The following is a 144,179-nucleotide window of genomic DNA, read 5'->3' on the forward strand; positions in this document are numbered from 1 at the left end:
AAAGTGGGGGGGGAGAGAAAGTGAGGGGGAGAGAAAGTGAGGGGTGGGGGAAGTGAGGGGGGGGGGAGAAAGTGAGGGGGGAGAGAGAGAGAGAAAGGGAGAGAGGGGGGAGTGAGGGAGAGGCAGAAAGTGAGGGAAAGAGAGAGAGAAAGAAAGTGAGGGAGAGGCAGAAAGTGAGGGGGAGAGAGAGATAGAAAAAGAAAGTGAGGGGGGGAGAGAAAGTGAGAGGGGGGGAAGAAAGAGGGAGAAAGAAAGTGAGGGAGAGTGAGAGAAAGAAAGAGGGAGAAAGCGAGGGAGAGTGAGAGAAAGAAAGAGGGAGAAAGTGAGGGGGGAGAGAGAAAGTGAGGGGGGAGAGAGAAAGTGAGGGGGGAGAGAGAAAGTGAGGGGGGGGGAGAGAAAGCGAGGGGGGGGAGAGAAAGTGAGGGGGGAGAGAGAAGAGAAAGTGGGAGGGGGGAGAGAGAAAGTGAGGGAGGAGAGAGAAAGCGAGGGGAGAGAGAATGCGAGGGAGAGAGAAAGAAAGTGAGGGGGAGGGAGAGAGAAAAAGAGAAAGGGAGAGAGGGGGGAGTGAGGGAGAGGCAGAAAGTGAGGGAAAGAGAGAGAGAAAGTGAGGGAGAGGCAGAAAGTGAGGGGGAGAGAGAGATAGAAAAAGAAAGTGAGGGGGGGGGGAGAAAAAGAGAAAGTGAGAGGGGGGGAGAAAGAGGGAGAAAGAAAGTGAGGGAGAGTGAGAGAAAGAAAGAGGGAGAAAGCGAGGGAGAGTGAGAGAAAGAAAGAGGGAGAAAGTGAGGGAGGGAGAGAGAAAGAAAGAGGGAGAAAGTGAGGGAGAAAAAAGAGGGAGAGATGGGGGGGAGGAGAAAGAAAGAGAGGGAGGAAGAGAGGGAGAGAAAGAGAGAGGGAGAAAGAAAAAAGAGAGAGTGAGGGGGAGAGAGAGGGAGAAAGAAAGAGCTGTAGAAAGAAAGAGAGGAAGAAGGAAAGAGATGGAGAAAGAGAAAGGGGGGGGAGGAGAGAGGGAGAAAGAGGGAGAAACAAAGAAAGAGAGGGGGAGAGAGAAACAGAGAAAGAAAGGGAGAGAAAGAAAAAGAGGGAGAGAGAAAGAAAGAGATAATGAGCTGTAGAAGGAGAGAGAGAGAGAGAAAGAGGGAAAGAAAGAGAATCCCCAATCACCCAGGGGGAGAGGAGTGGAGGACAAGTGACAGCTGGGCGGTTGTCAGAGGGGGGCGCCCCCCCTTAAAAATGCCGCCCTAGGCAAACTCCTTGTTTTCCTCGTGGTAAATACGCCCGTCTCAGGCTCTAGTTACACAAAGTAAATAAAAATGATGGAGTTTTTGACAGGTTTTTTATCAAACACCCCCCCTTCCATAGTAAAATCTAGAGTCAATCACAAGGAACGACGGCTGCTGACCCACACAAAAAAAACCTGACCTGCACCAAAACATTTGTCATCTGGTGATGATATTTGGAAAAATGTCTAATTCTGGCTGTTCTTTTGTTCACATTCTTTTGTCAGTCACCATGAGTCATGGTTGTTAAAGACGTGGAGGGTGTCAGTGGCCACTGGTGGTGAAACACCACTAGTTTTCACTACTACACACCACTACAGCATCACTTTGCGCATGCGGTATTTTAGCATTTAGTGATTACAGAAAAAAAAATGTATGCTGATCCTAAAGCAGTATATACCATTTTGTGAATGGAGTCCACTGTGTTGTATGGTATGCTAGAAGCTACAGCGAGTCAAAAAGTGTCCTTTTTTCCTGGCTGGGGATGCTCAGCATCATAGATCTTTCCTCCCCAGTCTTACTGTTCCTTACCCTCCTTTTTCATTCTTTGGATTTTAGTTCTTTCAGTCATGGAGGCTCAGCAACACATGTGGGCATTACCTAGGGCAGTCTGGATACAAATGCAATTTATTTAGGAATGCACACTCCTAGAATTAAATCCATCCATCAAGGTGTTTTGATATTTGCTTCAATCCTCCCAAATGCCAGCACACTGTTGGGGTAAGGGCCCTTGAGATGAGTACTAACACACGGTGCTGTGATGTCTTCAGAAAGCTATGTACAGCATCCTGCTTACCCCTCCCACCAGCCATGATCTGTCTACATTGACTGGAGAAACATAGAGACCCAGTGATGATGGTATGTCATGAAAACAGAAAGATTTTATTTAAACATGTCACTAGCGTGTTGATGAGAGAGAAAGGAAGCACCAGAGCAGGCAATACATAAGCAGATTAAAGGATAAGTTCACCTTTGGGAACATGTTACATGTTCCATCCATTTTAGCGGCTGTCGGCTTGTAGTTATCAATGAACTGCCACGGCACTGTGGAGCGCCGTGGTAGTTCATTGATTCTTCCTGTCCGTATATCTGTTTGCCCGCACATCCCATACAGGCAAGCAGATATACTGACAGATCTGCAGGGGAGCGATCTGTTTATCGCTGGTGCAATGCTTTACAAGCTCCTGCAACAAAAAATAAATGCACAATTTTTTACCTGCAGAAAAAATGAGAATTTATTATTTTTTGTCAAAAAGTGAATTATTAGAGTTTGATATTTGATATATTGTTCAGTCTCTGTTTTGGGTCTTTGTGATTAAAATAATTAGTCTGCTAAGTTTCAATATTCAACTTCCTATTATATTCTGCATATCAGGAACCCATATTTATTTCAGAAGAACTTTAACCCCTTGACACCGAGCGCACATAAATATGCGGCCTCTTGGCGTCTGGGCCTTGACGCCGAGCGGCCGCATATTTGGGTGCAATTAGAAAATACATATGTGCTGAGAGCGAGCGCCCTGCACGCTCCCAGAACATATGTCTGTGACTCACGGATAGGTCCCGACCTCCCCTTTTAATCGGGACCTTTTCCAATCATGTGACCGCCATGACGGTGAATCACGGCGGTCACATGACCCTAAACCCCCCCCCCCCCCGCCTGCCGGCTTCTGAAACTCTTAAAGGGTTGGGAAATATACTGTGTTTCTGAAGAAATCAAGGAATTCTGAGAGCTTTCACTCTTTATTCCTTTATGCACAAACTTTACCCACAATGCTCTGTGACACCAATGTCATCAATGCAGCCTGTATTTATTGTTTAAGCCCTGGTTCACATATTATTTAAATGAACTTGTGAGCCACTGTAGTCAAAAATCAGTGTATTAGATCGCTGGAATTTTTTCTCACTCTCATAAGATGTGAACTACGTAAGAATAATGAATAATTAACCGCGCTCTAATATTACCCTGCCGATACTATATATTTAAAAAAAGTTGACAATATCAACTTATCAAACTGCATTACCTAAATTAATCTAATTATATTAGCACAGTGTTTGGTAAAACATAAAAATAGAAAGTGTGTGATTAAATCCACTGATGCAGCGTTTTCAGTGCGAATTCCGCACTGCATCAGAATTGCACCCCGTTCATGTGAACCGCTGCGGGTGTGTATGTTAACAACACCCCAAAAGCGGTCCGCAAAACGTGGTGCGATGTGCAGAATCGGATCGCATAGGTGTGAATACCCATGCGATCCAATTCTAGTGTGAACCCAAAAAAGGGTCCTGCACCTTTTTGGTGCGGGTGTGGTGTGATTAGAGCCATACAAAATGTATGGCTCCAATCGTACCGCACACAAATTGCATGTTATTTGCACAGGAATGAGGTGCGGTTCCTGTGCGAATCATATGCAATATAACACACTGCATATACAGTGAGGAACAGAAGTATTTAAACACCCGATTTTGCAAGTTCTCCCACTTAGAAATCATGGAGGGGTCTGAAATTCACATTGTAGGTGCATTCCCACTCTGAGAGACAGAATTTAAAAAAACTATTCAGGAAATCACATTGTATGATTTTTAAAGAATTGATTTGTCTTGCACTGCTGAACATAAGTATTTGAACACCTGAGAAAATCAGTGTTAATATTTGGTACAGAAGCCTTTGTTTGCAATTACAGAGGTCAAACGTTTCCTGTAGTTCTTGACCAGGTTTGCACACACTGCAACAGGGATTTTGGCCCACTCCTCCACACAGATCTCCTCTAGATCTGTCAGGTTTCGGGGCTGTCGCTGAGCAACATGGAGTTTCAGCTCCCTCCAAAGATGTTCTATTGGATTCAGGTCTGGAGACTGGCTAGGCCACTCCAGAACCTTGATATGCTTCTTACGGAGCCACTCCTTGGTTATCCTGGCTGTGTGCTTCGGGTCATTGTCATGTTGGAAGACCCAGCCACGACCCATCTTCAATACTCTGATGACTGAGGGAAGGAGGTTGTTGCTCAAAATCTCACAATAAATGGCCCCATTCATCCTCTCCTTAATACAGTGCAGTCGTCCTGTCCCCTTTGCAGAAAAGCACCCCCAAAGCATGATGTTACCACCCCTATGCTTCACAGTAGGGATGGTGTTCTTGGGATGCAACTGATCCTTCTTTTTCCTCCAAACACGACGAGTGAAGTTTAGACCAAAAAGTTCTACTTAGGTCTCATCTGACCACATGCCTTTCTCCCATGCCTCCTCTGGATCATCCAGATGGTCATTGGCAAACTTCAGACGGGCCTGGACATGTGATGACTTGAGCAGGGGGACCTTCCGTGCAATGCATGATTTGAAACCATGACGGCGTAGTGTTCTACCGACAGTGACATTTGAAACTGTGGTCTCAGCTCTCTTCATGTCATTGACCAGCTCCTCCCTTGTAGTTCTGGGCTGATTGCTCACTTTTCTTATCATCAGTGAGGTGAGATCTTGCATGGAGGCCCAGTCCGAGGGAGACTGACAGTCGTCTTTAGCCTCTTCCATTTTCTAACAATTGCTCCAGCAGTTGATCTGTTTTCACCAAGCTGCTTGGCAATTGCGCCGTAGCCCTTTCCAGCCTTGTGGAGGTCCACAATTTTGTCTCTGGTGTCTTTTGACAGCTCTTTTGTCTTGCCCATGGTAGTAGTTGGCATCTGACTAACTGTGGGCTGGACAGGTGTCTTTAAAGAGCTCAGACAGGTGCTACTAAGTTAGATTAATGAGTGGAGTAGAGGTGGACTTTTTAAAGGTACAGTAACAGGTCTTTGAGAGCCAGAATTCTTGCTGTTTCTTAGGTGTTCAAATACTCCTGTTCAGCAGTGCAAGACAAATCAATTCTTTAAAAATCATACAATGTGATTTCCTGAATTTTTTTTTTAATTCTGTCTCTCAGAGTGGGAATGCACCTACAATGTGAATTTCAGACCCCTCCATGATTTCTAAGTGGGAGAACTTGCAAAATCGCAGGATGTTCAAATACTTCTGTTCCTCACTGTATGTGAACCCAGGCTTTTATTTGTAATGTATGTAGGGCTCACCCCCAAAGGAGCCATTGGAATATTGCCCAGCTTCTTTCCCATGTAGTGCAGAGGCAGCCAGGTACACAGTAACAGTCACTCCAACTGGCACAATGAACACTCTAGACTAGAGTTATCTTGTTTTAATTCAGAGGATAGGGATTGAGAATTGTATGGGATACCACAGAACTATGTACAAATACTATAGCTGAACTTCAGAAACAAATGTCTTCTGCCAGACTCCCCAAGAGAGGAACTACTTGACTTCCAGTTTAAAGAACACTTCTCCCACAATGACACTGAAAAGAGTTGCATGTATGAATCTCTCAGGGTAAAAGCTATTCATCCAGACTTAGCAAACACATACTAGAAGGGACTGGTTGGTATGTACCTACTAGTACAGGCAGATACTAACCCATCATGCCATCCCATCAGGGAGGCGTATGATTAGCCCCAAATTTATTTTGCAGCAGGACAATGACCCCAAGCATACAGCCAAGGTCATTAAGAACTCTCTTCAGTATAGAGAAGAACAAGGAGTCCTGAAAGTGTTGGTTTGGCCCCCGCAGAGCCCTGATCCCAACATAGTTACATAGTTAGTCTGGCTGAAAAAAGACAAAAGTCCATCCAGTTCAACCATATAAAAAAAAACAAAAATCCTACACCCACAGTTGATCCAGAGGAAGGCAAAAAACCCAGCAAAGCATGATGCAATTTGCTCCTGGAGGGGAAAAAACTCCTTCCTGATCCCCGAGAGGCAATTGGATATTCCCTGGATCAAATCTACCTGTAAATGTTAGTAACCAGTTATATTCTGTGTTTCCAAGAAACAATCCAGGCCTTTTTTAAAGCAATCCACTGAGCTGGCCAGAACCAGCTCTTGAGGGAGTCTATTCCACATTTTCACAGCTCTTACTGTGAAGAAACCTTTCCGTATTTGGAGATTACATTTCTTTTACTCCAGACGTAAAGAGTGCCCCTTTGTCCTCTGTGATGACCTCAGGGTGAATAACTCTACACCGAGTTCACTATATGAACCACTGATGTATTTATACATGTTGATCATATCGCCCCTTAATCTCCTCTTCTCAAATGAGAATTAATTTAGTTCCTCAAATTTTTCCTCATAGCTGATCTCCTCCATGCCTCTTATCAGTTTGGTTGCCCTTCTCTGCACTTTCTCCAGTTCCCCAATATTCTTTTTGTGAATTGGTGCCCAAAACTGAACTGAATATTCCAGATGAGTTGTTACTAATGATTTGTACAGGGGTAATATGATATCTCTCTCTCTGGAGTCTATACCTCTTTTAATACAAGGGAAGAATTTGCTCCCTTTAGAAACTGCAGCTTGGCATTGCATGCCATTATTAAGCTTGTGATCTACCAGAACTCCCAGATCCTTCTGCACCATTGATACCCCCAGTTGTGCCCCCCTAGTATGTATGATGCATGCATATTCTTAGCCCACAAATGCATAACCTTACATTTATTGACATTAAATCTCATTTGCCACATAGTTGCCCAATTACACAGTGCATTGAGGTCGGCTTGTAAATTGGAGACGTCCTGTAAGGACGTTATTCCACTGCACAGCTTGGTGTCATCTGCAAAGACTGAAATGGGATTTTTATCCCACTGACAATCCTAGACCATTCAGAGTACGAATCATTAACCACTACTCTGAATACAATTTTTTTTAGCCAGTTTTCTATCATTTACATACAGATTTTTCCAAGCTTGTAGACTTTACCTTACACATTAGCTGTGTGTGGGGAACTGTGTCAAACACTTTTGCAAAATCCAGGTATATCACATCCACCGCCACCCCTCTGTCCAAGGTTTTGTTCACCTCCTCATAAAAAGAAATCAGATTTGTTTGACAACTTCCGTCTTTTATGAATCCATGCTGTCTGTTGCTTAAAATATTTTTTTTCCAGAAAGAACTCATCTATGTGATCTTTTATTAAACTCTCCAGTATCTTCCCAAATATAGAAATTAAACTAATAGGTCTATAATTACTTGGTAAAGATTTTGACCCTTTTTTAAATATTGGCACCACATTTGCCTTACGCCAATCCAGTGGTACTATGCCAGTCATTAAAGAGTCCCTAAAAATTAGAAACAATGGCTTTGAAATGACAGAGCTCAATTCTTTAAGGATCCGTGGGTGTATGCCATCAGGTCCAGGTGCTTTATTCACCTTTATTCTGTCTAAATATTTCTGGATCATATCAATTGTGAGTCAATGTGGATCATCTGGAGCTGTGTCAATACCATGCCCATTATGGACAAGAGCTTCCACATGCTCCTTTGTATACACAGAGCTGAAGAAGGTATTTAATAAACATCATTGAGTCTGTCTGTGATTACCTGAAGAGACAAAAGAATTTGAGGCAGCCTACATCCACAGAAGATCTGTGGTTTGTTCTTCAAGATCTTTGGAACAAACTACCTGCTGATTTTCTTCAAAAACTGTCTGCACAAGCACTGTGTGTACCAGGGGCGTGGATAAGGGGGGGGGGGCAGGGGGTCTGAACCCCCCCAGAGGAGAGTTGCCAACCATCAGTCCACTCGCCCACTCCCACCCTTCCTTCCTTCCACCCCCCCTCCCTCCCTCTCTTCCATCCTCCCACCCCTCCCTTTCTTTCTCCCACCCCTCCCTTCCTCCCTCCCTTCCTTCCTCTCTCCCTTCCTTCTACCCACCCCTCCCTTTCTTCCACCCCCCTCTCTTCTTTCTACCCACCCCTTCCTTCCTTCAACCCACACCTCCCTTCCTTCCATCCACCCCTCCCTTGCTTCCATCCCTTCCTTCCTTTCACCCACCCCCTCCTTCCTTCCACCCACCCCTTCCTTCCACCCACCCCTTCCTTCCTTCCACCCACACCTCCCTTCCTTCCATCCACTCCTTCCTTCCTTCCATCCATCCCTTCCTTCCTTTCATCCACCCCTTCCTTCCTTCCACCCACCCCTTCCTTCCTCCTACCTACCCCTTCCTTACTTCCAATCAACCACCCACCCACCCCATTGTTCCATCCATCCCTTCCTTCCACCCACCCCTTCTTTCCTTTCATCCCACCTCTTCCTTTCTTCCACCCATATCTTCCTTCCTTCCATCCCACCCTTCCTTCCATCCACCCCTCCCTTCCTTCCACCCACCCACCCCTCCCTTTTTTCCTTTCACCCATCCTTCCCTTCCTTACTTTCACCCATACTTCCCTTCCTTCCATCCACCCCTCCCGTGTTTCCTTCCACCCACCCCTTCCTTCCACCCACCCCTCCCCTCCTTCCATCCACCCACTCCTTCCTTCTATCCAACCCTTCCATCCATCCACCCACCCCTTCCTTCCTTCCTTCCCTTCCCTTCCTTCCACATTTCCCTTCCATCCACCCATTCCTTCCTTCCACCCACCCCTTCCTTCCTTCCTTCAAGGCGGTAAAAATGCAGCTCAGCTGTGAGTTCACCCCCCTCTTCACCCGAAAAAAATTATCTACAGCCCTGGTGTGCACCTACAAGAATTGATGCTGTTTTGGAGGCAAAGGGTAGTCACGCCAAATTGTGATTTCATTTCGATTTTTCTTCTCACTTTGCTGCATTTTGTAAATTGATAAAAAAAATAAACAATTAAAATACATATTTTTGAAAGCATTCTTACTTTACATTTCCTCACACCTGCCTAAAATGTTTTCACAGTACTGTATATACAGTATATATATCTAACACTCTTTTGGTGGAGGTTACGAGATATGGCCCTTCCCAAAAAGGATATTGTTAAATTTGTAGTTAATAAGAGGGCATATAAATGCACACCAGTACAGAAATAATACAAGATTTATAAAAGAAGAGATTCATAGCAATACATACATACATACAATGTACAAAATTATATTATCAACAAAGGGCCCAATAGGAGTCCTGGTGAAATTGTGCACATATATCCAGGGATATATAGCACAGTCAGGGCCCCTGAAGATGATTCAGTGTCTTTCTTTATGTCAGAGACCTAAAGACAAGATCTGCAGTCATGGGAAGATCCTCCAACTGTTATCCAACCAGCCTGGAACAGAACTTCTCATGTTAGGAACTGTGTTGTGGCACTGGAACTCAGAGTCAGCCTATATACTCTGCGCTTTAGTACCTCACTAATAGTGTCTAATCTGACATCTAGAGAAGCTGTAGAATCTAACTCAAAAACTCCTGCGCTACCATTCAGTATGTGAATCAAATCTAACTCAAAAAATGAAAAAAAATATATATATATATTTATATATACATATGTCAAATTGATTGCAGCAGCTGTTGTCATGTTCCCACACATAGAACGTGTTTAAATAAAAAACTCAGTGCAATCAAATATTTTTACAACTGTGAACTTGTGATTATATTAAAACCATCATATATATATATACACAACTATACATAGATTAAATTCAGTACACAAAACTAACAAAATTCCCATTAATCATCCTGTATTGTATAAACCATCCACATAAAATAGAAAAATGTACAGTGCCAAAAAACAATTATATAGTCCATATAAGTATAGAAATTCCACCAATGCAAATGTTCATAATAAATCACCAGCAAAAAATACTTCTACCACCTTCCAATCAGGCTGCTTACCTCAGGTTTTTGACCTGTATAAATATGTCAAAGTGCACCTTGACTTTAACAGGGCTATATCTCCATGCAGCTATGTCGATGTCCTATCCCCATAACAATCACCATTTCTCCGTACATGTGCTCAAAACAACAAAGAAAACCTCATTGCACAACATGTGAAACTCCCATACATAATTTATTAAAAGGGTTAAAAATTCACTTACAAATGGGTGCACTATATCCAGTGCACATAGAATAAATTGCCTCTTTAAAAATCAAACAGTTTCCCCCTTAAGGCTGGATTTTGGCTTCAGATACCTCACCAAGATGGCTGACTTCCGGTTCCTTCCCGAAATGCGTTTCATCATCCTGCACCCATTTTGTGAGTGCATTTTTAACTGTTGCATGCTGCGCAATAAGGTTTTATTTATTCTTTGGAGCACATGTATGGAGGAATGGTGATTCTTATGAGGATAGGACACCAACATAGCTGCATGGAGATATAGCCCTGTTAAAGGACAAGGCACAATTTGACCTATTTATATAGGTCAAAACCCTGAAGTATGCAGCCTGATTGAAAGGTGGTAGAAGCACTTTTTGGTGGTGATTATCACGAACATTTGCATTGGTAGAATTCCTATACTTATATGGACTATATTCAAGATGAAAGAAGATTGTATTGGACTTTATACACTTTATTATATAATTCTCTTTGGATATCATCACTGTTTTTGTCAATATATATTTCTCTATAATATCTGGATGGTTTATACTGGGGGTCAGCAACCAGTAGATTGTGATCGATCTACCAGTAGATTTTGGCCAGATGACTGGTAGATCACACCATCCCACAGCATCAAAGAGAGTGCATTGCAGAGAGACTACTTTTAAAGTTGAAGCTGTAATAGGGAGCAAGAGCCACATAAGTTGATGTCTTCTCTGTAGTGCTGGCTCCTACACCCTGTCATAGTTGGTGGGTGTAGCAAGTTCCAAGCATGACCCATTCAAGTGAACGCGGTCACTCTGGAAGTGCTCTGCAACTGTGTGCAATATAGCAAACAAGGGGTTAAACGGGCAGCGGTGTGTTGATTTCTCACCACCTGCTTTTACCCTTTGGACCCTGCAGAAGCATGCAGGTGTAGGACCCTTGAAGAGTGGCCCCATTTACTTGAATGAGTCTCGACGTACAGGTGGTATCACCTACTAAAAGCAACAGGGGGGGTAATTCCTGCTGTGGCATGTGTATACTTTTGGCTGCTGCCTCAGCAGCTAAAGGGGGTAGGGATTAGGGTATGGTAAAACCATGACTCAACTGCAGGGTTCCCCCCCCCCCGCAACTTTACATGTGAATGAGCCCTAAGAATGCCGCTGCTGGGTGCAATTAAGGTCTTATTCACAGGTGCAGCAGACACTACTGCTCCTCTACAAAGCAATCAGAGTTTGTTTGACAGCTGGTGAGGAGGCGATATGTTGCCTCCTCAACACCTGATTTAAACCCATGATTGCTGTGCAATGCACGTGATTACAACATGATCTTTGACTTCTCCCATGTTGTTCAAGTAGATTTCCTCCTCTTTAAAGTGGAGCTCCACCCAAAAGGGGAAGTTTCACTTTAAGCCTTTGTCCCCCGCCCGCTCCTCATTAAGGATTGGTACCTTTGGGGAGCGGGTACCCGCATTTGACAGGTACCTGCTCCCACTGCGATTGTTAGTGGTTTTTGTCCTCCCCTGCTCTCTCCCAGTAGTCTTCTGGGACACATGACAGGTCCCAGAAGACTACGGACCATTCACAAAGTGCAGCGCTTCTTGCGCATGCGCAGTGGGCACCCGGCTGTTAAGCCACAAGATGTCACAGGCGGGTTCCACAGTGAAGATGCCGGCGACAGGGAGAGAAGACGGCCAGTGAAACCAGCCATGGTGAGGACACCGCGGGACTGAGGGACAGGTAAGTGGCTGTATTTTAAAAGTCAGCAGCTACAGTTTTTGTAGCTGCTGACTTTTATTTTTTATTTTTTTCAGGTGGAACTCTGCTTTAAGGTTGCCTACCCCTGGGTTATACAATACTGGATTATTAATGGGTATTTTTCAGGTACTTACCAAAATATATTCAAGCTATAGTTATATAATGGATATGGACTGAAAGTGCACACTCTTAGGTTTAATTTGAAGGTATGTACAACCAAACTGAAGGAAGGGTTTAGGAATTACAGCTGTTTTTCAAGGGACCAAAAGTAATTGGACGATTAAATCAAATGCTGTTTCATGGTCAGGTGTGGGCTACTCCTTCGTTATTTCTTCATCAATTAAGCAGGTAAAAGGTCTGGAGTTGATTCTAAGTGTCGTATTTGCATTTGGAATCTACTGCTGTGAACCTACATCATGCTTCAAAGGAGGAAACAGATCCATCAGAGAGATAGCAGCAACATTAGGAGTGGCCAAATCATCAGTTTGGTACATTCTGAGGAATGTGAGCTCAGCAACATAAAAAGGCATGGACGTCCATATGAGACAACAGTGGTGCATGATCATAGGATCCTCTCTAAAAAGAAAAAGGTAAAGAAAAATCCATTCACAACATCCAGACAAGTGGACACTCTCCAGGTGGTGGGCATATCATTGTCACAGTCTACAATCAAGAGAAGACTTCACGAGAGCAAATACAGAAGGGTTCACCACAAGGTGCAAACCATTCATAAACCTGAAGAATAGAAAAGCCAGACCAGTTCTGGAAAAGCATCCTTTTAATGGATGAAATAAAGATCAATCTGTAACAGAATGACGGGAGGAAAAAACTGTGGAGAAGGCTTGGAACAGCTCATGATCCAAAGCACACAGTGGCAGTGTGATGGCATGGGCATGCATGGCTTCCAGTGACACTGGGTCATTGGTGTTTATTGATGATGAGGCAGAAGACAGAAGCAGCCAGAGGAATTCTGCAGTGTTTAGAGATATACTGTCAGTCCAGATTCAACCAAATGCATCAAAGTTGATTGGACGGTGCTTCACAGTACAGATGGATAATGATCCAAAACACACTGCAAAAGCAACCGAGGAGCTTTTGAAGGAAAAGAGGTGGAATATTTTGCAATGGCCAAGTCAATCACCTGATCTCAACCCCATTGAGCATGCATTTCACTTGCTGAAGGCAAAACTAAAGGCAGAAAGACCCACAAACAAAGAACAACTGAAGATAGCTGCAGTTAGAGCCTGGCAAAGCATCAGAAAGGAGGAAACCCAGTCTTTGGTAATGTCCATGGGTTCTAGACTTCAGGCAGTCATTGCCAGTAAAGGATTCTCAACAAAATATTAAAAATTTAAATTTTATTTATGATTAAATTAATTTGTCCAAATACATTTGAGCCCCTGAAAATGGAGAACTGTGTATAAAAAATGGTTGCAGTTCCTAAAATTTGTACTTGATATTTATGTTCAACCCCTTGAATTTAAGCTTGATTTAAGTTTGCACTTCAGATGCACTTGGATTGTTTCATTTGAATTTATTCTGGTGCCATACAGAGCCAAAAGTATGAAAATTGTGCCTGTGTCCAAATATATATGGACCCAGCTGTAGGTGGGTATATTTCAACATGTATGCTGCCATGATGGCACCAGGAAATAAAGGTGTGTACATAGAGCTGGTGAGAGTGGCAAATTAAAGGTTCATTGTCATTAAACCCACATAATTAAAAACTGTCAATAAATGCTGTATTACATAGTGTACATACTTACTTTGCCACTAGAGCATTCATTTTCTGAATTCTGCAAAAAACCTGGATTTTCCTGCTGTTCACTGTTCCTCCCTCCTTGTCTGTGTCCTCGCTGCAGCCTGATAATGTGTAGACCAACTGTTTCCACAATCGACTGAGCATGCTCCAGTTTTAGTTTCCTTGGAAGCTGTTCATTTCCTTCTTTTTCTTATCTGTGCAGCCCATGTGACTATAAAGTCACACATATGAGATTATACACTCTGGATAAATGAGAGCCCACTCCCTCCCTCCTCCATGGCCACTAAACTGCTAAACACAATAAAGGCTGGATAATACATGTTGATTGATAAAGGCTTCCTCTAATTCTAACACTGGCCATAATTATAAAAATGTCTTGCTCTATTTCCTTTTAGGCACCCCATCGGGTTAACTAGAATAACAGGAGCTGCATATAAATTATATTACAATAAAGAGGTTCACATATCAATATACTGAAAGGTGACCACTACATAAAAAGACAGGACAGAGATACTCTGTCTGTCACAAGGATTTAGATATACACTCAGCAGCTGCAGTTAAACTATTAGATCACAGGAATAATTGCACAGAAGTCTCCTCTGGTCCAGTATTTAGCAGCATTGACAGAACATGTGGCTGAGACTTTCTCTCTCTCTCTACTTCATCCTTCTGGGGTTTCAAAGCCAACAACCCAGGAACAAGAAGGGCATGCATAATAATTTTTCAGGTATGTACAGATTCCGGCAGTAAAGGGCAACAGATCCCTACATAAATATAAAGAATGTAAAAAAAACAAAGTCTAAATATGTTAGTAAATACAAATACTTATACAAAATTAAACAAAAATACATTTACCTTTATCCAAGGGATAACATGCATACAGTTTGGTACCTTTGTGATTAGAGTAATGTATCAACAAGTCTAAACTGCACATCCATCAAATGCCTTGAATGATGAGTTATGTGCAATGTCAATAAATGCCAGCACACCAAAGTAGATCAATGGGGATTGGTCCTCACTTGCACAAAATACTGATGTTGATATTTCAGGGTAACAGAGGGCCCATTTATGCAGTCATCTAGATAATGGGGTCCTGTGTGGCCCCAACCTATCAATGCCAGTATGTCATGCATGTAAAGACCAACCATAATGCCACACTCTGGTGTGCTGGCATTAATCTACTTTGTGACTATGCTATGCTGATATCAGCCCACATACTTTTTAGCATTGGCTGAATGCCTGAGGATAGACTCCGTAAATTCAGTAATTCTTCTCCAAACAGCAATCCAGTATTGAAGAATACCAGGATCTTTCATATCATGTGCTTGGGGAAGTGGAGCAGGAACTGAGGATTGTAGGAGCAACCTACCTGCCATGTTTTTATGGTGCAAGGTCCACTTTAAGTTTGTTGAAGGCATGGTGGTCTTTTCACATGCTAATCTACTAAGAGGTTGTGTGGGGATGTGACTAGCTGTCCTTATATTGTCCCAGACACATAATGTATACAAATGTATACATTTTCCCAAAATAAATATATATTTAAATATGAATATACACTTTATACATCCATATTTTGATATTTGTCCATAATAGTAACCTTACACTAAGTGGCAGCTTTTGGCAATTATCTTTAGAATGTTGAAGATATTTATGGAAGAAGATGGGCATCTTTTCATGCAGGTGAAGCAAGAGTAACACATCATGCCACCATGGTAGCACGTATGTAGGGACTTTTTTTTTTATACCACACTGCCTTATTCTGTACACTGTGCTGTACATTCCCTCTTCTGCAACTAATTCTATACGCCATGCTGTACATTCCCTATTACACCCTGTCTCATTCATTACTATGAAAGTTGTTTAAAGACTCTATTCATCCAAACATGATATTTAGCTCAAGGCATGACCACTTTTTTGCCATAGCATGCTGCATTTTCTTTTTCTCAGGGAAGGGGGCACCAGTTATTTTGCACATAAGCTCACCGTATTCAGAAAACACCCCTGCTGGACCAAGTTTATATCTGTATAATATAATGGATTACACTTTGTGGACAATAATGCTTTGTAAAGTTACTTAAAAGTGACCACCCATACACAGTAACTTACCTCCATAGCTCAGAAAAATGGAAAGCAAGAAAGGAGAGAGAGGAGCGCACACTCCATAGTGTAGCATGCATAAGTAAGTTTAATGGACAAAATAAAATCAATAGTTGCACTCACAAACAACTGTGGGGTAGAGAGGCTTGTCAGGTGGCTTGGATGATAAGCCCAAAGTCAGTGCATAAGTTGTCCCAGATCCCCACCTTGGTCACTGGCTGGGGAAAGCATTAGCTGAAGTTGAAATGACACTGCCGGCAGAGATGGATGGAGCTGCTTCAGGATCTGGTGTCCAAGAGCTGAAAGCCTCTTGTTGTCACCACTGTGTACCCCTAAATACAGGGATGCGTTGCGAAGCCAGGAGAGGGAGCCTTTCGCTGCTAGATGTAAAACAAACAATGGAGGCTGCATCTTGCAGGAAGAGGGTGAGATCAATTAGATCAGGACAAAGGGACAAAAAGAAGTATAATTTGTCTGAAAGTAAAATTATTTAATACGTCTTTTAAGTACTTTGGTTTCAGATTTAAAGATGCTGCCGTCCATTCATGCCATGTTGCACTTTATAGAGTTAACAGCAGAAGGGACCAGGAAAATGACATCTTCAGAGTTGTCATTCTCACATTTTCTTTCCTAATACAGTATCTGTTTCTGCATCTTCATATCCTATCTATGAATATAAGGAATAGGAGTAGCGATAATATTCAGATTCAGCCTAATCCTCAACAGTTTTTTTTTATATAAAAAATGTAAAGACAACTCTGAATGAATGCAGAGTCAAGAATGTGTGAAGAAAATGGACTTGTTAACCATTTGCCAACCCCTCACCCACATTTTACTGCAGTCAGAGGGCTCATACAGGTACAGTCATGTACCCATACGTCGGCTTTTTATTCTGGGTCCGCAGGCCATTTCAGCAGGGACTGTTCGAATTTCGATCCATCTATGCCCATTCCTGCTTAAGAGGAATCAATTTAATTATCAACTCCTCTAAAATAGGAAGACTGGCACATTTTCACTTGATTGGCTGCAGTGCTGATCAGTGTATTCAGCATTCAGAATAAGTCCAGCTACTAGCTATCTTGCCTCATGTTAGGAAAATTAGCCTATTTTATTTGCAAGATCATTCATATTAGCTGTAAGATTGTGTTTTTATGGTAATGTTTTCAGGCATGTTGTGCTCCTGAGAACGTGAGATAACATTTTTCCCTTACCTTCTAGACATAGTTGCCTATTTTCACTTTTTATATACAGAGATGTACCTAGGTCTAAGGCATATCTGCCCTCTGGTGTCTGTCTTACTAAGTGAAGTAACAGAATGTTGACATCTGAATTTCCAGTCTTATACCCGCAGTATTTTGGCAAGAGTGAAAAGTTAAAAATAGCTCTTGTATATCAAGAATGTCAGTTCAAATCAGCAATCCCATGCCACAGTGAGGTTGAAGATAGGTTGGCATTGGCCACTGCCAACAAATAAAAAAAGCAGACAAGGGATAGTTATCAGTCCAGTTTATTGGAAAAACTGGTTGCTTCAGTGATGAAGCTCATAGATGCAGCTGTTCAGGCAAGTTAGAAGCCCTCTACCTTAGCCATACCCCAAATCATCTCAAAGATGTGGGGAGAGTTCTGAGCATGATACTATTACATGTGCAGTTCATTCTGCAGAATTAAGTAGCTGGTAAGCGCTCACCAGTCACTACTACATCAATGCTAAAGGAATGCATTTTAAAATATTTAAAATTGAAGTATTGCTGTCTATATCTTTCAAAGCTTATATCAGGCTTGAAATCACTGACATACTGTAATTGCTGAAAATTACTTATGACTACTCGCAACTGTGCCAAGTTTTTAATTTTCACATTTAAAGTAATGGATATATCTGGACTGTCTATAGTTTTTGGTGTTATTGGTTTCTGAAATTGTATTGTGCTTTCTCAATCTGTCTTTCACATGTCAGTACATGGGCTGCATTGAGGTTCTTCGTTCCATGAGATCTCTGGACTTTAATACAAGAACCCAAGTGACAAGGTGAGTGACACACTGTGTATTCAAATGTAATACCTATAGTGCTACCCCCTTAGGGGCTGCTGGATTTTGAGACCTCCTTTGACTGCACAGTCAGGCAACAAGCATTTTCAGCAGGCACATGGTCGTCATAAAACCAGTCCCCTATAGGCTTTCGCGGGGGGGGGGAGGGTTAAGCAGAGGTTACTCACTCAGTCCCTTGTAAGCCGTGCAGCATATGTGGCAACTTCTGCACAAACCTCCTGCTGAACAGGTCCCACATGCTCAGAGGGTGTCTCAACCAAGCGCAGATGAGGCTGAAGGCAGTTCTTCTCTCTTTCTCAGCACACTTCCTTTATGGCAGAGCCCCCCCTCCCCCAGCACAGGGATTCCCTCCAGGCCTCTGGATCCTGGATTCCCCTACATGGCCAGGCTCCAGCATATTTAAGGGCCGTCTCTCCACCTTCTGGGCTGTCCTCGCCCAGGGTTTGGTAGAGATCCCATAAATATTCAGGCCTTTGTCTCTATCCCTCTGCCCTCTAAGTTCCAGAAGCTTCAGAAAAATTCCAGAAGACAGGGAGAGGTGACATAGGCTCAGCTCTCAGAGCCTGCTAACCTACTATCAACAAAACCAATTAACTCTGGCTATAGTGGAGCCTAACTAAATTTACCTACACTATCTACACTATGTACACAGGGGGTGCTACATAAATGTTTGTTCAGTTTTTTCGTATAGATTGCTATATACATATATTCCTCAATATAAACTAAATTAAGAATTGGAGGCGTTCAGGTAAAGAGGATGCAGCAATCCAAAACTTATAATTAAATTACTCTTAGAAGTCTAGTGTATAAATAAAATAATAAACCCATCCTGAAAAGTCTAAGTAGTTGCCACAAGTAGGCACATGTTGAACTGGCAACCGTACTCTACTGATAATTGTCTTTTTTTGCAACAGAGAGGCTATCAACAGATTATATGAAGCTGTACCAGGAGTTAGGGGAACCTGGAAAAAAAAGGTGAGGAAGAGGACTAAAGCTCCTCATAAGTGTTATATCAAAACAATGTAATATACCTCCCTAAACTATTTAAAATATCCAGCCAGGCAGACCCGTACATTACAAATTTGTTGGTAAATCTAAAAGAGATTGTGCAGCCAGATTGTATAAAGTGTGTTAGGGACTGGAGTCTGTATCTGTTAGCAACACGTCTTACCAGGAAGGTGGTTGTAACGGAGGCTGCAAGGAGGCTCAGGGCCCAGAGGAGTTAGAGGGTGATATCGATTCCATGAGTCACTAAGGAGACACTGAAGGCTAGGGCTACAGATTGGTAGAAGACAGTGGAGACAGGTAGGCCAGCAGGGCTGATGTGACTCTGGAAGGCACAGGTTGACACTGGCTACAGGAGGCAGGATACTCCAAGGACTTTGAAAGAACAGGACTCTAGGTGCCTGCACACTGAGCACTACTCAACCCTATGAAGGGCCAAAACACAGCAACCATGAAGCCACTTGCAAGTGGTGATAGGCTTTGCTTAATGATAGCTCCCAGGTTGCAGCCTTCTGGCTCACCTGAACAGACAACTACAGAATTAGATACATGGGTACACAGAAGAATCACTAGGAGCACTGGGGTGACAGGTTCACAGAAACACAATTGAGTCTATGGGAACACTGGAGTGCTGGGATCACAGGAACACAGGAAAGACAAGGAGAGCGCTGGGGTCGTGGGAGCATGGGAAAACAGGAGTACACAAGTCTCTAGAAGCACTTTGTGCTGAAAGAAACACTGGGAGCTCACTAGGAGTACAAGGGATAATCTCTGGAGAGATGGGGCTAGCAGCTAAAATACTGACACATTGCTTGAATGCAGAGCAACATATGTGCTAGCCCTATAAGACAACGCTGTGGTTCCAGCAGCTTCGTACAGGAGGAAAGAGTCACTGCTGGATCAAGGCACAAGTGAGTGCATGGTATGCTTTTTCAGGCTTTGCTTATATACACAAATTGTTATTAGAATACCATTGAGTGAACTATGATTACTGCATTCATCTTACTACATACAATACATTCTAGTCAAAGTACTACAACTTGCTATTCATGATACTTTGTTGTTTTCTCCTAGGCACCCAATAAATCCTTAGCATCTGTCTTGGGTCGAAGTAACCTTCGGTTTGCAGGAATTAGTATCGCTGTAAATATATCCATTGAAGGACTCAATCTTAGTATCCCAACCACACGACATGTAAGTATAAGTCAAAATGTGACACTATCCATTCTCCCCAAGCAAACTGTAATTTATTCATTACATCCAAAGTCAAATTCATTTCTGCATTACAATGTCACCATGCACAGATTCGTCATTTATGTACAGTGGGGCAAAAAAGTATTTAGTCAGCCACCAATTGTGCAAGTTCTCCCACTTAAAAAGATGAGAGAGGCCTGTAATTGACATCATAGGTAGACCTCAACTATGAGAGACAAAATGAGAAAAAAAATCCAGACAATCACATTGGCTGGTTTGGAAAGAATTTATTTGCAAAATATGGTGGAAAATAAGTATTGGTCAATATCAAAAGTTCATCTCAATATTTTGTTATATATCCTTTGTTGGCAATGACAGAGGTCAGACGTTTCCTGTAAGTCTTCACAAGGTTGGCACACACTGTTGCTGGTATGTTGGCCCATTCCACATACATGGATCAGTCGTCTTGGTCCCTTTGCGGAGAAACAGCCCCAAAGCATGATGTTGCCACCCCCTTGCTTCACAGTAGGTATGGTGTTCTTTGGATGCAACTCAGCATTCTCTCTCCTCCAAACACGACGAGTTGTGTTTCTACCAAACAGTTCTACTTTGGTTTCATCTGACCATATGACATTCTCCCAGTCCTCTTCTGGATCATACAAATGCTCTCTAGCAAACTTCAGACGGGCCCGGACATGTACTGGCTTAAGCAGGGGGACACGTCTGGCACTGCAGGATCTGAGTCCCTGGCGTCGTAGTGTGTTACTGATGGTAGCCTTTGTTACGTTGGTCCCAGCTCTCTGCAGGTCATTCACTAGGTTCCCCTGTGTGGTCCTGGGATTTTTGCTCACCGTTCTTGTGATCATTTTGATCCCACGGGGTGAGATCTTGCGTGGAGCCCCAGATCGAGGGAGATTATCAGTGGTCTTGTATGTCTTCCATTTTCTAATTATTGCTCCCACAGTTGATTTGTTCACACCAAGCTGCTTGCCTATTGCAGATTGTCTTCCCAGACTGGTGCACGTCTACAACTTTGTTTCTGGTGTCCTTCGACAGCTCTTTGGTCTTCACCATAGTGGAGTTTGGAGTGTGACTGTTTGAGGTTGTGGACAGGTGTCTTTTATACTGATAACAAGTTCAAACAGGTGCCATTGATACATTAATGAGTGCAGGACAGAGGAGCCTCTTAAAGAAGAAGGTACAGGTCTGTGAGAGCCAGAAATCTTGTTTGTTTGTAGGTGACCAAATACTTATTTTCCGCCATAATTTGCAAATAAATTCTTTCCAAATCAGCCAATGTGATTGTCTGGATTTTTTTTCTCATTTTGTCTCTCATAGTTGAGGTCTACCTATGATGCCAATTACAGGCCTCTCTCATCTTTTTAAGTGGGAGAATTTGCACAATTGGTGGCTGACTAAATACTTTTTTGCCCCACTGTATGTTACTAGTCTTGCTTTAGGCTATTTACCGTATATACTCGAGTATAAGCCGACCCGAATATAAGCAGAGGTACCTAATTTTACCACAAAAAATTCGGAAAAACTATTGACTCGAGTATAAGCCGAGGGTGGGAACACCAGTGGGAAGAATCGTGCCTCATCATTGGTGTCAGTGGGAGGAATAGTGCCCCATCATTGGTGTCAGTGGGAGGAATAGTGCCCCATCATTGGTGTCAGTGAGAGGAACAGTGCCCCATCATTGGTATCAGTGGAAGGAATAGTGCCCCATCATTGGTATCAGTGGGAGGAATAGTGCCCCATCATTGGTGTCAGTGGGAGGAATAGCGCCCCATCATTGGTGTCAGTGGGAGGAATAGCGCCCCATCATTGGTGTCAGTGGGAGGAATAGTGCCCCATCATTGGTATCAGTGGCAGGAATAGTGCCCCATCATTAGTATCAGTGGGGGGAATAGCACCCCATTATTGGTGTCAGTGGAATAGTGCCCCATCTTTGGTGTCAGTGGGAGGAATAGTGTCCCATCATTGGTGTCAGTGGGAGGAATAGTGTCCCAACATTGGTGTCAGTGGGAGGAATAGTATCCCATCATTGGTGTCAGTGGGGGGGTGGAGGAATAGTGCCCCATCGTTGGTGTCAGTGGGGGGGAGGAAAAGTGCCCCATCGTAGGTGTCAGTGGGGGGGAGGAATAGTATCCCATGATTGGTGTCAGTGGGGGGTGGAATAGTGCTCCATGATTGGTGTCAGTGGGGGGTGGAATAGTGCCCCATCATTGGTGTCAGTGGGGGGGAGGAAAAGTGCCCCATCGTTGGTGCCAGTGGGAGGAATAATGCCCCATCATTGGTATCAGTGACACCAATGATGGGGCACTATTCCTCCCACTGACACTTGCTGACCCCTGTTCCAGTATGGTGCTGCTGCAGCCAGCATATGTGGTTGCAGCAGCACCTAAGCACGGCACACTTACCTGCATCTCCTTCACTCGATTTTCGCGGGGCCGCTCAGCTCCGCCTCCTCGCCGGTGATTGGCCGCCTGTGTGCCTTTCCTGAGCTACAGTTCTGGCGGCCAATCACCGGTGAGAAGGCGGAGCCAAGCAGCCGCGCGAACATCCAGTGGACGAACCGAATGAAGGAGCAGCCGCGCTTCCTGGACCGGATCGTCGTGGGACCAGAGCCAGGTAAGAGACAGCAGCCCCCTGCCCACCCCTGTACTTACCGTAGTTTCCCTTCTGTTGGAAGGGGGGGGGAGCCATCTGCAGACGTTGACTCGAGTATAAGCCGAGGGGGCCGTTTTTCAGCACAAAAAATGTGCTGAAAAACTCGGCTTATACTCGAGTATATACGGTAATCAGTTTTGGTGACTTTGGCAAATCATGGCTCATGGGCTAAGTCCACGGCCCACACTACATAAGGCTGCTTACACAGCATCCTTATGTAGTGTGTTGGTGGAGTTCAGTGAAGTTAGTTAGGGGTGTGTTAGGAGACAGTATAGTGTAGTCAGTGTAGTGCGGTGCTGTGAAGAGCAATGTAGTGGTCAGTGTTTTTTATAGCACTTCTGCGTCACCGTTGTTCCCATTTTGTTTTCTTTGTTAAATGTAGTATTTTTTTATTTATCTTTGCAGCATCAGGTTCTGTTGCTGCATCATTAGTATTCCCTCCTCTGTGTTGCAGGTGTTCCTCCTTTTGAGTTAGCAGTGGTTCCCTTTTTTCTTTTTTTTTGGCTTTCTGAATTTTTTTATTTATTAACCACTTCAAGTCCGGACACTTTTACACCCTTCCTGTCCAGACCAATTTTCAGCTTTCAGCGCTATCACACTTTGAATGACAATTGTGCAGTCATGCAACACTGTACCCATATCTGAGACAGATAAAGCTTTATTTTGGTGGTATTTATTCACCACTGGGATTTTTTTTTTGCTATATAAATGAAAAAGTCCAAAAATTTTGAAAAAAGGTGTTTTTCTTATAAAATTTTGCAAATAAATAATCTTTCATCATAAATCTTGGCCAAAATGTATTCAGTTATCTTTTTAGTAAAAAATAACCCAAATTAGTTTATAAATTTATATATACTATATTTATAAATATAGTATATATAATTTTTTTTTTTACATTTTTTTTTTTTTTTTATATATTATTATTTATGTTTGTTTTAAAATACTGTCACCCTAGCAGTACAGTGTCACCATGGTGACACTGTACTACTTGTGGGGGGTTATGAAGATTTTTTTTTTTTTTACACTGATTGCTTTTACACCCATAAAGGCTGTAAAAGCAATCATTTCTCCTTCTCTTTGGCTGCATTCTTGCTGCCATTGAGAAATACTGTGTGAGCTATGATTGGTCACAGCTTGTCACATGGTACAAGGCTGTTGTGAATAGCCTTGTACCATGTGACCTCTGTGATCATTCACAGATTTCACTCATGATCGGGACCTCGCACAGAGGTCCCGTACAACGATCTGTGTTCCACTGTGTCAGGAAGACACAGCGGGCACTGGATTGCGGTGCTGCGAGCTCCCAGGGAGCGCGCACAAGCAGGGGGTGGGCAGGCCATTTATAAATAGCCACCTGCCCCTGCACTGCCACAATCCGGCTGTTTATATACAAGGGCCGGATGGGAAGTGGTTAATTTTTTTTTTCCAGCAGCAGCTAAAAAATTTTTTCCCATAATTGCTGTTCCTATTTCTAAGTTGTAGGTGTTCTTCCTTCTGCGCCACCAGTTTTTTTTGGCTTTCTTACATTTTTTACATTCATTTTATTTAAATTTTTTTGCAGCAGCAGCAGTAAAAAAAATTCTCCATCACTCCATAAAACAGTTTATAGTGCACCAAGCACAAAAGTATTGCTCCCATCCCACACTCTAAAATAAAAAGTTGAAAAAATTCCCATCATGTCCAAAAGGCCAACAAGGAGAGGCAGGCACTCACAAGCAGCTAAAAGAGGGCAAGCAGCCTCTGTGTCCACAGTGAAAAGTGGTGGTCATGGACATGGTGTATCCTCTGCAGGCTGGGCATGCTTGTCTTTTTTTTCTGGTGCTAGCCGTGTTATTGAGCCACAACATGCAGAAGAGGTGTCACCCAGGCTCATACTAGATCGCCTTCCAGCTGCAAAATTTTCCTATTCCACAGGCTCCTTGTCCACCACAGCTACTCCTTCCATAGCCCCACCATCATGCACGGAGGAGTCACCTGAATTATTCGATCTTAGTGTCAGTTCCAAGCTGTTGGAGGATGCGCAGCAATTTGAATGCTCCGATGTTGGTTCCTGGGTTGTTCTGTCTCTCTAATCTAAGCATTGATAGTGTGATCTCTGTAACTTACAGTTGTCATGAGATAGCGATAACTTCATACCACAGTCAGTGACTCAATCGATAAGACATCTTGCAGATCTTCTGAAGTTTATTCCATAAACTGAGAGAATCTTACAAATTGAACATTCGATAGGTCAAAAGTTCATAATGTTTTCTGCTCCATGCCATGAGGCTTGCTGCAATGCCTTACTGGGAAAATGGGTGGGATATCTATACAGCATTAACTAAACCAAAGGAAAGGGAGGAGCAGAAACAAAATATAGAAAACACTTAAAGGCATATGACAGTCAATATGACAGTCATGTGAAACATGACATGGGTTGAAGAAAGGAGTGACGTGAGCCTAGAGAGAGGGGGTGCCAACGATGGAAAAGAAATTGGCAGTCATGTTCCCCCAGCCACAGCATACTGCCAAGTTGGCTCTAGAGACAAGGAGGGAGGGGATGATGAGGTCACTGACTGTACTTTGGAGCCTGAGAGAACAGAGGAGGAAAGTGAGGAGGAAGCACAACTCCAACAAGGCAGGATGTCTAGGGCCAGGGGCAGGCATAGGGGGAACACACTACTGCATCACATGACAGAGCTCCACAGGTGAAGGACGCTGCTGACTCCCCGCTGATTTCCAAAAGTTAATTGGTGTGGGCTTTTTTAACACATGTGCAGCAGTGTTGCTGTTTGCAGTCACTTGACACAAGTTCCATGCTTGGCTCATTCCCTGAATTTGGTGATGCAGCATTTCTTTAACAGGTACCCAGACTTTCAAGATCTTCTGAGGCAGGCCAGAAAAGTCTGTAGCCATTTCTGTCTGTCAAACACTGTCAGTGTTTGGCTGGCTGACATTTAACGGGAATTCCACCTGCCTCATTTGTGATATGCCCACCAGGTGGAACTCAACATTGGCAATGCTGCAGCGGCTGCACATGCAACAGAGGGCCATCAATTAGTACCTGTGTGAGTATGGCACAAGGACAGGCTCAGAGGAGCTTGGCTTCTTTTCACCACAGCAGTGGCTGCTGATAAAGGATGCATGCACTGTCCTGTCACCATTTGAGGAGGCCACAAGGATGGTGAGCCGCGACAATGCATACATCAGTGACACTATCCCTCTAATCTTCCTCCTGGAGCACACGCTGCATGGAATCATGGACAGGGCACTTGAGGCAGAACAGCGGGAGGAAGAGCATGACTTCCTTTCCTATCAAGGCCCCCCTTTATGCAGATACCATTCCTTTGTGGCTGCAGAACAGATGGGAGGAAGAAGAGGAGGATTGTGGCAGCATGGAAGTAAAGGATAACATACGGCAGTCTTCAAGGGATGGTTTTCATTCCCCAGAAACCCAGCCATGAGTAGTACAAGGCTGGGAGGAGGTAGTTCCTGACGGTGTCATCCTCAGTGACCTAGAAGACTCAGAATCTCCTGCTTCCTCAAACTTACACTGCATGGGTTCCCTGTTTCTCCAAAGTCTGCGAAAAGACCAGAGGATTTTTGGTATTAAGGATCATTACTAGTTGGCAACCCTTCTTGATCCACATTACAAGGGTAAAGTTGCAGAGCTCATCCTGCCTTCGCAGAGGGAGCCGAGGATGAAACATCTTGAGGACACCTTGAAGAAAAATTTCTGTAACACCTTTCCAGACACTGGGAGGTTACCATTTCCTGGTCAAAGTGTTTCTAAGGCTTCATTCAGTCAAAGGCAGAGCAGTAGAGAAGGCAGCCAGCTGACCGATCCCTTTTAAACTATTTTTTAGTCCTAAGTGCCCAGGGCAGGTTTAAGCACCCATCGGCAGCGTCTGCATCATATGGTGCAGGATTGGGGCAAGAGCAGACTTGGAGACCTTTCCAACTGAGGATCTACTGGGTTACTGGATCTTGAGGATGAATCACTGGCCAGAACTTGCTCAATATGCAATAGAGCTACTGGCCTGTCCTGTATCCAACGTGCTTTCTAACATTCAGTGCTGCTGGAGGTTTTGTGATGGATAAAAGACTGCGTCTGTTCATAGACTCCGTTGACCGGCTGACATTAATCAAAATGAATCAGTTCTTGATCAACAGCAGCTATCAAGCCCCTGATGCTGATGTAACTGATTGAATTTGCTAGGGATCTGGGATCCCTTGAAGACTGCCTATGCTGCCTATCCTATTTCTGAATCCCGATTATGCTAGCTTCCAACAATGTTTTTGGTTTAGGGTACCACCAACACCCAAGGCTCAGTTTTTCTGCACCAGTTTGACATGTGCATCTAATTAAATTTTTTTACAATTTTCTACAAATTGTTAACAATTTTTAACACATTCCTGTGCACAAAAAGAGTAACTGTGAGGGGTTACAGTGTTTAGACACCACCAACACACAAGTCCCAAATTTTCTGCACCTTTGTGACAGGTGCATATAATTTCAGTATTTTAAAGCAGTGCCAATTCCTACACTCGTCAAGAATAACTCTGAAGGGTTACGGTGTGAAGGCAACACCAACTGTTCACCCATCAAACACCCCACAATACACTGCACTCTCACAGTGCACAGTCCCCATCCCACACTATACAAGACAATCTGACATTTGTGGGTCAGGTATAAACAATTGGGCAGAGCTAGCAGTGACGTCACTATACATTGTACAGATGAGCAACTTTGCAGGTAGTTTAAGGGGACCCCCAGGCGTGATATTTAAAGGAATTTTTCTTTTTTTTTACTTTAAGCAATGAAAAATGACTACTTCTTAAAAAACTGTACTTTTTGAATTTTTTTTTCCCTGATTCATGTCCCTCAGAGCAGTACCCAAATTCTCATACCCCTTTTATGGCCAATAACTAGTATATAAGCCTTCAAAATGGGCACTTTTGAATTTCAAGGCCCATAGACTTGCAATGAGTTTGAAGTTTGCGGTCGAACTTTCACTGGGTTCGAATGTTCAACTGCGAACTAAATACAGGGGTGTTCGGCCCATCACTAATTGTAAATCTATTCTTTTGTATGTATATGTAAAATGACTGCAATACATGTACGTTATGTTTTATGTGCAGATAATCGCTAATCATCACATGCAAGCCATCTCCTTTGCATCAGGAGGGGATGTGGTAAGACTTACATATATTTTGGTCATTCCTAGGTTAGAATATGAATAAGGTCAGTGATACTTTTCTGTTCTCTAATAGGACACCACAGACTATGTAGCATATGTGGCCAAGGACCCAATAAACCAGAGAGGTAATACGTTATGTTTTTTTGTACTCTGTCCTAGGATAAGGCACTTAAGTGTTATGTATAAATGTTAACTTTGACAAAAGCCAGCATTCTGCTATATACTATATATTTTGAAATATTATTACTGGCAAGGACTTTTCACTATACTCTTAACACTTTTTCTTCAATACAGTAAATTGTTACTCTTCCTTATATAATTCATCCTCCACCTGTGTTGGCAATTTCTTAGAAATGGGGATGAATTGAACTTGTGCTTCTAAAATCTTCTACAGTAGGGACAAGCCTACGGAACATAACCTTGAATCTAGACTAGTATAAACGTTTACCTTTGTTTTGCAATCATTTTTGTACAAACATTTTATTTGTCTGAATGTTATTCAAAAGAACCCTATTTTTGTGTAAAATGCAAGCCCAATTAATACTATTAAATATACCTGTTTATCTTTGATGCTTCTGTGTAAGTGACAGTTCTGATATATGGAGCTAATGTAGCTCCAGCTTTAGTGAAATAAATCAATAGATAACCACAAGAAAGAGATTGCTTCTCTCGCTAAATCCAGACCTTGTTTGTTATTTATTTATTTCAGGTACTTATATAGTGCTGTCAGTTTATGCAGCACTTTACATATATATTGTACATTAAAATCAGTCCCTAACCCTCAAGGGGTGTACAATCTAAGGTCCCTAACATACATTCATACATACACATACTAGGGCCAATATAGACAGGAGCCAATTAACCTACCAGCATGTCTTTGGAGTGTGGAAAGAAACTGAAGTACCCAGAGGAAACCCACGCAGGCACAGGGAGAACATGCAAACTCCAGGCAGGTTGTGCCGTGGTTGGGATTTGAACCAGTGATCCTAGTACTGCCAAGCAGAAGTGCTAACCATTTAGCCATTGTGCTGCCCTGTTTAGCAGCCAGCCTGTTGAAAAAACATAGGTGAAGAATTTAGGAATATCATACCTTTATTATCATTATTATTATACAGTATTTATAAAGCGCCAATAGTTTGCTCAGCGCTGTACATTACAAAGGGGGACAGAACATGTGACAGAACAATACCAATACAATGCAAAACATGAGGGGATCGAGGGCCCTGCTCTTTCGAGCTTACAATCTAAGAGGGAGGGGATGGTGGCACAGGAGGAGATAGCTGTGGGGGATGGAGTGGTAGGAAGAGTGGAGGAGGTCGGCAAGTTAGCAGGGGGTGGGGTAGGCTTCCCTGAAGAGATGGGTTTTCAGGGTGCGCCTAAAGGAGAGGAGAGTAGGTGATAATCTGATGGGTTGGGTAGGGAGTTCCAGAGGATGGGTGACACCCTGGAGAAGTCCTGGAGGCGGGCATGGGAGGAGGAGACCAAGGAACTAGAGAGAAGGAGGTCTTGTGAGGAGCGGAGTGTGCGTGCTGGGCGGTACTTGGATATTAGGTCAGTGATGTAGTTCGGGGCAGTATTGTGGACGGCTTTGTATGTCAGTGTTAGGATTTTGAATTTGATCCGTTGCGCAATTGGAAGCCAGTGGAGGGATTGACAGAGGGGGGTGGCGGAGATGGAGCGGTTGGAAAGGTGAATGAGTCTGGCAGCCGTATTCAGGATTGACTGAAGCAGTGATAGCCAGCGGCTAGGCAGGCCAGTGAGGAGTGAGTTGCAGTAGTCGAGTCGTGATATGATGAGGGAGTGGATGAGCTGTTTAGTGGTTTCTGGGGTTAGGAACGTGCGTATTTTGGCGATGTTGCGGAGGTGGAGTCTGCACGAGTTTGTTAAAGATTGGACTTGGGGCTGGAAGGATAGGTTGGAGTCCAGAATGATACCAAGTACTCTTGGCTGCGGGGCGGGTTTGATGGTGGGGTTGTTGGACATGATGGAGAAGTCAATGGGGGGTGGGGTCTGGGCTGGGGGAAAGACAAGAAACTTGGTTTTGGAGAGGTTCAGTTTAAGGAGGTGGAGCGACATCCAGTCTGATATGTCGCTCACTAGGTGTGTGATTCGGGCGGAGACTGAGGTGGTGAGGTGGGGGGTTGAGAGATAGATTTGTGTGTTGTCGGCATATAGGTGGTAGTTGAAGCCATGAGAGTGTATGAGTTGGCCAAGGGAGGAGGTGTAGATGGAGAAGAGAAGGGGCCCAAGGACGGAGCCTTGAGGGACCCCAACAGAGAGGGGGAGTGAGGGGGAGGTGGTAGCATTATAGGTAACGCTGAAGGAGCGTTGTGACAGGTAGGATGAGAGCCAGGAGAGATTTTTCTGTAGAACAGCATACACAATAGATTATAAACACTATAACAATAACATAAAACGTCAATATTTTATTATTGTTATTTTATTTTTTTAAAACTGAAATCAGTAACACGCCAAAGCTCTTTCTTGTTCTTAAGTAATATTATCATGTTTTCTGTGTACATATATATCTCAAACTATTTTATGGTAGTTAATTGATTGCATTGTTGCTATAGGATTTGTTTAGATCCCTGGTGCTCAACCGCATACGGCCCTTTGGTATATGATGTACGACCCTCAGCCTTCAGCAGCCTGTAGTGGGGACATTGATTAGGGTAATAGCACTGATCTCTCTTAGCCTCATGTGCAGGTAGTCCCTGGGTTACGAACAAGATAGGTTCTGTAGGTTTGTTCTTAAAGTGAAGCTCCGCCCAAAAGGAGAAGTTCCGCTTTAAGGCTTCGTCCCCCGCTTCCCATTAAGGGTTGGCACCTTTGGGGAGTGGAGAGGAAGGAAGCCCGAATTTGACAAGTACCCGCTCCCACTTCCGCTGCGATTGCCCACGTGATAGGAAGCTGAAGTTGTCTCTCCCTCTCCCTCCCCGCAGTCTTTTGAGACACGGGACAGGTCCCAGAAGATTATAGAACCATTCACAAAGTGCAGCACTACTCACGCATGCACAGTGGGCACACAGCTGTGAAGCCGCAAACTGTCACAGCCAGGTGCCCACATTGAAGATGCCGGTGCTTGGGACACAGGACGGCCGGCGAAATGGGCTGCGGGGAGGACATCGCAGGATAAAGGGACAGAAGAGTGTCTGTTATTTAAAAGTCAGCAGCTACAGTTTATGTTAAGTTGAATTTGCAAGAAGAATTTATTAAGTTTTTTTGGATAGCATAGGGAAGGGTTAACACCACTGTAATGTTTGTTTTGCTGTCTGTGCCCCTGTTCAGAAGATTTCGCCTCATTTTTTTATCCCTGTGACAATTAGATTTTGAAAATTTTGGGTTGTTGTGGAAACAAGGACTGGTGATAAACCTTCACTGGAGACATCTTTTTCCCATAACTCTTAGGCGTAGTTCACACTGGCATTGACAGCAGGTGTTTGAGGTGCGTTTTTAACTCTCCTGAAACGCCTATGCAAAATTATATTATGGGCAGCACACAGTGCTGTTCACATTATCAAAAGATTAGCATTAGTGTCGCGTCGCTTCAAAATTGAAGCCTCATGTCGAGTCAGGAGTTTGAAACCTTTCAAAGCCTCCCATTCAAGTCTATGGTGACGCTCCTCAAACGCACTGGCAGGTATTTGCCATGCGGTTGCAGAGCGTTAATAACATTACAGTTTATTTAGTTTGTGGTGTGGCTTTAATGTTTGTCAAACGCTTATAAAATGCTTCAAAACTGCACAACGGCGTTTGGGGAGTGTTTTAACACTTATAAAAAGCCAGTCTAACGCCCATACTAAAGCTCATTAATGCCTGTCTAACCCCCATACTAAAGCTCATTAATGCCAGTCTAATGCCCATACTAAAGCTCATTAATGCCTGTCTAACGCCCATACTAAAGCTCATTAATGCCTGTCTAATGCCCATACTAAAGCTCATTAATTCCTGTCTAACCCCCATACTAAAGCTCATTAATGCCTGTCTAATGCCCATACTAAAGCTCATTAATGCCTGTTTAACCCCCTTACTAAAGCTCATTAATGTCTGTCTAACCCCCATACTAAAGCCCATCAATGTCTGTCTAACCCTCATACTAAAGCTCATCAATGCCTGTCTAACCCCCATACTAAAGCTCAATAATGTCTGTCTAACCCCCATACTAAAGCTCATTAATGCCTGTCTAACCCCCATACTAAAGCTCATTAATGCCTGTCTAACCCCTATACTAAAGCTCATTAATGCCTGTCTAACCCCCATACTAAAGCTCATTAATGCCTGTCTAACCCCCATACTAAAGCTCATTAATGCCTGTCTAATGCCCATACTAAAGAATATTCCGAAAAGAGAGGAAAGTGGTATGAGCAGAGGGATGCCTTCACAAATGGGCTGATGCTTCTGCATTGGCCAGTTAGCAGTCTGAGGTTGTGTTTAGAGATGAGCGAATCGAAGTATCCGAAGTGGAATTCGAGTCGAATATCGGAAAAATTTCGATTCGTGCCGAATCCGAAAAATAGCCTAATTCGGACGCGCGAATCGAAATTTTTCAGAAAATGGCGGCTGACATGTGCGGCGACGGAGCGGGGATGTCTGGGAAGGCGCGCAGACAAGGCGCGCTGACCCATAATGCATTCCTCAACTACATGTGATCGCATCAGCCAATCAGCAGCCAGCCAGCCAGCACTGTGTAATGGTCGAGCTATAAATAGCGGCCATTTTGGAATTCTTCATTTGCCTGCAGTTATTGAACAGAGGCAGACCGCTCTGTACTAGGGACAGGGACAGAGTTAGGGCCACAGAAACGATAATTGGGGACAGAGAAAAGTTACTTAGGGACAGAGAACCATTACTCAGGGACACAGACTTGTTAATGAGGGCCACAGAATCGTTATTTAGGGACAAAGAAACGCTAGTTAGGGCCACAGAATTCATAATCAGGGACAGACAGAATTGTTACTGAGTGCCAGAGAATTGTTACTTAGGGCCCCAGAAACTTTACTTAGGGCCACAGAATTTTTACTCAGGGACAGACAGAATTGTTACGGAGTGCCAGAGAATTGTTACTCAGGGCCACAGAAACTTTACTTAGGGCCACAGAATTTTTACTCAGGGACAGACAGAATTGTTACTGAGTGCCAGAGAATTGTTACTCAGGGACAGACAGAATTGTTACTGAGTGCCAGAGAATTGTTACTTAGGGCCACAGAAACTTTACTTAGGGCCACAGAATTGTTACTCGCACAGACACAGAATTGTTACTCGCACAGACACAGAACTGTTACTGAGGGCCACAGAAACTTTACTTAAGGCCACAGAATTGTTACTCGCACAGACACAGAATTGTTACTCGCACAGACACAGAACTGTTACTGAGGGCCACAGAACTGTTACTTAGGGCCACAGAATTGTTACTCGCACAGACACAGAATTGTTACTCAGGGCCACAGAACTGTTACTTAGGGACAAAGAAACGCTAGTTAGGGCCACAGAATTCATACTCAGGGACAGACAGAATTGTTACGGAGTGCCAGAGAACTGTTACTCAGGGCCACAGAAACTTTACTTAGGGCCACAGAATTTTTACTCAGGGACAGACAGAATTGTTACTGAGTGCCAGAGAATTGTTACTCAGGGACAGACAGAATTGTTACGGAGTGCCAGAGAATTGTTACTCAGGGACAGACAGAATTGTTACTGAGTGCCAGAGAATTGTTACTTAGGGCCACAGAAACTTTAATTAGGGCCACAGAATTTTTACTCAGGGACAGACAGAATTGTTACTGAGTGCCAGAGAATTGTTACTCAGGGACAGACAGAATTGTTACGGAGTGCCAGAGAATTGTTACTCAGGGCCACAGAAACTTTACTTAGGGCCACAGAATTTTTACTCAGGGACAGACAGAATTGTTACTGAGTGCCAGAGAATTGTTACTCAGGGACAGACAGAATTGTTACGGAGTGCCAGAGAATTGTTACTCACGGCCACAGAAACTTTACTTAGGGCCACAGAATTTTAACTCAGGGACAGACAGAATTGTTACTGAGTGCCAGAGAATTGTTACTCAGGGACAGACAGAATTGTTACTGAGTGCCAGATAATTGTTACTTAGGGCCACAGAAACGTTATTAGGGCCACAGAATTGTTACTCAGGGACAGACAGAATTGTTACTGAGTGCCAGAGAATTGTTACTTAGGGCCACAGAAACTTTAGTTAGGGCCACAGAATTGTTACTCAGGGACAGACACAGAATTGTTACTGAGGGCCACAGAACTGTTACTTAGGGCCACAGAATTGTTACTCGCACAGACACAGAATTGTTACTGAGGACCACAGAACTGTTACTTAGGGCCACAGAATTGTTACTCGCACAGACACAGAATTGTTACACAGGGACACAGAACTGTTACTGAGGGCCACAGAACCGTTACTTAGGGCCACAGAATTGTTACTCGCACAGACACAGAATTGTTACTCGCACAGACACAGAATTGTTACTCGCACAGACACAGAATTGTTACTGAGGGCCACAGAACTGTTACTTGGGGCCACAGAAACGTTAATCAGGGACACAGAATTGTTACTGAGGGCCACAGAACTGTTACTTAGGGCCACAGAATTGTTACTCGCACAGACACAGAATTGTTACACAGGGACACAGAACTGTTACTGAGGGCCACAGAACCGTTACTTAGGGCCACAGAATTGTTACTCGCACAGACAGAATTGTTACTCGCACAGACACAGAATTGTTACTCGCACAGACACAGAATTGTTACTCGCACAGACACAGAATTGTTACTCAGGGACACAGAACTGTTACTGAGGGCCACAGAACTGTTACTTAGGGCCACAGAATTGTTACTCGCACAGACACAGAATTCTTACTCGCACAGACACAGAATTGTTACTCAGGGAAACAGAACTGTTACTGAGGGCCACAGAACTGTTACTTAGGGCCACAGAATTGTTTCTCGCACAGACACAGAATTCTTACTCGCACAGACACAGAATTGTTACTCAGGGAAACAGAACTGTTACTGAGGGCCACAGAACTGTTACTTAGGGCCACAGAATTGTTTCTCGCACAGACACAGAATTGTTACTCGCACAGACACAGAATTGTTACTGAGGGCCACAGAACTGTTACTTGGGGCCACAGAAACGTTAATCAGGGACACAGAATTGTTACTGAGGGCCACAGAACTGTTACTTAGGGCCACAGAATTGTTACTCGCACAGACACAGAATTGTTACTCAGGGACACAGAATTGTTACTCAGGGACACATAATCGTTTAATTAAAGAGTATGTCAGACAACATGCAGAGGAGTGGCAGAGGAGGCAATGTTTTAGGAGCGAGCAGACGTGGCAGCAGAGGAAGGGGTCGAGGCAGCACTATTCGCAGCCAGAGGCCAGTGCTCCCGGTGTCATCCAGCGGTCGTGTCTCCACCGACAACCCTGCCGTCATCGATTGGTTGGCTCGGTCGTCTTCCTCTTCCCAGGTCACCTCTGACACCTACAGCCAACGGTCGGTGGGTACGTCAGACACAACCGTTAGTTGGCATGGCCCGGGACCAAGCCCACTGAAATCACGTGTCCTCTACCTGCCCCTGTCCTTTGGTGTTCCCTCACCAAGCGAAGTATCGCATGCTGTGGGCTCAGCCCCACTGTACAGTGAGGAAGAGCTAACAGAGGGCGGTCAGGAACGGGGGGAGACATCCGCCTTTTCAGCAGCTAGGCGAAGAAGTAGTGGCGAGGAGAGTGGCCCGGTAGCCGGTCTAGAGACAGGTCTGTCTCCTGACCCAGACGCAGCCGAGGGGGCTAGTAGTGAGGCGGAGACCCTACTTGATGATGAGGAGGTTGATCGCACTTGGCAGCCTCGTCGTCATCAGGCAATTTCTTCCGCATCATCAGGAGAAGAGGGTGGCAGCTTGGCAGTGAGCGAAACAGTCGGTGGGTTGCCCAGGAGACAGCAGCAGGGTCGCAGCAGTGTCAGTGGAAGCAGTGTCAGTGGAGCCAAACGGCCACGGAGTAGAGCACCAGCTCCACTGCAGCCTACCACCACGGCCAGTAATGGTGCCGGTGTGCACGGAGGAAGCAGCAGTCAGCCAGTGAGGAGTATCGGGGGCAAAGTTTCCTACTCGGCGGTGTGGCAGTTTTTCGTCAAGCCGCCCGAGGAAGTAAACGTAGCCGTATGTCGACTATGTGGCCAGAAAGTCAAGCGTGGCCAGGGGGCCCATGTTGGGACTATTTGGGCCATGTTGGGACAATGGGAGACCTCCCATTGCTGCTGTCTCCATCGCCACACTCTGCCATGTGCCACTTTCAGGTCTCCTCACACACTGCTGGTGTGTTGAATTTTTTGACATAGGGTGCTGGCAGATTACGGGCCTCCCATAGCTGCTGCCAGGCCCCTAATCTGCCATAGGCCCCTATATACCGCCTCCTCATGCTGCTGCCAGGTCCAGAGTCTCTCATGGGTCCCTGTACGGCCTCCCATTGCTGCTGTCTCCATCGCCACACTCTGCCATGTGCCACTTTCAGGTCTCCTCACACACTGCTGGTGTGTAGAATTTTTTGACATAGGGTGCTGGCAGATTACGGGCCTCCCATAGCTGCTGCCAGGCCCCTAATCTGCCATAGGCCCCTATATACCGCCTCCTCATGCTGCTGCCAGGTCCAGAGTCTCTCATGGGTCCCTGTACGGCCTCCCATTGCTGCTGTCTCCATCGCCACACTCTGCCATGTGCCACTTTCAGGTCTCCTCACACACTGCTGGTGTGTAGAATTTTTTGACATAGGGTGCTGGCAGATTACGGGCCTCCCATAGCTGCTGCCAGGCCCCTAATCTGCCATAGGCCCCTATATACCGCCTCCTCATGCTGCTGCCAGGTCCAGAGTCTCTCATGGTTCCCTGTACGGCCTCCCATTGCTGCTGTCTCCATCGCCACACTCTGCCATGTGCCACTTTCAGGTCTCCTCACACACTGCTGGTGTGTAGAATTTTTTGACATAGGGTGCTGGCAAATTACGGGCCTCCCATAGCTGCTGCCAGGCCCCTAATCTGCCATAGGCCCCTATATACCGCCTCCTCATGCTGCTGCCAGGTCCAGAGTCTCTCATGGGTCCCTGTACGGCCTCCCATTGCTGCTGTCTCCATCGCCACACTCTGCCATGTGCCACTTTCAGGTCTCCTCACACTGCTGGTGTGTAGAATTTTTTGACATAGGGTGCTGGCAGATTACGGGCCTCCTATAGCTGCTGCCAGGCCCCTAATCTGCCATAGGCCCCTATATACCGCCTCCTCATGCTGCTGCCAGGTCCAGAGTCTGTCATGGGTCCCTGTACGGCCTCCCATTGCTGCTGTCTCCATCGCCACACTCTGCCATGTGCCACTTTCAGGTCTCCTCACACTGCTGGTGTGTAGAATTTTTTGACATAGGGTGCTGGCAGATTACGGGCCTCCCATAGCTGCTGCCAGGCCCCTAATCTGCCATAGGCCCCTATATACCGCCTCCTCATGCTGCTGCCAGGTCCAGAGTCTTGTCATGGGTCCCTGTACGGCCTCCCATTGCTGCTGTCTCCATCGCCACACTCTGCCATGTGCCACTTTCAGGTCTCCTCACACACTGCTGGTGTGTAGAATTTTTTGACATAGGGTGCTGGCAGATTACGGGCCTCCCATAGCTGCTGCCAGGCCCCTAATCTGCCATAGGCCCCTATATACCGCCTCCTCATGCTGCTGCCAGGTCCAGAGTCTCTCATGGGTCCCTGTACGGCCTCCCATTGCTGCTGTCTCCATCGCCACACTCTGCCATGTGCCACTTTCAGGTCTCCTCACACACTGCTGGTGTGTAGAATTTTTTGACATAGGGTGCTGGCAGATTACGGGCCTCCTATAGCTGCTGCCAGGCCCCTAATCTGCCATAGGCCCCTATATACCGCCTCCTCATGCTGCTGCCAGGTCCAGAGTCTCTCATGGGTCCCTGTACGGCCTCCCATTGCTGCTGTCTCCATCGCCACACTCTGCCATGTGCCACTTTCAGGTCTCCTCACACACTGCTGGTGTGTAGAATTTTTTGACATAGGGTGCTGGCAGATTACGGGCCTCCCATTGCTGCTGCCAGGCCCCTAATCTGCCATAGGCCCCTATATACCGCCTCCTCATGCTGCTGCCAGGTCCACAGTGTCTCATGCCATGTGCCACTTTCAGGTCTCCTCACACTGCTGGTGTGTTGAATTTTTTGACATAGGGTGCTGGCAGATTATGGGCCTCCTATAGCTGCTGCCAGGCCCCTAATCTGCCATAGGCCCCTATATACCGCCTCCTCATGCTGCTGCCAGGTCCAGAGTCTCTCATGGTTCCCTGTACGGCCTCCCATTGCTGCTGTCTCCATCGCCACACTCTGCCATGTGCCACTTTCAGGTCTCCTCACACACTGCTGGTGTGTAGAATTTTTTGACATAGGGTACTGGCAGATTACGGGCCTCCCATAGCTGCTGCCAGGCCCCTAATCTGCCATAGGCCCCTATATACCGCCTCCTCATGCTGCTGCCAGGTCCAGAGTCTCTCATGGGTCCCTGTACGGCCTCCCATTGCTGCTGTCTCCATCGCCACACTCTGCCATGTGCCACTTTCAGGTCTCCTCACACACTGCTGGTGTGTTGAATTTTTTGACATAGGGTGCTGGCAGATTACGGGCCTCCCATAGCTGCTGCCAGGCCCCTAATCTGCCATGGGCCCCTATATACCGCCTCCTCATGCTGCTGCCAGGTCCACAGTGTCTCATGCCATGTGCCACTTTCAGGTCTCCTCACACTGCTGGTGTGTTGAATTTTTTGACATAGGGTGCTGGCAGATTATGGGCCTCCTATAGCTGCTGCCAGGCCCCTAATCTGCCATAGGCCCCTATATACCGCCTCCTCATGCTGCTGCCAGGTCCAGAGTCTCTCATGGGTCCCTGTACGGCCTCCCATTGCTGCTGTCTCCATCGCCACACTCTGCCATGTGCCACTTTCAGGTCTCCTCACACTGCTGGTGTGTAGAATTTTTTTGACATAGGGTGCTGGCAGATTACGGGCCTCCCATTGCTGCTGCCAGGCCCCTAATCTGCCATGGGCCCCTATACCGCCTCCTCATGCTGCTGCCAAGTCCAGAGTGTGTCATGGGTCCCTGTACGGCCTCCCATTGCTGCTGTCTCCATAGCCACACTCTGCCATGTGCCACTTTCAGGTCTCCTCACACTGCTGGTGTGTAGAATTTTTTTGACATAGGGTGCTGGCAGATTACGGGCCTCCCATTGCTGCTGCCAGGCACGTAATCTGCCATGGGCCCCCGTACCGACTCCTCATGCTGTGACGTTGCAACAAGGTGGAATTCAACCCTACATATGTTAGACCGCCTTTACGAACAGCGAAAGGCCATCACCGATTCCTGATGTTAAAAGCGGATAAAGGTACTCCCTGTGTAACTTAGATGTCAGCCATTGGCAGCTCATGCGTGACACCTGCGCTTGCTCAGGCCCTTTGAGGAGGCCACGCTATTCGTGAGTCGCCAGGACTATGGGATGAACGACGTCATTCCTCTGTTGCACGTCCTGGAACAAATGCTGTTAACAATGGCTGGTCAGGGTGCGGTAGACGTGGTGCACAGATCTCAACGCCACATGACCCCTGTGGGGGCAGGACAGGAAGAAGAGGAGGAGGTAGAGGAGGACATTGGTGCTCAGGAATTATTGAGTGAAATGGGTGGTTTTTCCACTCAGCGGACAGGAGTGGAGGAGCAGGAGCATCTGGTAGAGGAGGAGGAGGAGGAGACAGAGGACCCAGACGCACCGTGGCAGTATGCTGTGGAGATGGAGGCAGGGAGTCCCTCGCATTCCTTGGCACAAATGGCCCATAGCATGCTCGGTTGCTTGCGTAGCGACAGCCGAATAATAACCATCAGACAGAGGGATGACTTTTGGCTGTCCACCTTGTTGGACCCTCGCTACCGTTCAAAAATGGTGGCCTTTTTCACACCTGCTGAGAGGGAGGCCAAAATAACGTACTATAAAAACCACCTATGTAGTCAGCTGGTCTCTGCCTGTCTGCGCCAACGTCCATCCTCAGACACTGTGGGCCCTGTGCGCTCGCGTTCCGCTGCCATGGCAGCAGGGGAGGGGTGGGGTGGTAGGAGCAGTGGCAGCTCCACCAGCAGCGGCTGCCTCAGTCTGCAGTCGATGATGAGTAGCTTTCTTCACCAGCGCAGTGAGGAAACTACTAACCAGCCGCAGCAGCAGCAGCAGCAGCAGCAGCAGCAGCAGCATCAGGTGGACCTGGAGCAGGACCTCAAACAACAGGCTTAGGCCTACTTGGACAGCACCCTGCCAACCGAGGTAGACAATCCCCTTGACTACTGGGCAACGAAACTTGACCTTTGGCCCCAACTAGCTGAATTTGCCCTTGAAAGGCTGTCATGCCCGGCCAGTAGCGTGGCATCGGAGCGCGTGTTTAGTGCGGCAGGAGGTATTGCAACTCCGCGGAGGACACGACTGTCCACCCAAAGTGTGGAGAGACTGACGTTTGTGAAAATGAATCAGGCGTGGATTAGTCTGGATTTCAAACCACCAGTTCCTGACACAACTGACTAAATCCGCCATGAATCATGCCCCAAACATGTGCCACTTTCAGGTCTCCTCACACTGCTGGTGTGTTCCATTTTTTGTCATAGGGTGCTGGCAGATTACGGGCCTCCCATAGCTGCTGCCAGGCCCCTAATCTGCCATGGGCCCCTATACCGCCTCCTCATGCTGCTGCCAAGTCCAGAGTCTCTCATGGGTCCCTGTACGGCCTCCCATTGCTGCTGTCTCCATCGCCACACTCTGCCATGTGCCACTTTCAGGTCTCCTCACACTGCTGGTGTATTCCATTTTTTGTCATAGGGTGCTGGCAGATTACGGGCCTCCCATAGCTGCTGCCAGGCCCCTAATCTGCCATGGGCCCCTATACCGCCTCCTCATGCTGCTGCCAGGTCCAGAGTCTGTCATGGGTCCCTGTACGGCCTCCCATTGCTGCTGTCTCCATCGCCACACTCTGCCATGTGCCACTTTCAGGTCTCCTCACACTGCTGGTGGGTTCCATTTTTTGTCATAGGGTGCTGGCAGATTACGGGCCTCCCATAGCTGCTGCCAGGCCCCTAATCTGCCATGGGCCCCCGTACCGACTCCTCATGCTGCTGCCAGGCCCGTAATCTGTCATGGGCCCCTGTTGTCGCTTGTTGGCATATTCCGCTCGTTCAGATGCTCCTTCTCCTGCTACTCCTCTTCACGGATTCCGTCAGCAGTCTTTCTTGGAATCCGTTTCCAAGAGACAACAGTTTGCGAGCACGCACCAGACGGTGCAGAAACTGAACGTCCTCCTGTCCAAGTTGCTGCTGCCAGGCTTGTAATCTGTCATGCGCCCCTGTACCGCCTCCTCATGCTGCTGCCAGGTCCAGAGTGTGTCATGGGCCCCCGTACCGACTCCAAATGCTGCTGCCAGGCCCGTAATCTGTCATGGGCCCCTGTACCGCCTCCCCATGCTGCTGCCAGGTCCAGATTGTGTCATGGGTCCCTGTACGGCCTCCCATTGCTGCTGCCAGGCCTGTAATCTGCCATGGGCCCCCGTACCGACTCCTCATGCTGCTGCCAGGCCCGTAATCTGCCATGGGCCCCTGTACCGCCTCCTCATGCTGCTGCCAGGTCCAGAGTGTGTCATGGGTCCCTGTACGGCCTCCCATTGCTGCTGTCTCTATCGCCACACTCTGCCATGTGCCACTTTCAGGTCTCCTCACACTGCTGGTGGTTTCCATTTTTGTCATAGGGTGCTGTATGGCCTCCCATTGCTGCTGCCTCCACCGCCACACTGTGGCTCCACACTCTGGTTTTGGCCCCGTGACTGGCCAAATGAGTGAAGTGTGCGGTGATTCTAAGATCGACGGCACTCATCTGCATGTCATACTGCCTGACAGTATTATTTCTCTTCCCCAGCAGACTCCAAGGGCATTTAAATTAAAGGTACAGTGTTCAGCACTAATATTAAGTCTCTCTGAAGCCTAGAAACACCCTTTTTTAAGTTAAATTCACAGCGAATATATTCGACTCGAATCAAAATTTTTCCACGAATTCGCCGAATCAGTCGAATCGAATTTTTGAATACTTCGCTCATCTCTAGTTGTGTTCTTGGTCAAGTCAAGCTGCTGCTGTAGTGGAGATAAATCATCTGACTCTGCTGTCTGGCAAAGGTGCCTGAAGCAAAAGACTGGCCGCACAGAGCTAAAAAATCCTTTAGGTCATGCAACAGCTACCACTCTACAGTTTAAAAGTGTATTTAGATGATTTTCAGGAGTTCAGCTTTCAGGTCATTTTATATATATTACACATTGGCTTTTGGGTATAGTTGTATGAATCACCGTGTCTTGCTCTTACCTGTGCTTTGCTATAGCTATAGTTACAGGTTATTGCATGGCTATATTGACCCCATCTCTTCAAAACTGGGTCTAGCTTAACTTTTTTTTGTTTTGTTTTAGATAAAATGGGAATGGGTTATACCTTTTGCCAGTTATTCTGCATTGTGACCCTTTTAGTGAGGTTCCCTTTATTCTGTATATGGTCACTATTCTGACTGGACTACCAGGCCATAAATTTTATCTCCAGTGATGTATACAACTCTACCACGTGGTGTTGAATTTATCCTTTGCATCAGGTCAGATAGTTTAACTCAACGAATAAACTCACATGTTGAGGAAGTCAGATTAGGAAACCCATTTGAATGTTCCGTTTAATGGAGAATATCATAGGTAGAAAAATGTTAATGTTGTAAGCCTCATGGGAAGATGCATTCAGGAAGACAGGATACAGTGGAATGATTACCAGAGAGAGGCAGAGGGGAGGGGTATCCACAATACGGTGAGAGAAAGAGCTCAGCTTAGACAGGAGGAGACCGCTTAAAGACACAGAGCATTAATAAACAAGTAATGGTCACAGAGAAATAATAATAAATCAAATAGTGTAACACAACAGTCACTGAAACAGAAAGTGAGGTATATCGCTCTGACCGGTACACCTTTCAGATTAGAAACTCTTTTTAGTAGGGAAAGAAAAAGTTAAGATTTGTCAGGTCTGACAGGTTTTTATTGCTGTGTGTTCTCACTGGCAGATTTATCCTCCTTTTCCCTGTGTGATCACCAGGGCAAGCTACTTAGTAGTGTGGTAACCAGGACAAGTTTCTTAGTGAGGAATCAGATAGTGAGCACCACAGTGGTGTAGTGGTTAACACCTCTACCTTGCAGCACTGGAGTTCTCAGTTCACATCCTGGTCAGGACACTATCTACATGGAGCTTGCATGTTTTTCCAGTTCTTGTGTAGCTTTCTTCCAGGTACTCTGGTCTCCTCCCACACTCCACAGACATGCTGGTAGGTTAATTGGCTCCTGTCTAAACAGACCTAGTAGGTATGTGCGTATACAGAATGTTTGCATGCCAAATAGGGATCCAAGGTTGTAAGCTCCTCAAGGGCAGGGACTGATTTGAATGTACAATATGTAAAGTGCTACATAAATTGTTAGCACTATATAAATATCCAAAATAAACAACAACAAATAAAAACTTTGTTAACCACTTGCCCTCCTGAGGATTTACCCCCCTTCCTGACCAGGCCATATTTTGCGTTATGGCGCTGCGTTACTTTAACTGACAATTGTGTGGTCATGCAACGCTGCACCCAAATGAAATTTGCGTTCTTTTTTTCCCACGAATTGAGCTTTCTATCGGTGGTATTTGATCGCCTGTGTGTTTTTTAATTTTTGGGCTATAAAAAAAAAAAGACTGACAATTTTGAAAAAAAAAAACAATATTTTTCACGTGCTATTAAACATGTCCAGTAAATAATTTAAAAAATCTAATTTCATCGTAAATTTAGGCCAAAATGTATTCTACTACATGTCTTTGCTAAAAAAAAACCCAATACGTGTAAATTAATTGGTTTACGTGAAAGTTAGTGTTTGCAAATGGCGGTATATATACTATACTTTTTAAAAAAAAAAAATTTCATTTTTACTAGTAATGGTGGCGATCAGCAACTTATAGCAGTGACACCAATGCAGTGATCAGTGCTAAAAAAACACTGACACTGTACTACTGTCACTGGGCAGGAAGGGGTTAACATGAGGGCCGCTCAAAGGGTTAATTGTGTGCTGGGTGTGTTTTACTATGGGACACACTGCTAACTGTTTACAAACCGTTCTCTTCCCCATTGGAGATCCTCAGCAATCATGGGGCGCCGGCAAGTAATCACCGGCCATGACCTGGTGATTGACAGCTGCGACCGCGAATGGTGGCGCAGGTAGGCCTCGCGTGTGCCCCCTACCCGGAAATGCGAAATCACGTATGTATACATGATTTTGCGCACCCGTGCCGCATTGTAGCAATTTTTCTGCTATAGGGCAGACGGGAAGCCGTTAAAGTAAACCTGATACAAGCCTTGGCAATGCAAATGCTCAAAGTATATCTAAAACTAAACAAGACTTTCCTACACTCCTTGTCTTGAAAAAAAAAAGTAATGGGAAATCCCATCAATGGAAGTGAAATGCCCTCTTAGACAGTTGTCACTTGAACCAATGTCCCCAATAAAGTTTCCCCTCCATTCCTGTTCCTGTGTCAACTCAAAATATTGCATTTTTTTCTCACTTGAAGTCTCTGTGACAATTGGCTTCTGGAAATATAGGCAGTGGATCACCCTAGTGGGGAGGCAGACAACAATAAAAACCTTCTAGAGGTTCTAAACTCTCACCAATCCAACCAAAACTTAGAAAATGGTTTTGGCTTTAGATACATTTTTTCGCAAAGTTTTCCTTCGGTGAAATCTACATATTAAAATGACCAATAATTCCAGAACTAAAGCTTTGTGTCCACCACCCTTACCTCACAATCCTCCCTATTGGTTATTTAATGTAATTGTCAGACTTTACCAGGAAAGTAAAAACATGCATATAAATTAGGTTTATCCTAGAATCTATTTATATTTCATGACATGTGGTTTTCATTGAAGGTAACATTTTTTTTTTTATCATATGCTTAGACTGAAATAACATGACAGGTTCCCTGCAAAATATTTGTTATAGTTTTGAGACAAATGTAAGAATGTACAATATGTTCCATTTCACATTTGCATGTCTTACTGAACAGCAACAGAAAAACATAATATGTTTGTTCATAGCTCAACATGAGCCATTTCTATACTGCTCAAAATCACATGACAAGTAAGCAGACAAGAACCAAGTAAAAAGATCCATAAATTTTAATTTCACTAGTTCATACCTTTGCATTACTGCAACAAGGCCTGACATATTGCATACATATTTTATAGTTACTAGTGAAGGCAATTGAAAGGATTCAAGACACTTATTGCCATACTTGGAATCTCAACAAATCTATTATGTGAATGAGCCTGTAGATGAAAATTTGAGAAAAATTATGTACTTGTATCCTTAAATCAGGGAAAGGCTAACAGACCCTAGGGGCTTGGAACTTATCTGAATGATAACAGAAATTATTTAAATTTTGCCTTGCAGTAGAATGATACCTTCTTCAACTTGTTATAGTACATATTCTGTAGTAAAGTTAAAGGCTCCCCAGGAGTAAAGATATTCACCATCTCTTAGGAATTAATTTATAAAGAATTTGCAAATATTGAATGTAAATAGGCTTTATCCAGTGCTGTTTTAATGTAAATAAGCCTTTTTCAACCGGGGTGCCTGACTGAGGCTGTCAGAAGTGCCAAGGCATCCTGGTTGCGTAATGCATTCAGATCAGACCAATCTTCCTTTGCCAAACAGTACATTGGCACAGCAGTAGCTTGATCAGGACAATGGCGTGCAGAGGAAAGGGTAATAGTCTTCCTGAGTCCTGACCTTTCTGCCTCCTCCTACAGTACAGTACTTGGCAGTGCAAGTGCAGGTTCCATGCTTCAGTTTTTAAAAAGGGCTGGCGTGTATGTATGTATGTTTGTGTATGTATATGTGTGTGAGAGTGTGTGTATGTATGTACAGTAGTGTGTGTAAATAACTATGTATGTATGTGAGTGTGTGTGTGTATATGTATGTTTGTGTATGTATATGTGTGTGAGAGTGTGTGTATGTATGTACAGTAGTGAGTGTAAATAACTATGTATGTATGTGAGTGTGTGTATATATGTATGTTTGTGTATGTATATGTATGTACAGTGGGGCAAAAAAGTATTTAGTCAGCCACCAACTGTGCAAGTTCTCCCACTTAAAAAGATGAGAGGCCTGTAATTGGCATCATAGGTAGACCTCAACTATGAGAGACAAAATGAGAAAAAAAATCCAGACAATCACATTGGCTGATTTGGAAAGAATTTATTTGCTAATTATGGTGGAAAATAAGTATTTGGTCATCTACAAACAAGCAAGATTTCTGGCTCTATCAGACCTGTACCTTCTTCTTTAAGAGGCTCCTCTGTCCTGCACTCATTACCTGTATCAATGGCACCTGTTTGAACTTGTTATCAGTATAAAAGACACCTGTCCACAACCTCAAACAGTCACACTCCAAACTCCACTATGGTGAAGACCAAAGAGCTGTTGAAGGACACCAGAAACAAAAATTGTAGACCTGCACCAGGCTGTGAAGACTGAATCTGCAATAGGCAAGCAGCTTGATGTGAACAAATCAACTGTGGGAGCAATAATTAGAAAATGGAAGACATACAAGACCACTGATAATCTCTCTCGATCTGGTGCTCCACGCAAGATCTCACCCCATGGGGTCAAAATGATCACAAGAACGGTGAGCAAATATCCCAGGACCACACGGGGGGGACCTAGTGAATGACCTGCAGAGAGCTGGGACCAACGTAACAAAGGCTACCATCAGTAACACACTACGCCGCCAGGGACTCAGATCCTGCAGTGCCAGACGTGTCCCCCTACTTAAGCCAGTACATGTCCGGGCCCGTCTGAAGTTTGCTAGAGAACATTTGGATGATCCAGAAGAGGATTGGGAGAATGTCATATGGTCAGATGAAACCAAAATAGAACTGTTTGGTAGAAACACAACTCGTCATGTTTGGAGGAGAGAGAATGCTGAGTTGCATCCAAAGAACACCATACCTACTGTGAAGCATGGGGGTGGCAACATCATGTTTTGGGGCTGTTTCTCCGCAAAGGGACCAGGACGACTGATCCATGTACAGGACAGAATGAATGGGGCCATGTATTGTGAGATGTATTGTGAGATTTTGAGTGCAAACCTCCTTTCATCAGCAAGGGCATTGAAGATGAAACGTGGCTGGGTCTTCCAACATGACAATGATCCCAAACATACCGCCCGGGCAACAAAGGAGTGGCTTCGTAAGAAGCATTTCAAGGTCCTGGAGTGGCCTAGTCAGTCTCCAGATCTCAACCCCATAGAAAACCTTTGGAGGGAGTTGAAAGTCAGTGTTGCCCAGCGACAGCCCCAAAACATCACTGCTCTAGAGGAGATCTGCATGGAGGAATGGGCCAACATACCAGCAACAGTGTGTGCCAACCTAGTGAAGACTTACAGGAAACGTTTGACCTCTGTCATTGCCAACAAAGGATATATAACAAAGTATTGAGATGAACTTTTGATATTGACCAAATACTTATTTTCCACCATAATTTGCAAATACATTCTTTCCAAATCAGCCAATGTGATTGTCTGGATTTTTTTTCTCATTTTGTCTCTCATAGTTGAGGTCTACCTATGATGCCAATTACAGGCCTCTCTCATCTTTTTAAGTGGGAGAACATGCACAATTGGTGGCTGACTAAATACTTTTTTGCCCCACTGTACAGTAGTGTGTGTAAATAACTATGTATGCATGTGAGTGTGTGTGTGTATATATGTATATGTATGTGAGTGTGTGTATATACAGTATGTATGTTTGTGTATGTATATGTATGTGAGAGTGTGTCTATGTATGTATGTATGTGAGTGTGTCTATATATGTATGTTTGTGCATGTACAGTTGTGTCCAAAATTATTCAACCCCCAATGCTGTAAAGGGGTTTAGGGACTATAGTGTACATTTGGAATTGTATTCAGAATCAAATCCTACAAGGACGTTGTAACTACCCAAATGCAACTAAAATGACATCAATTGTTTATGTAATACAGTAGTAAATGGTTCTTATGTGGTTTCTTCATTGCCACAATTATTCAACCCCTTAAAGACTACCACTCTGAAGAACAGAGGTTCATACAGGTGCTTTCCATCAGGTATTGAAAACACCTGTGGATGTCACCGAGCAGCAATCAAGCATAATAAGCACCAATTAGGCAGCTTTAAAATGACTGTGATACTCAGCTCCTTCTAGACATTTACTGGTGTGGTTACAAACATGGTGAAGGCAAGAGAATGGTCCAGGAAGACAAGAGAAGAGGTGATTTCTCTTCACAGGAAGGGCAATGGCTATAAGAAGATTGCAAAGATGTTAAACATACCAAGAGACACCTTAGGAAGCATCATTCGCAAATTCAAGGCAAAGGGCACTGTTGAAACGCTACCTGGTCGTGGCAGAAAGAAGATGCTGACTTCGACTGCTGTGCGCTACCTGAAGCGTAGAGTGGAGAGAAGTCCCCGTGTGACTGCTGAGGAACTGAGAAAAGATTTGTCAGATGTGGGTACAGAAGTTTCAGCCCAGACAATAAGACGCACACTGCGTAATGAAGGCCTCCGTGCCAGAACTCCCAGGCGTACCCCCTTGCTGTCTCCAAAGAATAAGAAGAGTCGACTGCAGTATGCCAAAAGCCATGTGGACAAACCACAAAAGTTGTGGGATAGTGTTCTGTGGACTGATGAAACAAAATTAGAACTGTTTGGGCCCATGGATCAACGCTATGTTTGGAGGAGGAAGAACAAGGCCTATGATGAAAAGAACACCTTGCCTACTGTGAAGCATGGTGGAGGGTCAATCATGCTTTGGGGCTGTTTTGCTTCTGCAGGTACAGGGAAGCTTCAGCGTGTGCAAGGTACCATGAATTCTCTTCAGTACCAGGAGATATTGGATGGAAACGTGATGCAGTCCGTCACACACCTGAGGCTTGGGAGACGTTGGACCTTTCAACAGGACAATGATCCCAAGCATACCTCCAAGTCCACTAGAGCATGGTTGCAGAGGAAAGGCTGGAACATTTTGGAGTGGCCATCGCAGTCACCAGACTTAAATCCGATTGAGAACCTCTGGTGGGACTTAAAGAAAGCAGTTGCAGTGCGCAAGCCTAAGAATGTGACTGAACTGGAGGCCTTTGCCCATGAAGAATGGGCGAAGATACCCGTAGATCGCTGCAAGACACTTGTGTCAAGCTATGCTTCACGTTTAAAAGCTGTTATAACTGTAAAAGGATGCTGTACTAAGTACTAAGATTGAATGTCACTTGGGGGTTGAATAAAACTGATAATGCTGTGAGCACAGAAAAGACATTTGTGGTTATTTCATTATAACTGTTATGTTATATTTGTCTGACCTACAAGTGCCTCTTTAATGTAAATGTAAGCAAGATGACTGAATGATCAAAAGCAATGTCAAACTGGCCAAAACACTCAATTTCAGTGGGGGTTGAATAATTTTGGACACAACTGTATATGTATGTGAGAGTGTGTCTATATATGTACAGTAGTGAGTGTAAATAACTATGTATGTATGTGTGTGTTTTTATAAGTATCTACATGAGTGTGTGAATGTTTACTGTACGTGTGTGTGTGTATATGTATGTACATTACTTTTAATCTTGAGCCCTAAAGCCTAGTAGACACTACTAGTTTTTTTTGTTCAACCCAGTGGGTTGAATGAAAAAAAAATGACATCTCAGGAGGAGCCACTGTACTAACTATCCAATGTTAGTACAGCGATCTCCCCAGCTGTGCTATTGTGTTCTGACAAGGGATACTGTCCTCCCCCTGCCAAAACACTCCGGTCAGCGCTGTCCGCTATTGGCTGAGTGAGCGCTGATCAGGAGCTGATCGGCGGACCTTTTTTGGCCATGCCCCTTTGATAGAAGCCGGCTTTTGTCAGATCAACTGCCATACACAAGGGCTGAATAACATCCAGGTTCTGATGAACTGGCCAATGCTGCCTGACATTCAGCTCATGTGTTCTAGGCTTTATCTTGTATTACTAGAACTGCTTTTTTAGAGCTTGTTCATAATAACGGCAAGGACTGCATGGACAGATCTGAACATGGATCACTTTTCAGAGGCATTTGACAGGTGGTGAAGAGGCTACGTGTTGCCTCCTCAATGCCTGTTTTATCCCCCTAAATGCATGATCATTGTGCTGCAGCTGTAGGCAATGCATACAGCTGCTGGGAGGTTGCAGCACAGCCCTATTCACCACAGCATATGCATGGCCCTGGCTGCTGCCTCTGCAGCTAAAGGGGGTGCAGTTGGGGGTGGGGCAAGGGTGGCTCAACCCTGTGGTTTTACTGCCCCCAAACCTCACATGTGAACAAGCCCTTGGTTCACATTTTTGTGGCTGCATGTTGCTTATAGGGCAGGCCATTCATGGGTTGCCTTACCCACAGAAATGCAGGGAAACATATTTCTGACACATTTTTAAAATCACATCACCATGTAATTACTCTGTGTTTGCCAATGCGTGGAGGTACTATTAAGAATTAATGGCACCCCTGCACATCTGCTAAAGAAATGCAGTAATGTGAACAAAGCCTTAGACTGGGGTGCCTTGAGAATGAAAATACTTTTCAAGGGTGCTGTGACTGGAAAAAAGTTGAGTAACGCTGATGGAAAACGTTGATTTGATGCAGAAAACACCTCATTTGACCAATAGTTGAACTTAAGAATCATAATTTCCTATAATACTTCACTCCATCTAGTGGCCAAATGCAGTACTTTCCATTTTTATTATATTTTTACAGCACAGGATGTAATCTATTTGCCTTTTTTCCCAATTCACACAGAACAAATGTACAGATAAAAATGGTTTTGGTTGGAGTTACACTTTAGGAACATGGTTGCATGCTGATAAAATTCAGAGTAGCAAAGTGAAACATCAAGTCTAGTGTCATGTCTATGATTGGTAGGGGACTTGGGCTCCCGGATAGATCTCTCAATGATATCCACCTAACTACTTTGGACCTGTTTAATTTTTGGTTAACAGAAATGTTTCATAATATCACAAAGCAGCCAATAATGAAAATGGGCCACTTTACCATTGTAGGAGGAATACACTTTCCTGCCAGAACACCACCTTCTATGCTCATTAATATTTATATCAGCAACTGTTCCATACATTGAGATTAAACAGCACACATGTACAGCCGAAGATGTGCTATTTACATTCAGACAAAAAAAAAAAAGGAACCATCTGTTCTGTTATTAATTTATGTACTGTTGAGCACACATGACAAGTGAACCTAAATGTAGATGTAAAGCTAATCCCTAAAATCTCATATAATCTTTATCATGTTGATGCAATTTAAGAAAGTAATATTTTATCTTTTCATATTAGCTGCTTTCCTGAAAATATTACCTAATAATCCTGCCTTGAAGATCCTTGTCCAGGTACCTTCTGTGTCAGCACTCTATTTTCTAATTCAATGCTCCTGCATTGTCACCGTGGGCTCCATTCACTAAAGCAGATTGTATGCGGTATTTAGGCCATCTGACACATTTTTCTGAAATATCCCATGCAATGCTGAAAATGTCAATTCACTATCCCTTTATGCGGTATTTACCTCAAAAGCAAAAATACCGCATTAAACGGTGTTAAAGTAAACTCATTAAAGGAAATAAATAAGCGATTGCAGTAAGTAAGTAGTGATTCTGGCATGTGATAGGTAGCCTCCCTAGCGGTATGATTATGTCAGTATTTCTGTGCTCAAAGCAGCAAATTTTTTTGCATGAAATATGTTGTTTTTTTATTGTAGGCCTGTAATTCTTAGGAATAACTCACTGAAATCTGTCCGAACAAGAGTCTAGTAAACATCCCGGGTATGATGAAATTTGAAACACAAAATCATAAATTATAATTTAATAAATAATCATAAAAAATAATACTATAATAATAATAAATTTAATTCAATAATATAATCAAACCAAAAACACTGACATTTTAAATATAGCGCCAAGTTCGCACATCACTGATCTTAGTCGCAAAATCGTTTTCAGTGTCTGATGGCGAATTTCCCCACGAATCATTATCACTCAATTCTGCAAGTGGTTCTGATTTACTATCGCTGTTCTCTAGCTGGTCTAAAACCGATTTTGATCTAAAGGGACACTTTTTGGACGCCATGGACTTTTCTCAGATTCCAGGCAGAAAGAACAGTAAAAATGCAGGTAGGGCACAGGACAAAGCACTAGGGACAAAATGTATGTGAAATGGTTTGATACAGTAATGTTTTACTATGTTATTTTAGTGTATTAGTGAATGTCACTTTTTAAAATTTTTACATTTCCCGCCGGTTACATCCCCGTACGTCCCGATGTTGCAGGGAACGGAACCCGGAAGACGGATGCTGGCATCGGCCAGAGGAGATGGCCGGGGATGCTGCAGGGGGGACATCGCGGGAGCGAAGGACAAGGTAAGTGATCGAGGGATCCCTGAGCAATGCTGCAGGGTATTCCTGAGTGTAGCTCAGGGTTATCGTTTGTGGTGCTGAAACTTTACCCCGAGCTGCACTTGGGAATACCTCCAGGGAGGTTAAGGAATCTGTTTTATGTTAGCTGGTTGTTAAGGAGTCAGCAGAAACCATCATCCTTACCAACCAGTAAACAGCTGATTGTTAAGGAGCGTGCGGCCGCTGCATGCTTAACAACCATGACTCATCTGCTGTCAGCATGATTCCCTGTTGACAGCAGAACCTAAACTAAAGAATTTCTAGCATTAAAATTTTTTAAAAAACAGCGAAGGGGTCCCCATCCAATCCATACCAGGCCCCTCGGGTCTGGTAAGGATTTTGAGGGGACCCCACGCTAAAATTTAAAAATAAAATGGTGTAGGGTTCCCCCTAAAATACATACCAGACCCTTATCTGAGCATGCAGTCCAGCAGTCCAGAAAAGGGGGGGACAAGAGAGCACCCCCCCTCATCCTGAACCATACCAGGCAGATGCTCTCAACATGGAGGGGGGGTATCCATCTTGATGAGGTCAAGTGCCTCTTCCCCACAACTCTGGTCTAGTGATTGTGGGGGTGTGGGGGTGACTTATCAGAATCTAGAAGCCCCCTTTAACAAGAGGGTCCCCAAATCCCCCCATGTGAATTAATAGGGGGTACCACTACTCTTTCACCCCAAAAATGTGCAAATAAAAAAAAGCACAGGGCCAGTTTTTGACCTTTTGGTCCTTTATGCAATAGCCCACCCAAAAATAAATGTCCCTTGAAGTAGACCGAACGTCAGTCATGATGTACACTGGCTGCCATCCCGAATGAAAATAAAAACACGACCCACATGGACGCTTGGCTCCCACCAAATGACAGCTCTACCGCTAAATAAACTAAGGGGAGGCAGTTGTTGATGTCATCGGGTGACCCCTCCCCCTTATGACATCAATGAGCCATCATGCCCCGTTGATGACATTTCATCACTCCCCCCCATTTTGAGGGCATGTGGCCTGGTATGATTCCTGACCTGCCAGGCTGCATACTGGGATAAGGTCCTGATATGGATTGAGGGGTAGGGACTCCCATGCAGTTTAAAAAAAAAATTCATGCCAGCAAATATATTGTTTACATTCTGCTGTCAGCAGGGAATCCTGTTCACAGCAGATGAGTCATGGTTGTCAAGGATGTCATGGCCACCTGCTCCTTAACAACCAGCTGTTTACTGATTGTTAAGGATGCCGCCTATCACTGGCAGTAAAATACTCCTAGCTTTCACTACTAAAATACTTCATCACTTCATAAAATAGCTTTTTTAGTGAACTGCAAAAAAATGTTTGAAAACTGCAGAGGCATTTTACCACGGATCTTAAAGTGGTAAATACTGATTTGTGAATGAAGCCCAATGTCACAAGTGCATCCTCCAGAGACTGCTAGGGGTTTATTTACTAAAGCTGGAGAGTCCAAAATCAGACTCCCTTCTGCATAGAAACCAATCAGCTTCTAACCTCAGCTTGTTCAATGAAGCTTTGGCAATGAAACCTGGAAGCTGATTGGTTTCTATGCAGAAGGGAGTCTGATTTTGGACTCTCCAGCTTTAGTAAATAAACCCCTATGTGTCTTGCTTATGCTAAATGCACAGGCATGGTTACCATCAGGAAACCCAAATTGAGGAATGCTATGCAGCTGTCACAGGAACTCATGCATAGAGTTAGGAAGTGGTTGAAAGGGACTGTAGGCGATCAGCAGCACCATGGGAATTGTTCATAAAATCAGTGTTCTCCCATGTCATTCATTTAGGGTTACATCTAAATGACATGCTAAATTACATTTTGTAATTGAAGTCTGATAAAAAACAAAAATAAAAATAAATCTACCTGTGATGTTGCTATAATCCTCTTATTGCAAATCCTACATTTACTTTTTGCCCTCATGCTATTGTCAGAGTATAGATCTTATTATCTTATCTAGTCAACATTGCTGTCCAAGCATCCCCTTTAAATTAGGTCTGAATGATGAATAGAGCAGAGGCACTTCAAATTTAAAATGTAAGGCAGAAAAAAAATGAAAAAGTGAACTAACATTGTACATTAATCCTCACCAATGGAGAACTTCCTGCTGCCTTGTGGCCCAAAGTAATTGGATTCATTAAGGGATTAATAATTAAGTTGTACTGAAAAATTATAAAGCAGAATATTAGGGTAGCAACCAGGGGCGGACTGACAACTCATGGGGCCCCTCGGCAATAGGGGATCATGGGGCCCCTGTGTCCTTGCCCAAACTAAAAAAAGCCTATGAAAAAGGTACCAGGGGCATCTCATGGGGCCCCCTACTGACCCCGGGCCCTCGGGCAGTGCCCGAGTTTCCAAATGGTCAGTCCGCCCCTGGTAGCAACAATTTAAATGAAAAGAAATTGGCTTCCTCAGCATGTCATGGCTTCAGTTCCAAATGAAAGAACAAACATTGGACCGCAGCCCATAGACTTTCTAGGTTCCGTTTAAAGGTTATAGGTTCCCATGACTTTAGTTCCAATTTGGTGACCTGAAGAAGGCTCTCCAAGAAATACAAATAAAAAATCTACAGAAGTTGGGCTTAAAAACCTCTAGGAAGGTCTAAGCATTAGTTCTGGAAAGTCAAATTAGTAATGATGGCTAAAGTTATTGCTAACAGGGAAAGTTCCACAAGGTATCAGGATTCACTTACTTTTCAATCAGTAACTTTGATTGTTGGAAACCGTTTAGTAATGGTGTGGCAATGTAAAATATACTGTTTTGGATTGTCTGTATTTTTTAGTGAAATTTAGATCCTATTTCAGATGTCATTCATATACAATAACTTTTCTATCTCTCACCTATAAAGAGATAGCTGGACTGACTGACAGGAATTCAGAAAAAAAAATAACATGAAAGACAGAAATATTTCTTTCTATAAATATAAAACTGATAAAAGGTTTTATGTAAATATAACAAAGAGAGGGTTAAAAATAATGGTATATTCAGTTTTTCTGCTCATCTGATATGGTCTAAAACCTAATAATGGTTAACATTAAAAAGTCTGTCCATTATTCCTTTCCTTCTTTCACTCTTCAAACCATTTGTGGATTTCATCCTTGTGTTAATGTGTGTTTTTGTCTCTTGCTATACCCCTTGCTGTCCTACTTTGAACCATCCTTGTCTTCCCATCTGTCCCCTGGTGTCCCTAAATCATCCGCAGCCTGTCACATTCTGGAGTGCTGTGATGGGTTGGCCCAAAGTGTGATCAGCACTGTAGGACAAGCCTTTGAGTTGAGGTTCAAACAGTTCCTGCACAGCCCCCACAAAGTGGCAGCACCCCCAGACAGGTATGCTGAGAACAAAGCTTAACCCACTCACTGTTTTTAATGTTAGCCTTTAAACCAAACATTGTTGTGAATTTTAAAGATGTAATAAGTTTTTATTCCACATAAAGTAATATCACATTATCTTGGTGGTATTGTCACACGGGAGATATAAAAAAGGAGATAAAAAAAGATATATTTTAAAATAGGTAAGGTTTCTGTTTTTACACTGATACCTATTATTGCTTTGAATATTTGTGGCTGAATTATAAAAAGGACACATCTGTGTTCCCCAAAGCAATCAGATCCAAGCTGTTATTTTTTAAGTAGCGTAAAAAATAAAGGCGGCATTGGCAGGTTGCTTCTGACCTCCATCTCCAATTTTATTTTAATCTCCCCAGAGTATAGCTAAGAAACCACAATTACACATGAAGAAACAAATTCTCAGTTGAACATGCATGACATTTTTTTTTTTTGTATTAGCTTAAATTTGTAACAAACGTTTTTTTTATTCCCTGATCATGTAAACTAAATATAATATTTTTTTAGAATGTTGGTGTGTACCTTCATCTTTTCTCTGTTTTTATTTTCCAACAGGGTGGTTGTTGGGAGTGAAGAACTTACATGGGGTGCTGATGATGATCACAACTCAGAACACAACTATTACAATAGTATCCCAGGCAAAGAGCCCCCTCTTGGAGGGATACAAGACTGCAGGGTGAGAGATCCAAGTACAATAAACCATGGTAACACTCAGATGCTTGCCAATGGACATTGGGCACAGGTAAGACACCATTGGGCTCCTTGTCCTCCTATTCAGAGCTGATACGTCTGACAATGACATCTGATAGGGCAAATCTGTGATTTCAGGGGTAAAGTTAGGAGTTAGGTTAGGCTTACCAGTGTGTTTATATATGTTAACATGTAACGTTGCGTTGATGTACTTATTCTTTCCATTGCAAAAGCTAAAATGTGGTATTTTGTTTTCCTGCACCGCAGCATGTTCTATTTTCACCCAGTGACATTAAACCTTCAATTCTTTTTTACTAAAATATGGTATACTTACCTGCTTTGTGCAATGGTACTGTGCTGTGCTGGATCGGAGCCGGCTCAGGTAAGTATAGGGGGGGCTGGGGAGGATCCTGCAGCACAGAAGGTTTTTCACCTTAATGCATAGAATGCATTAAGGTGAAAAACCTTAGGGCTTTAGAACCACTTTAAATGAAGTGGGCCAATTGGAAACAATTGATTTCAACTTGGTCCTGCATTGGTCCTATGTTGATCAAAACAGGTTCACGCAGCCCAATGGATGTGGTGTTTTTGGGTCCTTTGAAGTTACATTTAGTGTTAGGGTTCTTGGTGCTAAAAGCTAGGTTTAATTAGGTTAGGTTAGAAAGGTTAACTGTTCTGACTATTTCTTAAATTTTTTAAGTTTAGGGTTAGGTTGAGGCTAAGGATCAGATCAGGGGCGTACTGACAACTCATGGGGCCCCCGGGCAATAGGGGATCATGGGGCCCCTGTGTCCTTGCCCAAACTCAAAAAAGCCTATGAAAAAGGTACCAGGGGCATCTCATGGGGCCCCCTACTGACCCCGGCCCTCAGGCAGTGCCCAAGTTTCCAAATGGTCAGTCCGCCCCTGGATCAGATGATCTGGTAATGGTTAAGTAGGGGATAAATAGAGAAATAAGAATTATGACATTATTTTAGGGATCCCATCAGGGGCGGACTGACAACTCATGGGGCCCCCGGGCAATAGGGGATCATGGGGCCCCTGTGTCCTTGCCCAAACTCAAAAAAGCCTATGAAAAAGGTACCAGGGGCATCTCATGGGGCCCCCTACTGACCCCGGGCCCTCGGGCAGTGCCCGAGTTTCCAAATGGTCAGTCCGCCCCTGGATCCCATTAATATTTAAGACACGGATAAGGGGTGTTACCTTTTGGGTGTCATTGCTTTAATTTTAGACACTTTTCTATATAACCACACATATTTCCATAGTTCTACTTTTTGCCAAGCTGTAAATTATTTTAATGTTACTATTTGTAGGTGGGATCTCCTGCCAGAAGGCCACCAGTCTCACATTCAGGATCCCAGTGGGAGTTAGAAGATCAGGGTAAGAATAATATAGGTCTGTTGTCTCAAAGTGTACCTGTGGCCAAACTAATTTCATTTATTTGACAAGCTCGAAAATACATCTCAAACACACACTCCCTGATTTCAAAGGGTGCAGGAACAAAAGAGGTTACTTAATATGGAATTTCTCAGCCAGAGCAACTTCCAGTCACTCTGTCTGCATAGTCTGCTAACATCACTCACTTTCCCTTTCATCTGTAATGCTGCAGATTCTTTTAGACTTCTTATAGTCTTCTGCCATTTCCCTGACAGGCTGTAGAATTTAAATAGTACCTGTCAAGGGAGCACATTGATCTGCTCTGGATGTGTGTTTACTTAAAGAGACCTTGTCTTCAAATAGCAGGTAAAAGCACATAAAAATTATCTTAACTACTCACTTGAAGCAGTGTGCCACTGAACTTGCTAGAAAGTTTGCCTACTCTAGGAGAAGTAATTTCCCATGGACTGGTCTTGTGCGTCATAGCTTTCTTCTCTTTTATTAGTGTCTAATTACTCTCTGTGCTAGGACAACTCCTCCACCTCTCTCCTTTTCTACTTACATGACCTTTTATGTAGCTGCTGACTGGGAGGCTACACAATTGAGTGGCCACCCATTGCAAACACATTGACTATCCACTTAGGGTCCCGACCCATATTTTAAGAAACACTGGAGAGACATCATCTGTGTATTTATATTCATATATGAGCAGCAACGTAATTACGCTGCTGCGTGTTGTATTTGGAAAACCCAGGAGTCTCAGACTCTTGGTCTGACCTGATAGTGCCCACCAGATGTGATTTGATTGACAGGCCAGGAAACTCCTGGCCTGTCCTGCCTAACATTACCTTACACTTTGATCCACCCTCCCAATCCTGCCCACATTCACACCCATTGCCCCCTCATTCAATTTTAGATGCAATTCCCATTGAATGAATGATGGGAATTGTAGTTGGCAGCCATGCATATGGTCAGGAAAAAACATTGGCGCTTCACTTCTGCCACCTCAAGGAACTTCAGCATACTGCAGTTTTATGCTAGTAGTAGATTGTTTTGCAAATGAATGTTCTAGCAACAGGGTCTTTTTATTACAGAGTCCCAATTTACAAGCCAATCATTACCTATGAGCAATCAAGAGCAGAGTAAAAGCACAGATATGGGATATAGGGAGTGTGGGCAGTGATTGACAACTATCACATCCCCTTGGCTCTCCCCCATGGTTTCCAGGAGGAAAAAAATTGAGTAGTATACTACTATCTTCAAGGCATTTATGCCTAATTATTACATTTGGGAAAGCGATTGAAATTTCCTTGGTCAGGGCAAAGGTTTTCTTTAAGGTAAAAAATATTATATATATGAAACATTGTGGCACAAGGGCTACTTTTTACTGATTTACACTCTTTTCTATATCAGGAACAGCTAGTGATGTTTTCCAAGGGTCAAATGGACGTACCCCAGGACTTCGAGATTATGAGGAGCACATGTATGTCAATACACAGAGCTTTGATGCACTCAATGTGGACAAAGAGCCCTATATGATCCCAGAGGACAGTCCAAAGAAAGATCTGTTTGACATGAGTAGGTGAACTTACAGTATTTAAATAGGTGGCCAATAACTGTAAAAATGTAGGTTAAAAATAAAAGCTGTTTGTGGATCACCACATGTTTAACGGAACTGTCTAATGCCTTTGTACAAATTCCAAAATTATTTTATTTTTTTTCAATTAGGTAGATATGAAATGCTGTACATGAATAGTTTGTTTTCTCATTTGAGGCCTTTGGGTGGAGCGGTGGGTTCTTTTTTACTTTTTCTTTTTGCTAACACAATCTTGCTGTTTATAGAGCTCAGTAGCTCATGCTAAAATGTCAGAGTCAGATCAGTGACCCCTCACCCTTTCCTTGTAAGAAACAGTTTAGTATTAAGTTTTAATCTGAGTCAGTGGTATACAGTCTGAAGGCATACAGCTATTACTCTCTCTTTTAACCACTTGCCATCCGGCCGCTGTATATAAACGGTGGGACGGTGGCAGTCCAGGGGCGGGTTGCTGTTCATAAACGGCGCCCGCATTTTCAAGCAGTGCACAGCACCATGATCCGGTGCCCGCTGTGTCCTCCGGACACAGTGGAACACCGATTGTTGTACGGGACCTTTGTGCGAGGTCCCAATCATGTGATCACTGATTGGCCAATCAGTGATCACATGAAGAGTGGTAAGCAAGATGTCACTTCTGACATCATTGCTTACTTCGTGTGAAATCTGTGAATGATCACAGAGGTCACATGGTACAAGGCAATTCACAACAGCCTTGTACCATGTGACAAGCTGTGACCAATCACAGCTTACACAGCATTTCTCAATGGCTGCAAGAATGCAGCCAGAGAGAAGGAGAAATGATTGCTTTTACATCCTTTATGGGTGTAAGGCAATCCGTGTAAAAAAAAAAAAAGAACTATGGTGACACTGTACTGCTAGGGTGACAGTATGTTAAAACAAACAAACAAATAATAATATAAAAATGTAAACATTTTTTAAAAAATGATAATTTTTGGTTATAAACTAATTTAGGTTATTTTTTTAACTAAAAAGATAACTGAATACATTTCGGGCAAGATTTATGATGAAATATTATTTATTTGCAAAATTTTATAAGAAAAAACCCTTTTTTTCAAAATTTTTGGACATTTTCATTTAGATAGCAAAAATCCCAGTGGTGAATAAATACTACCAAAATAAAGCTTTATCTGTCTCAAAAAATGCAAAAAAATTCATATGGGTACAGTGTTGCATGACCGCACAATTGTCATTCAAAGTGTGATAGCGCTGAAAGTTGAAAATTGGCCTGGACAGGAAGGGGGTGAAAGTGTCTGGACTTGAAGTGGTTAATAAAGTCTACTTATGTGTGATTTGTGAGACCAATTATAGCAATTCCAGTAATATAAATTGCACACTAAAAAGTGTATCAAAATGTGCATATTGGGAGAGAACTAATAAAAGGCAAAGCTAAATAATGAGTATGACAAACACAAGCAAATCCAAGACATATGAGATTTTAATTAGACCTACCAGGAGATCACATGAGAAAACAAGCAACAAACTTTGCTAAAAGTATATTGTTTTTATTACAAAAGCTATTATTTCCCTCTTTAAAAATGAATTATCCCTAGACAACAATTAAAAACATGAAAATAACATGCTTCAAAATATGAACACAGTATGGGGTTGATTTACTAAAACTGGGAAGTTAAAAACCTGGCGCAGCTCTGATTAGAAATCAGCTGCTAGTTTTTTGGGGATTTTTTTGTCAAAGCTGGATTAAACAAGCTGATTGGCTACCATGCACAGCTGCACCAGATTTTGCACTCTCCAGTTTTGGTAAATCGACCCCCATGTCTGTTAATATAACCACATCGCTCTTTAATTTATGTGTTTCGCGGACAATGCCACTTACTCAGCACCTTATGCCTAGTACACACGATCAGAAAATCGTACACAAAATACCGCTTTTAAAAGGATCGCATGATAATCTGATCGTTAGTACATGGCTTTTGTTTAAAATTATTTGAAGGGGCAAGCACAACATTTTTTTCTTGTATGATACCAGATCGTACGATTTTTGTTTAATAGTTTTCCTCCGAAAATCCAATACATCACTTCCCAATCTTTTGTCATATGTTCAGTAACCTCTTCACTTTTGATATGAGACTACCAGGCAAAAAAAAAGGACGATCATTCGTCCAATATTCTCATCGAGTGTATGGGGCATTAGAGGCACTATGTATGCTTGTATGCAGGTTTGTTTTGTGTTGTGCATTTTTTCCCAGTAAATAATGTTATGGAGAGTTACACAATGCAGAAGATTAACTTCCAAGGTTCCACAGTGAGTAAAACAAGCATGCTTTACTGCATATACAGACTGACTTTATTGTTGTGGGTTTAGTAACACTTTAATTGGTTATGGTGTCTACAAACTATGGTTTATATATTGAAATTTACGCAGCTATGACACTATACTAGTAATGGCGATGATCAGCGACTGTACTAGGGTAGCGGACAATCTGGCACAAGCTGACACTGGCTGGGAGGTACACTAACTGACTAACTGACATTGACATGAATAGTGACACTAATACAGTGATCAGTGCTAATACTGTACACTGTCACTATACTAATGACACTGGCTGGGAAGGGGTTAACATCTAGGGGCAATCAAAGTATTAACTGTGTGCCTAACAATGTGTAATGTGTGCTGCATTTACTTTATGTATGGTTCACACCAATGCGACCCGTGCGGCCCGTGTTTGCTCAGGCAAGGCAGCCCATTCATTTGAATGGGCTGCTGTGGCGCGTGTCCCACACAAAAAAGGTGCATGCAGCTTTTTAAAAACATGGCTGAAGGGAAACTGCATTGTCTTTTTGACTATGTGGTTTACCTGCAGTTCTCACACCTGCGATCGTGCTGCAGGAACAGGTGCGATTCCTGTACTCGTAACCAGCTTGCAGCCTGTGGGCTAGTGTGAACCAAGCGTTTCTATCTGTCTGTCTGCCATATTGCTGTTCATAGTACACAGAGTTCTGTGTTTTTGTAAACACAGAACTCTGTGTGTGACTGGCCACAGCTGATCAGCTGACTTCAGCCAAAATCATTGGCTGAAATCAGCTGCTAAACTCCTGCTGTGTCCAATCACAGCATGGGTCTGGCATTCTTCCAAACCTGGAAGAAAGCTGCGACGTACAGGTGCATCACCCGGCCCGAACTGCCGCCCGCTCACAGTACAACTTCTGTGGGCGGGTGGCAAGCGATTAATTGATTTTCATTTTCTATTTTTTGATATATGATATACATTTTGTGATACTGTGTAATATTTTGTTTATTCTTATAGAGGGAACCTTTCTGATGGCAAGGGCATATTTAATGTGTTTATGGTCCTGGTGAAGTGGTGTTGTCTGTGAAACATGTAGACCAAAGAGTGATGTTATATTCTTATATCAAGATGCATACTGTAATCATATCTTCAGACATGTTTTTAATTGTCCGGGGATAATTTCCTCTGCATTTTTAATGAAAGAAATACTGGCTTTTGTAATAAAAACAATATACTTTTAGCAAAGATTTTTGCATGTTTTCTCATATGATCTAGTAGGCATAATTAATGTCCCATCTGTGTTGGTTTTGCTTTTGTTTATCATGCACCTAGAAAATTATAGTGCTGTGTGTCTTACTTTTAAAACAAACAGACTGGAACTGCCAATAATCTTATAATGTAGCTGCATCCTTAGCTATTATGCTATTAACTTTATTCATTATCAGCATTAGCCACATATCTCAGTGTATATATACCTAGGGAGTTCCTCAGGAAACACAAAGAAGAAAAAGCAATTGTACACATAAAATTAGTCCAGTTGTCAAAAGATATGAATGGATTCAGTGCCTGATTGTGCCTGAATTTACAGCACAACACTGGAACACTAGTTTTAAAATAAAAATTATTTTAACTGTTTAACATTTTTTGCCCAGTTTCACATTTTCTCCAGGCAACTTTAATTTCTGTCTGTATTTATGTAAATTTATTAGTGCATACCAGGAGCAGACTGACCATTTGGAAACTCGGGCACTGCCCGAGGGCCCGGGGTTCGTAGAGGGCCCTATGAGATGCCCCTGGCACCTTTTTTCATAGGATTTTTTGAGTTTGGGCAAAAACACAGGGGCCCCATGATCCCCTATTGCCCGGGGCCCCATGAGTTGTCAGTCCGCCCCTGGTGCATACATAACATAACGTAACTGAACACAGTGTAGACATATCACAGAAACAAGAAAACATTTACATGTTCTTCATGAGAAACACTGATTCTTTACTTTTCCTATAGCATAGTAGAATAAGAAAACCTCTGTAAACAAGGGCTACTGTACAAGGGCAGATGTGCAGTGTGATATAACCAAATGTGATAGCGAGGTTTGTACTGTATGTACAGTGGGGCAAAAAAGTATTTAGTCAGCCACCAATTGTGCAAGTTCTCCCACTTAAAAAGATGAGAGAGGCCTGTAATTGGCATCATAGGTAGACCTCAACTATGAGAGACAAAATGAGAAAAAAAATCCAGACAATCCCATTGGCTGATTTGGAAAGAATTTATTTGCAAATTATGGTGGAAAATAAGTATTTGGTCACCTACAAACAAGCAAGATTTCTGGCTCTCACAGACCTGTACCTTCTTCTTTAAGAGGCTCCTCTGTCCTGCACTCATTACCTGTATCATTGGCACCTGTTTGAACTTGTTATCAGTATCAAAGACACCTGTCCACAACTTCAAACAGTCACACTCCAAACTCCACTATAGTGAAGACCAAAGAGCTGTCGAAGGACACCAGAAACAAAATTGTAGACTTGCACCAGGCTGGGAAGACTGAATCTGCAATAGGCAAGCAGCTTGGTGTGAACAAAGCTGTCTCTCATAGTTGAGGTCTACCTATGATGCCAATTACAGTCCTCTCTCATCTTTTTAAGTGGGAGAATTTGCACAATTGGTGGCTGACTAAATACTTTTTTGCCCCACTGTATAAGGCTATTTGGAGATAAACACAGTATCTAGTCAGTATGCAACTAACCAATTTCTCTTGGTGATAGGACCATTTGAAGATGCTTTGAAACTCCATGAGTCCAGCCTCTCAGTGTCCCAAAAGGTGGATCAATGGCCAAGTCCACCAACAAGAAGAGCTCCTGTTGCACCTACAGAAGAGCAACTGAAAGGAGAGCCATGGTACCAGGGAAAAATGAGCAGAAGGGAAGCAGAGAAACTTCTTCAAAAAGATGGAGATTTTCTAGTGAGGGACAGCATCACCAACCCGGGGCAATATGTGTTAACAGGAATGCACAATGGACAGCCCAAACATCTGTTATTGGTGGATCCAGAGGGAGTGGTAAGAACCTTTATTGGGAATGTATGTTGGAACCACTATTCCCAATCTTTGTGAAGTTAAAGTGGAACTTCACTCTGTCAATCAACATTGACTATTTTTAATCCTTATGCTGCTAGTATTAGTAAATAGGCAGGAAACTATCTACATATTTACTTGTTTTACACTTTTTCTTACATTTCTTTGGTTACTTCCTGGTTTTCAGGCCTAGGTAAACAATGTCATCATAGGAGTCTTCAGGAGGAGAGGAGGGGTTTTCTCAGCTAAGCACACCATCCTGCCTGCCTGCCTGAACTAAGGCAGATGCATTCCAGGAATTAAATGCTACATTAATCATCTGCCCTTACTCAAGATGACCTTTTTTCAAAGTGATTTCTCAACAAAATAAAGCATAGAGACATGGATGAATGAGGGAGTTTGCTTTGAATATTAAAAGTGAATAAATAGTTTTAGTTTGTGGCATTCAGATACAAAGTAGTTCCACTTTAAATATTGCTAATATCATTGAGATATGAAACCTTTTAATATAAATTTACTTTATTATGTCTAAAGGCAACTTGGAGTCAAACACTTTTTGGTTGCTCTAAATTCTTGTGATGGTAAATCATTTGGTAGACTGACATAATCCTACAATCAAGATAAACCAATAACTTCAGCAAAAAAGCTGTGATTTTAAAGGGTTATCTGGTCCACAATTACTATTTTAGAGATAGGTGGCTACTGCTGTGAACAATCATTGGTTACTTTGTTATTATTTGTATGTTCTCCTTCACTTTACTCCAGTTATTTTTTAACTCTTTTCTCATGCATACACATTAACTGCGCCTGCCTCAGTAAGTGAACAGGTTCTAATTCTTAATAGTAATTTTTAAGCACAGTAACCCATAGCAACTACTTCAAACTCTGACACTGAAATCAGACCATTACAAGATGGAATCTACCTGGCTACTAAGGTTAAAGCAGAACTCCACCCAAAAGGGGAAGTTCTGCTTTAAGGCCATCTCCCCCTCTTTGACATTTGCCATTTTTTGGGGGAGGGGGGAGCAGGTTCCTGGTTCTCTCTCCCCCCCCCCCCTCCTGCAATATTGTGAGATATATCACAGGTCCCAGAAAACTGCAGGACCATTCACAATGTGCAGCAGTGCTCGCTCATGCACACTGGGCACCTGGCTGTGAGGCCGCAAGCTGTCACAGCTGGGTGCCCACAGTTATGATGCCGGTGCTGAGGACTGAACACTGTCCCTGGCACTCCCTCGGGTGTGAGACATGTCACAGGTCCCAGAAAAGTGCAGGACCATTCACAATGTGCAGCACTGCTCATGCATGCACATTGGGCACCTGGCTGTGAGGCTGCAAGCTGTCACAGCTGCGTGGCCACATTTAAGATGCCATGCCAAGGACCAAACACGGTCCCTGACACTCTTTGGGTGAGCACATTGCTGGATCCTGGTACAGGTTCTTGTCTAATTATTAATTTTCATGACCCTAGACGATTGCACAGTTAGTACCTTGCAACAGGCTTTTCCTTTTAAATGGCAATCTGATTCTTTACCCTACTTGGGTATTCTGCTGACCTCTTCTCTAGAGACTCTGTACCAGAAAAATGACCCTCCATTGTACAAGAAATTGTCAGGAGACCTGGATAGATGGGCTTCCAATACCCACTCTTGGTTTGGCAGGTTGCACTCAGTTAAAATGAACATTCTATCCAAGGTGTTGTATTTGTTTAGAGCTTTATTGATAGTGATAAACCTATCTGATTTGACCCTTTTCCAAAGGAAACTTTTAAAGTTTGTGTGAGGAGATAAAACGTGAGGAGTGAATAGGCGCACATTATATACTCCAAAAATTAAAGGAGGTTTGGGACTGCCAGATCTGAAAAATTATTTTTATGCAGCCCAACTGGCACAATTGATTAATTTTCACTCGAGGCTGCCCCTTCCCCAATGGATGAGGTTGGAGGCTTCTTCCCTCCCGACAAAACAGATCAGTCATTTGATGTGATTGAGAGCACAACATAGACTGACCATACTCTGCCCAACGCTATCGTTTTCCCTTAGCCTCTGAGATAGATTGGCAGCCCAACATGGTTTTAAATCCTCACACACACCTTTGGCACCGATACTGGGCAATCCCACCTTCATCCTGGGTCTTTACCCACATACTTTTGACTGGTGGACCAACAAAGGATTCCTCCGCATTGCGGATCTATGAAACTATAAGGGTGTTCTGTCAAAACAATCTTTAATGAATCAACACCAGCTCCTGCCCACAGAAATGTACCAATACATTCAAATAGCACACTATTTAGTGACACTAAAGTGTACAAGGGATCTGATTGCCTCCACACCAATGGAACACCTATGTAAGAACTATGATAAGCATAATGGATTTATATCTAAAATCTATATCTTATTATATTCTGATTCCTCTAAACTTCCTTACGTGGACAGATGGGAGCAAGTTCTGGGTGAACAGATAGATAAAGCAGAATGGGGCAAACTAGCTCAATATGCCTCTCAGTCTATTAACAAATCATTGATAGAACCAAATTATAAGATGGTGCATGCTACCTGTGCGGGTGGCATCCCGTGTTCCGGATGCCTCGTCCCTTTGCTTCAGAGGCTGTGGCCAACTGAGGACAGTGCTCCATGTTTGGTGGACGTGTCCGAAAGTCAGGCAGTTTTGGATATGCACATATAACTATGTCTATTCTCTCACCCAGATGAATCTCAGGAAAAGCCCTCAACAGGCCCTACTGGGAAGCCCAGTAGAGGGGGCGCCAAGACCAGTGTGACGGTTGATAACATTTATCTTTTTGGCAGCTAGAATTTCCATTGCATGGTCTTGGAAGCCTCTTGTGATTCTTTTATCTTTTGAGAGCCAAATTGACATGGATAATGACAAATGAACACCTATCGGCCCTCCTACAAGATAAGATAGCCCTCTTTGAAAGGACTTGGGATTTGTGGATCAGATACTTGTCGGACTCCCCATGAGACAGTCTAACTGTCCGAGATGAAAACATACCTCTATTCCCCCCCACACCCTTTTTTTCTTTTTCTATATTTTCTTTCTTTTTCTATTTTTGGTTGAGTTTATTGGCGGCATGCCACTCTGTGGCGGGTCTTTATGCAATGTCAGGACTTTATTGATGTGCCTTTTCTTCTGCCTGTTACACTGGTGCTAGCTTAGATGCCTCTGTTGTTGGAATTGTTATATGTTTTTTTTTTCTTTTTCCTCCCGTATGTTCAGGGAGGTATTTGTACTTTACTGAAAAATCAATAAAAACCTACTGAAAGTAATAAAGTAATTATTAATTTTCAGAAAACTGATTGGAGCTCCTCTTTAACAAAACTTTAGAAATATTACTTAATGTGCACCTGTGCCCAAACTATGGACATATTTTTACACAATCGTCAATGGTAAATGAGCTTTAAAAAAAGCCATCCCTGGCCTCTTCAGCTGCTTGGTTTGTAAAGCTATTCATTCTCAAATTCCTTAAAGATCTCAATAAAGACTCAAAACAAAAAGTCTTCAAAGATCATAATAACAACTGTCAGCCTATAATGCCGGGGCATTAAAGTCTGGCAAACTGCCAAGATTCTGGTGCAGTACACAGTAAGACCCCTTTCACATGGGGCAGACTGCGCCAGCGGATCTGCCTGCTCAGCAGGGTATCTGTTCATTGATCCCTGGTGAGCAGACGGATGACTGGTCCTTGTCCACTCTGCTTATGCAGAGCGAACGTGAACATGCTTTTCTCTGTGGGTGGTCGAATGCAAATGGACCATCTCTATGTTTACACCCGACTGTCATCTGATCCACTAAACTCTAAATAGATCGGACATAGATGAGTGCAAACAGATACATGTCCATTTGCATCTGCCACTCCATTAAGAAGAATGGAGGGTCCAATGGGGACTGCCTGCAAAACCAGAAAGGCAGACTGAATGGTCCTCTAGTGTGAAAAAGGCCTAAAAGGAAAAAAACTAATGTTTTCAGTGCTTCAGTTATGATCTTAAAGATGTTTTTCTCCAGAATGCCTATAGCTACAGATGTGAATGAGGCTAATTTCAAAGTACCTTTCAGGCTTGTTGAGAATATGTAAAATCCATAGTCTGGACACAGGTTCACTTTAACAATAAAAAAAACTTTATTGCATATGTCTGCCAGCTTCTAATGTATATTTGTATATCTTTTATAATATTCCCATTTTCCCAGTACTTCTTATTTGCTTTTATGCATGTTATTGTTAGCAATAAATGTTTATTGTTTACCCTACTATAAAAATCTACATAATATGGTGATGCTCTTTCAAATAAAATTTAACAATAATAACTCCAGCACTGAAACCTCCTTTTGGAGTTCTTAGCTATTGCAAATCTTACAATGCATTCTTAATAGTGTAATATAAATGAAAAATTCTACAGGGAAATTAGCACCTACTTTTAAATGAACCTACAAAGGGTTTAAAGATCTTAGTGCTGGAGTAGCTAGAAGATATATTAAAAAAAACACAGAATGATTCAACCTGTTTTATCTACCCAATTCTGATTAATCAATTATTGATGAACTGGTCCATTAAATATATAATGTAAACATAATCCAGACTGGAAATTTAGCTCATGTCCTGACTATATGAATTTTGATTTTGCAAGGCAATTTTCCCTTAACTTAGTGGAAAAGATGAATATTTGCTAATTTATCTCTTCCAATCATGAGCTGTATTTTTTTTATTTTCCTTGCATGTCATTGGGTATTCTTTGCAAAATAAATTTTCACCACATTCACTAAACTAATTGAAATATCTCTTGCAAAATGAATGGCATATTTACCTTTAGCAAATCATCACTACAGTATCCATTTTTTTCTGGAGAAAAAGAAACCTATCTCGTGTGAATTGCACCTGGCAATACTGTGATTCCACTTTTTTGATTGACAGGAGAATGACAAGAGTGACGGCAATAAGACTGCTTTCTCACTCTTCCACCTTGTCCTGACATGGGAGATAAATTATGTCTCCAAAAATGTTTTTGGTCATTAATAGTGTAGTGTTAAACTGCAATAGGAATGATTTACTAAAACAATTGCACTCAGAATCTGGTGCAGCTGTGCATGATAGCCCATCAGTATTAACTTCAGCTTGTTCAATTAAACTTTGACAATAAAACCTGGAAGCTAATTGGTTCCTGTGCAGAGCTGCACCAGATTTTGCACCATGCAGTTTTAATAAATAACCCCAATGTATTGTGTAACTGTGTTATACTTTTTTTACTGTTTTTATACTTGGACCTTTGCTGCACTTGACAGGAACTGAAATTTACACTATTCATTTTCTGACTTTTTGCAGGTTCGGACCAAAGATGTGCTCTTTGAGAGTATTAGTCATTTAATTTCCTACCACCTACATAACCAACAACCGATTGTGGCAGCTGAGAGCGAACTGCACTTGTGGCAGGTGATAGCAAGGAGAACAACATCCTAGGTAAAAAAAAAAAACTGGAAGCAGCAAGTTGTAAAAGTCGCAATTGTTAAATAATAGTGATGTCAATTTTAGCATCCATTGAAGTTAAAATGTTACTGACAATAAAAGATATATTAGTATGTCCACAAAATACATGGAGTATATAGAATTCATGTCAAGCCCTTAGTGGCGTACAGTAGACCTTTCACCACAAAGGCTTCTTCCACATGTGCTGCAGTCTCTTCTGCACCTCTATAAAGTGCTCCACGGTGGATCGCTTTGCAGAGGCAGTTTGCAGGCGTTCAAGAGGAGATACTGCTTTTGTCTTGTGGGGACTGTGGCTTCAATGAGCATGAGTCATTTCATGAGATAATTTGAGGGCGTGTTTAGGGGCAGAATTAGAGGTGGGGCGGTGGCGAGTAACTCCTAAGACTTGGCTAGTAGCTCAGGACTTGAAATTTTGTACCATGTTGTACAGTATAGCTTGTTTTGAGACTGCATCCCAGTGATTATCAACTGATGAGATTTTGGGGCCTCAACTGCAGTCCCTGACACACCAAAGAGTTGTGCATATTATTTAGTGCTAAATATACTACAGGAGATAATCAGAGACTGCAGATGTACTACTGGAGATTACCAGAGACTGTGGATGTACTACAGGAGACAATTAGAGACTGTGGATGTACTACAAAAGACGATTAGAGACTGTGGATATACTACAAAAGATGATCAGAGATTGTGGATGTACTACAGGAGACGATCAGAAACTGTGGATGTACTGCAGGAGATTACCAGAGACTGTGGATGTACTACGATCAGAGACTGTGGATATACTACAAAAGACGATCAGAGATTGTGGATGTACTACAGGAGACGATCAGAAACTGTGGATGTACTGCAGGAGATTACCAGAGACTGTAGATGTACTACAAAAGACGATCTGAGACTGCAATCATACTACAGAAGAAGGTCAAAGACTGCAGTCATACCAGAGGAGACGGTCAGAGACTGCAGTCATACCACAGGGGACGGTCAGAGACTGCAGTCATACCACAGGGGACGGTCAGAGACTGCAGTCATACCACAGCAGATGGTGATAGACTGCAGACATGGTACAGGAGATGGTGAGAGACTGCAGACATAGTACAGGAATGGAATATATGCTATGGATGGAATATGTCAGCAATCTGAGGGCACCTTCATTCCCATATAGTGAAATTGTTCTTACAGCAATGTACAGTTTCTAAAAAGCAAACACAAACGTACTTCAGCTACTTATAAGCTGCTAAACAATAAAGCACACAAAACAGTCCCATCTCCAACTTGTTCCATTCCAGCTCCATAACAGCTGCCTCTTCTAAGTCATATGTGGTGGGCTGGGGAAGGGGGTGGGTTACAGATTAGAGCCAGATGCTGAATGCCTGAGAGGCTGTGAGGGCCAGAGTTAGTCCCCACCTTAGGGCTTAGTATGTTAGTCAAGAGCAGGACAGAGCAGTATTAGCAAAGCATGGGGCCCCCGGGCAATAGGGGATCATGGGGCCCCTGTGTCCTTGCCCAAACTCAAAACAGCCTATGAAAAAGGTACCAGGGGCATCTCGTGGGGCCCCCTACTGATCCCGGACCCTCAGGCAGTGCCCGAGTTTCCAAATGGTCAGTCCGCCCCTGCTTTCCAGCCATCTCCTACTCAGCTGACCGCTGTGTGCAGCGCTAGATATGTGCCGCTGAGCTTCCTGCTGTAATGTCAGTCTCCCTCCACACAAACTGCTGGCAGCTGCTGAGGATCCCACAACAATTACAGGACCAAGGGCAGCTGCCACGCATTACAGGCATCCCTGCACCCCCCCCCAACACAGCGCTTGGGGCAGGTTGGTACTGCAGGTGGCACCTACCCCCCCTGATGCATGTGATCCTCTGGAACACACTCACCCTGATGTTATTTTCACTCGCCAAATGCGAGCAGGTGAGTGGAAATTTTGAGCCCTGTATTAAACTACATTTACCCAAATATGAGAACAGTTGTTTTTGGTGCAGAGATCTAGTTCAGTATAAATCTTCTGTCCTCCGATATCCCCCTAGCACTGGGGACCTTAATCTTGTGGTTCATGAGGAGCTGACACAGGTTCAAAAATGCCCAAATATGCCCAGCTTTCTGCCCAGCTCTTCCGATCATAGAAGCTGTTACTACAGCTTCTATGAATGAAACATGATCAATGGATGTAGCCCTTACTCCATTCATATATCCTGTTTGATCCTGGCACAAAGTGTTTAGTCCTGTGGCTATTATTTCACCTCCTTTAATCTTGATTCTTTAGTCTCTGACTCTGAGAGGCGGCAATGCCCTCTTCAGAATCTAAGAATTCATTGTGGAAGGATGCTTCTCTGGCCGCTGTCCTTTCCAAGCTCATAAATACCATTTCTGTTCTATTGGACAAGGTGCACACCTGCATCAAGCTAGAGCCACCAATAATATGGGTTTGAAGGTTTCCAAGGAATCATTGCACCCTTCCTCCCAAGCTGTTTGCTTAGCAGTAACTGATATAGGAAATGTTTTCATATAAAAGGGATATACCGCCCATGGTCCCCACTATTGCCTGCCTTGACAAGTCCCTAACCTTCACAGTAGAGAATGTTCTGGTCTTAAAGACTGGGTGGACCAGAGACTGTCATCTCTTTTTAGGGCATCCTTTGCACTAGTTGGTTCTGCCATGCAGTCTGCTATTGCAATTATGGTGGTTTGTCTGGCACATCCAGTCTGGTCTAAGCACATGGTTCGAGAACTCGGTTGAACTCGGTTCAATTCCCACAGATCCTCCTGTTCTGTAGCACTTGGCCTTGTGGTATTGTGTGGACAGTGTGGGAGATGTAATGGCTGGAGCAGATATCCTTTTCAGGGGATTATCTTTACAGTGATCTGTGACTCTTTCATTAGGAGGTCACCAGTGGTAAGCACATGCTTTTTCCTGTCATAAAGATGGCAAAGGATAAGTCTACACCTTCTAGATTTAGGAAGAACTTGTTTCATGTCTCCCAGATCTCTGCTTCCTAGTCCACCCAGTATTGTCACAAACACTGGACTTCCAAGCAAGGTAAGTTCAGCTCACAATGACAGAGTGCCCCCACTTCTTCAATTGGGGTGATGTCTGCCTTCACAGTTGCCTGAATCTGGGACATACTGGAACTTTGGTTCCAGGATGTCCTCTCCCAGGGGTACAACAACAGCTGCTTGCTTTGGAGGTCATTGTCCCTGTTCCCAGGGAGGAGTGCTTTCCTGGGTTTGTACCTCAACCAAAAGGTTACAAAGCCCAAGGGTGGCATTACCATCCTGGCCATTAAGTCTGTGTCCGCAGCTGCTTGAGTGTTCACAGAAATTCCAGTCCATGTCCTGGCTTGGCTTAACTTTCAGGTCTTTGTAGGCTATCTGGACCACCTGCTGCTTGAGGATCATTCAATCCTGGCTCTTGCTTGAAAGTGCAGTGGATGGTAAGAGTGTTGCAGAGCTTTGGGTGGATCCTCGAATTTCAGAAGTCTGCATTAGATTCAACTTACTACCTGAATGCCTGATCTTTCTTCTTCTGGATAAGATCTAGTTCTTCAGCTTTCAGGTGTGGATTTTTCAGTCCAGAAGTTGCCCCTCAGTTCACTTTTGCATGAGGGTACTGGGGCTGATGGTAGCCTCTCTCAAGTTTCCAATCCAGGCTTCTTCAACTCAGCATTCTGACTGAGTGGGACAAAACAAACCAGTCTCTGGACTGGCCCATGCCTCTGTCACCCAGTGCTAGACTGTTTCTGTCATGGTGTGTCTCCAACCTGGCACTGGAGTCAGGGAAGTCATTCCTGCCTTCGACTTGGAAGATACTTGCAACAAATGTCAGCCTGTCTGACTAGGGTGGAGTCCTCAGGACCTTGACAGTCCAAGGGACCTAGCAGAAAAGTGAATCTAAATGTCCCATCAACATTCCGAAAATAACTGCCATTCAATTATCCCTTTAATGTCAGGATCTTCAACTTTTGGGGCTCCCAATGAGGGTACAATCAGATTTCACACTGCCATGGCCTACAACCGTCAATAATGCGCCAGAAGTTGTGCAGCTCAGACTGATGCAGATCTGAGTCTGACCTAGATGACACAGCACCTCTCACTCGCTATCAGCTGGGTCACGGGAGAGTGGTCCCTATACCCCAGGGTATTGCATGACCTTTGTCACAGGTGGGGAATGCGGGACATGGGTCTTCTAGCATACTGGTTCAACAACAAACTGGACAGGTTTGTCATTAGTCCAGGAATCCCTGTAAGATGTTCTGGTGATTTTGTAGAATCAGTTCTCCTTTTTTATGCATTTTCTCCTTTAAAGATACTTCTTGGTGAAGGGCATTCCAGTGATACTCATGGCACCAAATTGGCTCACAAAAGCATAATACATGGCTGTAATTTGACTTCTGGCTTTGCTGTTGATACCCAGATCCTGAGAGTCAGCAGCTTGTTAGATTTGGTCATTCTTACTCTCCTCTATAAAGTCAACTTCTCGCATGGGTTAACATTGCACCTGAAAAGCCTTCTTAGCTTGGTGTGAACAAAAGAAGTTGCAGTCAGGCAGTACTTCATGGGAGAAACCCTAGCCTTACTCTAGTGGAGTCTGGATCAGAATTTAGCCTTGAGCATCCTGAAGGGGCAAATCTTGGCCTTGGATGTCCTTTTTCACGGACCAATGGCCTCTCACGTCTTGGTTGGGGATATTTGTACAAGGGGTCACTCATATAGTTACCCCCACAAGTTCTCTGTTGACTCTGTGGGATTTCAACCTTTTCCTACTGGCCCTTCTGGGCCACACTTCGAACCTATCAGGGACATTTCCCTAGCTGACCTTATGCACAAGGTGGTTTTTCTTGTCACAATCTCATTCATGAGGTATATTTCAGAGCTAGCTGCCCTATTTTGTAAGTATCTTTGTTGGTTTTACACAAGGATAAGGTTGTTCTGAGACCCAAGACCTCCTTCTTTCTTAAGGTGGTCTCTTTATTCCTTCTTAACCAGGCCATTTTCCTGATGTTCCTTTGTTTAGCTTCAAAATGTTACATGGAGGTTCTCTTCACTGTTTGGACATGGCCTGAGAGCTTACCTCTCAGCTATGTGGATTCAGTCACTCATTGTTCAACCCTTTCCTATTAAGGCAAGCTCCACTCCATGTGGGTGCCTCTTAGACTCACTTTTCAGCATTAGCTTAATTTTGTTTTTTACAGATTTTCATGGCTGCCACCTGGTCCTCTATTCACAAGTTTGAAAAGTTATACCATGTGGATTCTTTGGCCATCTGCTGACACCAGTTTTGACCACAAGGTTCTACAGGCTGCTGTTTGAAATGGGGTCTTTGACTTTTCTGTTCTGTGGGCCTGTTGGCGTTTGTTTGCAGTGTTGTTCACCCCTTGGTTTTCTGTTGATTTTGAATGTCCCAGACATCTAAGACTGCCTGTTTTCTGTACTGTACAGTAAAGAAATCAAGATTTTTGACTTACCTATAAAATCCATTTCTTGGCATACAATAAAAGACACAAGGCCCTCCCCTCTCTCCCTTTGTATCCCCTTAAAGCTTGCTAAAAAAAAATGGGGATTGCTGGAAGTGGGAGGGGTTGTATGGGGATCTTGGCAACTTTGCTTTTCCAGTGTCCATTCACCTTAAGGTGTGAGCAAATAACCCAATCGTCTAAGACTCTGTGTGCTCTACTATACTCCAGGAAATGTATTTTACAAGTAACGAAAAAATCTAGTTTTGCATATGGAGGTCTTGAATTGTAATCTCCTAAATTGTAAGCTCTAAGGAGCAGGGCCCTCTGTTTCCTCTTGTACCAAATTGTATTGTAACTGTAATGTCTACCTTCATTTTATAAGCACTGCGCAAACTGTTGGCGCTATATAAATCCTGTATAATAATAATAATATAGATGATAACTGTTTTTCTATTTAATGTATTACATTGTAATAAATTGTATGTCTTTCAGGGTCACATACACTTGGAGATGAACATTAATAAAGAGGGAAGCACGCAGGAGCTTTTCCTAAATGAGGTCACAGATGCTAACAGAACGCCATACATGTGACCCTCTATTCTTCTGCCTGAGACTACTAGTAGTCACTACTGGATTATTCTACTTCATTATTTTTCTTCCACCAGAGAAAGTAGCTGAGCACTCTGAGTTTACAAGAAGTGGATCATTTCAAATAACACTGTTTCTGGCTGTTAACATTAAAACCATCTCTAAATAACTATGTAAGAAAAACAGGGATACATTGTAGGCCCCATCAAGTGACACAATGTTACCTCTGTACAAACATGTGCAATTGTTTTTGAACTGTCTAAACAATCTATTGTTGTCTCTTTTTTTGTTTTGCTGTAAAAGCCTAAACCTTTTCACCAAAAATTTCAGGTATCCTTTTGTGTTTTCCATGCATGGCTGACATGTTTGCAGTATAATCTGTATTATACACATTTCCTAAAAAAACAAAACAAAAAAAATGCTGCTTCAATAATTTTTTTTATTTTTTCATAAACAGTATCTCAGTTATTCTGATACATTAAGTTAGGCTGACAATTAGGTAGGATAGTTTTTCTTTCTTTTTTTTTTTACAAAAAAAGAACTGCTGGGAGATCTGCATAAAATATTTTACTATATGTTACTATGTTATGTTTAATGACTTTTGAGAATATGATCAAATAGTGATTGTTTGCATTTTGGAGTGCTGTCACATCTCTTTAGTTTACTTGACTCTTGAAATGAAATGAAATTCAGAAATGGCCTAACTGTTCCATCCTTTAACGCATACTGATTAAAGTGGCTGTAAAGCTAAAATGTTTTATACCTTAATGAATTGTGTGCATTAAGGTGGAAAACCTTTTAAGTGCCCCCCCCTCCCCCCTCGCAGCCCCCCATAAATACTTACAATCTCAGTCCAGAGCTGTGATGTCTGCAGCAGCTCTTCTCCCCTCTCCCCACTCTCACAGGCCAATGGTTCCAGCTGCTGTCAGTCAAAACCTGGTAGGGGGGGGGCAGCCACGCTTTGTGTCTGAATAACCTTAAACAGTTCACCTTGCAGAGGCGTAGCTTGAAGCTTGTGGGACCCGATGCAAAAGTTGATCTGGGTCCCCCCACTACCTTCCACCATACGCCAAGATATAGTTGTATGGTCGCTGTCTCTTTCCTTTTGCCGTCTGAACGTGCACACAAGATGGGGACAGGCAGGCCACACTCTGAGCTGGCGGGTGAAAGTGATAGGTTTATTTGTAAAATAGGAAACTCAACAGGCCCTCTGACTTCCAGATCCCCATACAAGCCCACCGCTTTCACCCAGCAGCTCACAGTGTGGCCCCACCTTGTGTGCACAGGCAGGGCTCAGCAGGGGCGGGAGATGGGTATTGTAATGGGCTTAGTGGGGGGTTGATTAGAGAGTGCGCCACTGCAGATATCACACTTTTTAAAAATACCTTTCTTTTATACATTATTAAACAGCACCCAGTTACCTCTCTCATGGCTAGGCTGCAGTGATATGGAGGTGCAGGATATTAGGGAAAAGTAACACCCCCCTTCCTGGTAATGATACATGCCCTCCTGCCTCCTCTTGGTATTGGCAGATGACCCCTCCTACAAGAGCCCCCCACTTCAGCTAATCATTGATGATCCCTCCTCCTGGAAAGACAAATGAATTCCCCTCCTGGTAATGCCAGATGACCCCCTCCGCCCACCAGGTAATGACAGATGACCCTTCTTCCTCCACCAGGTAATGACAGATGACCCCCCCCCCCTTGTCTTACCAGGTAATGACAGATACCCTCTCCCTCACCAGGTAATGGCAGATGACCCCTACCTTCAGGTGCCCTTCTCCTAGTAATGACACATGGCCCCCCAGGGAATTACTGATTCCCCACAATTGTGACCCCCTGATGCTACACCCATATCACCTTGGGAATGAGCCCACATGAGTGCCCCCATAGAAAGTGACTTCCTATGGGGGCACTCCAGGGGGGGGCAGCAGCCAGGAGCTTCAGCAGGGGACCTGAGAAGAGGAAGATCAGATCTGCTCTGTGCAAAATCACTGCACAGAGCAGGTAAGTATAACATGTTTGTTATAAAGAGAAAGGCACTATGCCCATATGGATTCCCCTTGTTGTCAGACTGACGGTGCTCCTGCTCAAAGTGTCTTCCCAACACTGAAGCAACTTGAAAGTAAGGAGTGAAGAGCCAGCAACTTGTCCTTTTGAATAATTACTTTATTACATTGAGTAGAGTGTACAAGGAAAAACTAGCTTGCACGGTTTGGCAATAAGCCTTAATCATAGCCTAATAACATGTTTGTTATTTTAAAGGGAAAAAAAGGATGCTTTACAACCACTTTAAAGTCTATCAAAGGGCTGTTTGGACTAAATAATAAGGCAAAAATCACTAGAAGAAGGTCAGTAATTTGTAACAACCAATCAAAATGAAATCAGTTTTCACTGTTCTGACTACAATCATTTTATTACTAGTACACTTTAAATATTGGCAATACTTCTTTTAATTAAAAATAACACTCTGGAGTTTTAACACACAACTAGGATGCTTAAGATAAATGTTGCAATGGGCAGTAATAATTTGCAAAATGTAGTAATTCACTATAACCGATAAGACTCCAAATTGCTGCTGCTGAAACAGTAAAAGATACATTCTAATATGTTGCTATGAATATGTAGATCCTCCATTTAGACATCAGTACAACATTATGCCCGTGTGCAAGAGGCCGTGTGCTGAGGCAAACATATTGCAACAAGGAGAAAATGGTTTCCCTTATCCATAGCAACAGGCTGGATTCATGCCTCTAATTTTTAGTTAAATCGTGAATAATTACAGCTGAAACAATTGGTGTGGCCAAAGATAGTTTTCTTTTCGAAGAGCAGCTTGTCCGAATACTCAGTGTTGCTTTGGTTTAATACACCTCTGTATGAATGGCAACTAAGGACATTCCCCAAAAAATATGCTTTGAATCCAGCTTTGAGGAATGGGGAAACAATAGCAACGCATCTGTCCTGTGGCTGAATTATAGAGAAAATGATGACTTTTGTGTTTACTTTTACTGGTCAAAATCATGGGCGTAGCATCAGGGGTCTCAGGAGTTACAATTGTGACCTCACTCATGCTCCAGGGGGGCTGTGATGTCTCCCTGTCACTATGATGGAGAAAGCGGAAGCTCTGAGCTTTTGGCTCCATTTTCTAGTCCTGAGCTGGAGAGTAGCAGAGGAAGGACACTGTGAGGCCAGCCCTGCTGAACAAGAAAGTGCCAGTGCTGAGAGCCAGGCAGGGATGGACACCGAGCTATCACTGGGCTGAGTGAGGGAGGAGGAGGAAAGCACCTTCCAGGAGCTGGTATTGCTATCATTAGGGAGGTAAAAAGTTACGGGTCAGAATCCTGCAGAGAACAGACACACTCCTCCCCACAACTCCTGGTGACACTCACAGAAAAATTCTCACAAAATCCCATACCACCTCCTGAGGGGTCTCCAAGGGACTGCGGGCTCCAGAGACTGCAGATTTTATTGTGACAGTTTGAGCAGGATGAGCAGAGGAGGAACTGGATGGGGAATCTATCATTGTCAACATGGTGGGGGGAATTAGTAATTCCCTGGGGAGCCATGTGTCATTACTAGGAGGAGGGCACCTGAATGTGGGGTCATCTGTCATTGCCCGGTGGGGGGAGGGGTCATCTGTCATTATGTGGTGGGGTGACATGTGTCATTACCAGGAAGGGAAGCGTTACTTTTCCCTAATATCCTGCACCTCCATATCACTTCAGCCTGGCCATGAGCAACATAACGGGGTGCTGTTTAATAACGTATAAAAGAAAGGTGTTTTTTGTTTTGTAAAAAAGATGTGATATCTGCAGTGGCGCACTCTCTTATCAGTCCCCGATCCAGCCCAGTACAGTACCCCCCTCCTGCGCCTGCTCAGTCCTGCCTGTGCACACAAGGTCAATGGGAAGACCACACTCAGCTGCTGGGTGAAAGCGGTGGGCTTTTATAGGGATCTGGAAGTCAGAGGACCTGTTGAGTTTCCTCTTTTACATTCAAACCTACCGCTTTCACCCAACAGCTCAGAGTGTGGCCTGCCTGCCCCACCATGTGTGCACGTGCAGACGGCAGCAGGAGACAGAAGAGAGAGACAGACACCATACAGCTATCATATCTTGGCGCATGGTGGAAGGTAGAGGGGGGCCCTAGGTCAACTTTTGCATCAGGGCCCACAAGTTTCAAGCTACGCCTCTGGTCAAAATCTCTAATAAATGTACAAAGCAGTGATGACTTTACCTCAATCCACCCTAATCTTGCCTCATACTAACCACTTATGCTAAAATAATTCAACAGATTACAGGACATGCTTCTTTCAGGTGTAGTATGAACCCGAGATTGCTTTAGGAATTTCAAGTCTGTCTCTAAATATACAGTTTCAAATATCTAAATGTAAAAGTAGAAAAGAGCCTATTTAGCATGTCTGCAATGATGTTCACTGAAGTCTTAGTTAATTATGCACGTTGATGAACACCTAGAATTATTTTTCCAAATACCAAAGCCATAGGGACTTCTGTTTTTTAATCAACCATAGGTACTGTGGCATTGGCTACCAGCCATTTGGCTACTTACCCTCGTATAGAGTTTGTTCTCTCCATGATAGAGGTTCCCATTTATTGCTGCAGTAGGCAAAAACAAAAAACACAATTGAAATATGTCTATGTGAACTGTCTTCTGTGCCAAAGAGTTTGTAATTCTGTCCAGCTGTTGCTGTGATATGTACACCTTCTCTGTTTGAGTAAGACTTGCGGTTTGGGGTGGCAATGCTTTGCTTTGTGAACGTGGCTAGGTTACCCCAACATGTAGCAATTGGGAGACAGCAAGCCTGCTGAACGCTACACATGCAAATCAGCATGAAAATGCCCCACCCCAATCATGTGCAATGTGCTCAGCTGCAGCATGATTGCAACTAAGGTTAAAACAGGCGGTGAGGAGGTGTCGCCTGTCAGTAGCCTCGGGCTTCAGAGGCAGGGGGACTCTAATGCAGGCCATAGACGGGTTGAACATCGGCCGATTTTTCAAACGATAAACAAAAAATTGGTCGTTCGTTAAGCCGACGTTACCACCAACGATTAAAAAAATCGGCCGACTAAATCATAAAGTTCACCCCATATAACAACCAAACTTCTGTCTCTTGCAGGTCACGGCTCATGCGCAGATTTTTTATCGTTAAAACAATCGGCCAATTTGGCCATCGCCGCAAAAATCGTCCGTTTTCCGCAAATTTTCCAACATGCCTGATATTCTAAAATTCCAAAAAACCCGAAAACCGGCCGACCAATTAACCCACTAACAGTGCGAAAATCGGCCGATTTTTCTTTCGGACGAAAAAACGGCCGATTTTCGAACCGTCTATTGCCGGCATTAGGCTACGTTCACACTAGCGGTGTGTGCAGGCGGCAGAAAGGCGTTTGGGAAGCGTTTTTACCGCTTCCCAAACGCCTCGGACAATTCTGCACATTGCAGCACATGGTGCTGTTCTAACGAGAGCCTTAGCATCACGGCGCGGCAAAACGGACGCCTCTGGTCGAGTCAGGAGGCATTGAAGCCTCCTATTCTAGTCTATGGTGCCGCACCGCAAACGTCCGGCCGGTGTTTGCGGTGCGGTTTCGACGCGGTTATGGGACGTTTACAGAGCGGTAACACCATTCAAACTTAATTATAGGCGTTTGTAGGGCGTTTTTAACGCTCAGCAAACGCCTAGCAACTGCTGCTGAACCATGCATGTGGCGTTTGCGGAGCATTAAAAAATGCTCCGCAAACGCCGGACCAACGCTTGCTAAATGCTATAGGGGCGTTTGGCAAGAGTTGGTAAAACAGTCAAGTGTGAACGAGCCCTTAGACAGATGCATTTCTAAATCTACCCTTAAAGTGGGTCTAAAGGCTCAGGACTTTTTGACTTAATGCATTCTATGCATTAAGGTGAAAAACTTTCTGTGCTGTGCCACAGAATCCCCCGTACCCCCCCCTTCCCCAAACACTTACCTGAGCCTGATCTCAATCCAGCGCTGTGCCTGAGGCAGACAGGGCGGCTCAGGATCGAGTCCTCATGAATGCATTCGCTGAAGAGAAGGAGCCTGGAACGCCAGCAGGGGGACCCCAGAAGAGGAAGATTGGGCTGATCTGTGGGGAAAGTATTTTATTTGCTTTAAAAGGGAACTATTAATGGCAGCAAACTAAAATATTAATAAATTAGCAAATGCAGGAGAGACAGTAAAAAGAACTGAAAACTGAAAGGAAGTAAGAAATGCAGTAAAAAAAAAAAAAACAGGAGAGATGAAACACAATCACAGGGAATTGGAATAGCACCATGGAGCGGGGAGAAAAAATTCTAACACCAAGATTGCTATAACATTTTTTTTTCTGGAGCTTAGTTTAATCATAGCTATTTTTTAGGATATTTGCTGATATTTGTTTACTAGTAAGGAAGCAACTTTATTAGATAACTGTAAGGATCCATGGACACTGGGCATTTTAATAACACTGGTAACATTAGCTGTGTAAAGTCACATTAAAAATGCAAGTTTTTCAATGTTTTTTAGCGTTTTTGCATTAGCGTTTAGCTGCATTTTTCCTTTTTTTAGCATTTTTTTTACAAAAACAAAAAAGTTTGTGCTCAAAAAAAGTCCAAAAATGCCGGTTTGCCGCGCTTTTCAGCATTAGAGCGTTTTTATAGCTAAAAAACTCCTCTAGAAACCTACTAGTTCTGGAGGTTTTTTTCCAGCCAAAAAAGACCCCTGCTAAAAAATGCTGATTACAGCCTGTGTGCATGGACACATAGGATAACATGCTGGGGAGTTTACTTGCTGTAGAAAAAATGCCAAAAGCCAAAAATAGCAGCTGTAAAACATCCAGTGTGCATGAGGACCATTTCACACACTCACAAAGCAATGAGCACATGAACTCAGTAAAGTTAAAGTGGTAGTAAATCGCAAAAACTGTAGCTGCTGACGTTTAATAAACACACATTCAACTGTCCCAGGGTCCAGCGATGTACTCATCTGTGCCGTCCCTTCTCTTCTTCTTCTCTTCCCGGCGCTGGCATCACAACTGTGGGCACCAGGCTGTGACAGCTTCACAGCCAGGTGCCAACTGCGCATGCACGAGTCATGCTGCACATTCTGATTGGTCCAGCAGTCTTTTGGGCTCCGTCAAGGTTCCCAGGAGACTGCAGGAGGAAGGAGAGAGGCCAAACTTCCAACTCAGTGCGCCGTGGCGAGTGTCAAAAAACAGGTATCCGCTCCCCCCTTCCCTCCAAAATGTGCAAAATATGGCAGTGGAGGGGGGAGGCAAAAAAGTTGAACTTTCATTTCTGAGTGAAACTCAGCTTTAAGAGCATAATGTGATAGTATGCATTATATATTAGCACATTTATTTATTTCAGGTACTTATAGAGCGCCGTCAATTTACGCAGCGCTTTACATATATATTGTACATTCACATCAGTCCCTAACCCTCAAGGGGCGTACGGTCTAAGGTCCCTAACTCACATTCATACATACACATACTAGGGCCAATTTAGACAGGATCCAATTCACCTACCAGCATGTCTTTGGAGTGTGGGAGGAAACCGGGGTACCCGGAGGAAACCCACGCAGGCACAGGGAGAACATGCAAACTCCAGGCAGGTGGTGCCGTGGTTGGGATTCGAACCAACGACCCTAGTGCTGCCAGGCGGAAGTGCTAACCATTTAGCCTTACCTTAAAGTGAAGCCCTCCAGTTGCACGCTGTCACAGCTGTCAGGGCTTCCATCTTTAACCAGTCTTCCTGCCGGGTTTGCAGGCTGCTGCTGCTTGAGTGGCCAAGCCTCAATTATGTCACTCCTGCGCATGCATGCGGGAGTTTCGGCTACAGCACAGCTCTTTCAATGGAAGGCATGCCGTCCATTGAGAGCACAGTGTGTATGCGCTGGTGACATCACCGGATGCTATACAAGTAAATATCTCCTACACGGTGCATGTTGTGGGTTGGAATGGATCCTCTGAAAGGCCTTTGTGGCTGACAATAAAATGAAGGACTGCTGCAACACTCTCTTTTTGCCGTGCCAACTAACCAGTTGACTGTTTAAGACAATGGTGTAAAAGAAGCCATCTTTTAAGTTTAACTGAAATTATAATAACATTTTCTCTACATGCGTACTCACCCTACCTAACATTTAGGGTGGCATGACACTGATGCAAGCGTTTGTGCACCAGTTATGATAAATGCACGTGCAATGCAATATATGGTACACGTGTATTGCTAATTGTTCTGTAAATATTGTGTGATGCAAATTGCACATTGTGGTGCGCAGCTTTGGCCAAAGATAGTGCAGGTATTTTTTTTTCATGTGCTGAGGATTTTTAAGGGCCCCTTCAAAGTGAATAAGCTGCCTTAATGCATCACTTGTCAACTCATGAAAAAACTCACGAAAAGAGCCTTAGGGTAGATTAAAAATACAAACCTCAGATCAGATGTTTTTACTTAGACAGCTGGCAACCGCACAGCACTACAGGCTTATTTTCATGTCTTTGCCTAAGAACGTTGGTTGTAGTACTGTGCCAGTGTTAGCAGATAATTTCACTTTTACTTCTGCTACTGCTCCTCAGGATTATTTTGTCTGCTCCAACATAATTTTATAAAGTACCTCCCGATCATTGTCCTCCAAGTTTAAGAGAAATTGGAGTATCTGTATTTAAACCCAAACAACAAACTTCATTTATTTACCTATACATCTGTACGTACACAGTTAAAAGCTTTTAATTTATATATATATATACACACTGTATATATATGTTTTATAAGTGAAAAAAAATATTTGGCAATAGTAACAGAAATGTGGTGCTCTCTGCCTCTACAAACTCTTAATAGCTAGCATTGTTCCCAGCTTTTTCTCTGGACTACAGAAAACCTTTTCCTATGATATTGAGAAGAGGAGAGGGGAGGTGTTCTGAATTCCTATCCTAGTGTGACAATACTGCTTACCCATGGATGCAGTACAGTGAGTGAGTATTGTCACACTTAAAATGTTATGATAGTCTCTACTTTCACAATCATTTTTAGTCTAAAAAGTGTGTAGCACCCCTCTAGATAGCCAGGAGGATTTAACTTTTTTTTTTTTGTTTTAGCTAGAAAGGCCGAGAAGCAGCCTGGGCTGAGTTAGAGGGTCAGTTTTAGGTCAGGGCTGAGGGGCTCTACAGATAAGTTCCTTGATACCTCCCCTTGCTCTAGAAACTTCTAGAAGATTCTAGAAGCAGTGGGCAGGGGTTAGGAGGAGCTGACCTGCATAAGGGGATCCTGACCAATTCCCAGGCAGGAGGCTTGGCATGGGGTCATGACAACCCTTAAGTATGACCGAGGCTGCACAGCAGCAGGAGAGTTCAGGTGGAAGATGTGAGGAAGGCTGAGATGCAAGAGCCTGGGAGGGGGCCCAGGGGAAAGGGGCCTAACTACAAGCTGGGACCTGGACAGGAGGATCACTCAGCCTCAGCGGTCCCCGGAGGGAGGCCTGACAGTGGAGCCAGCCCAGCAGAAGACCTGAAGGCAGCCACCAACCCAACCAGCTCACAGGCAAGGACTGAGTGAGTTATCCTACACCCCGTGGGCCAAGGGGAAGGAGCATTCTGGCGGGAAACATAACTAGCTCTACACCCGGGACTGTTACATTTAAAGTGGCAGACACTGGATCCCCTTGCCCAGGGATTCCTCCAGAGAGCTGGGTAAAGGAGAGGATTTATCTGGGATCTGCGGTGGTACACCAGGACAGGCTGGAGAGCTCTCCTAGAAGAGACTTGCATATAGTTGCCAGGAAGTTGTCCTCAGTTTACTGTTCCTTGGGCATCACATACACCCCTTACCCCATCCAAGTTCAACACCCAAAATCTAAAAAAACAAGCCCAAGGACTGTTTACTGTCTCCAGAATGCAAGTGTGAAGAAAATGCATGTTGCCTGGCTGTACAGGACTATAGGGGGACCCAAATCTTCAGCAACTCCTAAGGGGGCAGTGCTACAAGGGTCTGATTTAATATATGAAAATGCATGTAAGTGAATTTTACATACTCTATACATGCGTTTTACATGCATTTATAACGTTAGAGACAAGAGAAGCACCGGAAAGGTAAATACTTCAAAACAATCTAAAAATGTATGTAAGACACATGTAAAATTAGCATATGTAGGCAGAGGACACACTCTTTGCAACTGCACCAGTTACATAAACCAAGGATTAATATGCCAAATATTATTGATTAAACCCACAAGTACACTTTGCACCACCATTTTTCTGTTAAACTCTTTTTTCAAAATAAGAAATGAAATCATTAAATGTTTCAATAAACATTTACGTGTTGTAAAGCAGTGAATGTGACTTTTACCAAACATTTATTGCAGGTGAAACTCCCTGGTGCATTTTTCTTAAATGACAGTGACTGAGTCACCTTCAATGAATATTTGGTAAAAAAGTTACCTTACACTGCTTTATAAATATTTACTTAAGTGTAGTATAACACATTTGAAAGGCAAATAGTACATTTTTATAGAAGTCTATACATCAGGCCAAAAAGGACAACTGAGGAGGAAAGAGGGGGACTTGGTTTAAAAGCAGAGACAGTCTCTCAAAATGAAGGAAAATCAAAGTAACACCTACCTGTAACGTCTTTTCCTAGAGTCTTTCAGGACAGCCACCTGAGCGACCTTGGCTCCTCTCTTCACAGGAAACACGGTGTCAGCCCCGTTTAAAAAACAAGCTCTCCTGCAAACTTCTCAGTTCTTCACAAGAAACTCGGGCCAGCTGCGGAGAAAAAAGAACATACCACAAAATATAAACAAAAATTATAGTAGCTCCTGTGTTGGGAACCTGCTAAAATAGACCATCACATATCAGGGTTGGAACTGGAGCTTTCCTGAAAGACTCCAGGAAAAGATGTTACCGGTAAGTGTAACTTTGGTTTTCCTGAAAACGTCTTTCAGGACAGCCACCTGAGAGGATAAAACAAGCACTTACCCTTAGGGTGGGACCACGACTTGCAGGACTTTTGATAGCAACAGATCCACTCTGTAATGCTTGATAAAGATGGTGAAGCTGGACCGCGTTGCTGCCCCACAGATCTGCTCTAGCATAGCTCCAGCTCTCTCTACCTGCGATGCAGCCATAGCTTTAGTAGAGTGTGCCTTAATGCCCTCAGGGACCTCCATACCCCCTTAAGTGTAGGCCTGACCAATGGCTAGCCAAAGCCACCTCGCTAAAGTACACATGGTGTCCATAGCCTCTTTCTATGCACCCGAAAATTAAACAAAAAAGGAATCAGAATTAGCATCTCCTGACGTCCAAAGTATGAAACGTAAATTACTGCTCCCGAGGGGTTAGCACAAAATGTGGGCAAATCAATCTCCTGGCCTCTATGAAAATTCGAGGCTACTTTTGGTAAAAAACCCAATCCGGGAACACATCGAAAAAAGAAGGTCTCACAGACAGAGCTTCCAGCTCACTGACCTTCCTGGCAGTCATAATTGCCACCAAAAAAACTGTCTTAAAAGTTTGGAACTTCATACAATATTACCACAAATGCTCAAACGGTGCCCCCACCTGTAAGACCAAAGACAAGTCCCATTTTGGGAATGGGGACCCTGAACTGGTCTCTGCCTACCTAAAGCTTTAGGGACCTAACCACCCAGGGATTGAAGGCCAAAGGTTTCTCTAGAAAAACACTGAGAGCTGACACCTGACTTCTCAAGGTGCTAAGGGCTAAGCCCTTGTCTAATCCGCACTGTAAAAATTCCAATACTGAAAATGGGCTATGCACCTTAAAAGAGGTTTCTGCGCACCACATGTAGAAGCTTTCCCATAATTTCTGATATATAGCATGGATCTCCCTCTTCCTGCTACTTAGCAGCGTAGACACGAAAGGATCTGAAAAGCCATTAGCTATCAAGAAGTCCTCAGTAGCCAGGCAGCGAGATTCCACCACTCCACCTGAAGACAGAGCACCAGGCCCTGATAGAGGAGGTCCTCTCGTATCTGCAGCATCATGGACGTTCTGCAACCAGTTCCTTTAAAATAGAAAACCATGGTCATCTGGGCCAGTGTGGAGTAATATGTACCGGAGAAGTGTTCTCTGTCTGGAACTTCCTTAGGACTGATGACAATAAGGCAGGAGGGGGGGAAGGCATAGCACCTGGAGAAACACCAGTTCTGTGCCAGGGCATCCACCCCTAGAGTGCCGTACCACCTGTTCAGGCAGAAGAAGGACCAAACCTTTGCATTCTCTCTCACCACAAAAAGATACAAACATGGGACCCCCCCCCCATCTCCGGGTTATCATATCGAAGACATGTGTCCTGCTGTTGAAGAAGTCGGCCATGACATTCAGTTACTGCTTCAAGTGAACAGCCGAGAGAGAGAGTGCATTGGTCTCTGCCCACTCTAGGATTCCTGTTGCCAGAGACAGAAGGATTCGCTCCTTGTCTCCCAGTTTGTCGATGTAGGCAACGGCCGAATAGTTGTTCAAACAGACCTGAATGTGATGTCCCCAAAGCTCCTCCTGAAATTAACTGAGTGCTAAAGAGACCACTCCTAGTTCCTTCCAATTTGATAATCTCCTACCTGTTCCAGGAGCCCTGTGCTAGATGGAATCCTAAGTGCACCCCAGCACTGACAGTGCTGGGCTCAATCCTTTATCCTTACCCCGGGAGATCTTCCGAGAAGCCAGGAGGGCTGTTAGTGTTCACAGGCTGTGGAGCAGGGATCAGCTCTGTAGGGGGAGAGAATATACAGTATCTCCGCACGTAGTTACGAGATGTTAAGCTGATTTTTAGGGGCTGCAAGTTATTCACCCATAAATGGCTGTTGCTATAGATCTGCAATGACTGACAGCTTTCAAGGAAAAGAACACTCCAGAATCTGCCTTTCTACATAGGAAGAAAGTTGTCCCCCCTTCATCGATTCAAGCCAGCTGGACATCCCATAATCCCAATTTCCCTATCCAAGTTGCTTTCCCCTAATAAAACAACAAAACCAAGCCCACGTACTTGTTACTGACTCCTGGGTACAAGTCTGTGTGTAAAATACCTGTTGCCTGGCTGTGCAGAGAGAAGCTTAGGGGTACCCACAACACAACAGCCCTCATGAGGTTAGTGCTACACAAACCACTTCAAAGTAGCATCCAAGTTGTACTATATGATTACAGTGAAAGCTGGATCAAAATCTGATTGCAGCAGTATGAACCTAGCCTATTAATGGAAAGAAAATAAACACAAAATTGTAGAATTCTCATGCTAGCAGCCCCTAGAGAAATGTCCAACCCTGCCCCCACAACATTGATGGCTAGTGGAGAAATGCCCTCTTACATTGGTGGTCAAAGGTAAAGTGTCTCTTTAATTTGGAGATCAGTGGAAAAGTGACACCTTGCAATGATGGCCATTGTAGTTACCCCTTGCAATACTGGTCAGTGTAGAAGTGAACCCTTATAATGGATGCCAATGGAAAATTCTGTCCCTAGGAGAGTAGGTGGGGGATCAATTTGCTACTGCACAAGTAAACCCTAGCAGCCTGTGGAGGATCCCTGGCAAAGAAAAGCTGGAGTAAATTAATTTGGAGTTAATAGAGGGTTTGTTCTCATCCTAGGGCCAATGCAAAGGTGAGGGAGTGGGGGAATACCTATGGACAAAGTACAGTTTCACTTTAACTCTTTTGCATCAATCACACAATTAGTTCTGAACATAGTAACCCCTTCATTTTTCCTAACGAAAAGTAAACATTTAGGTGTCCGTTTGTGAACCAGCGGTAATAGATCTCTGCTCAGTTCTCCTGTGAATGCAGTTTATGAAGCAGTTCTCCGAACGAAGGGAGAACGGTCTCCAAACGCTGGAGAACGGTCTACAAACTCTGAAAAACGGCTCATTTTACTATAATCTCTGGAGATTATAGTAAAAGATCAGTTTACTAAACAGAGGTAAACTATCTCTGCTTAGTTTTCGGTCCCTCTGATTCTCCAGCTCTGGGCTGAAGAATCTGGAGGGAGAACACAGATCTCCAGAGAAGGGCTGACATGATCTCCTGAGTGTTATAAACTGTGAATGACCAGAGAATAGCTGAGATCTGTTGAATCGCAGCTATTCTCTGTGTCATAAACGGACACCTTATTCAGTAAGCTTTATATGGAGATGTTATATTGAATAAAGGTGGATAATGATTGGAAAAGGATCAGAAATACCTTGCTTGGGTTGTTAAGACCTATGTCCATTTGTGGCCAGCCTTTTAAAAGAACACTAGAGAGAGAAAAAAAAGCTTTGTACTGTGTGATTTTTCAGGGCAGCAGACTCTGCAATGCTTTGTTCACGTATCACCCAATAAGTTGATGCTGATATGTTATCACTGCAAGCACATGAAAAGAACATATTTATTCTAGTAAAGGTTTCGAGGGCTGTAAAAACAATGAAATCATTCATGAGCAAGCCATAGAAATTGGACGGCAGGCTCTATAGAAACACAAACCTTCTTAAAATATAGAATAAAATGGATAAATTCACAACTTCCTACAGGATTATGGGTTCTGCTCGAACATGATTGTAAAGAGCCCTTCACTAATAATGCCCTATAATTCAAAGCAGGGACCAAATGAGGAACGATAGAGTTCTCAGTATCCAAAAGAATTGCAAGCTTGGAAGTTAATTCAAGAATTTTTATTTAGAGTAGCAATAATTACATCAAGCTAACGCTTTTCGGGAGAAAGAATTCTCCCTTCTTCAGGTTGCTGCTTGCTATTTGACTGGGAGTTAATCCCAGGCCAAATGTGTGGTCATGAGGTTTTCTGAAGGCAGGCTAGTGGAGTGACAGCTGTAGTTGCAGGGGCAGCAACACAGCTGTCACATTAATGCACCAAAGCTACCCTGCACTTCACTGAGAAGGATGTTTATCAGGATAATCACAGGCATCTGTTTGTGTTCTGAACTGTTTTGCTGAATTATTGATTCTCAGCTAGAACTTCTGTTGATGTTATAGAGACTATGCTATACAGCCACATGCTACCCTAACTAAGCCCCAGAGACATTGCAGTGAAGAGTTCATTTTTGCCCAGCTTTCATCATATTTTGTATTATTCTGCAATGTATGCAAGCTCTTTAGCATCCTGAACCTATTTTGTATCATTGCTTCATATTTTCACCTCTTTAGTAAGCTGCAAGTTACAGTTACTCCCTGTCTAGTCATTCGGCCAATTACCTATTCTATTGACCACTTGCCTACATGGCACTTATACCTTCTTCCTGCCCAGGCCAATTTCCAGCTTTCAGCGCTGTCACACTTTGAATGACAATTGCGCGGTCATGCAACACTGTACCCATATGAAATTTTTATCATTTTTTTTAGACAGATAGAGCTTTGTTTTGGTGGTATTTAATCACCTCTGGGATTTTTATTTTTTCTTAAACAAACCAAAAACCACTGAAAATTTTGAAAAAAAAACGCTTTCTTAGTTTTTGTTATACAATTTTGTAAATAAGTGATTTTTCTCCTTCACTGATGTGCGCTAATGAGGCTGCAGTGATGGGCACTGATAAGCTGCACTGATGGACACTGATAGGTGGCACTGATGGGCACTGATGAGGAGGCACTGGTAGGTTGCACTGATGGGCACTGAGAGGCAACACTGATACATGACACTGATATATGGCACTGATAGGCGGCACTGACTAGCACTGTTAGGCGACACTGACTGGCACTGTTAGGCGGCACTGACAGGTGGCACTGACTGGCACTGATGGGTGACATTGAAAGGCAGCTCAAATGGGCACCGATATGTGGCATTGATAAGCACTGGTATGCACTGATATGGCACTGATGAGCACTGACTGCTGGCACTGATGAGCACTGACAGGTGGCACTTCTAGGGCCACACTGATCATCAGGGCACACTGATCATCAGTGCCCTGATGATCAGTGTACATGTCCCCTCCGCGGAAAGCCGATTACCGGCTCTCCTCTCCTCTCGAGCTGTCAGTGTGACAGCTCGAGAGGAGAGAAATGCAGATAACCGGCATTTCCCTGTTTATATGTGATCAGCTGTGATTGGACACAGCTGATCACATGACTGAGCCGACATCTTCGGCTCTTTCCGTGATCTGTGATCCGCTGTGTCCGAGGGACACAGCGCATTGGCGTTGTGCGCTCCCTGAGCCGCGCATGCACAGTGAGAATGGAAGGACATCATATGTCGTCCTATCAGAACGAGAGAACCACCTTGCGCCCGTCATTGTACTATATGGCAGGCGGAAGGTGGTTAAAAGAAATACTATTTCCGGAAAAAGGTCTCCAATGAGAACAAAAAGTTCTGGGTAGAGTGAATGAAAGATGGTGTGCTGCCTTGTATTACACAAGGCATTCTTTAGCATTCAGCAGTGTCTGTCCCCTTTAAGGCTAGGGACGTCCTGTCTGCTAACTTGGGAGGAAGTGACCTCATCTCTTCAGACTGAAGAAATTCTACTATGCAAGTAGATGTGGGATGCTGTTCTCTCTTCATATATGGGCTTGATTAGACCCCCAAAGTCTGTAAGTACCCCTCCTATGTACTGAGGAATGTTGTGCATATTGCTAGGTAGTTAGATATGTACTCATGTCTGTTTATTCTGTTTGTATTCCAGTTTTACCGCACATTCATATTTCATGTACTATGATCATATGTTATCAGTAAAAGATCATCGGTTATCAATCATCGACTCTTTACTGCGTGGACATCAAAGGTTATACTGCCTGTAATCCTCTGTAACCCTTTCATAACTGCAGAGAAGGCAGGACAGATGGGGCTAGCTTGCAACACGCATATACAAAGAGTATAACCCCAACAAAAATCTGGCAAAATACAACCCCAATTCCAAAAAAGTTGGGACAGGGCCATGTTTACCACGGTGTAGCATCCTCTCTTATTTTAAAGTGGAACTTTAGTTAAAAAAAAAATAAAAATGGTGAACAGGCAGGAATTCACTTTAGGTATGCATACTAATTATATCTCCCACTTTGGGATATCGTTTTAGTTATGTAAGGTGGGAAGGTATTAATGCCTATTTATTTTGCAACTAATGTATACTGTTTGTTGGGGAAACACTGGTAGCGATATTAGATGATCGGTAACGTTTTTACCCTGTTTAGCAATGGTGGATTGAGCCTCCGCAATCATTATTGAATACAGATAAATTTGGCTGAGGACCTGACGAACACACCCCTTATGAATAAGTCAAGGAAGTGACGAAACGCGTCATGGGACGTGACGTCAGGACATTGTACGGTGACCAGAAGTGACCGAGCGGCCATCTTAACTGAGAGAATATTGCAGTTGGCGTTCATGGAAGCTGCTGTGCAGGCGGGAATGGGAATTTGAAATGATTTTATGCAGTATTATCATGATATAGTACATTTAAGCACAACCAATAAAAGTCTGGATATATTTATATGACATATTACACTATATGGTTATTCTCTTTTTTCCATGGGTGTATACCTGTGATTGGCTGGGGGAAGATATATATCTAACTTGGGAACATAGAATGTCTGGCATTTGACATAACGTTGGAGGATTTAATGAAGGAGTGGTGGCAATTGAATAAGGCTTTTTGATCACATTTTGATGGTAAGAGTATTTACTTTAGCCACATAGAAGTGTTAATGGAGTTTTCACGGAGTAGTGTTTTATGTTGGAATGTACACAGAGTGCTACACTAAAATCATGTGTTCTCACGCAGTGTTTATATTGTGTTTTTTCACAATTTTTTTCCCATATGTATATATTGTTACAGTGAGGATAATACACAATTTTAGTTTTTGTATTTTTTTGAGGTACACTGCCATATTGGATTTCATTTTTGGAATATCACTTTGAAGATTGTTGGATGGGTCTTACTGATACTAAAGAAGATTTATGATTTAAACTTTAGGCAGGAATTTTAATGCAGAAGAGACATGCTTTGTCTTTTCTGCATTAAAGTTACTTATCTGCCTGTCCGCCTTTGTACATTGAGCCACACATGTGCGGCTCACTGTACAAATTCGGCCATGCCGAATCTTACAACTTCCACGCATGAGCGGGAGTGATGTCAGCCAGCCGGTGATTGAGACCCGGAAGCTGGCTTCCCAAAGCTGTCAGAGGCGGGGTGGGAAGCAGTGGGACACAGCATCGCTGGAGCCAAGGTAAGTATAGTCCCGCTTTGACAACCTTCTGTAAATGTCCAAACTGAGGAGACCAGTTGCTGGAGTTCTGGGAGAGGAATGTTGTTCCAATCTTGCCTGAGCATATGATGCTCTAAAACCTGGATATATCTTACAGCATTGATGGTGCCTTTCCAGATATGCAAGCTGCCCATTCCATACGCACTAATGAACCACCATACCATCAGAGATGCCGGCTTTTGAACAGAATGCTGACAGCATGCCAGAAGGTACATCTCCTCTTTAGTTCGGAGGACACGGCAGTCATGGTTGCAAAGAAGAATGTCAAATTTTAATTAATTTGACCACAGAACATTTTTCCACTTTGCAACAGACCATTTTTAAATGAACTTTGGCCCAGAGAGATGGCAGAATATCTGGATCATGTTTAGCTATGGCTTCTTCTTTGCATGATGGAGCTTTTACTTGCATTTTTAGAATTATGTTCATAGACAGGGATTTGTGGAAGTATTCCTGAGCCCATGCAAAATAATGCCTGTTTTTAATGCAGTGCCATCTGAGGGCCTGAAGATCACTGGCATCCAATATTGTACTTCAGCTTTGTCCCTTGTGCACAAAGATTTCTCCAGATTCTCAGAATCTTTTGAGTATTATACATACTGTAGATGATGATATATTTAAAGTCTTTCTAAAGCAGTTTTATGTTGAGGAATATTATTCTGAAATTGTTCAACACTTTTTAGATGCAGCTTTTTATAGATTGTTGAACCTCTGCCCATCTTTACTTCTGAGACTCTCTGATTCTTTAACCACTTCCCGACCGGCCGTTGTATATAAATGGCCGGACGGTGGCACTGCAGGGTCGGGTGGTCGTCTATAAACGGCCTCCCCGCACCCTGCTTGTGCGCGCTCCCTGGGAGTGCGCAGCACCGCGATCCGATGCCTGCTGTGTCCTCCGGACACAATGAAACACCGATCGTCGGACGGGACCTCTGTACGAGGTCCCGATCATGTGATCACTGATTGGCCAATCAGTGATCACATGCAAAGTAGTAAGCAAGATGTCACTTCTGACATCATTGCTTACTATGTGTGAAATCTGTGAATGATCACAGAGGTCACATGGTACAAGGCTATTCACAAAAGCCTTGTACCATGTGACAAGCTGTGACCAATCACAGCTTACTCAGTTCTTCTCAATGAGTGCATGAATGCACACGGAGAGAAAGAGAAATGATTGCTTTTACATCCTATATGGGTGTAAAAGCAATCCGTGTAAAAAAAAAAAAATCTTCATCACCCCTCACAAGTAGTACAGTGTCACCATGGTGACACTGTACTGCTAGGGTGACAGTATGTAAAAAAAAAAAAATAAAAATAAAAAATAATATAAAAAAATAAAATAAAAATGTAAGAAAAAATGTTTAAAAATTATAATTTTTGCTTATAAACTAATTTGGATTTTTTTTTTTTACTAAAAAGATAACAGAATAAATTTTGGCTAAGATTTATAATGAAATATTATTTATTTGCAAAATTTTATAAAAAAAACACTTTTTTTCAAAATTTTTGGACATTTCATTTACATAGCAAAAAAAATACAAATCCCAGTGGTGAATAAATACTACCAAAATAAAGCTTTATCTATCTCAAAAAAATGGTAAAAAATTCATTTGGGTACAGTGTTGCATGACCGCGCAATTGTCATTCAAAGTGTGATAGCGCTAAAAGCTGAAAATTGCCCTGGACAGGAAGGGGGTAAAAGTGTCCGGTCTGGAAGTGGTTAAGATGCTTATTATACTCAGTTATGTTACTGGCCTGTTGTCAATTAATTAGTTAAATTAATTATCTAAAAATGTTCTTCCAGCTCTTCCTTGTTAGTACCACTTACTTTGTCGGCAAATGCGCACACTGCTGTGCTTGATTGTTCACTTTTAAATGTATAAAAGATATACTAAAGCACTCATCAACTAATAGACGCAAATACAAATTTACTAATGGATACAAAACTAAGTGACTGTTTAAATGAGTTCACCTCCTAGAACCAGGTGCCTTCCTCTGGATCAAGTGTGGGTATAGGATTATAACTTTTTTTTTTTTATGGTTGAACTGGATGGACATTTGTCTTTTTTCAGCCAGACTAACTATGTAACTATGTAACATCTGAGAAAAAAATCTTTTTAACGATATGATCTCAAGAAATGTATACTTCCTATACGTATGTTAAACGTATTAAAGAATAGCTGTCTCAGTAGTGACATGATTGAGCATGCTCAGACTGGGATACCTAAAAAGTGCCTTGTAGTAAATGCTTATATTTGCAACCCTGGAAATGTCGTTGAAAAGAGTGAACCTGTTTTTGCCAAAGTGCAATTAATAAACAGGCTAACATATATATGTATATATAACAGCAGAGGCATCCCTAGGGTTGGTGTCACCCGGTGTGGTAACACTTGGTGACATCCCCTCCGATGATCCCCGCAGAATAGATCGGATCTGCGGATTGAGCATAATGGATCGGACTCCGATCCATTATGCTCAATCCACAGATCCGATCCATCCTGCGGGGACCGCCGGCTTTCTTTACAACTTACCTTTTCTTGGAGCGGATCCGGGACAACTGCGCATGTCCCAGTTTCAGGCATGATCAATCGATGATAGCAGTAGTTCTATCATCAATTAATCATGCCTGAAACCGGGACATGCGCAGTGTCTTCAGGGGGACATATCTACATGGGAGACACATCTTGCTGATACACCGGTGTCACCCCACGTCTACATGCAACCTATACGGGGTGACACTGGACCCGCTCCAAGAAAAGGTAAGTTGTAAAGAAAGCCGTCAGTCCCCGCAGGATGGATCAGATCTGTGGATTGCTTTACAACTTACCTTTTTGTGGAGCAGGTCCGATGTCACCCCGTGGGGTCGGTGTCACCCGTTGCGGACCGCACCCCCCGCACCTGCCTCGGGACGCCACTGTATAACAGTATACATCAATACTTGTAACTAATGTACTGTTACTATTCACAGAAACACCAACATAGATAATCTAAGAATGTTTTCATTTCCTTTGTAATTTTAATTAGTTGTTTTTTTGCTTCTTATACAATATTTAACTTTTCAAGTTTTTTTTAAAATAATGGTCATACTGTGTTTTATTCTTTTTTTTTAAGCATATATTCTCTGCAGTATATATACTTATATATGCACATGCCAGGGACTTTGAGATATATTAACTAAGCTATTATACTATTAACTAGAAAAGCTCCAATTCCTGGGGAAATTGTGTGAAGTGTTCTTGCCTCCACCAGTAGTCTACAACTGGAGTGGGTGGAGTAACTGGGTGGAGTGGCTTGTCACTCTGCTGCCTGCTCACACACCTGGGTTCCTATGGCAACTCACTCTACAGCAAGGGCAGAGAACAGCGGTTAAAAACAAACTGCTCCAACTTGCTCACTTCACTGGCGGTTGCCATCTTCAATATGGTTGTACTTTAAAAATGATAAATCCTACACTGAAGAGCTTTATATTGTGAGAATCATGAGACCCAGACCTACATTTTGATGCATAGTATGTCTCTAAAATATTAAAAATGAAGGTACAGTCGCAGTTTAGAAATTGCCCTTTTTTGAGGTGGCTAGAGTGGAGTTTCAATGAATGTCAATGGGTGGCGTGAGTTACAAACAAATGGTCATATTGTGAAAACTATCAGGACTATGGCTTAGCCGTGGACATTTTTAGTGGCAGCAGGGATAGCTGAATGTTTTGTTATAAGATTTGTGTAGGTGGGCTTAAAAATGAGGGAGTGATGGCAGTTTAGATATCATTTTTTTTAATCTGATTTTTCAGCTCACTATCTTTTGTCAGCTCCCACTCTAGTTTTGAACATTCCGCCATTCATTCCTATGGGACCAATTTCACCACAAAAACACCGATATTTCGTGAACCATTCGGCGAAACGTTCCACAAAGTAATAGCACACCAATCGGGAACAATCCGCACGGTTCGGTATATTACTGTCTATGTAGTGTAAAAACTGTGGGAGGAGTTAGGGTGGTAAATTTGGCTATAATAAGAAGAATATATATGTGAGATAACAGTAAGTGGTGTTGCCATGCAAGAACACTTAACTACGCCTCGGTTCACAAGGATGCGGTGAGGAATTTACTCCTGTTTCTGTGTGATTTCCGCACCACATCAAAATCGCACCCTGTTCATGCGAACCGCTGCAGGTGTATATGTTAAGTTAACAACACCCTGAAATCAGTTTGCAAAACACAGTGTGATGTGCAGAATCAGATCGCATGGGTGTTCACACCCATGCGATCTGATTCTGGAGCAGACAAAAAAAAGGGTCCTTGGTGCCGATGCGGTGTGATTTGAACCATACACAAGGCATGGCTCAAATTGCACCGCACAGAAATGCGGCGCAATTCCTGTGCGAATCCCATGCAATGTGCTGCACAGCCTCAGTATGAACCAGGGCTCAATGGTAAAAAAGACTGCTCTTGGTGCTCAGCATCTAACAAAAATCTCAGTCAAAACTCCCACAGCTGTCTTCATGGGCCACACACAATACCAGTGCTGAAGCAAAATTAAAAGGAATACAAATGTTGCATTATGTGACTAAATTCGATGTGTGTTCCAACATCATAAATAAACCTAAAAATGATAAAAACATATTCAGAGGGTGACATCACCATTCCACATCAATAAACATAGATCCAGATGGAAGTCCACCATCTATATGTAAATATCCAAATAAAATGAGTAGTTATGTGTAGGAGGGTTCCACCATCATTGCAAATCTTGCCATGTGTTCACTCATGAATGACAATAAACAGCCTCCTGAATTCCACACCAACACTGCTTGCAGCCTCTTACCAAGTGATACGACCTAAAATTATAGGTGGTCTTATAGCAGCATGTTGTCAGTAATCATCCATTACCAGCCTTGGGACCATATCACAGCAACAGGTTGTTCAGTGGCACTCAGGAACTCCAGGGTACATCAGCAGGGATTCACTGTTTGCATCTCCCCTCCGCCATGTACATTAACCACTTGCCTACCAGGCACTTATATCCCCTTATTTACCAGGCCAATTTTCAGCTTTCAGCGCTGCAGCACTTTGATTGACAATTGCGCGGTCATGCAACATTGTACCCATATGAAATTTTGATCATTTTTTTCTCACAAATAGAGCTTTCTTTTGGTGGTATTTAATCGCCACTGGGCGCTTTACTTTTTGCGCTATAAATAAAAAAACTGCAAAAAATTTGAAAAAAAAAAAAGTTTCTTTGTTTCTATTATAAAATTTTTCAAACAGGTAATTTTTCTCCTTCACTGATGTGCGTTGATGAGGCGGCACTGATGGGCACTGATAGGCAGCACTAAAGGGCACTGATAGGCAGTACTAATGAGGTGGCACGGATAGGCGGCACTGATAGACAGCACTAATGAGGTGTCACGGATAGGTGGCACTAATATGCAGCACTGATAGGCGGCACTGATAGGTGACACTGATGATGGGTACTGATAGACGGCACTGACTGGCATCACTGCTGGGCACTGACTGGCGGGCACTGACTGGCACAACCGCTGGGCACTGACTGGTGGCACTGACTGGCAGCACTGCTGGGCTGCACTGGTGGGTGGCACTGGTGGACAGCACTGGTGGGTGGGCACAGGTGGGTGGGCACAGGTAGGTGGCACTTCTGGGCACAGGTAGGTGGCACTTCTGGGCACAGGTGTGTGACACTGCAGAGTGGCACAGGTGGGTGCACTGCTGGGCACAGGTGGGTGCACTGCTGGGCACAGGTGGGTGATCTGCTGGGCACAGGTGGGCGGAGCTAGTGGGCGCACTGCTGGGCACAGGTGGGCGGAACTTGCGGGTGGCACTGCTGGGCACCGATCATCAGGGCACTGATCATCAGATAATATTATGATTCTTTGTATTGGGATACATATAGCCAACCAGATCTGATTTAGTAACACAGCACCATATTTTTATTCCATTTGAGCTATATTGCCTGTTACACTGAGCATGTCAAGGGACTTACGACTGGTTCATACCACAGAGATGCGGTCTACATGCATGTGGCAGCACTGTGGCTAAGTGGTTAGCACTTCCACCTAGTAGCACTAGGGTCATCAATTTGAATCCCAACCTTGGCACTACCTGCATGGAGTTTGTATGTTCTCCCTGTGCCTTTGTGGGTTTTCTTCCAAACTCCAAAGACATGCTGGTAGTTGTTTTGGCTCCTGTCTAAATTGGCCCTAGTATGTGTATGTATGAATGTGAGTTAGGGACTTTAGACTGTACACTCCTTGAGGGCCAGTTCACACTACATGTGTTTCAGTGTGCTTTTTTTCTGCATCCAAAACACACAGAAAGTAGTTTATATGGTTGTCAATGTCATACTTCACATCAGTGCTTGCAGTTCCAGTGGGGATTGGATGAGCCTTTGCCCGCAGTTTGAACTTCATGGGCTTGAGAAGATGGGTAAGGAGTCCAAAGAGGTCTTCAACAACTTAGTGACCCTTAGCATGAAGCTGGAGCAAGATCTGCAAGAGGACGACTTCATTGAACTCCTTGTTGTGCAACATGAGGAGCCTACTTATGAGGGCCTGATGGAATTAGAGGCCCAAAAGCCGAAAAGAGGAAGAGAGCCAAGAGGAAGATGTAACTGAAGAAACCAAAGAGATTCACAACACAGGAAATGGCAAGGGGATTTTCTTTACTTGAAGAAGCACTGTTAGTTTTTGAGGCACAGGACCCCAACGTAGAACGATACACAAAGGTTGTAGCAGCCTTTCAGAATGCCAGCCAGTGCTACAGAGTCATCTATGATGAGAAAAAAAGAGCTACTACTCAGACATCACTGGATCATTTTTTCCAGAGGGTAGACAGAATTGAATCCATCAAAAAACCTGTCATCAACATTAGGTTGAGTGTAAAACTGATACACTCCCACGGCTTCAACTATCACCTTTACGCCGATGACACGCAAATTTACCTCTCCACCCCTCGCCTCACCCCTTCAGTCTCCACCCGTATCACCCACCTGCTGAACGACATATCAGACTGGATGTTGCTTCATTTCCTCAAATTGAACCTTTCCAAAACCGAGTTCCTAATCTTTCCCCCAGCCCGTGCTCCCCCCCCCACCCTCTTTATCACAACCAACAACGCCACCATCAGTCCCTCTAGACTCAGACCTATCCTTCCAGCCCCATGTCCAATCATTGGGAAACTCATGCAGACTCCACCTCTGCAACATCTCCAAAATACATACGTTCCTAACCCCAGACACTACTAAACAACTCGTACACTCCCTTATTATCTCACGTCTGGACTACTGCAACTCCCTTCTCACCGGCCTACCTCATCGCAGACTATCCCCGCTTCAGTCTATCCTGAACTCAGCGGCCAGACTCATCCACCTTACCAACCGCTCCGTATCTGCCACCCCCCTATGTCATTCCCTCCACTGGCTCCTGATTGCCGAACGCATTAAATTCAAACTACTAACACAGACATACAAAGCCATTCATAATGCTGCCCCAAACTACCTCACTGACCTGATATCCAAATACCACCCTACCTGTAATCTTTGCTCCTCACAAGACCTCCTACGTTCTAGCTCCCTGGTCTCCACCTCCCACGCCCGACTGCAGGACTTCCCTCATCCTCTGGAACTCACTACCCCAATCCATCAGACTGTCACCTACCATCCTCATCTATAGGCGCACCCTGAAAACCCATCTCTTCAGGGAAGCCTACCCCACCCTCACCTAACAGCTGATCTCCTTCACTCCTCCTAACACTCCATCCCCCACAGCCACTTCTTCCTGTATCACTTTCCCCTCCCTCCTAGATTGTAAACTCGAAAGAGCAGGGCCCTCGAACCCCTCGTGTACTGTTTTGTTACTGTATTGTTTCATGTTCTGTCCCCCACTATAATGTACAGTACTGAGCAAACCTTTCTGGCGCTATATAAATACTGTATAATAATAATAATTAGGTGTGAGTAAAATTCCATCTTGCCCTCCACCTCCTATTACTGATGATCCTTCAGCTCCGTCAACATCAGGTGTGGGCCAAATTCCATCTTGCCCTCCATCTCCTATTGCTGATGATCCTTCAGCTCCATCATCTCCCACCTACCCTCCCTCCGCCAGTTAGTAACTCTCTTCCACTATATGCCAGTTGTGGTACCGTACTGTACTACCATGTTAAGGTAACGGTAAAAGCAAAAATAGTTTATTTACAGTTGTACTGTACCACCATTTTAACCACTTACCCTCTTGAGGATTTACCCCCCTCCTGACCATTTTTTGTGTTACTTTAACTGACAATTGCGCGGTCATGCAACGCTGCACCCAAATGAAATGTATGTCCTTTTTTCCCCACGAATTGAGCTTTCTTTTGGTGGTATTTGATCACCTGTGCATTTTTTATTTTTTGCGCTATAAAAAAAAAGACCAGCAATTTTGAGAAAAAACAATATTTTGAACATTTTGCTATTAAACATGTCCAGTAAAAAAATTTAAAAAATCTAATTTCGTCATAAATTTAGGCCAAAATGTATTCTGCTACATGTCTTTGCTAAAAAAAAATCCCAATACATGTAAATTAATTGGTTTACGTGAAAGTTATAGCGTTTACAAATGGTGGTATAGATACTGGGATTTTTTTTTTTCTACTAGTAATGGCGGAGATCAGTGACTTTTAGCGAGACTGCGGCAGACATTCTGACACTGGGAGGGAACTAACTTGATGTCCCTGACATCCCCAGTGACACCAATACAGTGACACTAATGACACTGGGCAGGAAGGGGTTAACATGAGAGGTGATCAAAGGGTTAACTATATGTAGGAAGTGTTTTAATAGGGGGCCGTGTGTTGGTGCTTCACTGTAAGTACACTGATTGGGATGGCTGTGCTGTGCACAGTCATCCTGAGCAGTTTTGCCCCAGCTGACAGGGAGGAAGACTGTAAACAAAACAGTCTTCCTCCCCATCAGAGATGCTCGGTAATCACCGGGCGCTGGTGGGCAATTACCGGCCAGGACCCGGTGATTGACAGCCGCGAATGGCAGCTCGGTAGGGCGCGCGCCCCCTACCCGGAAATGCAAAATCACATATATATATATGTGATTTTGCACACCCCGTGCCGCCCTGTAGCAGTATTTCTGCTATAGGGTTGTCAGGAAGCGGATAAGGTAACCGTTAAAGTCAAAATAGTTTATTTACTGTTGTACTGTACCAGCATTTTAAGGTACAGTAACTCTAAAAGTAAAACGTTTATTTACAGTTGCACTGTACTGTACCACCATTTTAAAGCAACTGTAAAAGTAAAAATAGTTTATTTACAGTATTTGTTTTTTTATGCTTTACATTGTATATTTGTGTCAGAGGTGTATAAGACTCTCTTTTTCGGACTTACAAACGTTCTCCCGCAACAGAACTTGTTCATAAGTCGGGGACTTACTGTATATATTAACAATGCTATATAAATACCTGAACTAATAAAAATGCATGTTTTTAGGTGTTTTTGCAATCTGGCAAAAGGGTTTCACACAAAACAAAAAAAGTGTCTGCATGTGGGGAGCTCGCTCTTTCACCCAGGGCAATAGGGAATCATGGAGCCCGTGTCCTTGCCCAAACTCAAAAAAGCCTATTAAAAGGTACCAGGGGCATCTCATGGGGCCCCCTACTGACCCCAGGCCCTGGGGCAGTGCCCGAGTTTCCAAATGGTCAGTCCGCCCCTGCTTCCACCCCCTTTCCTGGCCTGCAGGACTGTATGCTCAAATAAGCCTACAGTGTGTTAGTGATTTTGGGGGGAAGCCACACATTTTTTTTTATTTTCTGGCCATAGAGTTCCACTTCAAATCCATGACAGACTGAAGGGCCTATGCTCTTTTGGTACATGTTGGCTATGCTGTTTTCTTTCTTCTGTCATTGGGGAATCACTTCTGACAACAGGGGTGAGTCTCTGGTTGGTATGATGCCAGTAGATGCCGTCTCCTAACACCCCACAGAATTTGCAGACAGTAATGCATGTCAGTGCATTTAGGACGTGCCTGGCCATATCCCAGTGTAGGTCCACGCATAACACATTCATCATGATCTAATTTGGTGGGCTGCGTAAGAACACGCTGCACTGGGGGGGAACTACAGCCAATGGAATAGTTGGGAAATACTGGACATGTGTTTTGGATGACGAATGTGTTTGTCAGCAATTTGGGTGAAGCAGCCATCACAAATGTGAGATTTCCTGCTCTGAACTCTGCACATGCCCAAGGACTTACAACTTGCAAATTTTTTTTTAATCACGAAGCATGCCCAGGAACAATTCACATTTTCAGTTTTACTGCACTGGTGAATATGCTTCCATACCTATTGCTTTCTTTCTGTGCATGCTAATGGACTTCGATCTTTGGCCTTTAGTCTATGAATTGATGCACATAGCCAAGGGTTAACACATTTGGGATGGGTATTTGCCTGCTAATCAGGTGCAATCACTTGAGGCATTCATGAAGAGACAGATTGATTAGGCGTGCTCTTCATTGGTCATGCCAACAATACAACCTATGTTATATAAAGGTCTGCAGTAGTGAGGTTTGCTTGGCCTTTTTTGGGGGAGAATCTTGTGCATATTGACCAACACCCCGCTAAGGCTGTTTTGATGTTTGTTTTGTGAGAAGATCCCAGTTGTCAAAGTGAGGGAGCAGGGGCCTGAATATGGGTGTAACATGTTATGAAAGGTGAACTTGTCCTTTAACTCCCCTGCCGCTTAGCAATCCGATAGAACTGGCTTGATAGGCAAACCAGGTATAGGAAACCACATGAAGCCCTTGGATTCCAGCCAAATGCTATCTAGGCCTTCCAGCATGGATTCCTTTCCTCTTTGGGGCTTCCATTCTCTCCAAAGATGCCCTCTGACCTTCTGCACACTTCAGGAAACCGTGCACCCACTCTCCTGTATAGATGCTCCAAAATTTACAGCCATGAGACAAATCCTCCAAGACAGATTAACACCCCGGTCACACCGATCTGACTTTGAAATTGCACAATTTCAAAGTCGGCTGGTATTCCAACTTGAGGTGCGACTTGCAAAATACAGATGTCTATGCAAGTCGCACCTTGCATGCACTACTTTGGAAATCGGCACGGCTCTGACCAAGTAGAATTGCACTGATATGACCACTTTAATTGCGGACAATGGGGTGTGACTTGTCATGCGATTTGCTAGTCGCATGGCAAGTCGCACTCAGTGTGACCAGGGTCTTAAGTTGATGCTACAGAGTGTAGTTTATATCTGATAAAATTACTTCTAACCTCAGGAAAGGAATAAGAGCTAGATACCAGCACAAACCTTCTCCAACAGAAAACTGATTACATTAACCCTTTCGTCGCCAGGTCTGTACATCAAATGGACCTGACAGCAAGGGGTTTTATACACAATCTGGTGGTTGCAGTCACTGGGATTGTGTATAAAGGGCTTGTTCACACTTGACTAATCTCTTATTGCTTCCAAAACACCCCTATAAAGACAGGCATTAATGAACTTTAAGTATGGGAGTTTTTAACAATTATCAATGTTATTAACAATGCTCCCCAAATGCCCTATGTGTGTTTTTGAAGCATTTTATAGGTGTTTTACAAGCGTTAAAACCGCACTACAAATGCCTATAATAAACTTAACAGTATTAATGCCTCACAAACGCCTGCCAGGTGTTTGAGGAGCGTCACCATAGACTTGAATGGGAGGCATTGAAAGGCTTTAACTCCTCCTGACTCAACATGAGGCTTCAATTTTGACACAATGAGATGAGACACTAACGCTTCATGTTTTGCTAATGTGAACAGCACTGTGTGCTGCCATAGTATCATTTCCATAGGCATTAGAAACGCCTGCAAACACCTGCTTAGAAAGCTAGTGTGAACTGAGCCTAATATTGACAGGCAGACTCCATCGGGCTGCCACTTAGTCACTTCCACAGCCCCTGGTACCGGTGCCCCTTAAGTGATAGAAAAAAAAAAGTTAAGTATAAAAAAACTTTATTACAAAAAAAGTTACACCCAAGCAGGTAACATCTTCCTGGTTAAAATAGAAAAATTAAGGGGTTTATAGAGTAACACATATCGCTAAATGTACATTATCTGCCCAGTAACCAAACACCATACAGCAAAAAGGAAGCGTGAAAAGAGATTCACAGAAAAGTGGTTACATATTGGACAGAATGCGATACTCAGAAGTAATTCAAAAAATTATGCTTTATTACACAATTGGACACATAAGGTAAATACCTAAGTTCACCATCACCTCAGTATGAGATAATACATCAAAATTTACCTAAAATCACTTAAAAACAGATGTCACGACCGGTCAAAGTAATGGAGTGCTGCAGATATAGTGACAATGAGTCTAATACAAGTGCAGCACTGACACAATGGTTACACCGTCAAGCAGGGGGTGTTTCAAAAAAAATTGTACCAGTTATGGCATTACAAACATAGCAGTATATGGCTGATAAATGCACTAGGTAGCGGATATATTTGCCCAATAAACCTTTGCAGGTGTATATAGTCTGTAGGACATGTACATGTAAAAAGACAATCTGCCTCCACAACCACTAACTTGGTAATAACCAGAACAGATAGTAGTTACGGTAGGTTACTGTAGCAAGAGCAGCTGGTGGGATCTCAAACAGCAGCAATCATGTCCATATTACTAAATATAATGAACTTGATAACCGTAATACTGTCACTGTATGACTTCCATGGTATTGTAGAAATGGCAGGGCCCTGCCACAAGGGGCTTCTTCACCGCAACATGCGGGCTACACCCCTCCTTAATGGTGAAGTTGTAATATGAAATACAGGATCAGCCATGCCTTCTAATAAACCTACGGTGCAATGCACCTTCAGATGATTTGACATGATGTCCCCATCCTGAAATAAATTGGTGACATGTGGGAAGTCTAAGTGAGTCACTTAAACTGGATATGCAATGGCATACATGCGCCGTATTCCCGTTTTTATATGTGCTGTACGTCACTCACCACCCGTACCTTAGGTGATAATCTTGCAGAGTTTCCTTCATAGGGATAACCGCCCATAGTCCCGGAGGCAGCCGCCACCATCGGAACTACAGGTAAACGGGCTCCGCTCCCACCCTGGTGCTTGCACAGCCTGATACCGCTCGTGGCCAGCATGTATTGCCGCCTCCCCTGGAGGACTGCATGTGTGGTGCCAATACGTCCGGCTGGAAGTGACATATCTGACGTATGCATCCTCCCCCTAAAATTTTTGAAGCCCCTCCCCCCCATGTAACACGTATGAACGTAAACGCACTTGCCAGGGCACCGACGCGTGATCACGTCGATTGTGATACATGTTACATATCTCCACACATGCCGAAGTGAGAGCAATAATTCTCGCATGAGACCTCCTCTGTAATGCTAAACTGATCACCTATAGGGGCTTTTGAACCATCACCTATAGGAAATATAGGGTACTGAAGCTTGTCGCCATTTCATAGGCACACACAAATTTAAGGTTTGGCATGTTGGGTATCTATTTACTCGGTGCAACCTCGTTTTTATATTTTACCAAAAATATGGGTAATTTATTGTGCTTGTTTGCCCTAAAATTCACTTTAGTGTGTTTTTTTTTACTGAAAGTGCGTTTCCTAGACCTTTACGAGAATATCGTGTGACATAAAAAAAATTGGAACTACCACTATTTTATTCTCTTGGGTGTCTGCTTTCAGAAAATATATAATGTTTGGGGGTTTCTGTAGTCTTTGGCCCTGAAATATTTTTTTAAAATATGTGCAAAAACGGCGCTGGCAGCAAAAGGGTCAGTGCAACTGTCATTGCAGCTAATAAGCCTTTTTTTTTTTATAAAAAGGCATAGCTTATTAGAAGTGGGAGGTTTAAGAAAACCAAGCTTGGTGCAGCAATTTGCAAGTCCTAAACGTACCTAAACCTACAAACAGACTTTTATATATTATATATTGTAACTTACTAATCATTGTATGTGGTGGCTGCATTAGCTTTCTTCCTTTTTTTTTTATTTTTTATTCCTTTATTTTCATCTCAGTGACATCACTAGGGTTGGTTTCACCTAGTGCGGTAAAACACGGTGCCCCCCTGTTTCCCTCAACAGTGCATTTTGTGGTGCCATTAATAATTAAGCCCCTGAAGCAGCTGGTAGGGACCGGCGAAACAGGTCAGGCGAGGCCATGTTTGGATCCACAGTCGATTAAGAAAGGACTGATAAGTATACCAATCCAATATATACCTTAAAAGGGACATTATTTATTTATACATTGTCTAGTTTGAAGAAGGCCTCGGCTATTGCACTGTCATTTTACCAAGGATCATTCCTTGGGTTGGAGCCGATACATGCACAGGATACCAACACCAGGCTATAAAATTGGAGTATACACAGGCTACAAAGTAGCGGTCACTGGTGCGAGGGAGGTTGACACCCACACAGGGTGTCACAATCGTGCATACAAGAGCCAGGCACGGCTCTCACTGTGTTAAGAAGTCTTCATGTTATCCCCTCATTTCCCCCTCCCTCAGGAATGCAACAAGTGTATGATGCTGTGCCCCTGCCTAACAATTCTTTGGCCAAATAAGGCAACTGGGTTCTGTTGTAAGAGACACCCCGTTGATTTTGAGTAGGAAAAGAAGCTGTTATGCTTTGTGTGTAGACAGAGAAGTGAGGACCTTCTGCATTTTAACATCTAGCAGACCGAGAGCAAAAGAGAATCTCGCTGTAACAACGAAACTGAGTGCGAGACCAGAAATCCCTTTTTAGCTCATCAGACTTGAAACTGCTTAACCCCAGGCATCTATTTGGGCAAGTACTTATTTACCTAAACTTCTTTTTGTTATCTGTTTGCTGTGCTGTTGTGCTCTGTATGTATGTACAGTGGAGCAAAAAAGTATTTAGTCAGCCACCAATTGTGCAAGTTCTCCCACTTAAAAAGTTGAGAGAGGCCTGTAATTGGCATCATAGGTAGAGCTCAACTATGAGAGACAAAATGAGAAAAAAAATCCAGACAATCCCATTGGCTGATTTGGAAAGAATTTATTTGCAAATTATGGTGGAAAATAAGTATTTGGTCACTTACATACAAACAAGCAAGATTTCTGGCTCTCACAGACCTGTACCTTCTTCTTTAAGAGGCTCCTCTGTCCTGCACTCATTACCTGTATCAATGGCACCTGTTTGAACTTGTTATCAGTATAAAAGACACCTGTCCACAACCTCAAACAGTCACACTCCAAACTCCACTATGGTGAAGACCAAAGAGCTGTCGAAGGACACCAGAAACAAAATTGTAGACCTGCACCAGGCTGGGAAGACTGAATCTGCAATAGGCAAGCAGCTTAGTGTGAACAAATCAATTGTGGGAGCAATAATTAGAAAATGGAAGACATACAAGACCACTGATAATCTCCCTCGATCTGGGGCTCCACGCAAGATCTCACCCCGTGGGGTCAAAATGATCACAAGAACGGTGAGCAAAAATCCCAGGACCACACGGGGGGACCTAGTGAATGACCTGCAGAGAGCTGGGGCCAACGTAACAAAGGCTACCATCAGTAACACACTACGCCGCCAGGGACTCAGATCCTGCAGTGCCAGACGTGTGCCCCTGCTTAAACCAGTACATGTCCGGACCCCATCTGAGTTTGCTAGAGAGCATTTGGATGATCCAGAAGAGGATTGGGAGAATGTCATATGGTCAGATGAAACCAAAAAATAGAACTGTTTGGTAGAAACACAACTCGTCGTGTTTGGAGGAGAGAGAATGCTGAGTTGCATCCAAAGAACACCATACCTACTGTGAAGCATGGGGGTGGCAACATCATGCTTTGGGGCTGTTTCTCCGCAAAGGGACCAGGACGACTGATCCATGTACAGGACAGAATGAATGGGGCCATGTATCGTGAGATTTTGAGCGCAAACCTCCTTCCATCAGCAAGGGCATTGAAGATGAAACGTGGCTGGGTCTTCCAACATGACAATGATCCCAAACATACCGCCCGGGCAATGAAGGAGTGGCTTCGCAAGAAGCATTTCAAGGTCCTGGAGTGGCCTAGCCAGTCTCCAGATCTCAACCCCATAGAAAACCTTTGGAGGGAGTTGAAAGTCCGTGTTACCCAGCGACAGCCCCAAAACATCACTGCTCTAGAGGAGATCTGCATTGAGGAATGGGCCAACATACCAGCAACAGTATGTGCCAACCTTGTGAAGACTTACAGGAAACATTTGACCTCTGTCATTGCCAACAAAGGATATATAACAAAGTATTGAGATGAACTTTTCATATTCACCAAATACTTATTTTCCACCATAATTTGCAAATAAATTCTTTCCAAATCAGCCAATGTGATTGTCTGTCTGGATTTTTTTCTCTCATTTTGTCTCTCATAGTTGAGGTCTACCTATGATGCCAATTACAGGCCTCTCTCATCTTTTTAAGTAGGAGAACTTGCACAATTGGTGGCTGACTAAATACTTTTTTGCCCCACTGTGTATATATATATATATATTTACATCTTTTTTCTGTAAATATTTCTACTGCACCCTTTTGACCTTTTAATAATGAACCTTACTTTCTGAAAGTGTTGAACTGTTTCTATAGCTCTTGAATGTAACTCACAAATCCCTGCTGCTGAAGAGCGCTACTATGAGTGTTTAACCCTCTGTATACCCTGTCTGCGGAGATAGCGGGATACCAACGATTAACCAATCATAAATAACCCTACATTAATATTCTTTTCCTCCTCTGGACCACGTATGGTTAACACTCCTCTGGCTTTGATACCGTGTGGCTACATCATACACAACCGTTACTGTTTATAATACAGGATTGAAAATGGAACAATACTTGGTATAAATCTCCCGTGAAATAATATATTGGGACTATGCTCATTCAGCTTTATTCACAATATGCCAAATCTTGAGATTCAGGAATTTATCCATTGTATATTTTTTGTCAACTGTGTATGTGAACTTGGTATAGAGCTATTCACCCTGAGGTCATCACAGAGGACAATCATTACGTCTGGAGGAAAAGAAATGTAATCTCCAAACTCGGAAAGGATTCTTCACGGTGAGAGCTGTGAAAATGTGGAATAGACTCCCTCAAGAGTTGGCTCTGGTCAGCTCAGTGGATTGCTTTAAAAAAGGCCTGGATTTTTTTCTTGGATACACAGAATATAACTGGATACTAACATTTATAGGTAAAGTTGATTCAGAGAGCAAATTGGATCATGCTTTTCTGGGTTTTTTGCCTTCCTCTGGATCAACTGTGGGTGTAGAATTATAACTTTTTTTTTTTTTTTTAAATGGTTGAACTGGATGGACTTTTGTCTTTTTCAGCCAGACTAACTATGTATGGGACTGACCAGGGATTAATATTAGTCCAGCATGTTGTGCATTTAAAACAAAACAACACATAGTGGCCACTCTTTCTATCCCTATCTGTCCTCTGACTGTCACTTTTGGTTTGAGATCTCTCCGCTTTGATTGGTATTCTATTTATATGAATATAAAAATATGATATTTATGTATCACTTTGATTCAAGATATCTTACTGATCTCTAGACATGACCCTTGACTTTTTTTTAATGTGTGCATCTATGTGTCCAATGTGCATTTGTTTTTAACTGATTAATCAATAACAATCATTATTAATGATATTTGTCGGTATAGAGAATTTTGTTTATAATTTTTCATTTTTGATATATGATTTAATATCCCTTTTAGGTTGAGGTGTTGAGCCAAATCCATACCTTTTTTATATGAGAGTTTTTTGGTGTTCATTTCTGAGGAGTGCTCCCCTCCCCTTTCCACACTTGTTATTGATTTGTACATGGTAGGATCATTAATTTTTTAGATTTTTCTTTGCATTAACAATTAATGCCACCTGACTGCATCTGGCAAGGGCAGCGCATTTGCGTGTGGTGTGGGAAACACGCACAGAATGTTCCTTTTCTGAACTTCGTTCCTGTGTGAACTTGCCCTTACTGCACCATTTAGTGAGGTAGAATAAACAGCTTGAAATAAAATCATATGAGAATGAACAGAAATATAAAGTACAATCATGAAAGTATAAAAACCAGTACATGAAAGAGGTAGTCAATAATATCAGCAGAACAACCACAAAATCGATAAAAGGTTTGATACAAAACAACTGATGATAGACCATCAATCGAATAATAAGCGACGATTAGTTCTCCAACCATCCCATTTCCTGTTGAATAAATGCATCCTATCCAGCAACATTCCATAAGCATAACCATATCAACAGACAGAAGCCAAAGGGACCACTGGAGACTTCCAATAAAGGGCAATGGCCCATAGGGTGGAATTGCAGATAGTGTGAATTAGCCTCATTTGGTTAACTGGGATCCCCGAAAGCGATACACCCATTAAACAAATTTGCAAGAATAAATCCACCAGAGAATCCGCCAAAGCGAGAGTCACCTTCACAATCCTACTCCAGATCAAAGAAAGACCAGGACAAGCCCAAAATACATGTACAAGGGTGCCAGCCAAGCCACACTCCCTAAAGCAAAGGTACGATGTTCCCGGAAACATGACATGAAGTCTAGAGGGGGTATAGTACCAGCAAGTTAAAAACTTCAGGGCTGTTTCACGGACCGAAAGAGATCTAGAGCCCTTTCGTATATTCTCCACTATAGAAACCCAGTCCTCATTGGTAAACATAACCCCACACTCAGCCTCCCATTTCTGTCTATACGAAGGAGGCAAGGGAAAAATGATCTCTACGAAGGAGTGATATAAATCTGAGAAAAGACCCTTACCCCTGAGTGTGTCACGACTGATACATTCAAAATAAGTAATCGGAGACGAGGGCGTCAAACCAAAATGGGAGCTGAAAAAGTGTTGAATAGCGAAAATGTTCACAAAGCGGGATATCAAATATCGTATGTAGCATATCATGGGGTGTAAAAGCCCCACCATGCTGAAAGTCTAATAAGAGCGCAGTCATACCACCAGCAAAAAGCCTGTGGAGACGAAAACCCGATGGGAAAACGTGGATCACCAAAAAATGTTGAACCTGGTGGGGCTGGAGAGATAAGACCCAATTTAGATTTGTAACCGGACCAAAGTGCCAAAGAGTGGAACACAAATAATAAACCAACAGCGAACGAGAGGGAGCATTTGACCACACTAAACCCGGTAAACAAAATGGCGTATAGATTGAGATTCAAATCTGACCCAAGGTATCGGGGAGCCTGTTGGATTTTTAGACACATATAATACTTCTTCTAGTGTCTTGAGGCGATTATGAATGAAAGAGCCATTGAAATAAAAAATGAAGTGTGATTTTATTCTATCACACAATGGTGTCAAATAACAATGTAAAGCGTATTATGAACAGTTCCATGTAGATAAAACTATTGTAAAAATGACAAGCAAACGTTTAAAACAAAGTCACCATTATCTGTCATGGCTGTTCTGTCCTTGCCATGTGCGATACTCCATGCTGTCCTTCTCAATGACTTTGTGAAGAAGGAGAAGCCGGATGTGACTATATTGTAGCCGGAAGTGATCTCAGTATGCACCTGTTGCAGCTTCTCAGACGTGTGTATGCAAGAGTCATGTAGCGCGTAAGTGTGTGTGTGTGTGAGTGAGTGTCTCCTATGTCCGTTGTCTCATGGACTTTTAAGAGGCAAATGTACGTCATAGTTAGTGATCTTAATACCTTCTATGGAAATTATTACTGCTTAGCAAAGCCATTTCATATAAGGAAAGGATGCTATACATATGATGTTTGATGGACAGGAACATATGTATGCTGATATACCAATGATGTAACCCTCAGCTATATATAAAGAATATTATAGCTTAAGAACATATCAATGTATAATCACTAAACTATATATGTATCAGTGTTAGAGACGTATACTAAATACACACAGATATTATTAAAATACATAATGTAATAGTAAGTCACTTCTAATAACATTGACATAACTACCAAATACTTTTATCCAACTATATCTAAATATAGTCTACACCTAGTTAGCTGTCTCAGCTAACTTGTATATCTTTTGGTCTCAGCTATAATTGAAGAATAGTAAATACTACCATTTGTCAAAGACCACTTACACATAATAATATTAATTATGACTAATCATAAAAACCAAATATTTTGCAAGCTTGCCATCAATATAAGTGCCGAATCATAATTTAGATTTAACAGAGCCCATTGTCCTAATTGAGAAAAACGAGCAGATAATAAAGCCAAAAGTTGGGAAGGCCTAAGCCCCCTGACTTTGCGATTTTATATAGAACCCTTACTGGATATTTTATAAACGCATCTAATGGTTTCTCAATGGTGCCATTCCAGGATGAGTTTACACACTCTGCAATGCAGAGATCTAAAGGGGCTTCATTCATGTGTATGAAGTTCAGTACAAAATTCATTTTATAATTGAGTATGATTTAACAAATGATAACTTCTCCACTCCCACATCCAATCTTCCCCTGATTTAGTATGTACATACACCTAGGTAACCTTTTAAGCAGGCAGGTGATGTCACAAGCATACAGAAGAGGTCTGCTATTTGGGATAGTGGCGGGATGACAGCTGTGCCCCGCCCTCCACCTCTCATTGGGAGGTGCGCTCTAAGGGCTTGGATGATGGATGTAGGCACGACCCAGCATGGTCTCCTATTGGCTCGTCCTGAGCAATCAGTGCCTGAGAGCTTGCCAGTTCCTGAGGCTGGGCTATAATTGTAAATGCACTGAAGTAACCCTGATCAAACCACTCTTTGGCAGAGTCTGACACACAGGGGGGTGGGCTTTCTGTGAATGGAGATGGGTCTGGGGAGGTATTAACCTGTACCAAGTAGATTGAGCAGCTTGCTTATGTTTCTAATGACTTGCTGCTGGACTCTGCGCGACCTCGGGTGAGCAGATTGCGTCAGGCTGGAAAATTCCTGGCAGGATCGGAATTAATGGTGATGAATGGCTGGGGAAAGTGCTATGTGTTCTGTGCTAACAGCTCTGTGTGAACTCTCACCATTGGTGTCACCCTGGTGAGGTCTGCACCCCCATAGTGACCCTAATGTTTCATCTGATGATCAAACAGTAACATTTTCTCACAGTAAAGTGTTAATAAACCCACAACAGTAAAATCAGGCTGTATATGCAGTAAAGCGTGCTTCTTATACTCACTGTGGAACCTAAGGGGTTAATCCTAAGCATTGTGTAAAAAGGCTGTTTGGTGCTGACTTCTCTGATCCTTCCCTTCTTCCAGTGTCCCCTACTTATCTCCTGATAAGTCATATCGTGTGGAGTCATGCTCAGGTTAATGTGTATTGCTAGAGAGGTTTTTTTTTTTCCTTGGGATAGTGCATGTGATCAACACAGGGCCAATTAGCGCTGTCCAAACAGAGGTTAGCGGTTCTGCATCCTGCTAGAGCAAAATCAAAACTCCTCCTACAAGCTTGTGCTCGGCTGGACACTGATAGAAGTCACAAGGCTGCTGTAACTGGTGATGAGAGAAGGTATTTAGCAGTTTATATTTACTAAAATATTGGCTTTTCCATGTTGTGTGCACTGTGGGAGACCAGATATAGTGAATGCAGGGTCCTGGGTTTAGTAGGTGGCTACATTCACTCCATTTTTGTACCTATGGAGGAGCCACCTTTGGAGCACAGAATGAGTCAGTGAAGAAGGTAGTATCAAAATGGATTAGTAGATTTGGAGGGACTTTATATAAGCAACTGAAAAATGAATGCTGAACTCCAGGTAACACTTATTAAGCCATTGCAGCAATTTTTTTTTCCCCTTTCAGGATAAGGGTTTTACATAATGAATAAAAGCTGAACACTGTAAACACCCTTGTCACTGTTAAATTGTTTGGCTCAACCGTCTAACTGACACTTATGCTAAATAGCTTAGTTTGTTAAATGAAGTTGAATACCAAGAGACTTATTGGCTGAATCATCGGGTAATAAACTATTTTTCAGGGACAACTCAGGAAAAACAAGGACTGCTATGTTACTGCTAATGATAGACTTCAACATATATATCATTTCTTTTTTTGGCTTTAGTTACACTTTAAACCTTCCACTACAAGCGAGAGACTTGAATTTGACAGGATCCACAATGCCTTGAGGTCAAGAACCCCAAAAGGTCTTTCTAGAGATGCACTATATTGCCAAAAGTATTGGGACACTTGCATTTACACGCACATGAACTTTAATGGCATCCCAGTCTTAGCCTGTAGGGTTCAATATTGAGTTGGCCCACCCTTTGCAGCTATAACAGCTTCAACTCTTCTGGGAAGGCTGTCCACAAGGTTTAGGAGTGTGTCTATGGGAATGTTTAACCATTCTTCCAGAACGGCATTAGTGAGGTCAGGCACTGATGTCGGATGAGAAGGCCTGGCTCGCAGTCTCCGCTCTAATTCATCCCAAAGGTGTTCTCTCGGGTTGAGGTCAGGACTCTGTACAGGTCAGTCAAGGTCCTCCCCCCCCCCCCCCCCCAAATTCACTCATCCATGTCTTTATGGATGTTGTTTTGTGCACTGGTGTTGGAACAGGAAGGGCCCATCCCCAAAATGTTCCCATAAAGTTGGGAGCATGAAATTGTCCAAAATGTCTTGGTATGCTGACGCCCTTAATTGGAACTAAGGGGCCAAGCCCAACCCCTGAGAAACAACTCCACACCATATTCCCCCCTCCACCAAACTTTATACTTGACACAATGCAGTCAGGCAAGTACTGTTCTCCCAGAAACAGCCAAACCCAGACACGTCCATCAGATTGCCAAACAAAGAAGCGTGATTGGTCATTCCAGAGATTATGTTTCCACTGCTCCCAAGTTCAGTGACGGCGTCTTTTATGTTGGTTATGAGTTAGAGAAGACACTAGTAGCTTGTGATGAGGCAGAACGTGGTTTACTTGTGTGGCTTAAGCTGCAAACATACAAAACATTTCAGCAAACTGTAACAGCAGACATCTTGGTTTTGAAGAGAGAGAGAGAAGAAAAAGAACCAACAAGTTTTACAGATATGCACAACTGGTAACCTTAGTATACAGTGCCATCTACTGGTCAAGTGATATTAACACACAATACTGTATATAGTACATGCTGTTGCATCCCCAACACCCCTTCTTAACGGCATGTGCATAATTATGACATTTAGTCTCTTTTGTAGAAAACAATGACGTTCCCTTGGCAAAGGTTTGGTGAGTGCATCTGCAGTCCTCTCCTCTGATGGGCAGTACTGGATGTCGATAACCCCTTGTTCTTGCATGTCTCTGATCAGATGATATCTTACATAAATGTGCTTGGTTCTTGGGTTAATCTTCTCAGAGTGTGTAAGCTTTATGCATCCCTGATTGTCTTCAAGGATGGGTGTGGGTTGTGACATATTCAGTCCCATGTCTAGTAGAAGTTGACAAATCCAAATGGCTTCTTGACATGCATGTGCTGCTGCTATGTATTCCGCTTCAGTTGAAGAGAGTGCAATAGTCACTTGTTTCCGACTAGACCAGCTTATGGTTCCTTGTCCATACTGGAAGATGTAACCACTTGTAGATTTGCGGTCAGTGGTGTCTCCAGCCCAATCGGCGTCCACATATCCAATCAGTTTTGGGTTTGACGATGCTGGAAGTCGCAGCTTCATCCGATATTTGTTCCCTTTAGGTACTGCATTACTCTCTTTACTGCATTCCAGTCGCATTGACATGGTGTTGTGACTTTCCTGCAAAGTATTCCCACTGCTACGGCGATGTCTGGTCTTGTCACGGTGGCGATGTATAGCAATTTTCCGATTGCCCTGCGGTAATAATCATTGTTAGGTAACAAATTTTCTGTTCCATTGTTTTTTGGATAATCTGGTTCCATTGGTGTTTTCGCTTCCTTTGCATCTTGCATGTGAAACTGTTCTAACATTTCTGTAATTTTCTGACTTTGGTTAAGAAGATAGCTTCCATCCTCTTCCAGCTCTATTTGAATTCCTAGGTAGTGAGTAATGTTCCCCAACTCTTTAATTTCAAAATTTTGTTTCAGTTTGCGAACTATTTGGTCATAGTCCCCTTCTTGTTCAAAACACATCAAGATGTCATCGATGTATATTAGGATGTATGTCCATTTGTTCTCTTGATTCTTTGAATACAGACATGGATCTGCTTTACTTTTTGAGAACCCTTCCTTTCTGAGTATTTCGTTCACTGTTTCATTCCATGCTCTCGCCGCTTGCTTGAGCCCATAGATGCTCTTTTGCAGTTGGCATACAAGGTTCTTTTCTTTCTCAAATCCTGGTGGCTGTTCACTGTACAGATCCTCCTTGATGTCTCCATACAAAAAGGCAGTTTTGACGTCTAGGTGCTTTACTTGCATTCCCTTTCCAGCAGCAATACTAAGGAGTGTCCTTATGGTGGAATGTTTCACAACTGGAGCAAATGTCTCATTGTAATCTTCTCCAAATTTCTGGGAGTATCCCTTGGCAACTAATCTTGCTTTGTATCTATAGATGTTTCCTTCTGTATCATATTTTACTTTAAAAGTCCATCTGCTTTCGATGGTTTTGCAACCAGGAGGAAGTTCTGTTAGTGACCAAGTTTTATTTTCTTGAAGTGATTTTATTTCTTCTTCAGCTGCTTTTCTCCACTGATCGGCTTCCCTTCTCGGCAAAGTTTCTATGTCTTCCCAGGATGTTGGCTCCTGTGTTTGATGTGTTTTAGCAGCATATGATAACCTGCGGGGTGGTATCCCTTTTGTCATTCGAGAGGATCTTCTGATTTCTTGTTGTTCAGTGGGTTCTATTGGCTCGTTGATTGTAAGTTCCACTTCTTGTTCTGGCTCTTGTCCTGCTTTGCATGGGTCAGTGTCTCTTGCCGATTCAGCGCGTAAATCCTCTCCACATTTTTCAAGAATTGTATTATCTGATGCTTCACTTTCATCAAAATAAACACTGTGGCTTACTGTGACCTTGTTGGTTTTTGGACAAAGGATTCTATATCCCTTACTCTGCTCACTGTAGCCCACCAGAATGCCTTCTATGGCTTTGTTCTCCAACTGGAGCATTTCTGACTTGGAATGTGGGCATATTCTTTACAGCCAAACACTCTGATGTGTCCTACGTTAGGTTTTGATCCATTCCACATTTCATATGGTGTACTCTCAATAGCTTTTGATGGGAGCCTGTTTTGTAGGTATGTTGCAGTCATTATTGCTTCTGCCCAGTATTTGTTAGGTAAGGCAGCGTCCGAAATCATACATCTGGTAATTTCTACAAGAGTGCGATTTTTTTCTTTCCGCTACGCCGGTTTGCTCAGGAGTGTATGGTACAGTTGTTTGGTGTATAATACCTTGTTTCTTTAGGTATGATTCCATCTCTTTATTCATATATTCCCCTCCATTGTCAGTGCGTATTATTCCAGGTTTCCTTTGAAACTTGTTGCTTGTCATAGCTACAAACTCTTGAAGTTTTTCTAATGTCTCACTTTTGTGCTTCATTAGATACGTTGTTGTGTACCTGGAATAATCGTCGATGAAAGTCAGTAAATATCTGTTCCTGCCAGGTGTGATGGTTTTCATTGGTCTGCACACATCACTGTGTATCAGTTCCATGGGTTTAATGGTTTTACTCTGACTGGTCTGTGGAAGAGAGGTTCGGGTGGCCTTTGCTTTGATGCAACACGTGCACTTGCTGAGTGTGTGGCAAGGCAATATTTTCATGTCTTCTGATAGACCTCTCTTTGCAAAGTCCTTTATAGCTTCTGGGTTTCGATGCCCCAATCTTCTATGCCACAGGTGGATGCACTTGTCATGTGGGTTATGAGTTGCCGCATTAGCCTTCTCACTTTCAGTGACGATTTTGTACAGATGTTCATTTAACCTTCCTCTTGCTAGAATTTGCTTTCCATTTTGAATTGTGCATTCAATACCTCTGAACTGGACAGTGAGTCCATTGCTTGCAAGGGTTTTAACTGATAGGAGGCTTCCTTCTAGGCTTGGAACATATAGAACATTCTTTACAAGGATGCTCTGCTTGCCCCCTGATGGCGTTTTGCAGTTCAGAAATCCCTGACCATTACCTTCTGCTGTAATACTTTTCCTATTTGCTAGGAAGACTTTCTTTTATACTAAAATCAATTTCTGTGAAGAATGTCTCGTTGCTTGTCATGTGACTTGTTGCCCCTGAATCAATGTACCATCCGTGTGAGGTACTATTCTGAGTCACTTTAAAAGTACCACTCCATGATGCACTTTCATTTTCTTTCATGACCGCTTTAGCTCTTTCTCTTGTGGGTAGCTCCCGCTTTTGCTACTCAGCTTTCCAGATTGAACAGTTCTTTTTCAGGTGACCGGCCTTTTTGCAGCGAAAACATACCCTGGTTTCTTTGCTTTGTCTTATGCCTTCATGCACCTTCAGAGCCGCCTCTGGTCTCTCGTTCTCTTCACTATGCAAATTTTCCTTTCTTCTGCTGTATTCATCAATTAATTTTCCCTTAACATATTCTAGCGTCAGTTCAGTTTCCAGTCTAGTTTCTAGAGCATTTATTAAGGCACTGTATGATTCTGGAAGGCTGCATAGCAGTAATGCTACTACATGATTGTCTTTCATTTCTTCACCTATTGCACCCAGCTGGTCCACAATTTCTTGCATAGCATTTACATGTTCACCCATTTCCTGCCCTTTTTCCAGCCTCATCTTATACAGTTTGCGCAGCAGATATAGTTTACTGTTTAGGTTTGCACGTTCATGCAGTTTTTGTAATGCAGTCCACATACCTTTTTAGCTGTGTTTTCTTTCCTTATATGAATGAGTTTTTTTTTTTTTATAATTTAAATATTTATTAAATTTTTCATATTAATACAAAAACCCAAAAAGGGAAATAATTCTCATACAAGTAAACAATTATATAACATTTCTACCTTTCCCTTACTAAAAACTCTTTTCCTTCCCGTCCCACTACCCCCCCCTCCCGCCCCTCCTCCCCCTCTGCAGACTCTAACCCTTTCTAATCTCTTGAGGCTTATTAATTTTTTTTTTTGCTAACATCCTAGTTCATATCTTCCTATATTTCTCTTTCAATCCTGCTCTTTCCCACTTTTCCCATGTCCTGGAATAGACTCCCATCCTCTCTTCTTGCATATGGTATGATCTTTCCATTCTACCTATCTGGTTTACTCTATTAATCCAGTCTACCTCCTTCGGTACCTCAACTTTCCGCCAAAACTTGGGTATCAACCCTTTCGCCGCATTCAAGAAGTACCAAATACCTGAATCTTTATATTTATTTACAGATGTCTCCACATTGTGTAGGAGGCACGTCGTTGGGTCTAATCCTATGTCAATTTCAGTTATTTCTTCAATTAATTTAACTATTTTCTTCCAAAAAGCCTGGATCTTCGGACATTCCCACCATATGTGAAACACCGTGCCTATCTCTCCACATCCTCCAACACATATTTGAGCTTTCCCCATTCATCTTGTGCTCTACACTCGGTGTAATGTGCCATCGTGTCACACACTTATAATTAACCTCTACCTCTCTCATACTAACATTTTCGTGCATCAATCTAAACATCTTTCTCTGTCTATCTTCATCAAACCCAACTCCCGTATCCCTTTCCCATTTTGTCATAAAAATTAACTTTGTGTTTGTGTCTAATTCTGTGAGTATTCTATACACTTTTGAGATACCGTGCTTCCCATCCCTTCGTGTCTCTAATAACCTTTCAAACATATTCCACTCCTGTTTTATTCTCAGGGGTTTCGGTAGATTTCCAATAAAACTTTTCAATTGCTGATGTTTCCACTCATCTATTCTAATAAAAATATCTCCCTTCTTCTCTATTAACTCTTTAAGTGATCTCAATTCTCCCTCCACCAAAACATCTCTCAATTGGGTATCCTCCTTTCTAAACCATCTCCCTGATATCTTATTCTTTCCCGGTGGGAAGTACTCAGTATTTGTGAGAGGCATTAATATAGAATTAAATTCCCATTTCATGTTCTTGTGTAAATTATCCCATACCCTAAGGACATTTAAAGTGTAAATACTTGTGCTTTCTTTAATTCCCCTAAACTGTGGTGGAACCCATATCATCTGACTCAATCTATTGCCACTAAGATCATTTTCAATTGTTACCCAACTTTTCCCCTTATAGTTAAATGTCCAGTCATATATTCTTGCTAAAACCACTGCTTTATAGTATCTCTTGACATCTGGTAGGCCCAATCCCCCTTTCTCTTTAGTCCTACTCAATGTTTCATATGCTATTCTAGGTTTTTTATTCTTCCAAATATATCTTGTTAACATTTTTTTCATTATCTTAAAGAAGGCTTCTGGAATTTTAATTGGTACCATTTGAAATCTATACAGTATTTTAGGCATAATTACCATTTTGACTAGGTTTATATGTCCTATCCAGGATGGATTTCCTCCTTCTAGTCTTTTTAAATCTTCCCTGATCTCATTTATCAAAGAGATATAGTTTAATCTATACAAATGCTTAGCTGAGGCAGTGAGTTTTATTCCTAGGTATTTTATCTCTTTTTCTCTCCATATAAAGGGGAATTCTTTTTGTAGTTTTTCTTTTTCATTCTTTGGTATATTAATATTCAGAATCTCTGTTTTCGTTGGATTAATTTTTAAATTTGATAGTTCACCATACTCCTTCAGAATCTTCATTATATTTGGGAGAGTTATTCGGGGATTCCCAACATAGAACAATAAGTCGTCCGCAAAGGCCGCTACTCTATGTTCTATGGATTCTATCTGAATTCCCTTTACCGATCCACTATTTCTTATTATTGACAACAGAGGTTAGAGTGACAATACATATAGCAGAGGGGACAGTGGACAGCCCTGTCTTGTACCATTAGACATTCCGATGGGTTCTGATCTCTCCCCATTTACCGTGATAATTGCAGTGGGCTCCCTATATAATTTACTTATCCACTCTCGCATTCTATCACCTATCCCTAGCACTTTTAAGTTGTCCATCATAAAGCCCCAGTCCACTCTATCAAATGCCTTTTCAGCATCAATTGACAAGAGCACCACCGGGGCTTTCCCTTTTCTACTTTTCTGAATAAGCATCAGGGTTCTCAAGCCGTTATCTCTGCCTTCTCTCCCCGGTACAAAACCCACCTGGTCTCCATGGATCCATTCAGGCATCAGATCCCTCAACCTGTTTGCTAACACCTTTGCATACAGTTTAGTGTCTACGTTCAATAATGAGATAGGTCTATAGCTGGAGCACTGAGATGGATCTTTTCCTTCCTTGTGGATAAGTACTACATGGGCCTGTAGGGATTCTCTCCTCACTTCCATCCCCCCTCCCAGAGCATTCATATATTTCTCTAACTTGGGTAGAAGTACTTCACTAAATTTCTTATAGTACTTAACTGTATATCCATCCGGGCCGGGGCTTTTTCCTCCCCCTGTGCTTTTTAATGCTATTTTAATTTCTTCCTGGGAGATTTCTGCATCTAGGGAGTTCAACTGTGCTTCACTTAGTTTTGGTAATTCCGCATTTTTTAAGTATGTCATCTTTTTTTCATTAATTCCCTCTTGGGCTTCTTTTAGGGGGCCTTGGGGGCTAATATTATATAACTTTTTGTAATACTCCGTAAACTCTTTAATAATCTCTTTATTTGAGTGGACCAACTCCCCCTTTGAACTTTTTATCTTTTCTATATAATTCCTATTTTTCTTTTTATTCAAAGCTTTCATTAAGTATCTTCCTGGTCTGTCTCCCCATCTATATCTTTCGTTCAAAACCCTGTTGTATACTCTTCTCTTCTCCTCATCCATCAACCTCTCTAGTTCATCTTTTTTATCCGATAACCTCTGTCTCATATCTTTTGTTATTTTCGTCTTATGGATCTGCTCCAAGTCCAATATTTCTTTTAAGAGCCCACTGACCCTCTCTCTTCTTTCCTTTTTCTTCCTTGCTCCTGCCGCAATCAAGATTCCTCTTATGAATACCTTATGGCTTTCCCAGACTATAGCTATCGATACAGCCTCTGTTTCGTTCTCCTTAAAGTATACCTTAATCTCTTTCTCGATTTTCTGAACTACATCCTCATCCAGAAGAAGACCATCATTTAACCTCCACCCCATTCCTCCCGTCCACCTTCTTCCCCATCCCATTTTCATTTTTACAACCGGGGCATGGTCCGAGAACGTCCTTGTCTCTATGTCAATTTTAACCAGATGATCTATAAGTTGATGGTCTATTAGGATGTAATCTAATCTCGAGTATATCTCATGTGCATTAGAGAAGAAGGTATAGTCTCTGTCTTTCATATGCTTTATTCTCCAAGTGTCCACTAGTTGATATTCATGCATCACTTTTTTCAAAGCTCTCAGAGACCTACTCCCCTCTCTTTGCACAGAAGAGGTATTATCCTTTTGTGGGTCCATACAGAAATTTAGGTCTCCAGCTACTATCAGGCGCCCTGTTTTAAATTCCATTAATTTTTTCAGCAGACCCTTCTTATACATCTCCGGGTTTTTATTAGGGCAGTATATATTGGCTAAAGTACACTCAATCCCCTGGAGTCTACCTTTTAAGAATAAAAACCTCCCCTCAGGGTCGGTTCTTCTACCATCCAGCTCAAATCTCATATTCTTTGCAAAACCTATTGCAACCCCTTTAGCTCTTTTAATTGGAGAGTCTGCATAGTACCATGTTGGGTAGTGTTTGGATTTCAATTTCACGTTTACCTCTGTCTCAAAATGCGTCTCCTGTAAAAATACCACTGACGTAGCCCTATGATGTAACTCATTAAACAACCTAAATCTCTTCCCTGGACAACTCAACCCATTCACATTATAGGTTATAAACTGTATTTCTTCCATCATTCCCAATTAACTCCATCTCTCTTCCAGATTGCCTCTTCCTCTTTATCTCTTCTGTCATGCAGAGTATTGACCCAATACCTCCTCCCACCCAACTCTCATCCCCTCCCTCCCCCCTTTCCCTCCACCCCTCCCTCCCCCCCACTAGGCATCTAATGTACCTACTAATCATTTGTGGTTCTAAGAACCACTGTTGATTATTTTTGGGGTTTGAACTCTGTCCATGGACAGCTCCTCCTCCTTCCCCCTCCTCCCCAGCTGTTCCCGTCCGTAATCTCATTTCTTTCTTTACTTTTAACAATCCGCGGTTTCACCCCTAGGGAAAATCTCAGGAAAATCTCTATTTGGACAGTAATTAATTCTACTTTCTCCCTCTAACAGTCTGCCATTCCTTTTGTCTTGCTTCTCCTCCTTTATTTTCTTCTTCCCATCCAAGGATCTCCATCCTCTGCAACTCAAGTTTTTCACAAAAGTCTCTCATATCTTCTGGGAATCTCAGGTAGGCTGTTATCCCATTTTTCCACCCAATCAGACAAATTGGGGTTCCCCATCTATAGAGGACCTTCTTTTTTCTCATCTGCTCTGTCAGTGGTTTCAAAGTTTTTTTTCTCCACAAAGTTTCTGGTCCAAGGTCTGCAAAGATCTGAATATACATTTCTCCATATTTAATCATTTTTTTTCCTTTAATCTTCCTCCAGATTTCTTCTCTATCTCCATATCTATGTAATTGGACTATAACATCTCTTGGATTTTCCTTCCCGCCACTTTGAAACTTTCCTTTTCTCCAAACACCATCTGTTTTATTCACCTCTGACGTAGCTCTATTCAATATGGAATTTAAAATTTTACATATTTCTTTTTGTAATATTTCCCCTTCTATAGTCTCTGGGATTCCTCTCAGCCTTAGGTTGTTCTTCCTGTCCCTTTTTTCTTGTACTTCCAATTTATACAGCAGCTTTATTTGCATTTTCTCCATATTTTTTACTTTTTCCTCCAATTGAGATATATTCTGGGCCTGATGTTTTACTTTTCCTTCCATTTCCTCCACTCTTGTCAGCACCTGTCCCAGATCCTTCCGTATAGTTGCCATTTCATTCTTTATTATCTTTTCTAAGGCCTCAAACATTTCTGCCATCTCTTTTTTATTTGGTGCTTGTAGGTCACTTTCCATTTCTCTCCCATCCACTATTTCTGATATCTGCTGGTTAGTGACATCCAAGCCCAATGATAATCTAGGGCTTTTTTCCAGACTGGTATCCCCTTCTCTTTTCCCGTTTATACTTTGTGGTCTTTCTGGGGTTATATTTCCCTGCGATGTATATTTTTTAATTGTTCCTGATTGGGATCCTTTAAGACCACTTCCTTTAATGCTCTTATTCTTCATGTCTTCTATAGGATTCTTTTATTCCATATGCTATTAAATAGTATACCTCTATAATAGGGTCCCCTTTTTGCCTGTTAGTTTGTCCTCTAGTTTTCCTGCTTTAAGTACTAAGTTAGTCTCTCTTTCCAGATATTCCTTATATGAATGAGTTGATCGTCCTCCACTAACAGGCTTATGACTGCTTTTGCTTGCCTGTTTTTTTCTGTCCCATTCTTCCGGGTTGTCATTGGGTCTGTGTGTATCTAGTACCTGCCACAAGTCATCTTTGGATAACAGCATTTCAAGCTTAAACTTCCATAGCTGGTAGTTGGTATTGTTGAGCTTTGCTATTGTAAACTTCATATCTGAAGCACTTGCCATCTTTCAGTGAATTGGATACAGCTCTTATTTCCTCACACAGGATTTGGTAGGATTGTAAATGCAGCACTTACTTGCTTGTAGTTTTCCTTTTTCCAGTGTCTGGAGCTGGGCCCATAACCTGTTGGTTATGAGTTAGAGAAGACACTAGTAGCTTGTGATGAGGCAGAACTTGGTTTACTTGTGTGGCTTAAGTTGCAAACATACAAAACATTTCAGCAAACTGTAACAGCAGACATCTTGGTTTTGAAGAGAGAGAGAGAGAAGAAAAAAACAACAAGTTTTACAGATATGCACAACTGGTAACGTTAGTGTACAGTGCCATCTACTGGTCAAGTGATATTAACACACAATACCGTATATAGTACATGCTGTTGCATCCCCAACATTTTACACCACTTCATCCGATGTTTTGCATTGCTCCTGGTGATGTAAGGCTTGGAAGCAGCTGCTCGGCCATGGAAACCCATTCCATGAAGCTCTCTACACATTGTTGTTGTACTAATATGAAGACCACACAAAGTTTGGAGGTCTTTAGCTATTGACTCTGCAGACAGTTGGCAACTTCTGCGCGCTGTGCACTTCAGCATGCGCTGACCCCACTCTGTCATTTTAAGTGGCCTACCACTTCGTGGCTCTTGTTCCCAGTTGCTTCCACTTTGTTATAATACCACTAACAGTTGATCGTGGATTAATTACTAACAAGGAAATTTTACAGATAGATGTATTGCTTAGATAGCAACCTATCACGGTACCATGCTTGATTTCACTGAGCTCCTGAGAGTGACCCATTCTTTCAGAAATGTTTGTAGAAGCAGTCTGCATGTGTCAGGAACCATCGCGACGCATGGGTCTACACATGCGTAGGTGTCTGCCGAGACGTATAGGTGGCAGGGCACTAGGACCCAGGCGCACCCGTCATCTGGACAGTACTAGGCAGGCACTGGGACCCAGGCTACGCCTGTCAGGTGCAGGGCGGGCTATTTAAACTAGCCCTGCACAGACACTTGTTGCCGAATGGTCTTTGTATCCTGTTACCTGTGTGTGAGTACCTCTGATCTGGATTGTTTTGACCTTGTTGCCTTCTCCTGTCCTGACCCCTTGGCTTGCCTGACTCTGCTCCTGGATGTTCCCGTTTAGATCTGACCTCCTGGTATTGACCCTGCGTGTGACCCGACTATCCTTTGCCTACCGTTTTGTACCTTACCAATCCGCCAGTTGCCGACCCTGCCTGCATGACTCTGATTTAGCTCATCCATCCACCCACCCCGCAGGGATCACTAGGCTCCCTTACATCAGACTCCTAGCTCTCTGGAGCCCCTGTCAGACTCCTCTACCCCTGTTGGAGATACCTGGTAGTTGCGATCTGGTACCGGAGCGCTCCAAGTCCATCCCCACCATCAGGGGCCCTGGTGAACAAGTGCTCCGGTGCTTAGACTTTGCACTCTGGGGAGGCTCTACCAGGGGACTGATAGAGGTGCTGTCAGGCGGTCCATTACAGCATGCCTAGGTGCTTGATTTTATATACCTGTGGTTATGATGGTGATATCCCTGGCCACGTGGGATCTCCTGCATGGTAGGGGTTGGGGAAAGACCTGGCAACCTACCCTGTAAAATAATTGCTAAGAGAATTTATGAAAAAAGTCACTTACGAGTGACAGTCCATGCCAATCGCCAAGGGTCGGATACGACTGAATGGATAGAGAGAGAGAGATGATGGTAATTGGAACACCTGAATCCAATGATTTGGAGGGGTGTCCCAATAGTTTTGGCAATAATTTGTATTATATACACATTCACCTATGTCAGAATGAGGGAAGCTATTTTCCAAACAAATGCACCCTAGAATTCCTAGAAATGAAATATTTGCTGGCCCCATTTCAGAAGCACAGATCTCAAACTATATCTGCTCTCTTTAAGACCAATATTGTAAGTGAAGCGCAATAATGCAAAAAAAAAAAAAAAAATGCATTTACATCCTTTTTCATGTATACAAACTCAAATTAAACCCTCAAACCACTATGTTACTATTTCTATAAATGTCTGTCAATCAGTAAATGTCCACAATGTAACACAAAAATATAAATCAAATGTCCTCTGATTCTCTGTGTATACCAAATTGACAGTACTAATACTGTGATGATGAATTACTGTGAGCTTCACCACTACTTGATGAATCTTCCAGTTATATGCAGCAGCAGGAATGATACCACTATTCAGATGATCTATACCTCAACTCAAAATATAAAAAACATCTTTGTGCTTTCTGTTGATAAAAGCTCTCTTCTATTTAAAAAAAAAAACCAAAAAAACAAAAAAAAAGGATATACACTCACATTCGCATGTGCAATTTACAACTGTACACTACTGTATGATCACTTTAGTATCCAGTATTGCCCCCTTAAGATCAGTAGGTCAGCATCTCCGCTATGGCAAACCACCATTCGTGTATGATGATGATTATTATTATTATACTACAATACAATACTACAATATGCTCAGCGCTGTACAATATGAAGGGAGATAATACAGCAACGATACAGTTCAATACAAGAGTTAGGAGGGCCCTGCTCCTTGGAGCTTACAATCCTATGAGAGAAGTGTAACTTCCAGCTGTGTGGAATGATGTCACAGGCTCCACCCTGATGTGTTTCATCACTGTCATGTGATTTCCTCAAGGGAACACTTTTTACCAAGATGTTACATGACATACTGATGAAACACATTGGGGGAACCTGTGATGTCATTCCACACACCCTAGAAATTTTTAAACTCCCCTATTTTGCGGTCATAACCTGTTGCACAATGGACCAGGACCCACGTGTCTTCCTCTTCCCATTTTGGAACAATACTTTTACTAGAGGAACCTTCCAAAGATCTCCTGCTCATTCTGGAAGACTCAGCATTCAAAACCTCTAAGGAGCCACTTGAATACTAATCCTTTTGTCTAAATTTCCTGTGGCTTATTCTTGGAACTTTCCAGGTTTCACTGCCACCACCACAATGGCTTCCAGTGAGTAACACTCCTTTCCCTGTCCACTCACATGTCATCATTGGGTAAGAGCCTTCTCCTTTTCCAAGTATGATCTAAAGCCCTGTTTCATATATATATATATATATATATATATATATATATATAGCCCATTCAACAATGAGAGTGCTCTAAAAACATGTTACCTGTGCTCATCTTGGGTACCCTTTCCCCCCATTCTTTGGAGACACATCCTTTCCTTCCTAAACCCCTTTACCTATAAACCCCCTTAAACTTTGGTTTGTTTTCTCATCTTTCCTCTACATTATGGAAACATTAGTCCACAAGGAACTATTACAACCCTTCCTGTGCACATACCCATGGGTCTTTATGGTCTCTTAGTTGTGACACCAATTTAATTTGTTTATGGCTTATGCAATGCTCTTTACTAGTTATCTATATTTGTTCTACATAGCAAACTGTCAGGCTATTTTTTTGAACCTCTCTCTGCCTCATGGTTACAGAGAAAGTTATTGTGGCGCTGCAGCTAAGGTCTTTTGCCTGTTATGCTACCTGCCAATACCCTATCAGCACTCACATTTTAGTAAGGTTGTATGTTTAAGATTTTATGTACATGGTATGTACATGTTTATGCACTCCCAGCTGAGAGACTACAACATTTATTCCATAGGAGTTTTTCTTCAGAGGCCTTTTTCCTTTCCTAAAGATCCAATTTCCTATTGGGCTATTGTAGTAAATCCTTCTATCATTTTAAAAAATGACTTCAAGGTCTGACTATATGACACCCACCTCCGTGCACCCCTTGGCTGGGATTGAGTCTTCCCAGCTATCTCTAGTACACCCCATACACTACTCTGGGTATCTCAAAAGCTACCTAGGCACTTACACTGCCTACTCTTCACCACAGGGTTCTCAATGCTAACTGTGGTGACATCTAGTGGACAATTTGAGGAATTACATCTGGCACTCCTGTCCTCCCACCCCACATTACTAAGAAGTTATGTCATCTTTCTAGATCAGATGATTTTAGAGCCAATTTGTTTCTGGTAGCTGACAGGAGGATGGCATAAAATTGTGCACTCTCACATGAACAAACACAACCAACCCAACCAAGATAGTTGATATTCACAAACACTTCTGTTTTATTTACACAAAACCACCATCTTTCAATTCCATATCTGCAGATAGAATTTTTACAGATCATAAAGGCTAAACTCACTTTTGGACCATGTTACATGTTCCACCTGCATTTAGGGTGGAATATGTAACATGGTCCAGCTCCTGCCTCCTCTCCCCCTATCCTCCTCTCCCTGCCCTTTGCAAGTCACCACAAGTATTTTTGCTTAATTATCATTTCATGGTCCATATTGTTTTTTTGCCAGTGACTCTTTTCTTGTGCCATATCAAGAGTCTTGCTGTATTACCACCTAGTGGACAAATATACGAATTTGTTGTTGATCATCCTGTTTTGGATGCCTCCTTTTTATAACCCTCAGTTGAATGCCGGTTATATTTCTTTGTACCTTTCTGTCTTGCGTACAGTCAGTAAAGGTCAAGTAAACATCACTGTATGTTTTGTCCTTGGTTGATACTGCTACACAATACCTCTAGCCATCTAATCACTTAAGACTAACAAATCTACAGGCTCCAATGGCTTCTCTAATCTTTATTACAAAAAATACAGGAAAATACTAGCACCATATTCGGTCACACCATTTAATGACCTACAATTCCTTCCATCCTTCCTATGTCAATATTAACATGTTACCACTATCACTTCATCTCAGCACTCAATTCAGATCATAAGCTTTTAGCAAAATCTTAGAATTAATTATTCCTTCACTCTCTCATTTACAGGAACCAGGTAGAGAGCATGGTATTTACAGGAACCAGGTAGGGAGCATGGTTTATACCTTTTTTGTCAGGTAGGTAACACTGTCCGCATTATTGTACACTTAATTCATATAGTGCAACAATGCTCCATTCCAGATTTTCTCCTTTCAATCAATATTGATAAAGAATTAAATACTATATCATGGACTTCCAACTGCTAAAGGGTAGCCTGGTCCCACTTTTTGTGCATGAATAGCTTTTCTTTATAATGCTCTGTCAGTCAGGGCGACTTATGCATTTTACTCCATTGCAGATTTCCGAATCAATACAGGATGTCCCTTGTCTACTATACTATTCTAGCTATAGAACCACTAACTATATTGGTAAGAGAAAATCCAAATCTCAATGAAGTTGCAGGCATTCCATTAAAAATTAGTCTATTTGCAGATGATCCTATTGACCTTGACCCAATTTAGGATTTCTCTACCTTCCTTTCCTTCTGTACTATGATTACTCAGCAACATTTATGGACTTACAGTTAATCATAACAAATCCCAAGTGTAAAATGTGCTCTGCTTGGAGTGTCTTGATTCCAAGAGGGATGCCTAACTCTTACAACAAGGGTTAGGGATAAAACTACATAATATTTACAAATTAGGAATTGGGATAATACAATGGGTAGGGAGAAGTACTGGGGAAAGGAAAGGGATCTATAAACGTCTACACATACAGGTGAAACTCGAAAAATTTGAATATCGTGCAAAAGTTCATTTATTTCAGTAATGCAACTTAAAAGGTGAAACTAATATATGAGATAGACTCATTACATGCAAAGCAAGATAGTTCAAGCCGTGATTTGTCATAACTTTGATGATTATGGCTTACAGCTCATGAAAACCCCAAATCCACAATCTCAGAAAATTAGAATATTGTGAAAAGGTGCAATATTCTAGGCTCAAAGTGTCCCACTCTAATCAGCTAATTTTGAGTTTCACCTGTACATCCTCACTCATTCTCTCTGATTCTCTCATAACAGAGCCCTTTTTGACCAGATTTGAGACCCACACCCCCAGCTGAGGGTTGATAATTGCAGTCAGTGATATCTCGAACAAAAGGTCACAAAGTTAATTCCTGTCCCAGGCTTATAATTTAATTTCTGATCAGATGTCCACAAAAGCCAGATCTGGGCAGTAAACCCCTGCAGGGGGTCCTAATGTTCAGTATGTCCACTCCATTCTTCCCCTTCAATAACCACATTGTCCAGGTGTGGGGGCTGGGGGCTTACTAGTCAAATGTTAACAAACTCATGTATTTATCTAGCCCCTGATAAAGTTGGCTAGCTATGCAAATGTCTATATTTTAGTTCATGTCCAAACTGCAATTATATATTTTTTTATCGAATATTACACCAAGCTTTTAATATCTCCATTCCAACACTATTCATTGACCTTTTGAGACCAAAATTTTCTATTTCATTGGACTTTTAGACTTCTGGATTACATAGGCACCAAACTGATGGGGTTCCACTACTCCCTCCATACTACTAACTATATCCCACTTGTTAAGTCCCTTAAACTCCTTTTACAATCCTTGAAATCTCTACCTATTTCTTGGCTAAGCCAGATGATTGTCACTGGAGTGACCCTCCTCCCTAAACTTCTCTTCTTCTTTTGAAATCTCCCCATTCCAATTTGAATATATGCCTTGAAGTCAATGCAAAATCGCATTATGGACTTTTCCTGTGATTATCAGGAAAACATGGTTTATTCACTGCAGATATGAAGATTAGGGAGTTCTGAACCTTTAAAAATGTAGTGACTTAGGCTGGCCATACATTATATAATATTTTTTTGAAAATTGCTTTAGATTTACCAAAAACCATATAATATTAGGTCAAACCTAAACAACACTTTCAATTGTATCCAATTAGGTGGGCCCTTGCACTATATAGTTGAAGGTAAATCTAAAGGAAATTGGGCAGAAATTGAACAGAAAATTGTATAGTGTATTTTGAAACTACCCAATGCACATTTTAAATCCATCTCTACAATCCTCCTCACCCCCCTGTACCATGTCCTCCTGACCTCCTGTCCTTTGTCCTGCTGATGCCCTGCTCTCTGCCCAACTGATGCCTTGTTGACCTCAGTCTTCTGCCTTACTGACCCATGTCCTCTGCCCTGCTAACCCCTGTCCAATTTACCCCTGTTCTCCATCCTACTGACAGCTTTACACTGTTTTTCATATTACTGACCTATGTACACTGCCCTATAATCCAATGCATACATGAAGACAACTCCTCTGCGCTCAGGTGCAATAAATCACAGTGGCACACATCTGAAGAACACAACTGAGTGGATGTTCTTGTAGGCTTGGATTTTCCACAGGTCACCAGGTAGCCTCTATGCCTTGCGGCCTTAGTTGGACACCGGGGAGGTGGGGGGTTCCAACAAACAATGGTCAACAAAAAGCAAGAAGGGCCTTGTGCATTAGCAATGCTACCATTTATTAGAATGTAAACACAGACAATTATACTCCCAAAGTCAGAAGGAAGTAAGGCACATAACATAAACCAAAAGGTGACTCCAACTGTACCCTGGTACTATTTATTGGTATTGCACTAAGCTGTTGCACCCTTCTTGATTTTTTTCTGCCCTACACCCTATTGACCTCTGTACTCTGTCCTACATTCTACTGACCTCTGTACACTGCCCTACATACTACTGACCTCTGTACACTGCAATGCATCCTACTGAGATATGTACACTGCCCTACATCCTATTGACCTCTGTACTCTGTCCTACATTCTACTGACCTCTGTACACTGAAATACATCCTACTGAGATTTGTACACTGCCCTACATCCTACTAACCACTGTATACTGCCCTACAAGCTACTGACCTCTTTACATTGTTCTACATACTAATGACCTCTGTACACTGCAATAAACCCTACTGACCTCTGTACATTGCCCTACAAACTGCTGACTTCTGTACACTGCCCTACATACTCCTGACCTTTGTACACTGCTCTACCTAATGCTGACGTCTGTACACTGTCCTACCTACTACTGGCCTCTGCACACTGCCTTACCTACTGCTGACCTTTGTACACTGCCATACCTACTACAGACCCTTGGACACTGCCCTACATACTACTGGCATTTGTACACTGCTCTTCCTACTACTGCACAGCCCTACCTCTACTGAGATCTGTACACTTCCCTGCATACTACTGACCTCTGTACCCTGCCCTACCTCTATCAACCTCTATTGAGATCTGTACACTTCCCTGCATACTACTGCCCTCTGTACCCTGCCCTACCTCTATCAACCTCTACTGAGATATGTACACTTCCTTGCATACTACATACCCCTGGACACTGCCCTACCTACTACTGACCCCTGGACACTACCCTGCTTATTACCTACACTGGCCAAAACTCAGAGCAGACAACCATTGAGGCTAGCCAGGTATACAACTAGCGAAGCAAGTCAGCCTGCAGTTCCAGTTCTGCTTTCATAATGGACTCCACTCCAGCATCAGGCGTTTAGAGGTGACTCCCCGCTATAAAAACAATCAAGTACAAGTAGCAGAATGTTCCCACCACTGATCCCATATTTTTACATTGAACTAAGTAGTGTGCACATCAGCTGTTCGATGACCATCACTACTGTACATTACATGTAGGTTGCAACAAAATTTTCTATGAACTGACAGAGACAAACTGCAATATGAACCTGATGTCTATGATATATGTACTTATTTATGTAATTTACCCAATAAGTTATTGGGTAAATTACATTCAGATAAAATAAAATAAACCAAATCCGTGCTGATTGAGAGTGTAAATCAGCTAACACCAATAGGTAGTATACAAACCTAAATAATAACTAAAGCATAAAGTGTAGCGTTAAACATAGGATAGTGAAACTGAAATGTGTCAAAACAAATATGTCTGTGATATCAAAAGACAATGGTGAAAAAAAATATTTTTTAAATAATGTCCATCCACCATCATAAAGTGATCTTGATTGAAGCAAAACAATTCAATTCAACATTGCCATCACCGTCTCCCGGTGAATTGAAGACTCACCAGAAATGATGGCCGCCACTACAACAGCATAAATGCCCGTGTGTTTAAACAAAGATTCTAAAGCCACATGTATCTTGACACAAGACTCTGTTGGTGGGTGTCATTCTGTCTAGCCGAGCTGTAGTAAAATAAAGCTTGCCAAGAGCAAATAGACTTCCAATAGTGTAGTATTTATTAAAAACCAATAGAGTAAAAAACAAAGCATAGAGATGTCAGCTTACATAAACAGCCGCTGCCGACCTGGAATCGAGCAGCGCCATGATGTCAGCACTGTAAAGTGCAGGGCTCACAGAACTGTGGTGGGCCTTAACAGTGGCTAATCACAGTCCTCCTTTCCATGGAAATGGGAATCTGCTCCCCAGCACTTGATGTTCTCTTGTACACAAGCGCTGGAGGGATCTTTGTTGCAACTGCAAATAACAATTGCAGCTGCAGCAAAGACACAGATCTGAATGGCATTCCCCACGCTTGTGCAATGTATGAGGACACTGGACAATGTGTGCACACATTGCACCCATGGAGGATAGCCATGCCATTGAAGTCTAAGGGGCTAAAAATACTTGAATATACTCACAAAATAGCTTAGGTACTATTTGTGCCTAATTATTGAACTGTGAACAGGCGTATTTACCAATAATGTTGTTATGCATGTTGAGCATAGTCAGGTGTAGTTAAATACAGCAAAACCCCACAGTGTGAATGGTGGATAAAGGTGAAAATACTGAAAAGACAAAAAAAAGACAAGGACACAGGTTGCAAACTGGAAAGGCAAAATGACTGAAGAAAATGTAGTAAAAATAGAAAGGTGTACATAAACAGAGCTGACATTGCTAACAGCATCTAGACCCCTACTGATATGATAATGAAGCTGTAAGGCTAGAAATATGGGAGTTGACATTCATTTATTTTAACAGGTTGATGCTCTAGAAGCTTGACCTAGACAGAGTTACTCCTCAAAGACTTGTTAGGTAGGGAAGCTGGGATTGGGTTGGCAAAGAAAAGCAGTGGCAACTCCTATAGTTGCATATGAATAGAGTTTTCTTTCTCCCATTTGTGACAAACTACTTTAAATCAACATCTTGGTAGGTCCCCATGCTGGAAGGATGTTAATAAAGTATTTTTTTTTTTCATGCAGCTCCATGCTTCAGAGATCAGAGCGGCCTGAACAGTCCACTGTGTTATTTGTTAACCACTTTAATTGGAAGCCAGGCATGTGATCACTGTGATCACGATGATTAACCAGTCATGGTGATCACAGGGAAAGTTGATGCACAGAAACAAACTTTCCTACAATCTGCTACTTTAAATCTTCTTCCATCCCACTCACAGCAGCTTCAGAGAAGATCTATGTGACAGTCATAGTATAAACAAAATGGCCCCAATAACTAGCTTTTAGAGTAAGGTGTACATGGAAGGATTTTGCACACAACAGCATAAACAACAAATTACACTAACAGTCTGCATTAAAACAGAGGTTTTAGTTCCACATTCGCAAATACTGTATATGTAACATACTTTACACTTGGCACAATGCAGTGAAGCAAGTACTGTATTCCTGGCAACCACCAGACAGGTCCATCAGATTGCCAGACAGAGAAATGTGATTTGTTACTCCAGAGAACATATCTCCACTCCTCTAGAGGCTAATGGTATTTTAAAACATTACAAATGTATTTATTGCGAGGTATTGATTGCCCTTTTTTTAGTTCCTTTATAGTGTGATAGATTGTATCCCTCTATTGCTCTGTATTGCTCCACAGTTAGCTGGTGAAAGGGACTGTGTTTTGATTAACCTGTTAAAAGTCAGAAGAATGTGCTTTGCTGTTACTACTACCAGGACGGCCTTCCAAGTTGCAAATCTATTTTTGTTGCTCAACAAAAGATTATGCCTTACATGTTCCTGCTATAACCAGTGAAGTGCCTACCATTACTGTAATTTTGCTTGCCGTTGTCCAGAACAACCGATGAGGCGCATCAGTGTTCTCAAGTCTTTCTGCTGCTAAACAGATGGCTACGTTCAAAGACGGTGTTCTACTAAGCTCAATATTGCCTGCTACAGTCATTGAATGTGTTCTTGCTGTGCGTTTCTCAAAGCAACCTGGATGGCTTGCAATTCAGTGAATTACAAATGCCCAGCTGCGTTACATTATTTGGGCCCAGAGGCTTTATTCATGCAAACATGTTCAGTGGGGGTGTGCTTTATGCCCCGCTGCTGCCCGTATCATCATTACTACAGTTCCTGCAAGTTCAGTCAGTTTGCTCCTGCTTGGAACATCAAGAGTTCCTGCTAACATGGTAAGATTCCTGCCCGACAGACTGGCTAGTGCCAAAGAGTCACAAGAAGGGGCCTGGCCATCAGCACACCCAAATTCATGCCCATACAAGATGAAGGGCGTATTACCAGCGTACCTGAAAGTCTTCATGCCGGAGATCACCCTGATAGACATGGGCATCCACCTGGGACACCATGGATGTTTCGGCCTAGGGCTGGTCAGAGGGCCAGAGAGACTTTGCTTGAGTTGCCCTGAGTGCAGGAGACTAACCTCCCTAAACGAGGCCTGGGTCATTTGCGGGCACTGTGAAGCTACTACACAGTGATCTGCCGCCTCACACATACAGTGTGGATTTGCTAACAGGGCTATGTACTGAGAGACCGGAGGGCTGGAATTGGAAAGCCAGAGGAAGTCTGATGCCTGAATTGCAGAGCAGGGTCTCTCAGAGCTCACTGACCCCCAGAGTGAGGACCACCTGTATGGCAGGAAAGGTAGCAGCCACCAGCGGTACAGGAGAGGATCTGAGTTTGTACCTCTGCAACCCCTGGTTGGACGGGAAAGGAGCACTCTGGTGGGAAACCAGGTTCACTGTCTAAATGGGACTGTCCACCGTTAAAGTAACAGACACCAGATCTGCTGTTCAGGCATACTTCCAGATTGCTGGGTGAAGAAGGGGAGTTCATCTGGGGTGGTACATTAAGGAGATGCTGGCTGTCTCTAACAGAGACTGTGCTGCAGTGAAGGTGTCAGGGTTGTGTCCACGGCAGAAGTCCTGGAAGATCTGGCATTTCTGCCAGTACCCTGCATGGCCACAGAAGCACACATTCGCCTCAGTTTGGTGCCAGACTGCCTTTATAAGGAGGCTCATCACTTCCTCAAGTTGCTGGATGATCTCTAGCTCCCCATGCCTTGTTCCTGTTTCCTGTGTTATTGTGATTTCCTGATACCAACTCGGCTTGCTCTTGGACCTGTCTACTCTGCTTTACCCCGATCTGACCTAGGCTTGGCTTACGGATACTCTCTCTCGCGCTCCTTTGTGTATGACCTCGGCTATCCCATCTGACTATGTCTGCTCTGATTCCCACCTGGTACCTGACCTTGGCTTGAACCGGCTATCCAGTATACTCTAAATCCTGGAAGGGCTTGCATACCTCGCACAGGCGCCACCTGTCTGAAGACCTATCTCCGTTCAGCTGTGCTTCTGGGTGGACCACCAACCAGCACTCCTACAGGCGACCTGTGCCACTTTGGGCCTAACTCCAGCTGTCCCACTCTCAGGGGAGTCTGGAACTTAGCTGCAAGGGAAGCCCTCTCTCCATTGGCCTCCATCACCAGGTACGTGATAGGATTGTAAATATTTCCAGGACATTGTCCTCAGTTCATCGGTTCCATTGGGCATCCTGTACACCCCTAACTCTATACCAGTTCCAATCCCCAAAATAAAACAACAAAACTATAGCTCAACTACTAATTTCTGACCCTAGATGAAAGTCTTGGTAGATGTGTGATGCCTGGCTGTGCAGGACTATAGGGGGACCCAAATCTTCTAACGACTCCTAAGGGGATAGTGCTACATATACAGTTAAGTCGATATATATTTGGACACAGGCACAATTTTAGATTTTTTCAGGTATTTACCAAAACATATTCAAGCTATAGTTATATAATGGATATGGGCTGAGTGCACACTCTCAGGTTTAATTTGAGGGTATATACATCCAAATTGGAGGAAGAGTTTAGGAATTACAGCTCTTAGAGTAGCCATCCCCCCTTTTTCAAGGGACCAAAAGTATTTGGACAATTGCATCAAAAGCTTTTTCATGGCCAGGTGTGGGCTACTCCTTCATTATTTCTTCATCAATTAAATAGGTAAAAGGTCTGGAGTTAATTCTAGGTGTGATATTTGCATTTGGAATATTGCTGTGAACCTACATCATGCGCTCAAAGGAGCTGTCCATGCAAGTGAAACAGGCCATTTTAAGGCTTCAAAAATGAAACAAATCCATCAGAAAGATAGAAGCAACATTCCAAATGCAAATATCACACTAATGCCCCGTACACATGATAACAAAATTGTCCGAAAATTTTAGCGGAACCACTGATCAAACGATTTTCTCTTTATTGATGAGCAGGATGTTTTAACTGATAATACGGTGAACAAAAAAATCCGGTTGAACAGTGAAAAATGTTGTCGTTTCGCATATGAACGACCGATTTTCTATGCGGTGGTATGACGGTCATACGAAAAAAATCTATCAAGCGCTAGTCCAAGAAATCTTCGTAAACACGAATGAAAACATTATCATAAGGAAGAAAAGGAAACTCACACACCTGGATAAGGAAATTAACCTAATCAGAGAGAAACTGACACCATTTAAGGGAAAGGAAAATTACAATAAAGAATCAGATAAACTAAAACTACATATGGAGAACATTGAGAGGGAACAAAGGTTTAAAAAAGAGGAAAAAGTATAATAGAGATGTGAAAGATTACCAAGAACAGGACGTTTTTAAATGGCAGAAGTCAACAGAACCTCCTGTTGTTTCCCATACTCCATTACCTCCTAATCACAAACGTGACTTTAATGATCATCATAGAACCCCAAATAGACCTAACAAGAACATGGGAAACATGCAGAATTATGGAATCCAAACTTCTAATAGATTTGAACCATTGCGTGACTATAGTGACAATAACATAGGCTCAAGAGACTATCGTTGGCACCCAGGTAAGAATACTTTTAACTATAATACAAATCCAGAATCAGGTCATCAGTACAATAGACCATTTCACCATAATACACGAACAGAATCCCCTTCATACCGATCTTCGCACACTCAATATCGATCCTCTCCCAATATTAGACGAAGGATCCCACAATATGGACAACAAAAAAGAGGACCACCATAAGGACCCCAACGTCCAAACCAGAGACCACCTCCCTCTACTCCAAGACACCATGTGCAGTACCCTCACAATGGCCGTACACAACAACGTTTTGTAGGGGAAGGAAGGGGGCGAAAGAGAAGCAACACTATAGGGGAAAGAGAGGAGGGAGAAGATGCAATAGACACAACAAAAAAAATGGAGAATATAGCAGGCAAGGGGATTTTCAATCTGACTACTAGTGAATTTACTAAGGAAGAATTAAAATTTCTGGATAAGGGCTTGAAATATGCCCCAGCCACTAAACTTAATAAATTCCAAGCATACATAGATGTACACAAATTTGTCAGGCAACTGTCACTTAAGAGACACTTTATAAAAAATGCTGTACCAACAAATACCCCTGCCATCCAATTTGTGCATTCTGGTCTCAAAAATGCATCTACATATACCCCCCCCCCCCACAATCACATTCATACATTAACCTATTTAAAGAAGAGGTTCTGAAGGATCTGGCAACTATCCCTATTAAAAAGCCTTACGACAGCACAAGTACTAATATAGCAATGAAATCGCTACTGGAGAAAAAGGACCTAGTCATTAGATCTGCCGATAAAGGTGGAGGAGTAGTTATACTTAATAAAAGGGACTATGTCTCAGAAGTTTATAAAATTCTAAATGATAAGACCACATACTCCATTCTCCCTAATGACCCTCTTCCAGTTTTTAAGCGCTCTCTGAAAGAGATTATAAAAGATGGTTTTAACAATAATATTTTAAATAAGAAAGAGCTTTTTTATGCCCCACAGCCCCGAGGTTACCTGTGTTTTATATATTACCAAAAAGTCGTAAGGATCCGCTACACCTGCCAGGAAGACCTATAGTAAGCGGAATAGGGTCTTTATGCTGTAAAATTGGAGAATCCATAGATCATTATCTCCAACCACTGGTCACCCAAACACCCTCTTATTTTTGAGACACAAAACAGGTTTTAAATACAGTTAAAGATGTCAGTATCTCACAAGATTCCTATTTGGTTACAGCAGACGTAGCATCCCTATATACCAATATTAGCCATAAAGACGGAATGGAGGCCACAGGCTTCTTCCTTATGCACTTTAGCACTCTACCTTTGATACAAAGAATTTATCCTGAATTCACTCAAGTTTGCAATGGAAAAAACTATTTTTAGTTTAATAGGAGTTTTACCTGCAGATCAAAGGTGTAACTATGGGAGCCAAATTTGTTCCAAGCCTGGCTAATTTATTCATGGCCTACTGGGAAGAAGATCTGATCTATGCAAGAGAGTGGCCAGATTTTCACTATACAAAAAATATATAGATGACATCTTCCTAGTATGGAATGGGGACGAACAATCCTTGCGTAACTTTTTTGGCACCTTGAACAACAATGATCGGAACATTAGTCTGACATACACCTTTAGTAAAACGGAGATTCATTTCTTAGACCTTACATTAATAAATTCTAATGGAAAGATCACAACAAAATCATTCTTTAAAATAACAGATCGAAATAGTTACATCCCCACGGACAGCTGCCACCACCCCCTGTGGTTAGCCAATATTCCAAAGGGACAGTTTACCAGGATTCGTAGAAACTGTACGGATATAAATGACTACCACCAGCAGGCTAAGATTCTAAAATATAGATTTATAGAAAGGATACAACGAGGTAACTCTTGAGTATACTTTTGAATGAGGTGGCAAATCTGGATAGAGATGTAATGTTGATTGATAATGGGAAAAGAACATCATCCCGTGTCTGCCCATTTGTCACCACATACTCTATACAACATAGGACTATAAGTGGTATCATTAAGAAAAACTGGGACATTCTGAAAACAGACCCAGTACTCACTAACATCCTACCTGATAAACCAGAGATCATATTTCGGAAGGCGACAGCTATAAGACATTGTCTGGCGCCGAATACCGTAGATCCACCCAAAACATTGTCTTTTTTCCATAATCTGAGTGGCTTCCATCCGTGTAACAGATGTGTGATCTGTACATGTACTGTAGTATAATAAGAAAAAGAAAATTGGATCCTTCACCTCAAACACTACAGGTAGAACTTACATGATCAAAAACTTTATTACCTGCAACAGCAGATACGTCGTTTACATGCTCACGTGTCCTTGCAATAAACAATGTGTCGGCAGGACAACAAGGAGACTTGGGGATCGTCTCCATGAACATGTGTAAAACGTCAAACGGGGGTTCAAGGAACATTCTCTGTCAAAGCACTTTAGAATCCATCACAACAGAGACCCACTCTGCTCAGGTTTGTAGGGATTGACATAGTGACCCCACACTGGAGCGGGACCCACAAGACACGAGAAGTCTCCCAATTAGAGACCAAGTGGGTTTATGAATTGGGCACCCTATACCCCAGGGGTCACAACATAGAAGTTGATCTCAATTGTTTTATTGACAATAGTTAAACATTACCCAGATCTTATGCTTTTTACTGTCCCTTTTTAGGTTTTTACTCATGGGTATTTTTTTTAATATATTTTTTATATATTTAATTCTATATGTTTTTTTATCTTTTTATGTGTATACTATTCTATTATTTTGTATGGCTTTAAGGAATATGTTAATACTCACTGATATCGTAACTTTTCCGACATGGACTTTACCGATTCTGGTAACTTTTTTACCATTTTCATGTGTATACTAGTCTATGGGATTTTTAGGTGGTTTATATGTAATATATATGTTTTTATTTGTTTTTGATTAAGAAAACACTCATAGGCTTTGATTTCACGGTTAGTAGTTATATTTATGTCTTTCCTGATCCATTCAGATAAGATAGGTCATTTCTTCTACCATTACATGACCCATTCTGAATAATATTCATTTTAGCCCTACATTTCTATACTTATTTATTGACGTCTATTTTTACATGGATCTTTTACCTCGGGTATTATGATCAGAG

At 42.8% G+C, this 144,179-nt stretch overlaps 1 protein-coding gene across 1 annotated transcript; it reads left to right on the forward strand.

Moving 5' to 3' along the window:
- Positions 1–17,615: 17,615 nt before the first annotated feature.
- LOC149470058 (SHC-transforming protein 2-like) lies at positions 17,616–77,056 on the forward strand. The gene is made up of 12 exons (XM_089667004.1): positions 17,616–17,764; positions 18,700–18,760; positions 19,865–19,984; positions 27,779–27,832; positions 27,911–27,962; positions 55,679–55,805; positions 56,379–56,565; positions 57,826–57,892; positions 59,303–59,467; positions 64,514–64,806; positions 70,157–70,291; positions 76,265–77,056. The coding sequence occupies exons 1-11, from the start codon at positions 17,697–17,699 to the stop codon at positions 70,289–70,291; spliced, it is 1,329 nt and encodes a 442-aa protein (XP_089523130.1). The 5' UTR covers positions 17,616–17,696; the 3' UTR covers positions 76,265–77,056.
- Positions 77,057–144,179: the final 67,123 nt, after the last annotated feature.

This window comes from Staurois parvus, unplaced genomic scaffold (genome assembly GCF_062004578.1).
Source record: "Staurois parvus isolate SC_StPar_1 unplaced genomic scaffold, SC_StPar_1.0 ptg000053l, whole genome shotgun sequence".
In the NCBI taxonomy this organism is placed as follows: Eukaryota; Metazoa; Chordata; class Amphibia; order Anura; family Ranidae; genus Staurois; species Staurois parvus.

What these genes read in the sequence shown, in the direction of transcription:
- LOC149470058 (XM_089667004.1), top strand. Translation starts at nt 17,697, where the DNA reads ATGGGCTGCATTGAGGTTCTTCGTTCCATGAGATCTCTGGACTTTAAT. An exon ending in GGACCCAATAAACCAGAGAG is followed by an intron (nt 27,963 to 55,678) that starts GTAATACGTTAT and finishes AATCATCCGCAG; the next exon opens with CCTGTCACATTCTGGAGTGC. An exon ending in GTGGGAGTTAGAAGATCAGG is followed by an intron (nt 57,893 to 59,302) that starts GTAAGAATAATA and finishes TTTCTATATCAG; the next exon opens with GAACAGCTAGTGATGTTTTC.